The 121,896-nt window shown below is 47.3% G+C and overlaps 1 protein-coding gene across 1 annotated transcript; it reads right to left on the reverse strand.

The window, feature by feature from the left end:
- Nucleotides 1-48,722: 48,722 nt before the first annotated feature.
- On the reverse strand, nt 48,723-116,847 carry LOC146813291 (uncharacterized). Its single transcript, XM_085620111.1, has 5 exons — nt 116,040-116,847; nt 72,325-72,417; nt 69,891-70,063; nt 63,215-63,318; nt 48,723-52,167 (listed from the first exon to the last, which is right to left on the reverse strand). Exons 1-5 carry the CDS (start codon nt 116,779-116,781, stop codon nt 52,056-52,058), a joined length of 1,224 nt encoding a protein of 407 aa, XP_085476237.1. The 5' UTR covers nt 116,782-116,847; the 3' UTR covers nt 48,723-52,055.
- Between the last annotated feature and the right edge of the window lie 5,049 nt (nt 116,848-121,896).

Here is a 121,896-nt window from a genome sequence, read left to right on the forward strand (position 1 = left end):
CTTTTCCACTAAACGCAACATATTTCCACTACAAAGAACTCCACTCACCACTCTTTTACTCGCTGCCACACAATACCACATAATAACACTCCACAAAATACATTTCATACCAGAACACATTCTTACAATCAATATACTTTTATTCGGTGCCACACATTTTCATACCACACAATTCAAATCAACACAATTACATTCTACACTGCATACATTCCACAATACATACTTTAACTTCACAACCCAATTATCCACTAAACACAACATAATTCCACTACATATAACTCCAGTCACCACTTTTTCACTCACTGCCATACATTTCCATGCCACACAATTCAACTCCACACAATTCCATTCAACACCACATACATTAAACAACACATACTTTCAATGTACAACACATATTCACACTAAACACCACATAAAACCACTACATACATACAAACCACACCACGTAATTCCAAATCGTAGTACAAAATTCAACAGCATACCACATAATTGCACACCACTACATAACAATACATAACACACAATACCACTACACATAACATTCATAGCACACAAACCCATTCCACTACACTAAATACCACATAATTGCTAGTCACAGCATTCCACTACATATTATACCACATAATTCAACTACACATAACTTTACAAAATTAAACTCTAATAGTACCACATGTATACACTCCATATAAATATAATATATACCACTTAACATGCCACATAAACACACACACATTCACACTACACATAATTACACTACGCATTTGACATAAATACACTCCATACCATAACACATAATTACACTCAATACACTTCCACTCGATGCCACACATTTTTACAACACACACTTCAACACAACACAGGTCCATTCTACACCACAAACATTCCACAACACATACTTTCACTTCACAACACACTTTTCCACTAAACCCAACATATTTTCACTACACACAACTCCACTCACCACTCTTTCACTCGCTGCTACACAATACCACATAATAACACTCCCCTAATACACTCCATACTATAACACATAATTACACTCAATATACTTTTATTCGGTGCCACACATTTTCACACCACACACACACTATCATCCTCTTATTTCACTATCTCCTACTTACACAACCACAGCCTCTTTCTACTTCTATAATATTCTCTCCCTATCTATCTCTTTCACACACAATATTTATGTTAATATTACTTGCTGTAAAATTCCTTCACCACTTCATACACAACCTACCTATGCCTCTTGGTGTTACTTTCTATCGATTTTGTACACTTCTCATCCCATCTATTCACCACGCCACGTATTAACAATACACAAATACAATGCACTACACAACACACAATTCCAAAACTAACAATTTAAATTCAAACAATATAATTCCTCTAGAAACAACATATTTCCACTCCACTACAAACAACTCAACATAAATAATAAAAAACATTTACAACACCACAAACTCAAACTTTCACAAATGCGAGACCGATTGCATTGCAAATGCTTGTTGTTATATATTTGATTCCCCCTGTGCTGCCCCACCACTTGGTTTTGGTAGAAGTCGCCACTGTTTGCCAGTAATCTTGAAGATTCTGGGTGTGAGAGACAAAAAGGTAATCCACAGAAAACATTGATACTTTAGAAACCCGAGAAAGGATCGAGTTCTGATGCTATTTGTAATCAAACTGCTGGAAAGAATTGGGTTATTGGTTGAGGGGAGTGCACCCCTTCTCAAGCAGCAACTACAATACTTGTTAGGGTGAAGTCACAAGTAAATCCCAAATTAACCTGTGCTCAACCCTCTGGTAGCTTTGCACAGAACAGTCCGGTTTGACTTTTAAGGCAATGTGTAAATCATTTGTGCAACAGTTCAACCAGAAATAAAGTGAAAACACTAAATAAAATGGATCCCACACCAAAAAATTGTGTACTTTTTAATAAATTTAACAAGACCCAGAGGATGAAAATCAAAGAGGCAGAACCAGAGATAAGCAATGTTAAATATTTCAGTGTAAATAGCGCCAAAAAGCACAAAGTGACAACTGTGGTTTTCTGGTCAGACTGGGACAAAGTAACTCATTCAGGCTGACTGTGATAGAGCTGCAGGAACACAAGTAGACCCACTGAACAAAGCACCTTAAGTCCTGGTAAGTGGAGTGTTGTGGGGTTCACGTCGAAGATGCGTCACACAGCCAAAGTGATGCATCGGTTCTGAGGTGCGGCAAGGTTGTAGCGAGAGTACCTGCGTTGTTGAGGATCCTGTCGATGAGAACTTGTGATGCATTGTCCAGCGTTGAGGATGCATTGCGCAGTCAGGGCGATGTGTTGGATCCGATGAGCTGCGAGGCTGTGATGCAGAGTCTGTCATCGCCCTTGGGAGGCTGCCGTCAATGAGGGATGCGAGGGCCTACACAGTGGCGGTTCCAATTAGGCTGTGGACTGTGAAGGCAATGCAGCTCTTTGCGATGGGTAGATCCACACAGTAGCGGCGATGCATTGGTTCTCATTAGGGTTACGCCACACAGTGGAGGAGATGTGTCAGTTCTGCTGCATCCACAGAGGCAGGCAGAGCACCTTAGTTCCACTTCCAAGGGTACAGGACTAGGGTAGTACCCCTTGACAGGGTAGACTCACAGATGGCAGAGTCTAGGTGCTGGGTTCACTGTTATTGGAGCATTCTGTCTGTTAGGCTCAAGTCAGGAGGCCAGCCAACTAGCCCTTGGAGTGACTCTGGTGCCCTGGGTTCTTCAGATGTAGATCCAGGCCTTCTCACCCAGGCAGGAGGGCAGCAGACAGCAGGTTAGCATAGCAGGGAAGCAGTACTTCAGAGCGCAGTCCAACAGTGTGGCAGTCTTTTCAGCAGCACAGCAGTCCTTCTTCCTGGCAGAGTCTCCACAATTCCAGAAGTCAATCAATCAATCAATCAGGGTTGGTAAAGCACAACTACTCACCCGTGAGGGTCTCAAGGAGCTAGAGAGGTGGCTCCGTTGAGTGCTAGAGTCACCTGAAAAGCCAGGTTTTGTGGTCATTCCTGAACTGGGGCAATGTGGGAGATTGCCGGAGGTGGAGGGGGGAGGGGGGTCCAGGCTGAAGTCTACTGACGAGTTGGTATCTGAAGTCTGATATTTATACCTAGTTCTGCCTTTGGAGTGGGGGAAGCTTCTAGAGGCTTTACCTTGAAGTCCACAGGTGCACTGCCTTCCTTGCCCTGGTTCCAGACTAACTACAATGGGTGTGCAGCCCTTTATGTGGAGGCAGGACACAGTTTATTCAAGTGTGTATAGAGCTGTGCCCAGTTCCTCCCTCCTAACTCTCCCATCCTGCCAGTCGTGGCCCATCCAGGAATGTCTAAGCTCTTTATTTTGTGTGGCTGTCTAGGAGTGATACACAAAGCCAAACTATCAACTACACCCAGTCATGGGACCAAGAGACAGGCTGCAGGCACCAAATTACTAAGGCAAGAAAATGTAAACTTTCTAAAAGTGGCATTTTCAAAATTGTAATTTAAAATCCCACTTTGCCATAAAAGAGGATTTTTCATTATAATTCTAAAGACACCAAACATTAATGGTTTACCTGTTCCCATTTTGCAGTTATAGCTTATCAAATGTAATTAGGTAACTCCAGTATTATCCTATGGAAGAGGTAGGCCTTTCAGTAATGAAAAACGAATTTAAGAGTTGTTCACTGAAAGAACATGTAAAACTGGAAGGTGCAGGCCATCCTTTAAAATACATTGTACCCCGCTCTGTGGGCTGTCCAGGGCCTACCCTAGGGGTGAGTTATGTGTATTAGAAATGAAGGTTTGGACCTGGCAATAGATTTATTTTGCCATGTTGAAATGGCAGTTTACAACTACACACATAGGCACCAATGGCAGGCCTGGGACATGTTTGAAAGGGCTACTTATGTGAGTGGCACAATCAGTGCTGCAGGCTCACTAGTGGCATTTAGTTTACAGGCCCTGGGCACAGTTAGTACCATTTAATAGGGAATTATAAGCAAATTAAATATGCCCTTTGGTCTTCAACCACCGTTGCCGTGTTTTAAGGGGTGAGCACATACACCTTAGCATTGGTAGCGGTGGTAAAGTGCACAAAGTCCTACGGCCAGCAAACACAAGATCGGCAAAAACAGTGGGATTTAAAGCATTTTGGGGGAAGACCACCCTAAATTTGACAGGTCTACCAACTACCAATAAAAGATAGACCAAGACAGAATATCAGCGTATATTGAAACATATTTGAAAGGTTACAGAAATAAAAACTACACAAACAGAACACATATTGAACTTTGAACAACTGAATGAGTGATTGGATGTATTATCAGAAAAGGTAAGCATGAACTGGGAAACGAAAGTCTGGAGTGCAAATGGGAAGAAATGGGGAATTACTTAATGTGAAAATATATAAAGTTTGTAGGGACCCCAGAAGGACCTGAAGGCTTCTCAGAAGAACTGGCCTTGATAAAATTGATAGCAGAATTAAAAAAGGGAAAAATACAATTATTAAGAATTACCCGAGCCCATAGAATACCATATGTGATGCCCAAGGTGGCCCTCACAGATTAAATTCTGAGCTAAAATGGGAATCACAACCAGAGATGTGTTTCCAGACTATTAATTCATACTGCTAAGAGACTCGGAGAAATTAGACCCTATCCATTGAGATTAAAGAAAATGTTTAATCCCATCATCAATTTGAAGATTTGGTGACAAGGGAAAATCAATGCTTTTTTAGGAACCTGATGAAGTCCACCATATTCTGTCCAAAAATGAAAGGGAAAATGAATGAATGAGAAAATGAAGACGTGGGATTACTGGTTTGTCAGAATAGATTTGAGCAAGTGCTTTTTGGCATTCCCATCAAGAAGGGGGTGGTTCATTTGTATAAACCCTATCATATTATCAGCACCAGATAGTACTGGTTGTATACATGGGGGTGGCTGAAGATAGAAGGGAAGGTGATGTGGGGGTTAAAAGTAGAAGTGGGTCGTGGGGGGATAGGATGATCATCAAATGTTTTGAAAAACACACCGGATACTTGCAGAACAGATGGGTATGCAAGTTATTCTATGTATTTCACGACTGCAGCAATTATCGTTATCAACTCTGAGTAATATATGTATTATTATATGGAAGGTAAATGGCCTCAATAGCGCTCACAAATGACGAAGTTTATGAATTACACAACTATAATGCTGATATTATCTGCTGCTAAGAAACCCACGTGGGTTATGAAAATTGTTTTTGGTTAAAGGAACTTGAGAATTTGTTGCCTTTTCTAGCCAGGTCATTATCACTCAGGTCGTGCCATTTAAATACCTCCTACTAAAGGTAAAGTTATACAAGATACAATTGACAGATTATTGATGACCAGTAGATATGATTCTTTTAGCAAAACAACAATAATCTGTATATTATATGGCGCTAACCATGATGGTCCAACAATACATGAGACCCTCACTCTTTAATTGCATAATGACTCCTAAAACAGATGCTACTAATTCTCAATCACTACATTAGAAGCATAAAGTATGTAAGGCTATTAATTGCCTTTTGGAAATCTATGATTTTGTGGACACTTGGAAGGCCTGTAATGCAAACATTCTGTGTTTCACTTTTTATTCACAGCCACATAAACAATATTCTTGCATTGATCTGTTCTCAGCACCCTTTGACATGATTCCCTGTACAACAACAGAAATATTCTCAAAAACAATCTCTAATTATAATTCTTTATGCATTACAATCCAGTGTAAGCCCAAGAAAGATCCACATAAATTACAAGGGCCTCATTTACAAGAAAGTGCCACAGCATGGCACCGCAAGCCCTTTGGCTGCTCCACGCTGCAGCACTTTCAAAGCACAGGGATGCATCATATCTACAAGGATATGATGGATCCCTTTGTTCTCCCCTGCGCTGGTGCACCATTTGCTTCCATGCGCTGACGCTGGCACCCTTGCACCATGGTGCAAAGATGCCTGCGTCATGTGGATGATTGTTTGTGTGCAGGAAGATGTCCCTTCCTGCACATAAACAATCTGAAATGGTGTTTTTCAACTTCTGTGAGCTGCATTACCACACATAAAACTTGCAGTTCCTTTTACTATGTGTGCTGCATGCAGTACGCATAGAAAGAGAAAAATAACGAGGAGAAATCAATACCTTTCTCCGTGTTGCGGCTCTTTACGTCTCCTCTGGGGAGGCATAGCATTCAGACACATTGCAAGGTTTACGATTTCTCGTAAATCTGGAAATCTGTCTGGTTCCATGGGTGTTGCATGGAAACACCCCCAGCAACACCCATGGATCACCCCTTTCACGCAAAGTGATGCGTGTAAAGGGGCCATATTTACAAGGACAATGTAAATATGGGGCATCAAAATGCACCGCCGGTGCATCACAAAACGTGACGCACCGGCTATGCAAGGGGCCTGTAAATAAGCCCCTAAATCTTTAGTAGAGGGCTACATAAAGATCCAGAAGATAATAGGTGCATGCAGTATCAGATTACGGAATTATCAAAATCAGTGAGGGCACTGCCGCCGCGAACATAATTTGGGATTCATTAAATGCATATGTACAAGGGGCTATTCTATGGTTCTAACGTGCACTGCATTTAATAAAACAAAAGCATGTAGCTGCTCTCGGAGAGGAACGTATTTACTTTACATTTTGACTTATCTACTAATCACTAAGGATCAATTATCTTGAGTCATGTGACAGAAAGTAGCAACACAATATATAAGACAAAAAATATGAAAATAGGGAGTCTGTTGGATGCATACGTCCATACAAATTAGACTTGATACTTTCACAATTGAGTGTATTTCAAAATGAAGTTAGATTTTGTCGCTTCCTCTAAAATTCTATTATAACAAGAACGTTTTGAAATGGCCTTTTCTCAGTGTAACTGTGAATCCTAGACCCAGGACCACAACTTCAAAAACAATTTTCTAAATTACGTGTTTGGGTGCTTTTGTTGCAGAAAATTCAGCGGTATAAAACACATATTTTACAGGCAGCCATGAAATAGGAAAATATTTCAAGGTTCCCTGTGTTATCATAATCAAAGCCCATGAACCGCTCTGCAGAGTTTTACCATTGTGATGGCTGGTAGTATTATGTTCAGCCATGTTTTCTAAACTATGAAGCAACAATTCAACACTATGCTGCTGTTGAGCCAAGAATGTCCCCTGTGTGGTGAACTGATATTTACCCCTGTCCAGCAGCTTCTGAAATTCTGACTTCTTTTTGGCCCTGGCATCATGTTAATGTGGCAAGTGTAGACTTGCCTTGGCTTGTCTCTAGTAATCACATGAGAAAAAAGTTCCTGTGGAGAAATAAAAAACTCAAACTAAAACTGGTTTAATGTAAATTGAAAACTGTCTAAGATGGGTTTTCTCTTGAGGACAAAAGCCCTAACCCACTGACCAGGTGGCATGCAACATTATAGGGCTCCTCCTTATGCCTGAAGACGTAGGCTACAAGCCCACCAACACAGGGGTGCTCCTGGGATGGTATGTGAGAGGTCGCTATGGAAGGAGGCTCATGTGGGGGTAGTATATATGTTAAGTAAGGTCCTGAATAATGTCTAATAAATGGGTAGAGAAAGAGGTAGATAGTGCTGATAAAAATACCTCATAAATAGACTGATACACTTTATTATTTTCCTCTAAATGCTATATTAAACAAGCATTTGCAATGCAATAGGTCTCGCATTTATAAGAGTTTGAGCTATTGGCATTGTAAAATTACAATGCCTTTTATTTATGTTTTGGTTTTAAAACAAATAAAAGGCATTGTCATTTACAATGTCAGTAGCATAAACTCGCATAAAAGCAGTGTGTGGAGTGCAGCAGTGTGCCGCGCGCAGCAGTGTGCCGCGTGCAGCAGTGTGAGGCGTGCAGCAGTGTGCGGCATGCAGCAGTGTGTGGCGTGCAGCAGTGTGCGGCGTGCAGCAGTGTGAGGCATGCAGCACTGTGGCGTGCAGCGGCGTGCAGCAGTGTGCGGAGTGCAGCAGTGTGCTGCGTGCAGCAGTGTCGCGCAGCATGCAGCAGTGAGTAATGCAGCAGTGTGCAGCAGTGTGTGGCATGCAGCAGTGTGCCGGTTGCATCAGTGTGTGCCGTGCAGCAGTGTGTGGCGTGCAGCAATGTTTCGTGTAGCAATGTGTGGCATGCAGCAGTGTGTGGCGTGCAGCAGTGTGCGGTGTGCAGCAGTGTGCGGCGTGCAGCAGTGTGCGGCGAGCAGCAGTGTGTGGCATGCAGCAGTGTGTGGCAGTGTGTGGCGTGCAGCAGTGTGAGGTGTGCAGCAGTGTGTGGCGTGCAGCGGCATGCAGCAGTGTGTGGCGTGCAGCAGTGTGAGGCGTGCAGCAGTGTGAGGCGTGCAGCAGTGTGAGGCGTGCAGCAGTGTGAGGCGTGCAGCAGTGTGTGGCATGCAGCAGTGTGAGGCATGCAGCAGAGACACGTGGAGGGTGAGGACAGACACGTGGAGGGTGGGGAGAGACACGTGGAGGGTGAGGAGAGACACGTGTAGGGTGAGGAGAGACACGTGTGGAGGATGAGGAGAGACACGTGTGGAGGGTGAGGAGAGACACATGTGGAGCGTGAGGAGGAGACACCTGTGGAGGGTGAGGAGGAGACACATGTGGAGGGTGAGGAGGAGACACATGTGGAGGGTGAGGAGGAGACACGTGTGGAGGGTGAGGCGGAGGGTGAGGAGACACGTGTGGAGGGTGAGGAGAGACACATGTGAAGGGAGAGGAGAGACACGTGTGGAGGGTGAGGAGAGACATGGAGGGTGAGGAGAGACACCTGTGGAGGGTGAGGAGAGACACGTGTGGAGGGTGAAGAGAGACATGTGTGGAGGGTGAGGAGAGACGCTTGTGGAGGGTGAGGAGATACACGTGGAGGGTGAGGAGAGACACGTGGAGGGTGAGGAGAGACATGGAGGGTGAGGAGAGACATGGAGGGTGAGGAGAGACACGTGGAGTGTGAGGAGAGACACGTGGAGGGTGAGGAGAGACGTGAAGGGTGAGGAGAGACGTGGAGGGTGAGGAGAGACCCGGAGGGTGAGGAGAGACACGTGTGGAGGGTGAGGTGGAGGGTGAGGAGAGAGATGTGTGGAGGGTGAGGAGAGACGTGTGGAGGGTGAGGAGAGACGTGTGGAGGGTGAGGAGAGACGTGTGGAGGGTGAGGAGAGACGTGTGGAGGGTGAGGAGAGACATGTGGAGGGTGAGCAGAGACACATGTGGAGGGTGAGCAGAGTCACATGTGGAGGGTGAGCAGAGACACGTGTGGAGGGTGAGGAGAGACACGTGTGGAGGGTGAGGAGAGACACGTGTGGAGGGTGAGGAGAGACACGTGTGGAGGGTGAGGAGAGACACGTGGAGGTTGAGGAGAGACACGTGTGGAGGGTGAGGAGAGACACGTGGAGGGTGAGGAGAGACATGGAGGGTGAGGAGAGGCACGTGGAGGGTGAGGAGGGTGAGGTGGAAGGTGAGGAGAGACACGTGGAGGGTGAGGTGGAGGGTGAGGAGAAACAGAGTTGTAGGGTGAGGAGAGACGGAGGTGGAGGGTGAGGAGAGACGGAGGTGGAGGGTGAGGAGAGACCGAGGTGGAGGGTGAGGAGAGCTGGAGGTGGAGGGTGAGGAGAGACCGAGGTGGAGGGTGAGGAGAGACCAAGGTGGAGAGTGAGGAGAGACCGAGGTGGAGGGTGAGGAGAGACCGAGGTGGAGGGTAAGGAAAGACCGAGGTGGAGGGTAAGGAGAGACCAAGGTGGAGGGTAAGGAGAGACCGAGTTGGAAGGGAATCAGAAGTGGAGGAGAGAGAGAGGTGGAGGGTGAGGAGAGACAGTGGTGGAGTGGGGGGAAGGGGAGGATATCACTTTTACTTCCTCTCCTAGTGTAAGGTAACGCCCCCACCCCACAGGCCCTGCCAGGGCCGAGAGCAGATCACTGTTCACATCAGCCGTCACCCGAGACCGCTCCGTACTTGTTGGTAAATAGAGGTTCACTATCTGTTGATAATGGGATTCACTTGGGGGGCTGACTTACCTCCTCCACCCCCAGGACCAACACAGAGAAGGCATCAGAGACCTGGTGCTGCCTATGCTGCAGTACTGCGAGAGAGAGGGATGGGGGGCGGGCAGAGGAAGAGGAGTGGGGTTAGAGAAGGGACAGGTGGGGAGAGAAAGAGGAGAGAAGGGACAGAGAGCAAAAAAAGAATTAGAGAGAGTAAAGAGGAGAGTTGGGGAAAATTAAAATATTACGAGAGAACATGTAGCAAAGAGGTGGAGAGAGAAGATGGGAGAGAGTAAGGACGCAGCCAATAGATAGGGCAGAGACAAAAAGAATCGAAACAATACAAAAGTATTTTCCAAACTCGTAAAAAACCACGGGCCAAACAAGTGATCTGCAATGAAGCATCCGAATCCAGTATATCATGACGTTAACCATGCAATAAAAAATAAATTAAAAAAAAAAAACACCCAAAAACACGTATACACCATGTTGACCCTTTTCCATGCAACGTATTCTAAAACGCCATTCTCATTCATACATTCACAGCAAACCTGTTCACAAGAGTGACAGAAAATGTGGTATTAGTGTTACATTTTTGTTTACATCCATACCCGCTCACTTATGCAATTAAAGGATTCATGACCACACGGTTAAACAAAACGTACTGATTGGCCTTGCCGTGAAGGAGAAACACGTGTTGACACACACTCCCGATCTGTGAAACGTTCACCCCACTTTCTCGAAATTGAAACCAGTGCATGTGTCCGACGAACTTCCTGCCGCTTATCTGAATGCACCAGGGGCAGAAGATAGTCCCCATCTTGCAACAACACAATTAAAGGGAGGCATGTCTGTCTCTCCCCACCGCCACATGTCTCTGAGTCTTACTGTCTTATGCGAGATCTCCCTCTAGGAGACAGCTGACACCGACTCTTCCCCTAAGACAGTACGGGAGATGCGTGTGTGTGCATAGTGTGTGTGTCTATATGTATATATCTGTGTGTGTATGCATGTGTGTCTGTTTGTATGTGTATATGTTTGTGTATGCATGTGTGTGTTGGTGTGCAAGTATAGGTGTGTCATTGTGTTCATTTGTCTTCATGGATGTGTACACATATGTTTGTGTGTATACCTATGTCTGTGTATGCATGTATATGTGTTTGAATATGTTGGTGTGCGTGCTTGTTTATATGTGTATGTGGGGTTGGTGTGTTGGTGTGCATGTATATGCATATGTTTATGCATGTCTGTGTGTGTTTGTATATGTTCATGTGTGTGTGTAAATGCATGTGTGGGTTTGTATGTGTGCATAGTTGTGTATGCATGTGATCAGAGGGAAGAGTGCACTTGAGGGCAAAGAGGAAAACATACAGGGAAGAGTATGTGGGGGCAGAGAGAAAAATACAGAGGGAAAAGCACGTGAGGGCAGAGAGAAAAATACAGAGGGAAGAGTCCCTGTGAGGGAGGAGAGAAAAATAGAGAGGGAAGAGCTCATGTGAGAGCAAAGCGAAAAATACAGAGGGTAGGGCGCATGTTAGACCGGAGATAAAAACATAGAGGGAAGAGAGCATGTGAGAGCAGAGAGAAAAATATAGAGAGAAGAACACATGCGAGGGCAGAGAAAAAAATACAGAGCGAAGAGCACATGTGAGAGCATAGAGAAAAAATGCAGAGGGAAGAGTACATGTGAGGGAAGAGAGACAAATACAGAGGGAATAGCATGTGTGAGGAAAGAGAGAAAAATAGAGAGGGAAAAGCACATGTGAAGGCAGAGTGAAAATACAGTTGGAATAGCACATGTGAGACCAGAGAGAAAAACATAGAGGGAAGAGCATATGTGAGGTCTAGACGCCTTACACAATTGGCGCCCTGAGCAGCATTTCCTTTTCATGCCCTGGCACAATCAATCTTACATTCTATGTCACGTCACTCAGGAGTACAACCTCGAATGCTAAACACTGACCAATGAAATTACGTGGCGAAACACCAGCCTATTCAGTGTCATGGACCCCAGGGCAAGTAAGTAAATGACCCCCCAACCTCCTCAATATGCTACAGTTATATTAAATACACAAATTATCAGCGTTCGTGGGCCCTGGTGCCACTGCACCTGCTGCACCAATTGAAGAAACGCCCCTGGGCAAAGGTACACAAACAAGGAATCAATGACTGCCGACCTACCGGAACCACTGCAAAATGATAAAATAAAAATACTTTCCACAGAACATTTACGATGGAATGCATAGAAGCGCTGCCATTATAGCATTATTAATAGAAGATCGTTGCTACACGTTTGTTTTTGAAGTGTCGAATTCTAACCTGGAGAGTGAGGATGGTATATTTTAGGAGGGCTGAAGAGGCGCATGGCGTGGGATCGCGCTAGCATGCATCACAGCTCACAAACCTCGGGCACATTAGGGGCAGCGGAATGTACAACATACAGAAAGTATGTGCAACACCACGTCGTTACAAAATTGCAGAACCCTCATGCTTTGGTTTAAACATGGCCACAATGTTATCAACTACTGCAGAAGAAAAGATGGCCGAATGGGAAACGTGTGGAAGGAGAGGAGTTTTCTTGTTTGAGAACAAGGCTGTAAGATTACGACGACATTTAAAAGTCAATTGCTTCACTTAAGGCGAGAGTTTATTATTAAAGTAAATTAAAGGGAGTGGACAAAAATAACCGGTTCCTAGTCGGGAAAGATGGGTCTAATGAAGCAAAGGTGACCCAAACAAGATGGACTTACAAAGGGATTTAAGGACAGTGAAAAGGAATCGAGCAGAGCATCAAAGGGCTGGGTGAGAAGGGAGGGGGGAATGCAAGGGTCAAAGCGGCGAAAGTGAAAGTAATCGAGCAGAGCATCAAAGGGCTGGGTGAGAAGGGAGGGGGGAATGCAAGGGTCAAAGCGGCGAAAGTGAAAGTAATCGAGCAGAGCATCAAAGGGCTGGGTGAGAAGGGAGGGGGGAATGCAAGGAGCAGCTGTGCACGCCATCGTGCACTCAAGCCCTAGGCCAGCAAAACCATGTGGGTAGCACTTTTGAAAGCCCACTTACAAAATGTCTCAAAGAGACAGCTTTCGCTGTCTCAGCGAGACCTAAAAAACTGTGGGATAGTTCACTCTGTGAGGTCAACATGTTTCAGCGCTCATTTGCCTTTCAGGAGGTGCAAGTGGACATTCTTCAGGATCTATGTAACAGATTGAACTCTGTTCTAATGTGAACCATGTTGACAAGAAATAAATTAAGAGATACTTGCCAACTTTGATCACTCGCTGATGCTCATGTCATCCTGGCCTCCACTTGATTTGTGTGAAAAGGTTGTAGAACTGACAAGTTATGTTGCAAATGCTGAAAAATTATAATTATGCAGTAAACGGTGCAGTCGCACAATCACAAATCCACTGGCCCCAACATTCTCCATTGGTTTTTCAAAAATATATTCAGGAAAGGTTAACAAAACAAATATTCTTATTCCAAGTAGTGTCCATTGCGCACCTCACATTGTAGAAAATGGCTTTTTTAAGCCAACTCCGGCAAAACAAATGTGTAATATAATAAATACATCTAGGTAGCATGTGTAATGTGGTCCTGTATTGACATCCTTGGTTTTTGTTGACATTTACATAAGACATCCAACAGACCCTAAATTCACTTACAAAAATGGTAAAGAAGGATATAAAAATATCTAGTGAGGGTATCACTCAGGAAAAACACAAGGTTTATTCAAATTGTCCTCACCCACTAGTAGTGGTATGCTTCATCATAGGGATTGCTAACAACATCCCTGCGCAGACAAACACCAGGGATGGACAAGGGGATAGGGAAGACACTACATACACATATGTTAAGGGATGTTTTGTGCAGAACTACAACAAAACTGTGATTAAAACTAGCTCCAGAGAGTCCTCAAGTGCCTTTACTCATGGACCTCCTGGCTAGGATTAAAAGATTAAGGATGGTGATGAAAATGGGGGACTATTACCCCTTCATCCCTCTTATCTGCAGATTGTCAATATGTTCTGGCTGCCTTAAATCACCGAAATGGGTAAATCAGCCTTTCTCAGGACCGCAGACCACAATGACAGAATCACCCTACCTGGAACTTCCGGTCAGGGAGATCTAGGAAGGTGTAATCTGACTATATGGTTGCCACCACTTTATTTCCTGGTGTTTTGCTGGTTTATGACTTAGTTGGACTGGGATCCTGGTATTCAGGGCCCCAGTCTATCTGCTTTCTCTGTAAAATGATTTGCATGTACATTAGGTACATATCTAATTGGATTCTGGAGTGCCTTATAAGCCCCTAGTATATGGTATACTATGTACCTAGGGCATAGGTACCTCAGAGGCCTACCAGGGGCTGAAGCATGTGTTATGCCACCCCTGGGAAGCACTCCAAAATGGCACCACAGGTCTGCTACTGCAGCCTGGGTAAGATTGTGCTTGCACCCCTTACAGTGGTATAGGCTACCTATATCCACATATATATACAGACACATATAAACCTATAAGTCACTCCTATGGCAGGCCTTGACAATCCTGAAGGCAGAGTGCTTGGTTTTGTGTGAGAGGGTGCCCAAGCATGAGCTGAGCCCCTCTGCAGCTTTCGGAAATCCTTCCTTATGGCTGTTCTGTGATACAGCCATACCAAATAATCTTAGGTGCATTACAACCTCGCGGTAAATGGTAACTTTGGAATGGCTGCATCAAAACATGTCGTGTTTCGTGTCAAACGCTTTGGAATACTACCCCCCCTCCCCCCACAAGTTCTGGTGGCGGGGGTAGCATTCCACCCTTCTAGAGGGAGACACATGTTCACACTGGTCAAACCCGGTAGGACTTTCCTGAGCCCTGGCATCACAAAATGGATGCCTCTGCCACAGACACAGGTCTGGCATCCTGCTACTGATCGAAACTCCGGCAGGGGAGGCCTGGACAATAGGTTTCCTGTCGAAGGGAGGTGTAACCCAGATGTGTATTGGGGCTGGGCGGGAGCACTCTCCGGTGCTTTGAAGTCCTGCACTGAGGGCACACTTAGTGTCTGTCACACAGAGATAGGTACCACTAACCTTCTAAACCGGATACAGTGGGAACGATGGTGATGCCAAGTAACCCCTTCCCTTAGATGGCAATACCCATGAGTAACATGTGATACTGCAAAGATAAGGCCACCCCCGGGGAAAGGGAAAAAAGGGGACAAAAGAAACAATAACACTGCAGCTGCTGGCAAAATTATGGGATGTCGTCAGATGCTGTGGACCTCGCTTTCCTGCACTCCACCCCATCCGCCCTGTAAGGGAAACACACAACACACATAACATTGCTCTCCCACAAACATAGCACCCACAGAAACCCCTTATGTGTAGGGTACTTACTTAACACACAACAGCACTTCTCCTATGTTAGAACAGGCACATAAGAGATGAATAAAGAAAAAGTCTTGAACGAATATACAGTCCACCAGAACTAGAGGTACTTATCTGACAGCCGATAATTCTCTAGTGTTGAGAGTCCCTCGATCCACCTGGTTGCTCTGTTTCTCCTGGTAGTCTTCAAGATAGAGCGTTCCAGGCGCTCCCCCAATTGTTTATGCTTACCAATGCATATTGGGTAGATTATTAATGAGCAAGTGAGGTAGCGCTGCCTCGCGCTTACTTTCTCATATTCCGAGGGAACGTTCAGGCGAACCAAGAGGCCGGCGCTTCCACGTTCACCAGAGCGGAAAGCCGATATGCAAATACATGAAAACAAAGGCGCTTCCTCCGCGCTTCAAGTTAGATCGGCTTGCAGTACAAATGCGGCTTCAATGCCGCGGCGCCAACAAATGATGGCAGTGTCTCCCGAATCGAGCGTAAGGAATGCTACTTGGTCCTGGCGCCTCTCTTGAAGCTCCCGGGTCGTGCACATAGGCACGCGCTGAGCCCGGAAGGGAGCCGGCTGGGAAGGCTGGAAATGCTTACGAGGCGGGAGGCATATGAGACACCAAAACAGACCAGCGGTGATCCTTGAACCCCGCACGGGGAGGGCAGGAGGGCAGCCATCCAAAGGTCGACGCTGCAGGAAATCCTGGACACAATTGGCTGTTCACGTCGTCAGGTAATCACGTCCTCTCGGTCTGCGAGAAGCCGTAAGTGACAAGCCCCGAGCATAGCAAGGGTGGGGCTTAAGTACTCCAGTCATGTGCTCGGTGCTGCTCTCCCTAGGGATTGTGGGAGAGGTAGTTCCCTGTGTATCACTTATACGGGGTTGTGTGTTCCTAGTCTGCGTGCCTGCCTACGCCTAGCCATGACAGTGTCCCTGTGCATAGCCCAGTTCAAACCGGTTGCAGGGGCTACCTGCCCCTGCTCTGGCGCAAAACTGGACAAAGGAAATGGGTGGCACCCCTCTTTCCAACCCACCCATAGATGGGGCCTTAGAGTTAGTCCATCCCCTAAACTTAGTATAATTATAGGAATCCAGTCCCTAGGATTTTAGATTACCCTGGACAAAACTCTGCAACATATATCCTGGACATTCGACTTTCGATCACGACTAGAAGACGGAAGAAATCTCCCTTAGGGTCAAGGAGTGACTCCCCTGCTTGGCAGGCGCCAAAGAAGCAACTGACCTGTCTGCATTTCTGAAGCTCCCGCCGGACGCCGAAGTCTTTGTATCACCAGAGGTGGATTTCCAGACTTCCCCGAGGCTACCCTGAGTCCATAGCAAAGCTGAGGCCCGTGGCTATCGTGGGTGATGAGGAACCATGACCCCTGGACCCCGGGATCTTTTGCAGCAACAGCATCTTCCTGGGCTTTCTCGAAGTTGTGCTTTGGGCTCTGAGTAGCCCCACCCTTGAGCACCTTCTGCACTGAAGATTGCTGGCCTCCACTCCACAAGTGACCCGTGGGCCAGTTTCAAGTGCGACCGCTTGAGGCTCCTTCGTGATCAATAGCCCATTGGCTAGCAGGTCCCCATGAAGGCCACTCCTTTTCTACTTGGGCTTTTCTGGTTGCTCCAGACGTGCCCTGACTTACCCTTGCTGGGTGAGTCGCTCAGACCTTGCTGATCTGCACCGCAGTCCTTTCTCTGAATTCCAGTGACTTGCCGTTGCCAAGGCTTGCTGGGTCCATTCTGGTCGCCGACACCCCAGCACTCGACAGACTTCATGGCACAGCTCGAATCCGGCTCGTTGACTTCATTGAGGCCTCCAGGACCTCATGGCTGAGGAGTCAAGACACCCATCAACTCACCTGAAGCACCCGACATCTGTGGGCATTGGTCCATCCTGCCCTCTGTAAATGGCAAGTGACCCAGACTCTGTCCCCTCTGCTTTCAGGTTCCTTCCATCCTAGATCCAGGTTTGGATCTCTTCGGACACTTCTCCTCTTCACGGCAGCAGCAGTTCTTTGCAGGCTTCCATTGCAATCGACGACACGACCCGACACCAAAAGACACCTATGCACCCGGCATCCCTGGGTGAGGTAACTCGAGTACTCCGGTGCTCCCATGGGTGCTAGCCCTAGGACTTCTTAAGTCCAAAAGGGTTTGGTCCTGACTTGATTCTAAGTGTCCCTAATCTTTAAAATTCCAACCGCTGACATTGCCCATAGAAGCTAACGGGAACCCGTGGTTGTGTTTACACACTGCATACAGTCCCTGTGGGTCCCCTGTGTCACTACCTTGGGTGGTTCCTTGGGGTCCCAGCGATTCTACAGGCTCTAGGCCTTGTGCCTACTCCAGTTGTGGTTCTTATACCACTTTTTTGGTATGTGGTTTGGTACGCCCCAGGACCCAAACGTGTATTTGTGCTATTACTGATAATTGCTAACTTGTAAACAAAGTACTTCGAACTCCAGTCTCATGAAGGGTTGTGTTTTATCTTAAATACATATATTTTGAATATATACCTGGTGTGGTTGTCCTTTCATTTGGTCATTCAAGAGATTATAGACTGGTAAAACAAGCTGCTTTACATTCCTTCAAGACTTAGCCTGAAGCCTGCTCTCCATAGCTACCACTAGGATAGCTTTCAATTAAGCTTGTCTTTAACCAATTCACCATTATGGGTTGTTTGGACTGGTGCAAGGTGCCCGCTAGAACTAGTGGACAGCATATATCAGGCCACCTTCTCACTGGAGAGATAATCAATTCTGGGTTTTATTACTTACTATACTTGTGTGCGATTGGGACCTTGTAGTCACACGGTCCTCAAGGCTATGACGCTGCCCATATGTGCTGCTCGTCTGACCAGTTTTAACTTTGGCCTGTGCATTGAAATGTAAAAATTCAGATGTTTTCCACATTTTCATGACAACTGGTTCTCTTCACAGTCTTCTGTGCAGATAAACTGGGTATAATAGAATTTATACATTCATGGTATCCCAACAATGATTTTAATAATAGCAATTTATTTTCGCTTTCATGTGCCAGCCATTTGAAAGCAGATTGCCAGAAGTCTTCTATATTATTGTTACACCGCTGTGTTAAACAGTGTGAATGAAACCTTTACAATATGAACAACCTTTTCTTGGCAAAATGGGGAAAAAAGAACAGCACGAAAGGAAATGTAATTGAGGTAGAGCTAAACTAAACTAATTCTTTTTTTAAGTTTTAAAGAAAATTTTATTGAGATTTGAATATAACAGAATTGTAATAAAACATCATGGCTAAATTCAATTACAAAGAAAATTGTCCTATGAGAAGGAAGGGAAGGAAGAGGTAAGGGAAGGGAACAAAAAGGGAAAAAAGAGACTGTCAAATATTAGAGCAAAGTAGAAATGTAAAAAGCATAAATATTATTACTGTATAACACGCATGTATAAGAAGTATAAAAGTACAATTGAGTATAAAGAGACTTCTCTAGTCACAACATATGAAATATTCAAGAATACAAACATTTTATACGTATAGACGCTTAAAAACAACAATAATATGCTTAAGGAGGATTGGGAACTTCCTCTGTACGAGGATTGTGTAATGGCAGAGAACGTGCAGCTTCATTTAAAAAGTTTGTAATTGGTATCCATAATACGTCGCGTTTAATAGCAAGGGTAATGGGATATACATAGGCCCTGTCTAATCTATGGTGGTAACAAACCCCATACCACCAAGCCTGAAAAGAAATATTTGAGGCATCCTTCCACGACTTAGTGATTTGTTGAAACGCCACAGCTATGAGCAAGTCAATAATAGGAGTGTCTGTAGTGGAGAAAGACCCTATGTCGGAAAGACTACCCAAGAAAATATGTGAGAGAGTAAAGGGGAAATATGTTGAAAAGATTTTATTGATCTGCCGCCACACGTCATTCCAGAATTTGTAAGTCACTGGGCATGTAAATAACATATGTTTAAGATCTGCTAGTGGGGCCGAACACGTCCAACAGGTAGAAGGCACAGAAGGGTCAATCGCGCTCAATTTAGCAGGAGTGATTAAAAGCCTATTATAGATGAAAAATAACGTCTGGGTTGTATTAGCTGCTCGAGACGACTTCCTTATTTTGATCCAGATTTTCTGCCATATGGTAGGAGAGAAGGAATCCTCTAAGTCTGTCTCCCAATCCGATTCTACTTTGGATTTGCCCTGAGTAGCAGGAGTTTCTCTCAATTTTCTATAAATTTGGGAAGCAGAAGAAGAGGCAAGTAAACAAGGGAGAGGAAGAGGAGAAGGGCTAGTGTAAGTGGTAGATGAGGAAAGGGAATCATAGCTACTCTGTGCAGCCAAACATATGAGATTATATTTCGGTTCAAAGGAGACCGGTAAAGAAAAACGAGATTGGAGAGTATTAAAAGAAACACACGTACCTTCATGAAACAATTGATGAGTCCAATTAAGACCAAGATCTCTCCAATCTTTCCAAAAGAGCGTCCTATTTTTTAATTTAATAAGAGGATTGTACCATAGGGGGGAATGCAAGAAACGTGAGCGATCATCAGAACCATCCACAAAAAGAGGGGAAAACGCTTTCCTAGAATTTTTAAGAATGGGAAGGGAAAAGCTCTTAGGAATGTGGGACAAAGATATAAATTCTTCAAAGGTGAAAGGGTGAAAGAAAGAGGACTCAATATCTACCCACAAAGGTTGAGAAAGGGAATCAGAATTATGATCAGATAAAAGAGGAACAGAGTGTTGGAGAAAAAATGAGGCATGATACGTCGCGAAATCTGGAAAATTAACTCCACCTAACTGCTTAGGGCATTTGAGTCTGGCAAAAGACATCCTAGGTTTCTTATGATGCCATAGGAACTTGGATAAGATGGAATAAATATTTTTATAGAAAGATTTAGGTATATTGATTGGAATAAACTAAACTAATTCTTCATAGGTACAGTTTGGGCAATGCAAAAGTACTCCAAAGAGGCCACACTCCATCTTTGCCCCACAAGAGCCAGTAAGGGCTTTGCGTACAGTCCAGCTCACGGTCATGGGATCAGTTCTCTCAATGAGCTGCCTGTTGCCAAAAGGAGAGGCCGAATGTGGGCTGGAGAGGAATATCTATATTTGCTGAAAGATTTACTTCAAGAGTAGATCCTGTGGATGTTTTAGTTTTCTTTAGTGGGTCGTGGTGTCGGGGGGGGGGGGACAGAAGACCAGAAAAAATGAGATAAGTGGTGGTTGGGCTCATGTGCATAGAACCATACAGTAGCTTTTAACCAGATTAGCCTATGAGCTTGGGATGGTGGTCTTCCAGCCTATGTGTGAAGCTTGGGGATCATGGGGTTGGCGGAGCAGATCACGTACCCATAAAAACAGTGAAAAGATAGGGTACCATAGAAAGCTGAGCAGAATAGTGAGGGACCGAAGTAGAGGTAGTAGAGTGTGAGAAGTCAGCATGCTGCTAGTTTCAGGAAGGTGAGATAGTGACAGAACTTCAGGTAATGCTTAAAGGACTTCATCTATTTGGACCTTCATGCTCTGCTAAAAAGAGAGAATTAGTCACTGGATTGATGTTGGAGGAACCAAAGAAGCCATTTCAGTGACTTGATGACTCCAACTTTAACAGCCAGTAAGTTATTTTTATTTTTCATGATGCCAATGTTTCTGTCTATGAAGAAGCAATGCTTGGGCAAGGGGTTGCACATCATTTAGATATCAGACACTGTTCCTCTTTGGCCTTCCTAGCTAGAGGACTGTGAGTTACTATATTATATATCAAATTAATATGATGTTAGTCCCTGCTGTACCACACTCTTGACATGTCCCTAGAGGAGTATCTGTAAGTGTGGGGGGTGTCAGGAGAGGCAGGCTTTTGAAAGGCCAAGGGTTAACTCTAAATGTGAAAGGGGAATTGCAGACCACAACCTTCCAATTACATCCACAGAGGAACAAGGATTTTTTTTTTTCATGTTTTTCAGGGTAGTGGTGGCATTGATGTTCGCGACAGACCCATTCCTACAGAATATTTACACTTTCATGCCTGTAACACCATGACATTCATAAGGTCTCTGAGAGGGTTTGCAGAGGGTTTTTGGTGGCCACTCTGGTGAGTCCGAAAGTAGGCTGCAGACGTTTGACAGCGGGGTATGATGGGGCCTAAAGGAAAAGGTGTTGATCTAAAGGGCCTAGTTGAGGGTATCTGAGGACCTGCAAGAGTGTGTGAGGGCATGTTAAGATCACTCAGTCTTTTCAGTGAGCAGGTCTTGGTGCCTGACAGACAGATGAGGGCCTCACAGTGACATGATTGTCAGGAGTTATCTGAAAATAGCTGAGGACCTTTTGAAGAGCTCAGTATCACTCTGATGGCAAATTGAAGTATTAAATGATCAGGTAGCAGTGCCTTGAGGGATGTCATGAGCTGACCCACTCTGGCAAACGGTCGGGTTTGAAGGTAAACCCGTGCAAGCCCACGCTGTGGCCCTTGCGAGCCTGCGGGCGATGCCCCAGTCAACACTCACATGAATGGAGATACCATAGTCTACGGGTTCATTCAGGTATTTGGAGGTGATGGTCGCACACAATGAACAAAGATGGATGGCCATCAACCTGAGAAGGTTACTGACAGGCGCTGTAACGTTGTGGACTATTGGTTGTGGCTACCACTGCCGGTGGCCAGTAGGTTTGGATCAGGCCAGTGCCTTGAGACCCTCACGGGTGAGTAGTGTGCTTTATAATCCCCTGATTGATTGATTGATTGATTGATCATTGATGGAATATCGGAAAATCCAATAACATTGGGACAGAATATCGTGTCAAAATCATCAATGACCAAAATTTGAGAAAGTAAGTGCAAATACATAAGTATAGATTTACTTTTCTTAACTTCACATCTACGTACCATGAAAATATATATATATTATATATCGTCAAGGTGCATATGAGGAGTTATATATAGAAAAACGTTGCTTACCTATCGAAAATTACCATCACAAAATGTTTTACCTATCGAAAATTACCATCACAAAATGTTTTCCCCTAAATTCTTGACACAATATTTTGTCCACACAATATTTTTTTCCCCTATATTTTGTCTGCACACTGGCACGTAAGATGCTGATCCTGCATTGTTTATACCTGTCCTGTGCTCCATGTTCCCCATGCGTGAGATACTGAAACGATTCAGATCACTCATGGTACGGTAGTATGGGGGAGAAAGCGCAGCAGGGTCAGTATGGACACATAGCATTGCACACATGAACTTGGCGGGCTCAGGGGGGCAGTTTGTGGCGGTGTGGTACGGGTTAGGGAATAGCATAGACCGAAAACTACTGGCGGGGGCCCCATAATGGAGACACTCGTGGAGCGCCTTTATTCAAGGATTCAAACTGCACAAGATGGTCCACGCATAGTTAAGTTCACCCAGAAAGCGTAGCAAATGTTCTTAACCGGGGGGGCCAAGGAACTCCTCTAAGCCCACATTGTACCCTCGCCTAGGACATGTACCCTCGCCTAGGACATTCTAGTGTTTTTTGCGTGTAGAACACAACATGCGTATAACGCGGTGGAAGACGGGGGAGTGCAAGACGGGGAGGACATCTATGAGAGTGACTCTCTCATCGCTCTCCAACAAGGCTTGACCAGTTTGACCCAGGGCAGGGACAGTACTTGCTCTACTACGCGCTGTGCCATGCTAGCCTAAAAGTGTGGGGAACGATACCCAGCACACCACGAGTGTCCCAGATACTTGCGCTGCTGCTGCAAATTGGCGATGGTAGGGAAGTAATTACACAGATGTATGCAGCATTGAGGGCAGCTATTCGGAAACCTCCTCTTAAGTCACGCACAAAGTGGGGGCAGACAGTGCGCAGGAGGTTACGGACAGACAATGGAATGGAACCTTGGCGTTTATACAGACCATTAGAGGTAATGCCAGATTTAGACCACTAGGGCCCATTTCACAAAGGTCCTCCATACTCGTGGTGGAGGCCCTGCAGTCGTGGCAGAGGCCCAGCAGCCATGGCAGAGGCCCCGATGTCGTAGCAGAGACCCCGCAGCTGTGGCAGAGGCCCTGCAGCGTGGCAGAGGCCCCGCAGTCGTACCAGGGGCCCCACAGCTGTGGCAGAGGCCCCGCAGTCGTGGCACAGACCCCACAGCTGTGGCTGATGCCCCGCTGCGTGGCAGAGGCCCGGCAGTCGTAGCAGAGACCCCGCAGGCGTGGCAGTGGCCCCGCAGCACGGCAGAGGTCCCGCAGAACCCCAAATGCAGTTTCTTATTGCGGAGGTCCTACAACGAGTGCGGGCCACCTGCTACGACTGCGTGGCCTCCTCCATGAGTGCGGAGGCCCTTTATGAATTGGGCCCATACAATTTAACTTTATTCACAGGACATGCGTCACACCGGGGATGATGCACAAAATGGACCCCGCCAGGTCCCAGGAATGCCCCAAGTGTTGTCAGATGGAGCCCACGTATTTTCATTAAACATGGGACTGCCCTGAGGCCCACTTGAACTGGATGTGAATAGCCAACTTTAATGTTCAATATGGAGCTGCATGACAGTGCACAGATTTTCTTAGTGGGATTGGGAGCTAGTACTGAAAAAACACCATCAAATTTGCAAATCCCTCCTGATGAGCGCCCATCCTGAATGAGACATGCCTCACCTCAGAGCTGCATTCACCGCGTGACGCGATGCGGTCACTTGTGATCCACACGCATTGGACACACCCGAGCGGGCATCGTACCTCCCCACACCTGGGAAGGTGAGAGCTTTTAGGTGAGTGATGTGCAAGGGGCAGATGGGACATTATTCTGCAGGCGCTGTTTGGTGTCTCACACTACACACGCCGTGTTAAAATGTGGACTTCAGTTGCTGGCCTCTCCCTTTTATATTGAAATAGGGCATCTGTAGACAGTATGGCCCCAGTCCGGGAGGGACACATGCCTGCAGGCTGTCCAGCTGCTCTGCTCGGAGAGGAGCCTCTACAGGTCTCTATGTGTCTGTGGGAGAGCTGTGCATTAGACGCCACAGGAGGAGGACATGCTGTGGAAATGGTGCACGTCATCGATTAATAAATGACATCGCTTCCATGCGCATGGGCGAGATGTGGGTGGGACACGCACTGTCTCCTCTTGTATTCTCGGTTATAAAGTGAAAAGGTATCTTCGGATGTGTCATCTGTATCATGTGATGTGTTGTTTGTTTAGAGTCAATTAAAAATGCTTAAGTAGAGAGGCGTGTTATGGTGGAAAGCTGTGCAAGGCTGCTCGATCTGGGTTGGACCCTTTCAGTTGGAGGCAGCCAATGTCCATGGAGTTACCCTGAGTTCAGGATTGTGGCATCAAGCCTGCACTTGAGAAGTGGAAAAGAACTGGAGCTTTGATTGGTGTTGGTTAAGTAACGAAAGTGTTCCAGGAATCATTTCTGGACCATGTTGTTGCTTGTGCATAGAGTGGAGGAGATCTCCATTGTCAATGTGGACTCCACAAATCCAGCATTGGATCATAAAATAGGCATTAAATCAAGCCGAAGCCAAAGTCTAGCATTGCAGAAAAGTGCAAGTAAAGTGCAGTTTTAAGTGTCTTAGGGCCTCATGTAGGTAGCGAAATACCGGTCGGTAACGGCCGATTTTTGGTAAATATGCCGTTACCGACCGGTATTCAGACAAGTGAGATGTAGGAGTCCAAAAACCACTTTTCGGTAAATATGAGGCGGTAAATACCGATTCATAGTTACCGAATACATAATTAACGAATCGGTAAACATGAAGTGGTAAATATGAAGTGGTAAAAATTAAAATGACATGTAGGAGCACTCGGTAAATAAGAAATCCAGGAAAATCGGTAAATAAGAGTCGGTAATTAACACGGATTGAAAGCAGGTGGTAACCAACAACAGTGCAGCTCAGCAATCCCAAAATGCAACAGCGTGGACAGCCTGGCAGCTATGCACGTCATTGCAATGCGCCTACGTCTACAGGCAGCAGGACTGAGGGTTTGGCGACGGAAGGAACGCATCCACAGACAGCGCATCACACTATTCCAGCTGACTGATGCAGAGATACATGAGAAGTACAGGCTACACCCCCAAACCATCATGGCCTCAATCAGGGACCCGCACCCACTCCTGGACCAGCCAATAAGAAGTGCGCACGCCATACCCCCACATGTGCAGGTGCTCTGCAGCCTACATCTGTTGGCATCCGGCATTTCACAGGTGGTGACAGCTGCGGTGGGTGGTGTATCCCAGAGTTGCCTGTCCCGTTCCTTCAGGAATTTATTCCCCCATTACATTGGCTGCATTGATGGGACACACATCCCACTCTGTCCACCAGCTGACACAGAGCACATCTACAGGATCAGGAAGTCCACCCACTCCATCAATGTGCATACCGAATGGAATGATATTGTGAAAGGTCCCGTGGGTGGCAGAACCAAAAGGTGCGCGTATGCTATTTACAATGAGGTCTGCAAGTTGTCGCACAGTGAGGCGGCTTCCAGACTGAGAGCTATTGACCAAGCGAACATGGAGAAGGCCTAAGCCGTTATAGATATTAGCACTAGCACTCTCACTCCTAGGATTCATGCATGAGACAATAGGCACATGCAAGTACACGGCGCATGCAATGTACAAGCCCCGATTTTGGCGTGCGTCCTACGAGGTATCCCAGTGCCTGTGATTACACCTTCTTTCACTGTGCTTACAAACGGTATTCATTTCAATATGATTAATGATGTTTGCTGCGGGATGTGAGTGGTAATCCCGTACATAACTGTCTCGCATGAAGTTGTCTGCTGCAATACTGTTCTTATTCCACCCCCGCATGGGCGGCGGGATGTTTCCATCTGGCCTTCGATTCCAACCTTGAAAGCAGAGTCCAACTAGTTGAGCAGAATAGAGCGCCATTGTCCCACAAACAGGTGCCTTTGACTTCCCTCGTGAATTATTTGTCCTTCACGTTGCTACTACGCGCACTGAGGAACAGGCGCTTCTGAATACTGACCTCCCCCTGCATTTCGGCTCTTTGATCCAAAGTATTATCAATGCCTCGTCCACGACCGGCCTGGCTCAATTTTTTTGAACATGTGGGGCTCGGGTCTCGTGACCTCTTTCCACACTATTTTTTGTGTAATTCCGGCATTGATCATTCACTGTTCCCGAGCATCTTTGGAGGTGTTCCGCTGCTTCTGGCGCTGGTGGAAGGTGTGCTGCTTTTACTTTTCATACTACGGAATGGCTGCTCCTTCTGTGCCACACGAGCGCCTGTCCCGTCTGCATCTTCTTCGTGATAGGATGCTTGACTGCTATGGTACTTTGCCATTGGCGACTTTGAGCCTGGCTTATGGATTATCCTTCAGGTATTCCTACTTCACCTGCGTACAACCTGTATTGCACTGCCTGGATTGTCCCTTTGAATGGCCTCTGGATTTGTGCTTGACCACCATGGTGTCTCCGGTGCCGGATTTCGATCGACTGATGCGGCCCTTAGTGTCTCACGAGTTGTCCTGTTCTGGTGTCCGGATCATGGAGTGTGGAGCGGCGCATGGTATCCTGGGTAATTGGGACATCTCAGCGGCAGCCTACGACTTCTTGTCCATGAGCTATTTGGAGGAACATTCCGGGTGCCCTCTGATTGTGCTAGAGGCTCCGTTGGTTGGAGAACACGTATGTTCCTTTTCGTTACTCAATTGGATGGCTGAGACTTTTAGTGGCCCGGAAAACGATTGCTTGTTGGAAGCCGTGGCCACATATGCTGCCTATACATTCATGGATTAACTGGATAGTCGTCCATTGCGCCTGTGCTACTGGACAGCACCCTGGCGCAACATTCATTTCTTTTATTTCTCGTTGATCTCTTCCTGATGGTCTGCTTGAGTTTTTTACTATATTTGCATTGTGTTTTTAACAATTGTATGCTGCAATTAATTGGACTGTAGGACTTTGGCGCTGCATTGGTTACGCCCTGTCCTGCTCTGACGCAACTGTACTCTGCGTTCTCTCTTTTCTTGCCTATTACATATTGCTTCGCTCAAGGGGGCGTGTAGTGAGTTCTCCCTGAATACGAACATGCATTGTTCAGTTGGCATGACCACGTTGAATGTTATGTAGCCATATTTGTGTCTTTGCACACAACACTGCGTTTACATGTTCCTTCTTGAATAAACTGCTGACTCGAAACTTCCTTCAGACGAGTGCATTCTGTTGTTCCCATCCCAAGCTCTGCGCAGCGACCTTGGTCTGTACATGATGTGACACACAGTCTGGAATTTTACACAATGCATGTTTTCCACTCTAGGTTGTTCGACCCACGATTTAGCCATGGCACACGCGCAGCTGCACATACCTGAAAGTTGGTGCTTTTAATATTGCAGACATCATGTTTGTTGTTCAGACCGAAGACGAGCCTTCCTGCGAGGAGACTCCTGATGCTCCTGTGATGTGATTTCACTAGGCTGATCTTTGAGGTATGGGGTCCCCTATTCAAGCCTGAGAGACCTTCTGTGATGACATGATTGTGATATTGGCTACTTAGTTGAGGGAAGGTGGTAGTATCCTCGGTATTTTCCGAATCGCTAAATACCACCTCGGTATTTACCGATTCGGTGGATACCACCTCGGTATTTACCGATTCGGTGGATACCACCTCGGTATTTACCGATTCGGTGAATTCCGATTCGTATTTACCGACTGTTACCGAATCGGTAACTGTTACCGAATTTTTACCTACATATAACTTACCGATTCTAATTTACCGATTCGGTACGGCTCGGTATTTAAGAACCGGTAAAATTTATTTACCTACATGAGGCCCTTAGTCACATAAGAAAACTCATTGGGAAGCAGATGGCGTTGGTCAATGGGCAGACCATCAGACTGACACCATCATGATTTTTTTCTGCTAAAAGCACATTTCAGAAAAGAGCAGATATTAATGCAATTAGAAAGGGAATCCAGCTGTTGTAAGTACACAAGGGCTGGTCCGGAGGATCTGATTCACCTTCATATAATCGGGATTAAAAACATTTTTGTAAAATCAATAAAAAATGTACAGAAGAAATTGAAATGTAAAAGGCTTTGCAGGGAAGATTCTTCAAATGGACATAACATGTCTTTTGTGTGATCAAATTGAGCATGAGGGAAGTAAAGATTCCACCTCATACATCCTACCCTGAACCTTGTGAGCAAACACCTATCCTGTGTGTTATCAATCCACCCAAGGTGAGGCTCCAGGGATGGGGAAAGGTGGACCCCCCCATAGTCTCTAACAGACCGGTCGTTAAATTTGAGATTTTCCCTCAATGTTCTTGACCTGGCTGTAAATGCACATATATTGGTCTTCTGTATGGTGGAGTTGGTAAAAAGAGTCGGCCTACCCAACTTAGTTAAATCGGGTTGGATATAATCAAACCAGGAGATTTTTGAGTCTCTCACACACAAGGCAATCGTTAATAATTTCTCTATTAAACGAGGCATGGGGATGTCCCAGATGACGCACTGAAGCAGCAGCTTCACAGCATCCCATGCTCCTGCTGTACCATGAAGGTGGAGCACGCAGGTGCGACTCCCAAGGGTCTCCTGAGCGCCCTGTTTAGTTCCACCTGGAGGGGACTGGTGTTCACTTAGCCCCAGATTCCTGCACCATAGGTAAGAATCGGGAGGCATTCCCTCTTACAAACTTCATTTAAAGGGGCTACAGGTTTCTTACCAATACTTTTAGCCAGATTGAAGATGCAGCCCATTGAACTAACACGTTTCGGCCTGCACGTTCCCCAGTTAGACCTGACTATCCACAAATACGAGAACTCAGTGATCTGTGTGAAAGGTTGATTATTGATATTAAAGCCCCACATCCTACTGTTTCTGGGATTATATACCATGATAAAAGTCTTTGCTGGATTGGTAACCAGACCCAATATCGCCATGAAAGGTAAAAAATGTTAAGGCAGTTAGGAGTTTTGCTTATTAAAACCGCATCATCTGCGTATAATAAAACTGGGACCCTTTTCCTACCAATTAAGGGGGCATTGAAGACTACACCAGAGAGGGCAGCACCTTGGCCCCTATACAGAAGGAACAGTATAGGGGCCAAGACGCAGCCCTGTCTCACCCCTCGTCCTACCTTAAAGCGGTCTGTCCACTCACCCAGTGGTCCAAACCTCACTCATGCAGACAGATCAAAATGGAGCGCTCTCAAGAACTGCACCAATTCTGCCCCCACCACCAGCTTTAGTAGGGCCCCCCATAATTTCGACCTGACAAGACTGTTGAAGGCACAGGAGTGATCCATGAAGGCCAGGCAGACCGAGCCCTGTCTAGCAGTGGTACATTTACTAACCAATAGATGGAAATGTAGGCATTGCTGGATCGTGCCAAGCCCCTCCTGGAACCCATACTGCCCCTCCCACAGCGTGTCAGTCGCCCTCAGCCAGGTAAGGGTGCGTTCCAAGTGGAAAGTAAAGTCTTTAACTTTTTGTGGGTTCAATTATAGAAAAGGAACCTAACCCCAAAAAGCAGAGAAATGCTGCACCTAACTGTCACAAGCATTTTGGTGGTCACCGAGAAAGCAAGGGCTACTGGTTCACACCCCGGGTGTGTGTGGGGGGGGATTTTACTACTATGCCAAGTCCATGCTTCCCACGCTTGACCCTCAAGGTAGGAGGGGTGAGCAGTGAAAGTGTGAGGGTAGAGGCTCAGAACCGAAATGTAAACTAACAGACTCAGGAAGTGCTGTCTATCCCAACCATGTTCTTTGTGCAAAAGGAACAACTTTTTCACTCCCCAAAATGTATTACTATACAAATCAAATGTTCATCAGCCACACAGATGCTACAGAAATATTCAGGTGCAACCCACTGCAGTATGCTAGAGGGTCATATACTGGTTCTGGGACCCTTAGGCCAGATTTGTAATGTCTGACTAGACAGTTTCTTCAGAGTGATTCTGTGTCACTAGGTTAGATAACCTATTGGACTTTTAGCAAAGGGAGACACAGTCAATTGTTCAGTTCATAAGTGTGAACCCAAGTATTTGCGAATCATGCAGTGCTCGTTAAAGTGCTCCACAGAGTGTTTTCTATACCTTTTAAGATTTCTTTTAGTGTAAGAACTTGGATGAAAAAGACCCGTCGGACCGTACAAATGCAGAGGTAACCACAAGAGGGGGCTAGAGAACCAAGAAAAGTTAGGAGCGTTTGTGGTTGAGATGGATGAGAAAAGGCAAGTCTGGCAGAGAGAGCAGAAGCAATGGGCATCCTTACAATTAATACCTGCTGCATGACGATTGAAGATGGAAAAGACAGCGGGGGATATTCACAAGGAAGTGGCGGAGAGAGGCGTTATCATGTTGATCCATAATGGCTGCCTTTGAAGCTCTTCGAGGGTTGAACGCTTACAATCTGCCCCACAGATATTTGTTGATATGACTCATTACTGCATATAATCCAGCCAGCTTAGGGCCGAGTGCCTATAGGTCAAAAGTGCCAACCTCCTCATATTCAGTGATCCGGATAAAACTAGAAGGTTCTCCTGATGTGTGGGCAACTCTATGGCAGGATTACATTGCAATCTACACTTCTTTTATTCTATTGAGATGCTTTGGGGAGAGTACACTTAGACATCTTCTAGTAGGTCTCAGCTTTCCTAGCAGTAGATGTTCACTCAGAATTTCACAGATTATGGTTCAGCATGCGTTCCAAGGGTCTGGAAGGACAGATGACTACCTATCGCCACACCGTGCGCCCCACAGCCACACTCAAGGAGGTCGGAGATTATTGACTTGTTGGTTTCAACTATAACAATTGGCAATTCTCTGGAACAGTGGGATATACTGCTTTGAGGAAATGAGCTTCTTCTTGACCACAGTCACATGGATACCATCAGCTGCAGCCTTCTGGGCATGCCTTGCTTTACTGACAGGCACCATTTCCAGAGTGCCCAAGTCTACTCCCAACCTTTCCATTGATTACACAGATTACACTAGCTATCTCCTGATGGACACTTCCAGTGGATTCTTAAGTTAAGAGATACGTCTCCATTACTCTCTACTAATCACTATCTACTACTCTCTACTAATCACTATCTACTAATCACTATCTACTACTACTAATCACTATCTACTACTCACTATCTACTACTCACTATCTACTACTCACTATCTACTACTCACTATCTACTACTCTCTACTAATCAATATCTACTACTCTCTACTAATCAATATCTACTACTCTCTACTAATCACTATCTACTAATCACTATCTACTACTCTCTACAAATCACTATCTACTACTCACTATCTACTACTCACTATCTACTACTCACTATCTACTACTCACTATCTACTACTCACTATCTACTAATCACTATCTACTAATCACTATCTACTAATCACTATCTACTACTCTCTACTAATCAATATCTACTACTCTCTACTAATCACTATCTACTAATCACTATCTACTACTCTACTAATCACTATCTACTAATCACTATCTACTACTCTCTACTAATCACTATCTACTAATCACTATCTACTAATCACTATCTACTAATCACTATCTACTACTCTCTACTAATCACTATCTACTAATCACTATCTACTACTCTACTAATCACTATCTACTACTCTCTACTAATCACTATCTACTACTCTCTACTAATCACTATATACCACCCACTCTCAACTCTCTACTACTCAAGCTCTACTATTCATCCTCAACTCTCTACCTCTACACCTACACCTCTCACACTACCCCTCTCCTCCTCGCTACACGCACACATATGCACATATATATATGCATTTATATATATATGCATGTGTATATATACACAAACATATATTATCTGCATATCTATATAAATATAAATGCATGCATACATATATGCATGCATATGCATGTTATGTACATGAAAGTTTGAAAAACACTAATAAAAGCAAAGCTAAAAAGCCACCTGATTACAAACAGAATTGCTTTAACTTAAACGAGGGCGAGACCTATTGCATTTTCAATGCTGGTTTACTTTGGTTCCATCAAGAAGGCATTCAGATGTGACACATTTGCCATAAATTCTGAATGTTAGCACTCTAGTTGCTCATTAGATCACTGTAGTAAAGCTACTGCTCACAAGGGAAGCCTGCTGCTGGTATTGAAAGTGCATGTTTCAGTCTGCATGTCAGGATTTTTTAATGAAATAGAAGAGGATTTGAGAAGTCAAAATGTGCCCTAATTTTTCTTTCTGCAGCACTAACCATAATTTCTATGGCAACATGAACCCCCTCATTTTGTTCCTTTGCAAATTAAATGTTTTAAGTGTTACCACTTTATTCCAATCAAGATGGCTTCAGGTGTGCCATACTTTTGTCATAAGTAAGACTGTTAGCGCTCTAGTTGTTCTTTAGAACACTCTGGGACATTCTGTCATTGGGCTATACTTGGGCTACATCTGGGTGATATTTGTGCTACATTTGGGCTCTTGTCTCTGGTGGCCATCTTGGGAGACTTATTTGTTACGAAGTTTCCTAATTTCCTCATTTACTACAGTCTGCTCAGTAGGAATACTTTCAGTTTTTTACTTTGATTCCATCAAGAAGGCATTCAGATGTGTCACACATTTGCCATAAATTCAGAATGTTAGCATTCTAGTTGCTCATTAGATCACTGTAGTAAAGCTACTGCTCACCAGGGAAGTCTGCTGCTGGTATTGAAAGTGCATGTTTCAGTCTGCATGTCAGAATTTTTTAATGAAATAGAAGAGGATTTGAGAAGTCACTCAAAATGTGCCCTAATTTTTCTATCTGCAGCACTAATCATACTTTCTATGGCAAAATGAACCCCCTCATTTTGTTCCTTTTTAAATTAAATGTTTTAAGAGTTACCACTTTATTCCAATCAAGATGGCTTCAGGTGTGCCATACGTTTGTCAAAAGTAGGACTGTTAGCGCAGTAGAACACAAAGGAATCAACTGACAGTCTCTGCCCTTGTTGGATGTACATGTTTTACTGAGAATGTCAGACTTCATTCTCACATGACTGAGAAAGATAATGTGAATTTACAGAAAATATGCTCTCAGTTTAGCTTATAGATCACCTTCCAAACCTCTGTGGGAAAAGCATGAGAAAATAGTTCTCTCAAACATGATTCATGATATCCCAGCAGAAGGCTTTTTCACATGGTAAAATCACCTTAGAACATACCACAATTCCATAAAAGGAGTATGGCACCATCAACAAATTATTTATAATGTAACTAAAGTCTTATAAACTTCTATTAACTGCAATGCTTTTTAATGAGGTGCTATCATGTATATTGGTCCCAAGATGGCTGCCAACACTTCTTGGATGAAGTGCTGACAGCCAATCAGATCTCACGATGAGATGTGTGGTTAGGCTCCGCCCAGATATGTGATTTTACTTTTGATTTTCTCAGTAACTACTGAACGGATTTACATCTTTTAAGCAAAAGGCACGACTCTGAACCAAGGTCTACCTTTCTGCCAAATTTGGTGTAATTCCGTTCAGCAGTTCGGGTTGTAGCTGCGACTAAAGGTCGCTTTGGACAATTGCATCGGGAAAACATGTTTTGGGAGCCCCCCTTTTTTTTCTGCCCCCGCTTGACGAATCACCCCGAGACATCAGGATAGGAGCGGACTGGAGCGGGCCACAAGTTTTGAATATTTCGCCAAGATTCGTCAACCGGCGCCAAAGTTATTCTAAATAGAATGTTGCAAATTTCCTATGGATAATAGGTCCTAACTATACCTACTGGTAACCGCCAGTAGGTAAAATATATTGTTAGACGGACCGGGAGGGTCGGCCGAGGACAAGGGGAGAGGTCTCCGGGGAGAGCCGTCTCCAGCGATCGTACAGACAAATAACTTCCCCCCCACAGACAGATACCACACAAGGAGATGAGTTAGCGTTCTTTATAAGCACTTCTTAAGGTACGATGAAAAGGTACAAGGAGGTCTGGACTCAGGGGTCCCCTCGATTCAAGTCTCTCAAGATGGGAAAAGGGGGTAGCGGGATAGTCTGGTTACCAGTCTGGTAGTTGAGGTGGTATGGTGGGTAGCTCACAATCCTCGAGCTTGGTGGTCTAGCTGGTACGGGCCGCGGCAGCGCCAGCAGGTCCCAGTGAAGATGGTCGATACACGGTCCGCGGCAGCGCCAGCAGGTCCCAGTGGAGATGGTCGATGTACGGTCCGCGGCAGCGCCAGCAGGTCCCGGTGAAGATGGTCATTACAACGGGCCGCGGCAGCGCCAGCAGGTCCCGACGAGGATGGATGTTGCAGAAGGCCGCGGCAGCGCCAGCAGGCAGGTCGATAGTTCACAAGCTAGGGCTACGGCAGCGCCAGTAGTCCGTCAAGGCTGAGTTCTCTCGGTGTCTCTCGACTCCAGGATACAACTGCCTTCCTGCTCCGGAGCTGCTCCAGTTATAGGGCAGGTGCCCTTTGATGTCCGGACCCTCGCACTTGGAGGTCGGAGGGTCCGGGATGAAGGTGTCCAGACACCCAGCGGGGGGTGGAGCCGGTGCCTGGGGGAGCTGGAGGCGATCGTCACCTGGCGGGGGAGAGTCCTTGGCGCTTCGTTCTCCCATTGACCTGCCAAGTGGTCCGCTCACCTCCTGGGTGGATGGTGGTGCCGGGATGTCGGGACCGGCCAGGCCCAGGGTTAGGGTCGGGGGGAGGCGACGCGGCCTCATGGCGCAGGGCCCAAGATGGCGGCTTGACCCGGCCGAGGGAGCCGGTGGTGGCTTGGGCCCGTGATACATGGAGGTCCGAGGGCAGGAGTTCCGTCGGGAGACGGGGTGCGGGTGATTCTCGTGGGTCGCGCCTGGGGGGCCGGGGCTTGGGCCCTGTCATGCGGGGAGGGAGCAAGCCCTTCGTGTGGCCTGTCCAACATGCGTCCCCCCCAGCTGAAGGCGGGGAGAGTCACCCATCTCCTTGGGGACTCTCCTCGTCGAGGCGGAAGAAGCGGGACAGGCCATCTGCGTTGGCGTGGTCTTGGCCCGGTCGGTGCTCCACGGTGAAGTCCATTCCCTGCAGGGAGATGGACCAGCGCAATAGTTTTGGGTTTTCCCCCCGCATCTGCATCAGCCACTGCAGGGGTCTATGGTCGGTTTGTACCCGGAAGTGGGTGCCGAAGAGATAGGGCCGGAGCTTTTTGAGGGCCCACACCACTGCGAAGGCCTCCCTCTCGATGGTGCTCCAGCGCTGTTCTCGGGCCAGGAGGCGTCGGCTGATGAAGGCCACCGGCTGGTCATGACCCTCGGGGTTCACTTGGGAAAGAACCGCTCCGATGCCGTGGTCGGAGGCGTCTGTCTGTACTACGAATTCCCGACTGTAATCGGGGGCCTGGAGCACAGGGGCGGTGCACAGGGCGGCCTTCAGCTTTTCGAAGGCCGCTTGACAATCGGGGGTCCAGTTAATCCGCTTCGGTTGGTTCTTGGACGTGAGACCCGTGAGGGGCCCCACAATGCTGCCGTAGTCCCTCACGAACCGCCGGTAGTAGCCGGTGAGCCCCAAGAAGGCTCGGACTTCGGTCTGGGTGACGGGGGGCTGCCAGGACTGGATGGCAGCAATCTTAAGTTGCAGCGGGGCCACCAGCCCGCTCCCCACCTGGTGCCCCAGGTAGGTCACGGACCCTTGACCAATTTGGCATTTGCCGGCCTTAATCGTGAGGCCGGCCCGCTGGAGGGCCTGTAGGACCTCCTGGAGGTGGAGGAGGTGGTCGGACCAGTGGCGGCTGTATACAGCGATATCGTCCAGGTAGGCAGCGCTGAACTCTTCGAGCCCCGCCAAGACCTGGTTCACAAGACGTTGAAATGTAGCGGGGGCGTTCTTCATGCCAAAGGGCATGACCTTGAAGTGGTAGTGGCCATCGGGGGTAGAGAAGGCGGATCGTTCTTGAGCCCGGGGTGTGAGACCGATCTGCCAGTAGCCCGCTGTTAGGTCGAAGATACTGAGGTAGCGGGCGGCCCCCAGCCGGTCGATCAATTCATCTGCTCTGGGGATAGGATGAGCGTCGGTTCGGGTGACAGCGTTCAAGCCCCGGTAGTCGACGCAGAATCTCAGTTCAGGTGTGGTGCCGGGGGCAGCGGCTTTGGGGACCAATACAACCGGGCTGGCCCAGGGACTGTCCGAGGGCTCGATGACCCCGATCGTGAGCATTTTCGCCACTTCCTCTTGTATGCAGGCCCGTACCCGATCTGGTACGCGGTAGGCCCGGTGTCGGATAGGGGGACTGTCCCCGGTGTCCACGTCGTGCAAGCACCAAGGGGTGACCCCGGGAGTGAGGGAGAACAGTGAAGCGAACCGCAGCAGGAGGTCCCGGCAGCCCTGGCGTTGCTCTGGGGTGAGGGCATCGGAGAGCCGGACCCCGTCCACGGAGCCATCGTTCTCCTGAGTCTTCAGGAGATCCGGGAGGGGTTCGGAGTCCTCCTCTGCTCCACTGTCTGTAGCCATCAGGAGGCTGAGTTCTGAGCGCACAAAGTGTGGTTTGAGTCTGTTGGTGTGGAGGACCCGAAGGGGGTTCCCCATGTCGATGAGGTAAGTGACGGGGCTTTTGCGCTCGACCACCTTGAAGGGCCCCGTCCACTTATCTTGCAAGGCACATGGTTCGGTGGGGGACATCACCCACACTTGTTGTCCAGGTTCGAACTCGACGGAGGAGGCATTGTGATCATACCATCTCTTCATGTCTTCCTGGCTGGCCTCGAGGTTCGCCTTGGCCATCTCCCTGAAGCGCCGGGTCTGATTACGTAGGGCCAGGAGGTACTTCAAGACGTCTGGAGGGGTCTTTAGGGGGGCCATCTCCCAACCTTCTTTGACTAGGCTGAGGGGCCCTCGCACAGGGTGCCCGTACAGGAGTTCGAAAGGGCTAAAACCGAGGGACTTCTGGGGAACTTCTCGGTAGGCGAAGAGGAGGCACGGGAGTAGTACATCCCACTGGCGACGGAGGGGCTCTTCCAATCCCCCAATCATCCCCTTGAGAGTGCGATTGAATCGCTCCACTAGTCCGTTCCCTTGGGGGTGATAGGGGGTCGTGAATCGGTAGGTGACCCCGCACTGTTGCCAGAGGGACTTCATGTATTTGGAGATGAAGTTCGTGCCTCGGTCGCTGACGACTTCTCGGGGGAAGCCCACCCGGGAGAAGATCCCCATTAGGGCCCGGCCAACCACCGGAGCTGTTACAGATCGTAGAGGCACCGCCTCGGGGTAGCGGGTGGCGTGATCCACCAGTACCAGGATGAACCTATGTCCTTGTGCCGTGCGGGGGTCCAGGGGCACCACAATGTCTATTCCTACCCTCTCGAACGGGGTGGTGACCACCGGGAAGGGTTGTAGAGGGGCCTTCAGCTTACGGCCACTCTTCCCGCTGGCCTGGCACGTGGGGCAGGACCGGCAGTGGTTCAGGACGTCGTTCCGCATCTTCGGCCAGAAAAAGTGGGTCACTAGGCGACTGTAAGTTTTGTCTTGGCCCAGGTGTCCAGCCAGGGGGACATCGTGGGCCAGGTTGAGCAGGAAGTCTCTGAAGCGGAGAGGTACCACCAGTACTCGACCGGCCCCTAGCTCTGCGATTCTCTGTTCGCTGTATAGCAGGTCATTCTCCCAGTAGACCCAGTGAGTTCCGGTGGAGTCCCCTGCGCTCTGGGCGCTGGCTTGTTGGCGGAGTCCCTCGAGGGAGGGGCAGGTCTTTTGCTCCTGGCGGAACTGTTCTTGGGTGGGCCCCCCTTCTTGACGCCACTGAGCCAGGCCGGGGACGTCCTGGGGTTGCGCGTCCCCTTCGGTCGTTGGCTCCGGGGGGTTGGCCTCGTCGTTGTCTTCTACTGGGGCGACCGGGGGCGGAGGTGCTGGCCATTCCGGTTCTTCTGGTCGGGGAACGGCACGGGCGGCCATGGACCGGGTGGTTACGCAGGCCCAGTCCGGGAGGCCCAGCATCCCCAGGTGCTCTCTTCTCTCGACGGTGGCCCACGGGGAACTCTCCAGGTCATTCCCCAGGAGGCAGTCCACGGGGGCATCATCCCGGACCGTCACTTTCAACAGGCCGGAGACCCCTCCCCATTCGAAGGGGACGCAGGCCATTTGACACAGACTTTCGGAATTGTCGGCTGAGCGGACGGGGCAGAGAATGTTCGGCAGGATCTGCTCGGGTTTCACCAGGTGACAGCGGACGGCCGTCACACTGGCGCCTGTGTCACGTAAGGCCTCGGCCCGATGCCCATTAATGGTCACCCACTGACCGTATTTCCTGGTGTTGGCGGGTAGGGGGGCCCGCGGGACTATGTCTTTTCCCCCTAGGCACGCTAGAACCATGGCGGCCGGTTCCCACTCTTGCTGGGCCGGCTCATACTCTTCCTGTTCCTCTGATAGTCGTTCTTCCCCCAGGGCGGCGGCAGCTACCTGGCGGGGCTTGGGTGTTTGGTTCTGCGGGCAGCTCGGGTCATTGGCGTAATGGCCGACTCGCTGGCATCGGTGGCACGTGACATTGGCTCGGAACCCTGGACGCATCGGGGGGTTTCCCCGGCTGGCCGGGGGCGGGGTGCTGGCCACGGGTGTTGCCGGGAGGGTGTCTCTCCCTCGCCCCTGGCCTCCTCCTCCTCCCCGAGGACGGTGCTGGCCTTGGTTGCTTCGGTTCTGCTCGTGCGGTCCTCTCCGGCCCACTCGGGTGCTCTCCCATCGGTCAGCTTCAGCGGCGAGCTGCCGGGGGTCGGTCAATTTACTGTCGAGGAGGTGCTGCCTGAGCTCGACGAAGCAGTTGTTCGACAGGTGTTCCCATACCATAAGGTTAAAGAGTTGTTCGTAGGTCGTTACATGGCTCCCCTTGATCCAACCCTCGAAGGCTCGGCTGAAATAGTTTACGTACTCCACCCAAGTTGTACCCGGGATCCGGGTGCAATCTCTGAACCTCTGGCGGTACATCTCGGGTGTGAGGCCGTAGCGCAGAGCTTTCCAAACTGTGTGTCGCGACACAGTACTGTGTCGCCTCCCATGTGTGGGTGTGTCGCAGGACCATGACGTCTGCAGGCAGATTAGGGCGAATGCTCTCTTGGACGTTTGCATTCAGTGACGCAGTACGCCGAGGAAGAAGAAGCGTTAGACGAGCGTGAGCTGAGCACGAGGCCCTGTTTACTTTGCGACGCAGTGACCACCTCTGCTCCCCATCCCAGGCGCTCAGTAAGTTTTTCGGCCTGTTACTTCGTTTTCTGTTGTGCGTTCATAACAGTTTGTTGTTTTCTGCCCTCGGGTTTGAGGAACAAAGCTCTTTTGTTTGCGTTGTGAGAGACGGAGCATTTGTCAGCATCCTGTTCAGTGCGGGATGGTTTACATGCCGGCTGCAGAGTCACAGATTTGAATTCTGCAAAGACAGACTCAGTTTTGATACATTAGGAGCCGTGGAGGTGGTTATTACATCTGTAAGAGTAAATTCATTCTTTCTGTTTAAATGCTTGCAATTCTCGATAGCACCGCGGTGTTTATTTTCTTGCACTCCTTATTTCCTTCAAACTTCCAGTCCCTTTCTATCGCTTGCCCTTTTCTCTCCTTTGCGCCCCCTATTTTATCTGGCCCCCTTGTAGATTATATACAGATCTCGCCAACAGGAACGGTAACCACTTAAGCAAAGAAGCAGTGACAGGTCAAGTGCACACGCGATTTACAGTGCTTCTAACTGAAGCACTGTGAGGAAAAAAAAAGACTTACCAACATCAAATAGAAGGGAAGTACAGAGCCACAACTGGAATCTTAGGGAGCAGGTCACTCCGTTATCTTCCTGTTCTGTGCATCGTTCAGTCAAGCACCTCACAGCATACGCCATTTCACAGACTATAAAAATCATCTATAAAAACCCTGTAAAAATTACATACAAACTTGAACCTATAATTTCCCTTTTCTAACTTTGTTGGTTCCGTTGCACAGGCGGTGTTCATGCTTTATGTACCTGCACCTCTGCAAATTACAATGTTGATATTGGAGAGCGGTTTTGAATTAGCACGTGTTTCTTTTAACCACTGGATGAATTACCTTGGTAAATAGACCCTGCGAGTTGCATTGGTCCTTGTGAATAGTTGCAGAAAAGATTAATGAGTCGTCTGTTGAGCAAACTTATGCTCGCTCATACAAGGACTGCCAGAAGCTTCCTTCTTTGCTGTACTGAAGGAAACCTGGGGGTGCAGAAATCAATTATAGAATACTGGAAACATTTTGATGTTCAATTTTGAACTCAGTTTAGCTGGGAGGTATAGAAGAAAACAAACACTGAGAAAGGTATTTAGTCTGTGTTGCGTTTGCTGTAATAATTGACGTCCGGCCAGCCTTCTTTTTATTTCACAGCACTGGGCTGTGCCTACAGCCACACAAGTCCTTGTAAAGGAAATGGGTAGTAAGTGAGAACCAGCTAAGCTTTACCCGATCTTAGGTTCAAAAGAAAGAGGCACGAATGAAGGTCGCCATGCGTTTAAGGCCACTCTTTGGATCAACTTGTACCTGACTTTGAGATCTCAATCAACCTGTCAGCTAAACAGAAAGAAATTGAAAACACAACTCAAAGAAATCTGTTTCTGCTTGCATGAAAAAACCAACACCACCACCTTTCCTGTTAAAAGAACCGGGACCTTTCTAGAAAGCTAACAAACCCCTCAGAATATATGCCACGCTTTATAAACCACCCATAAAAATAATTGTGAAGACAGTGTAAGTGCAGCGCTGTGGTGAAAGTACAGCAATGCCTGGTAGTGGTATGTGATGCTAATGAAGCATAGTAGGGTGCATGTTATGCTATCTAGAGAGGTAGAGTGGCACCGAAGGTGGTAGTGTAGCAATGTGGGGAGATAGGAATTGATGTTAGTGCGCTGAGGAAAGCGGACCCACCTGAGTTCAATGGCAGAGACCGGCTGATAAGTTGCATGATTGTTTTACCACTCACAATTCCCCCTTCCTGAACGGATTTTTGTATAACTCTTATTCAGCAAGGCAGCAGGCGGACTTTGTGCATGGTTGAAAGGGTTGGCAGTGCGTGCACCCGCCCTTTTTGTGCTGTAAATCACTGGGGCATGTGTCAATGTGTGCGTGATTATATTCTTGTTTGCAGGCAGAAACCTAACCTTGCTTACACCCAGTATTGCCAGTCACTGTCTTTGTTAGAACAGATTCACAATTTCTTTATCAACCTTCCTGCTTTCTCACATTTCCTTGAAAATGCACCATTTGCCCACTATTTTTTCAAAATTTTCTCGGGGGGGGGGGAGGAGGTGGTTTGGGCTCGCACGTTACGCTCACTCGCATTACCGTGTCGCAAAATGAAGATTGTCTAAAAGGTGTGTCACCAACATGAAAAGTTTGGAAAGCAGTGCCGTAGCGGGTGAGGAGGGCAGCCTTCATGTGGTCGTAGGACGACATTTGGTGATCTGGGAGCTGCAACAGGGCATCGCGACCTTAGTTGACGAACCTCCCCCATAGTCCAGCTCCCCAATCACTCCGGTCGATCCGGTGGGAGGTCATGGCGATCTCGTAGGCTTTGAACCACTGCTGTATGTCGTCTTCTCGGACATACTCTCGGACAACGACCTTGGGGATGTGGACTTTTTTCTCGGTTGCCCCTGGGGTGTGCGGTCGCTCAGGCACCCCCGGTTCTTTATTCTGTTTCCGAAGTTCTATTTCCGCCAGTTTGCGCTCATGTTCGAGTGTTATTCTTTTTTTCTCAAGCTCTCTCTGTCTCTGTTTTTCTTCTCGCTCCTCTCGGAGCCGCAGATGCTCTAGATTTAGTTTCTGCTCGGCTAACTTTAGTTCACCGTTCATCTTGAGTCGTGCCATTTCCAACTCGTGTAATCTGGTCCTTTCTCTTTCCTGGATCTCCTCCTGCGAGAGGCCCGTTCCCCGCTCCTCGGGAGCCGTGGCGTTCCCCTCTGGTGCGACACTGTTTTGGTCGGAGGATCCGGTGATCCCAGTTTCTGCCCACGACTCAAGGGCGCGCTTCAAATCATCTTTGGTACTCAGGCCGGTGGTAGCAATGCCTAGTTCCATGCAGAATTGTTTAAGTTCGCGGTGGCTATATTCTTCCAACTTATCCATTTGGAACTTTTCATTGGAACCGCTATCTTTGGCTGACATCGTGGTTTTGTCGTGGGGTGAGCTACTCTCTGTACGATTACGCGTTGATTCGGATCGCGCCGCTGGCCACCAATGTTAGACGGACCGGGAGGGTCGGCCGAGGACAAGGGGAGAGGTCTCCGGGGAGAGCCGTCTCCAGCGATCGTACAGACAAATAACTTCCCCCCCACAGACAGATACCACACAAGGAGATGAGTTAGCGTTCTTTATAAGCACTTCTTAAGGTACGATGAAAAGGTACAAGGAGGTCTGGACTCAGGGGTCCCCTCGATTCAAGTCTCTCAAGATGGGAAAAGGGGGTAGCGGGATAGTCTGGTTACCAGTCTGGTAGTTGAGGTGGTATGGTGGGTAGCTCACAATCCTCGAGCTTGGTGGTCTAGCTGGTACGGGCCGCGGCAGCGCCAGCAGGTCCCAGTGAAGATGGTCGATACACGGTCCGCGGCAGCGCCAGCAGGTCCCAGTGGAGATGGTCGATGTACGGTCCGCGGCAGCGCCAGCAGGTCCCGGTGAAGATGGTCGTTACAACGGGCCGCGGCAGCGCCAGCAGGTCCCGACGAGGATGGATGTTGCAGAAGGCCGCGGCAGCGCCAGCAGGCAGGTCGATAGTTCACAAGCTAGGGCTACGGCAGCGCCAGTAATCCGTCAAGGCTGAGTTCTCTCGGTGTCTCTCGACTCCAGGATACAACTGCCTTCCTGCTCCGGAGCTGCTCCAGTTATAGGGCAGGTGCCCTTTGATGTCCGGACCCTCGCACTTGGAGGTCGGAGGGTCCGGGATGAAGGTGTCCAGACACCCAGCGGGGGGTGGAGCCGGTGCCTGGGGGAGCTGGAGGCGATCGTCACCTGGCGGGGGAGAGTCCTTGGCGCTTCGTTCTCCCATTGACCTGCCAAGTGGTCCGCTCACCTCCTGGGTGGATGGTGGTGCCGGGATGTCGGGGCCGGCCAGGCCCAGGGTTAGGGTCGGGGGGAGGCCACGCGGCCTCGTGGCGCAGGGCCCAAGATGGCGGCTTGACCCGGCCGAGGGAGCCGGTGGTGGCTTGGGCCCGTGATACATGGAGGTCCGAGGGCAGGAGTTCCGTCGGGAGACGGGGTGCGGGTGATTCTCGTGGGTCGCGCCTGGGGGGCCGGGGCTTGGGCCCTGTCATGCGGGGAGGGAGCAAGCCCTTCGTGTGGCCTGTCCAACATATATATATATATCTATCTCTCAAGGCTCCAAGTCCACCCTAAACTGCCAAACTCAGGACAGGTGCTCTTCCTGTAGACGTGAAGGGTGAGTCACATTTAAATATAGTAGCTCCAAAAAGCAGGCACGGCAGTCGCGGGACTTTGGTTGGTTTTATTTCAAGCATATGCATTTCGGCAATGTGCCTTCCTCAGTGCTCCTGTACAAAAAGCCTGACTCCAAAACACACGTGAAATGCATGCCTCTTAATTGTAGATCAGCAATGAAACATGCCACGGACATTGCTGACTTCATCCTAGCTCAGTAACTTGACCTCCTAATCCTTACGGGAACTTGGCTAAATGATTCCTCGGGCCTGTCCTTGACATCATAGTCCTTCCTAGCCATAACATTATCAAACTAGATAGAATTAAGATAACTGGTGGAGGCATCACTTGTATATATCATATTATGCTTACAGCATAACAGTCTCCCTCCGCAATTCGCTCCTCTTGTGAATATCTGTGCATAGACATAATCAGCTAACACAGACCTTAATACAAGCTGCACAAATTTTACCATCCACCAGGAGATAACCGCTCACTTGTTGAACAAAATATGGATGCCATCTCATCCAACTTGGTCACCATTGTACCCAGATCTTCCATGGAGACTTCACTCTACATTGGAATTACCTAAATGATCAGGCTGTGAATAGTCTTAAAAACTTCATAACTGACCTCAACCTGATTGAAATTTGTGACAGCCCCACGCGCACCTTGGACTCGACCCTGGATCTAATCAGCTCTAATCCCAACTCCATTCATCTGGAATCGATTGTCCCTTGTGATTGGTCAGATCACCACTTTATCACCTCCCACATCTTAGAACAGTGGACCACAAAAAGATCCCAACCTAAGAAACAGGGACACTAGAAAAGATTGGTGCAAAATGCAATATGTCCTTCCCTCCTCCTATTTTCATGTATGACGTCCATGACCTCACTGGGCACTACAACAATTCCATGTAGAATGCTCTTGATGCAATTGCACCCTTACAACTAAAAAGAAAGTCCAACAAAGACTCCAAACCATGGATCAATGGTAGCTTAAACTCAGACAGACACACCCTGAGACTAACGTAATGATCACGGAGAACCTCCCCAATCACTGAACACCTTATGCTTTTGAGACGGAGTCCGTTCAATAAACACATCAGAAATACCATAGCGACCTTCTTCAGAAGCCAATTGGACAAAGCCAGAAATCGCCCAAAAAACACAGTTTGAATTAATTAAACTTCAATTCAATAACCTTCCCATTCTATCTCCAATGGTCACCATTCCACAACCAAACTGTGAGGCCTCCTTCTTCCTTAAAAAGGCATACAAGATCGAATCTGATCAAAGGTCTGCCTTGAGCGAACTATCCTTTCTCCCCTCCTGCCCCCCCCTTCCCCCTCATCCCCATCTTGCAATATGTCACTCACCCAAGAACTGTGCATATTGGAGTCAATTTACAACCTTCAACGATACCTCCATATTCAATATTCTTTCAACGCTAAAACCCTAAAATCACTTTAACGATCCCCTTTCCTCTAATTTCTTTAACAAGCTGAAAAGGTCCTTAGTCCCACTTTGGACCAAGATTGTAAATGCCTCCCTACTTCAGGGTGAGATCCCAGACTGCTTAAAGTCCGGGCAGGTTATGCCCATTCTTAAAAAAAACAACTGCAGATCCAGAGAATCGTAATAACTTTCGGCCAATCACAAACATCCCAACTCTGGCAAAGCTCCTTGAGAAATGTGTACATGTCCAACTGTGTAACCACATTGATGAATACCAGCTTCTTGATCAATTTTAATCTGGTTTCCGAAAGGGTCACAGCAACGAAACAGCCCTCACTCACATAGTTGATGATGTTTTTACAATGCATGATCTGAATGAACCCTGCCTTCAAATCCTCCTCGACCTCGTCAGCTTTTGATACTGTCAAAGATGACAATCTCCTGGACCTACTGGAATGCAGGATGTGGTTTTTTGGCTCACTGTTAAAATGTTTTGCCTCATTTCTCCATAACAGAACACAGAGATTTAAAGTCAATCAAAACAGTCCTTTCACTCTTGGGGTACCCCAGGGGTCCTCTCTCTCACCCACACTCTTCAAGTTATTCATGAAGACTCTTACTGAAATCCTCAAAGTATCCAACATCCATTATCCCATGTATGCGGATGACACCCAATTGTACAGGAACATTTCTTCTCCTGACTATATCAAGGCACTCAACGTAACTGCAGAAAACCCAAAATTGGCTGACCTCCAACCATCTCAAACTTAACACCCTCAAAACTGAATTCCTCATAATCTTCCCTCACAAGCAAGCCCCCTTTATGGAAAACTATTTAAAAAATCTAACTGCTCTCAACTGCACACCACACATCATAGACGTTACGAGATCTATGTGAATAGTACTGGATAAGAACTTGCACATGCACAGGGATTCTGCTCATGCACAGAACTATGCTCAGGAAACCAGGACCTCGGTGTATTGTGGTGTACCAAAAACCCACCTCAGTGCCCAGAACCCCTATCCGACTAGCATCAGTGTCTCATTCGTTCTCCGTGCTACAGCAAAGCTACCAATGATTAGACAACCCAGAACAAGCGACTTGGTGAACTCTCAGGAATAGTGGGAATCAAGACCACTCTTTCGTTTTTATTCTCATACAAGTCCACAACGTAAGTAATTAGAGACACGGTATAGTTTAAAATGTTTATTTTAACTACGTGCTCTAAGATGCAGTATTTTCACCAACATTCGCAAACGCATAAAAATAAAACACTCAGCATTGTTACAGTTCCATAAAATACAAACAGAGAAATCATATTATAATGATAGTGGAACCAGATCTATAGCGCCTTGTGTACCACCCTCCCCTAGCTTGGAGCTAGCTTTTATAATAATAGAAGATCTTTAGGTTAAAACGGGGAACCTCATACCTCCAAGATCAGATGAAGTAAATCACATCGCAGGATCAGCACAGCTCTCTGTAGATGGAAAGGTTCTCTCCAAGTGCCTCCTTCATACTTGCAATGCAATATTAAAGGCACTCGAGTTTCAGTTATTTGCAGCTGTGTGCATGTTCTGTCTGGAGCGTGGGCCTGATCAACCTGAATCAACAGCATACATTGTTATTTGACCTTGAACACTCTGTACAGACTGAGGTCGCGGTGTAAGTCTAGAGATGCAAACAACAGACCGTTCTCATGTGAAGAAAAGCAAGCAGTTTTATTTACAAGAACAGTGTTGTGTGCAAATGCGGCAAAGCGGCAAAATGGCGATTAAGCATCTAATTCACTTATGCCAACATAGCAATGTGTGCAAGCAGAATCGTGTCTTCACTACAGGATCACACCAGAGCAACTACCAAAGAAGTAAAAGCTTTACTGATGAATACTTTTCTGAATTAGACTTTAGCAATGGCCTACTATCTTGTCATCCGGGCTCTGTCAGGACCTCCTAGCCTAATTTTATTTATTTTTTATTCGTACTTATAAAGCGCCTGGTTACACTCAGCCAGTGTGTCCCCGCGCTACGGTGAGAGCCGCTAAGGTAGGCTACCGAAACCTTATCCTGAAGGGAACAAATGAGTCTTCAGATTTTTCCTGAAAGCACCCTCTGAGGGCTCTAAGCGAAGACTCAGTGGAAGTTTATTCCAAAGTTGAGCCGCCAAAAGGCGTAAGGAGCGGCCACCCATCCTGGCTCTCTTTATAGCCGGAACACATACCGGCCCTCTTCCCTCAGACAACGAGTTGGGACATAAGGGGTGAGGAGGTCCAGTAAATAGACTGGCGTAGTCCCATGAATAATGCGGTGGCAGACACACAGCGCCTTAAACCAAACTCGTTCCCGAATCGGTAACCAATGGAGGGAGGCAAGAGCCGGCTTGGAAGGGGCTCTCCCCGGACGCATCAGAACCAGGCGAGCTGCTGCGTTCTGCACACATTGGAGTCTCCACATGCATCTCCCTGTTACACCCAGATACAAGATGTTACCATAGTCGAGTGGAGAAGTGTGGCTCAATGATTAGAGCGGCAGACCCTGATGCAGAGATCTAGCCCGGGACCAGGGTTCAATTCCCTGCCTCGGCGGGTCTTGGGCTCAAAAATTCCACAGACCTGATAATTCTCGCCTCGGTGCCATTCCAATCATGGAGTCCCACTCTGCAACTCTGGGCAATAGCTTGCTTAATCTCCACAACGGCCCCCACAACGCTAAAGATGCCTGGCCTCCACCTTGGGGGTGCCCAGGAGTGGACGCCTCACAGGGAAAGCCAGGATGGGTTCCACAGCGGTATTAGTACAAGCGCCTTGAGACCCTTGCGGGTGAGTAGTGTGCTATACAAGTATCAATTTACAGACCCAATTCTTTCCAGATAGTACTCTGCCTTTGTTTTCCTAATGAGCCCATGGTAGCCCTTCAGCATCGCTTTATACTCACTCCTCCCTAGAGTGGAAAAGTCCTTCCTCCAGTGCCTTTCTGCTCGTTTGCAATCTGCCTTAGCCTTCCTCAACACAGTATTGAACCACGGGGCAGACTTTTTTGCTCTACCTAGTATTTTCCGTGACCAAGGGGCCGTACTATCAAGTATTTCCCCTGTCCTCCTTTCCAAATCTAAACAAGGGCTGTCAGCATCCTCGCCCCCCGGTGGACCCCCCTGCAAGAGATAACTATTGAACTTGGCCGGGGAAAAACCTGCCCATTTCCGACAGGTTATTCCCTCCTTCAAGTTTTCCTGCACCTTCGGCCTTGGCAGGCGCATAACGAAAGGGACCAAATGATGATCCGTCCAGATCAAGGGCTGTGGCAGACCAACCACTACCTCCTCCCAATTAGTAAAAATGGGATCAAGCAGATGGCCCTGCTGGTGAGTAGGAGAAACAGCTGTAAGTCTTAGTTGTAATGCCGCCAGATCCTGACGCAGCTCTTCAGCCGCCATACACCTTGTAGGTTGAGGTCGCCTAGCACAAGGAGTTTATTGTAGCGCAAGGCTGGTTGAGTAAGATATTCAAGTCAAGTCAAGTCAAAGTATGCTTTATTCGAATATTGTTCATAAAAGCATTTTACAACAACAATTTCATACATGGTTAAAAAGGAATTAAATTAAGATCGATACATACAAAGCATACACATATCTTATACATGACCATATAACATGTATTTCTTAGGCGGTAAAGAGTTAAAAAGTAGTTTTAAAAAACATAAAACATAAGAGAGAATAATCAAAGGACTAGCAGTCTCTCCTAGATCATGAGAGTAGTCAAATGACTAGCAATCTCTGTCTGATTGTCCACGCCCAGCCTAGATATTTTGCAGTGGCTACGTAAGATATTCAACCAAGCTCGATGAAAAGCGGGAGGGATAACCAGGAGGACGATAGATCAGGAGACCTTTCACAATACAGTTACTTGCCACTGTGATGGTAAAAAGGCCGGCCTCACTGTCAGCAATGATAATAGGTTCGAGTTGGCATTGGATGCTATGTTTAAAAATGATAGCCACGCCCCCTCCTCTACCAGAGTCCCTGTCAATTCGCCTAAACGTTCAACCACTCGGCAGTGCCTCGTCCAGCCAGGTCTCAGTGAGAAACATAACATCCACCTGACTGTCAGTAAGTAGGTCATAAATCTCTAATCTGTGTTTCCTAAGAGAACGGCAGTTCAGCAGACACCAGCTCAGAACGGGCGATAACTCCTTTCCCTCTTTCCCCAGATTGAACTTGAAAGGGCAATGCCTACAAGTTCTAGCCGAACTTCCACCTTGCATGCTGTGTAAGCAAGTCTCAGCTGTTTGGGGACGGAGGGCCAGCAATTCCTGGTTGCTATAACGTGATTTAATACTAAAAAAGCCAGGGGGGGTGGCCCCAGGCCCCGATCGGCCGCGGACGGGCGCAGACAGGCTTGCCTTAGGCGCGCCCGCTGCGCGGCCGCCGGAGCATGCGATTTTATATCTTCCTGCTTTCAACCCCTAGACTGCTGACTGCCCCCGGCTTCTTAACATCCTTTATTGTTCCTGATCATTTTGCTGTATTCTACACCCATGTTCTAATGCTTACTTATTCATGTTCTTTTGTTTACATATGATATCTTGTATTTTCGTTACACTCATCCCCTCCATTAGTGCGGAGGTGCTTACCCGTATATGTTGGGTTTACTTTGCTGTTTTACCACACTTGTCTCCGCTCACGTGCTTCGCGATTCTCTGTAAAGCGCTCCGATACCCTCTCGGGTCATGTTCGCGCTATATAAAACTGTTTTAATAAAACAGATAAATATGTAATGGATATTTGTAAATATAGGTAAATGTGTGCATGGCATTTTATGTAGGTTTTGGAGTCATTAGTTACTTTGCAGTATCTGAGGGGGATCCCGTCCCTTACCATTGAGCTCCCATGCCACATCTACTGCTGTACTCCAACTGGACCCGCAAGGACTCCTCCAGTACATATGAGCCTCTGAGGGAAGCAGAGTTGAGCAGTCCATGTTTACACCAGTTGTTGACTATTAGGTTTGAAACTAACGCACAGCATTAGTAAGAAAATACAACTAAGTCAATGCCCACTAAGAGCCAAGAAAAGGTCTTTATTTACAAATAGGCACAGTAAAGCAGTTCCAATGACATAGTCACTTACCCAGAGGATCGCTTTCGAAATATTTTCGAAAGGTTTGCACCCATTAGTGGCGTGCTACAGTTATTCTGACCGAATTGCAGCTAATTTGCCGCAGTACCCAAAAACCCACCACCCAAAGTGACTGGGATCCCACCCACAAAAAAGGCGATGTCGAAGCGAAAAATGGCAACTTGATGCAAGTCAAATCTGTAACTACAGTCAGTGCCGTCACCGGTGATCCAGTGACGGAGAGGGGGGAGGGGGTCAGGAATGTTTCCAAATAGGAGTTGTCATTGCTTGGACTGTAATAAGGACAGTTTCTTTTACCCTCAAACCTCCTAATGTAGCTGACTGAGTGCTGCAAAAGGTCTCAATCCGAAATCAGGAAATGTAGTATAAATCCCTGCTGTAATAAGAACGCCAGCTTCCATTTGGCTGTTTTCAAAAGTTGTTACTCAAGGGGAACCAATTCAAAGCTAAAACTGCTCCTTCACCCCCTTCCACTCAGCAATTGTTTCTATATGTATCTGTGATGCTCTCTCAGTCTGCATCTCCCTCTCTCTGCATCTGCATTGCTCCCACTCCCCATCTCCCACCCAGTGCGACTCACACCCTCTTGCCTCTCCCTGGCTACCCCACTCTGTGTGGCCCTCTCACCCCCACTCTGTCTCTTTTCAGGCTCCCACTCTCAGTGCGTCTCTCATTATCCACTCTCAGTGCGTCTCCCGCTACACACACACAGTGCATCTCTCGCTGCACACACTCAGTGCATCTCTCGCTGCACACACTCAGTGCATCTCTCGCTGCACACACTCAGTGCATCTCTCGCTGCACACACTCAGTGCATCTCTCGCTGCACACACTCAGTGCATCTCTCGCTGCACACACTCAGTGCATCTCTCGCTGCACACACTCAGTGCATCTCTCGCTGCACACACTCAGTGCATCTCTCGCTGCACACACTCAGTGCATCTCTCTCTACCCACTCTCAGTGCATCTCTCACAGCACACACTCAGTGCATCTCTCTCTACCCACTCTCAGTGCATCTCTCTCTACCCACTCTCAGTGCATCTCTCTCTACCCACTCTCAGTGCATCTCTCTCTCTACCCACTCTCAGTGCATCTCTCTCTCTACCCACACTCAGTGCATCTTTCGTTTCCCATTCTGTCTCTCTCACACCACTGTTTGGCTCTTGCTACCCATTCTCTGCAGCTCTCACTACCCACCCTCTGTCTCTCTCAGCCTGTGTGGCCTTCTCTGTGTCTCACAAAGCCAAGCTGATGGCCGCTCTACACCCAGCATTACATTTCTGCAGATGGACCACTGTCCTCAAATCAAGTCATGGATATTTGAGTTGGATTGCTTAAACTCTGTATGTGTCCAAAGGAAACGTCACTGTGTGAGTCTCTAGTCATGCGGTCCTCTCACCCACTACCCACCCTCTGCGGCATTTTTTTTTTTTTGCAGAGTTTTATATAGCGTCAACTTGACCAGAATCCAATCGGGTATCAGAACGCTTTACATAGCACCAGTTACGTTACATGAGTACACACATTCATTTTTTTTTGTTAGGCACGGGGAAATTAAGTGATTTGCCCAGAATCACAGGATGTTCAGCGTCAGTTCCCCAGGTCCGAGGTCGAGCGCCCTAGCCGTTAGGCCAACTCCTCTCCCTTCTCACAACTGATTTGTGTTGATTAAAGTCTGTATGTGTTCCAGAAAAACGTCATTGTGGGGGTCTTTAGCCATATGGTTCTCTCCTACAAAGGGAACTCCTCCTCATACTGCATTCGTTCAAGAATATACCCTCCTTCCTCAGATAGGCGCACTCCCCGAAGCCGCGCACAGGCGTCCTGTAAGGAGAAGAGCAGAACCATCAAGGAACATTAATGCATGTAGAGTTGCACAGCAGAAAGGATCATGTCTGTAGTTTTATCATGTAAGGTCCTTAGCTGTCTTCATTGCAGCAGATTACAAGTCCTTCAAAAGCTTTTCAATGATTCCAACTGCTTGCCTCCAGACATACTCTTGTCAGCTCTATGGAATAGCCCCCTACAACCATGGGCCATAACCGTCAAGAGGTTTTCTGGAGCGTTCACCTGGACCACATTCCTAAAGATGCTGCCTCTAGAGGCACAGCAGTGAGAACATCATCCTCATCGCAAATACGCAGTCCGAGCACATAAAATGATGAAACAAGACAAAATGTCTACAGAACATACTTCATTGACTTATTAAATTTGCAATTTCTAAAACAAATGTTATAAATAATGAGAACAAACAGGATTTCACCCAGCCAGTGTGGTTTCCAATTAAACAATAGTATTGAACAGGACTTACTGCACTGTTGTAAAACCGAAGACATATGTTATGGAGTAGGGTAGGGAAGCGGACAGTGGCTACCAAAATGTACTTTAAAATTTCTCTTAGAGAGATGGGTTTCGAAACATTTCATCACCGCGTCCTCAACTACTAGACTCTTCTGCAGGGAATGTCAGACGGTACCATGCATAATTTTACCACATGGTACTTTACAATGTGGTTTTTACCATACAAGCCTTTAACATGCGTACTTACATATCTATGCAACTTACACCTACTACAATGTATGATTTTACAATGTATGTTTCGTCACGCTCGTTATAAATAAACTTTACTTTTCAATAAAAAACTTCCAACCTCAAATTTTATCGCGTAACCTAATCCTCTACAACTGCCCAAATACCGCGCTTGAACCCGGTAAAATCTGTTTTTACCCCCAACTCAATACACCACAACAGCCCACACATCCAAACAGCCTTCTTAACTCTTACCATAAAATTCCTTACCTAAACTTGTGTGGTAACGACTTGCATTACAACGTGCTATGAGATATAATGACAATGAGGTAAGTGTACCACGCTGTGTTAAAGCTTGCACAGCTCTGCAGGGTGTCAAGGACGTTATGGCCAATGTTGCCAAATGCTAAAAGGACAGATGTAGGTTATTACCATGGAAGAAACTTTAACACAAGTCACTACCACCAATCCATTAAAGTTACTACTGCTCAAGAACCAAAACAACACTACTACGTAGTTAGTGGTTTAAATGTATCTCTGTAACCCCCTTAACTCTCAAATGACTACCTACACCTGATCACTAAAAAAGGAGGAATGACCCTCTTGAGACCCTCCATTAAAGCTTTATTGACCGGTATCCTGAAGAGACAGAGGCGTTGCCTATTCTGAAGGTAGGCAGCCACGGTAGGCAGGTGTAGTCGTATGGAGGAAAAGGCTAAACTACCAGCCTGAAAATTGATTAAGTAGCAGACACTGCCTGCACTGTGGCTTAAAAGGATTGATATTTTGTGAATGCCAGTAGTACACAAATGTTTTCCACTTGCCGCAAAGCAGGCCCAGTTTGTGGGTCAGCGCGCTTCCTTGAGAATGTGCATGGTTTCAGGTGGAAGATTTAGGTACCCAAAAACTCCAATACCCTAAAAATAATTTTCAACCCCCAATATATAGTATTAATCTTAAACAGTACACACTCACGGACCCTAAAAACCCCTCACTAGCACTAAACCATACATTCCCTGAAACCTAAAACCTCCTTACCACCAGAAAAAACCATCCCTGATCCTTACATACAATTTACTACCTCTAAAAATAACCCACCCCAGAACTTTAAAAACACCACCCCAGAATGCTACTCAACCCTGAAGAGTGACAACTAACAAACCATAAAAAAAACAGCAACGCCTAATCAAATACTGCACAATAAAGTGTGTGTGTGTGTGTGTGTAAACACATAACTACATGCATATTTATATAAATAAAGATACACAACATATACTTACCACTGTGGAAATTTCCCTAAGTGTTGTAAATGTATTAAAAACATATCTGCATGGTAAGGCCATGCGTTGAAGTACATGCCATAGGTCATAATGGCATGCATAGGAGTGAATGCATTCTAAAGGATCTATACCATAAGTTCAAAGAGAAAGGATTCGCTATAGTTAGAGATGTGGAGGGGTTGTTATCCACCTCCCAGAGAGTAGCTGTTTACATACTGCGACCCAGCCATGTACCAGATTGGACGTCGCCTATTAGCTTACCGCCTGTCGGGCATTTGTCAGTCGATTAGTCCCACAGTGCGAGGGTTTGGACTAGGTATTGAACACTGATGATGGGTATTTGGCTACCTGTATTTGCAGATCATTGTTTGCATTTTTTAAGCAGGGGCTTAGCACGTCCACTGATCAATGAGCTGGGTGCAATACCCTGCGTAGGGATTTATAATAATTAACCAGGAAGAAAGGAGGCTATTTCAAAAAAAATTGCCAAAGAGACAGACATTGTGTCATCCATGTTCAATAAAGGTTTGGTGTATACTACCACCTTGGAGAGTAGGATATTGTGAAAGGTTTCAAATTCACTGATTAGATAGGTAAAAGGTCAGAGGTTATCTTGAGGCCAGACTCTGTCCTTAAGTATATGCTGTACTAAAATGCATTTGACAGATTTCCTTTCTACAGCTTAGGATGTTATTCTTACTGAAGGACCCTACTCTACTACTAACTTCTTTGTAACCTCTTACAATTGTGGGGCCATATTTGACCAGGCCAGGGGTTTTCCTGCACTGAGACCTGGGTTTTGTTGCAGATGACCTCTCCTAGTACAGGATTGTGTGGCCTTTGGGAGATTTGTGATGAAGATCCTTCTCTCCTTCTCTCATTTCTATATGTTAATCAGTAGCAGCATGTATCCCTTGTGTTTGCTATCTTTGTTTCTAGAGCTTTCTCATGTGGTCTATCTAGGACTTATGTTTTACTTTGCAGTTAAAACTGTTTGTTCATCACATAGCAAGTACCTGTGGAAGATCATCCTTTACTTCTCCATTTAGGATCATATCCCTTTGAGACGGGGCGCGAGCATGGTCACTAGTTGCTGGTGTACCTTCGAGTTCACTCAAAGTACTTGCTAAGAAGAGTATAATCGATTTCAGACTCTAAAGAACAATCAACTGTTGCGTCCCAGGAATTAATCCTGAAATTAAAAGTTATTTGGATTACATGCCTGAGATCAGGAGCGAAAAAAAGGAACATGTTACTTACCCTGTAAGCATCTCTTTGAGCTCTACATTCGCCTGCCATCTAGTGTTGGGCCCCAATGTGGGCAAGTTATTTTTCTTCGAAGAAGTCTTGAGTCAAGAGGTACTGTGACTCCTCCTCTTGGTGTCAATGGGCATGGCCATCAACTCCATTGTTAGATTTTATTTCGGAGGGTAAAGATGGAATGTGAAGGGATATATAGCGAGATGAAAAAGATATAGTGAGAGACATTGCAACGGCGACAGGCATCCAGGGAGGAGGGTGGACAAGTGAATCTACAGCACTTCATGCCACAAACAGATGCTTCAATCATAACACTTTCCATTTGAGTAACATTTTCCATTCGAGGCATGTGTGGCTGTAGATACACATGCTATGCATAGACTGAAAATCAGTCCTCACAAAAAGCAGTGGGTAGCCTGTAGGTTTGCAGCAGATTGTACAGAGAACTGCCTGACCAACATATGTCTTGTGAAAGTTTATGGTGTTGACAAAGTAGCTGCTTTACATATATAACTTATGGGGAAGTGGAGCCAGAAGTGAGGGCGCCTGCGTGGGGCTCCCGTGAGGAGAGGGAGAGCCCCGTGCCTTCGCAGAAGTTCCCCGGGTTCCTGAGAAGGCCAAGAAGAGCAGCTGGCCCTGACACGGTGTCAGTGCCTGGGACCAGCTGCGAGCGAAGTAGAAAGGAGAGCCCTGCAGATGCCCATAAGTGGCACCAGGAGAGAGGCGAGCCTCCCCAGAGCCCAGTGAGTGGGGATTCATGTGGCACAGTGTAAAGTGCCTATTTCCTGAGCGGACCCACAGGAGAGTGGGTCACTCCAATGATTGGGGCAATTTGTTTTTCAGAGCCCCAGAGTGGGGTCCCAGCTTGCCAGGGCCTCTTTGTTTATTCCCAGCAGTGCTGCACCTGCGGGGGCAGCTGCCACATGGCCATATTTGTTTGGAGGGCCCCAGTGGAGGCCCGAGGGTGCCAGGGCTGATTGATTGGACACAGCTGCACCACGCCAGCGTGGGCAGCTGCTACAATTGGCACTATTGTTTTACAGTCCCAGTGTGGACTTCTGAGGGCACCGAAGCGCCAGTGCCTGATTCTTTATTCCCTCAGTTGCACCGCCGTAGTGGGCGACTGCAACGTGGGGCACATTTGCTTACAGAGTCCCAGTGGGGACCCACCCAGAGGGCACAGTAAGTGCCAGTGCCCACATTTCTGCTTCACAGCTGCACAGCAATTTGTGTCAGCTACAACGTTTAGGCCAGCGCAATTGCGCCCTTCTGGATTCTGCTGCAGTTGCAGCACACCCTGACCTTGGGGGCGTAGGGAATTTTGAGCCCTCTGAGAAGGCCAGTTGGCCAGGGGGACAGTGTTAGATTGATAGGGCGCCAAGCCCTAATGTGATTTATGTGGTGCCCAGGAAATGTGATTTATGCACCATAATATATGCCTCTGTGTTTATGTTTAGGAGGTTATTCCCTAATCTGAGGTTAAGGCGTATGAGGTTATTGCCTACAGTGATTTCTGCTAATGAAGTTATTGCATACCGTGTTTATGCTTGCGAGGTTATTGCATAATGTGTTTATGTTGGTGAGGATATTATTACCTACTGTCTTTAGGCTTATGAGGTTGGCGCATAATGTATTTTATGCCAGATGTGATGCTGATTGCAGAATATGGATTTATGTTGCAGCATATAATGCAGAGTACAGTGTTTTGCCAGTCATTACTGGTTGTGTTCTAAATTTACTATTTGTGCTTTGTGATGGTTCTGACAGTGGCCCAATTGGCCCTGTTAGGTGTATATAATCCCCTGTAAATATTGCCTAGTGCCAGTTGGCACAGTGTATATTGTGGGATTACTATTCTAATGCGTTTATGACAATACAAAGGCTATTTTGGTACATAACCTTGTGTGGAGTTTCTTTTGTGGTGTGCCTAGTGTGTTGCTGCTGTGTGTGTGTTGCGCAAACAATTTACACATTGCCTCTGGGATAAGCCTGACTGCTTGTGCCAAGCTACCAAGGGGGTGAGCAGGGGTTATCTTCAGCGTGTTAACTCCCTTGCCCTAACTAGAGTGGTGGCTTCTGCCTGGCTTAAGTTCAAGCCCTAGCGAAACAGAAATCCAATTTCTAACACTATGTAGTTGGAAAAAATGTTCTTTCAGGGTTAATGCCTGAAGCTCACTGACACGCCTAAGTGAGGTGACAGCAAGAAGAAATGCCATCTTTCAAGAGAAAAACTGATGGGGCTAGGAGTAGAGGGGCACAAATGGAGGGCCCATGAGATGTGTGAGAACAATGTTGAGATTACATTAGGATGTCAGTGGGACCCGCGGAGGAAGGACCCTCTTGAGACCCTCCATTAAAGCTTTAATGACCGGTATCCTAGAGACAGAGGCGTTGCCTATTCTGAAGGTAAGCAGCCACGGTAGCCAGGTGTAGTCGTATGGAGGAAAAGGCTAAACTACCACCCTGAAAATGGAGTAAGTAGCAGACAATGGCCTGCACTGTGGCTTTAAAAGGATTGATATTTTGTGAATGCCAGTAGTACACAAATGTTTTCCACTTGCCGCAAAGCAGACCCAGTTTGTGGGTCAGCGCGCTTCCTTGAGAATGCGCATGGTTTCAGGTGAAAGATTTAGGCACCCAAATTCTATGACCTCAGGAGCCAAATTGGAAGGTTGAAGTATCTGGGTGCCTGATTTCTCCATGTTTCTGCGTGAGACGGGGCGGCTTGTTAGGGAGCCTCTTGGGCGGCACCAGAGAGAGTTGTGAACCAGGGCTGACCGGCCATGTGGCTGCTACCAGGATGAGAGTGAGGGATGTCTTCTGAAGCCTCCAAATTACAAATGGAAGGAGAGGGAGAGGCAGAAAAAAGTGTAGGCAAATATTCCTGAGCAGTTTATCCATAGTGCATTGCCAGTGGACTAAGGGTATGGGAACCAGGAGGCGAAGTTTGGAGATTTTATATTTTCAGCTATTGTAAACAGGTCCATCTCTGGGAAACTCCATCTGTGAAAGCAGTGGGACAGGATTTGTGGTTGGAGTTCCTACTTGTTGCCACATCCTGCTGAGAAGTTAGGCAGATCTTTGTCCATCCCCGGAATGTATTCTGCTAGCAAATGAAGTTTGTGGCAGAGAGCCCACCGCCAAATGCTCTGGGATACCAGCAAGAGTTGTGCACAGTATGCCCCTCTGTTTCTGAAAGAAATACATACTGTCATGCTGTCCGTCCCGACAAGAACAACCTTGCCAGTCAGGTGAGGTAGGAAAGCCTTCAGCACTAGGTGAACAGCTAGGAATTCCAGGTAGCGCATGTGGAGGCCCTGTTGTTTGGATTCCCACTGTCCCTGGATGGTCAGATCTTGCACGTGTGCACACCAACCCATACGGGCGGGAGACATGTTTTGTAATAATCCTCTGTGGAACTAAGTCGAGGAACGGCTGCCTCTGCAACAAGTTGTTGGTGTTCCACCACTGCAGAGAGCGACAAACATGGCGGGCGATCAAATCTAGACCGTCTAAATGACTCTCCACCTGAGACCACTGTTGCGCTAAGCATTCCTGCAACGGACGCATGTGTAGCTTGTCAAGGGGTACTATAGCAATGCAGGGACAATGATGCCTACAAGGTTCAGACCGTGGCTGCTGATGTGGTTGGAAAAGAGGGAGCAGTGCCTGAAAGGACTGGGTTGTGAAAGGGTTTGGACAGGCTATGCCCACCTCCGAGAGGAGAATAGCCGTAGGTAGGGTTGGATGTGGAGGGGTTGGAGGTGGGATTTCAGAACAGTAGTCTACCTTGACCAATACAAAAACGGTGGAAAGGGTAATTACAAATAACCTTGTCCAAAAACGTGAAGGATAGAAACTTGAAGTCAGGGCAGAGGGTCTCCTGTAGGTGGCAATAAAGGTATGAGCAGTGCTGTTCTGCTGTCGACAACTGGCTTTGCCTGCCGGTAAACTGGTGATTTTTTTTTTTTTAGCAACAATTCTTTATCAAGAATTTTCAGTTTTTCAAAACATAAACAGATAATACAGTCAGTAAAGTGTATTTATACCAACCAAAAAAGGTCAGCCAACTAAAGGGAGGGGAGGTGCTGGGAACAGGCAAAGCCCGGAAACGATGAGTACAGCCCACACAGGACATCCAAGAGGGGAAAAAGAATGGGCTGACGCCCAGCACCAGGCTCGAGGAACCCACCCTCCCCTGGAAGCAGTGGCCAGGAGTGCATAGCAGCCAGCACCAGGAGGATAGCGGGAAGGTGGTGGCGGGTCACAGAATTGGGGAGAGCGGGACAGGTATATGGGTCCGGAAAGGCAGAAGAAACTGGAGAGAAAACCATGTATGCACCAGGGAGGGGCACTCAGGGAGGGGGTTGGGGCATTTGTCAATGGAGGACAGGTTAAGAAACAAAGGAAAGTGGCAGCAGCACACAAGTGCTGGAGGTATTGGGTAGGCGTGGTGCGAAGGGCTGAAATATGGCTTTGGAGTCTGTTAATTTCTGAATCTCGACTATTTATTGACCAAGAACACACAAAAGGAATAAACCAAGCAGGATCTAATGTACGTGTCTTTGAAGGTCCATGGGTAGAACGTCAGAGTCCTTTTCACGCTTGACCAGCGTAGTGGTGACTTTTTGTTCTTCCTTTACAGAGTCCAGAGATGGCTGTCGCCACCAGCACCCTCAAACAAAGGAGTATGAAGAGAAAGGTGAGTAGCTTGTCTTTGGGGCCTACGTTTATCTTCGCCAAGTCACCTGTGTCTCTACCTGCGTGTGTTTCACACCCTTTTCTCTCCAGGGCGGAAAATTCTAATTGATGTGATCCTTAAGCTCCAAGTGTAAAAAAAAAGTAGTCTTACTTACAGAAGTACGTGATAGTAGGCAATAGGGTTAAGGAGTTGCAAAAAGTAAAACCAGAACATATCCTGGCTCTGCATGTTAACTGATTTCCTCCCACTTTCCCCCTCTTAGGCCAGTTGTTTCAGTCCCCACACACTCACTGTGCTAGCCGCACATCTCCTGAGTGTGGCAGGATGCTGGGTCTCATCTGGGCAATACCAAAGGGATGATGGACGGAGTGTTGAACATTGCAAGCACTCACCCCCAGTCAACTGATCTGGGTTTAATCGATCATCATTCTTTATCTCACTCCACCACCCTAGTTCAGACCTGGCCATATGCAAATCAGTCTGACCCTGTGCCTCATGGAACAGTCCAGCCTGAACTGCCAAGCCACGTCTTCCCTGGACCGGAAACAAGCATCCTGGGACCGGTTTTGGGTTGATAACCCTCATCAACCTGCCTAGCTTGAATCCAGTGGCAAAGTGAGCAAGGGAGCCATGTCTGGGCATACCCTGCCAACTTACGGCAAACAAAGCAATACCAAAGGGATTATGGACGGAGTGTTGAACATTGCAAGCACTCGCCCCCAGTCAACTGATCTGGGTTGAGTCCAACCTCCAAGTCTCATCTGGGGGCATCCACCACTCTTCGGGTCAGCTTTCCGGGGATTCTTCCATTTCCTCCTCAGAGCCGGATCTGTCCTCCTCAACGCCACACCTCTGCTCCTCCTTGTCCCCGCAGAGTGCCTGACTTCTCCTCCATCTCCACCTCATACCACTGCCATCTCCGCGACTCCTTCACCGTCCATCTGCAACATTTCCAAAGTCTCTCCCGAGGTTCCTCTCTAACCCGCCAGCCAATCCACCTCCTTTTCTACTTGCGTGGCCCTGCCACCCTCCTTCTGAAAGGAGAAGTCCATTTTCAGTGTTTTGGAACTGACCTCTGCCTTCATTAATTTTTTCAAATAATTTTTCCTTTTTCTCTTTAAGGTACCTTTGCTTGGGCTACGTGGAGGATGTTGGATAGGAACTGCGTTCACGTTTATCAGGTAAGGTGGGGGTGTGGGAGGGGGTCTCTTCACAGTAAGATACTAGAAGCATCAGAAGTGCTTGGGGTGCCAGCTCCCTCAGGGCAGATCCAGACCAACAGCAGCAAGATAAGTACCCCGGACTGCCTCAAAGGCGTCCAGGTTGTCATTGAGAGTGTGTCTCCCGCTAATGAGAAGCACTCCAGTGAAGTTCTACGTGCCATTCCCCGACCATGGGGACCACAGGCTGCCGCCAGTGTTGAAAGATGCATAACTTCACCATAGCGAGTGCGGCAGCGACCCACCTATGTTTATGAGAGGTGAGGCCTGGGAGGTCCAAGATATCATGAAAGAGCAAGGTGGTGTGGGGAGGAAGAGGAAAGGGACAGCAACAGCAGAATTGGGACAATATATCCTCACCTAAACAGCTGCAAGTGATGGACACGTCCAGAGGGTAGGAAACAAATCACATTGATTGGTGTCACATCTCCAGAAGCGATCATAAGAGCATCTTGGCCCATTTGAGTTTCCAGGAGAACCGATAAGTGCAGGAATTTAAGCTGCGATTCTCAGAGGAACCGGTCATGCCCCACCCGAAGAGAAGTCCACACCAACATGGAATAGGCCTTGCCGAGCACTATCTGCCACGACAGACACATCGCAGCGCTCGAGGGACCAGAGTGCAGGGGTTTGAGGAGTACCTCAGAGACCAGAGACCAGAAATTGGTAGCAGTCCATGGCGCGAAAGTATTGGAAAACAGGCGAAGTAGGGTGCGCCGGTAGCACCGGTCTAAGGGCCACCACCAGACAATGCATCAGCAGGCAGAACCGCCAGTGGTTTACAGGCTGAAGCCTGAATTTCACGCAAAAAACAGGCAAGGTCTTGGGTGCAGCACCATCATCATACAGCTGATCTACGGAGGGTGGTTTCTGCGTACACTAGGACTCCCAATAGAACAAACAAGTGATGCTCCAGCTGCATTCACACATGAGTATCCCAAGGCGGACCCAAATGCACCGCAAACAGGGAAAGCTGGAAAAATACTTAATACAATTTCATAGAGCCAATCGGATGCCACCCGTCACCCATAGGTGTGTTTCCCGGAGCATAGGCTTACGGCCACTCCAGATGCAAGTGTGGATGCCCATTTCTATGAAGGGAAGTAGTGTCCGTTGGATACGTAGGGGCAACATCCCAAACAAATAATTAAAGAAGGGATGACAGTCATCTTAACAGTCTGCACCCTAACCGAGAAGGAGGGATGCGAGACTGACCACTTCTTGAAGTCCCACTTTGCGTGGTCTAGCAGTGGGAGCAAATTATCCTCCACCGTACTTAGACCAGTTTATTTTGTACCCCAACAGTTAGGAGAAATTATCAATTAGTGACATTGCAGTAGCTCTTGTTGTCTGGGGACTGGACAGAAGCAACAAAATTTCACCGTCATACAGAAGTGCCTTGACATCGCCCACAGCAGTGGGGAAACCGGTCAATGCCGGCAAGAACCATATTGCAGCTGCCAGGAGCTCCAGGGCACGAGCAAGCAAAAGAGGGAAAGAGATCAGAACTGGAGGGACACATGTGCCACCAAGAAGCCCCCTGCGTGCTCACCTCCTGAGCTTGCAGGAAAGCCCTTGTGAGGTGGGGTCTAAATGCTCCTTCCCCGCCTTGTAAAACTTGGTTACCTGGGGAATTCGGACTTGGAAAGGGGAAATTTGAAGCTGGGATGTGCACTCTAAGGACAAGAAAAGAATTGGATTGCTGCAGATCATACCTGCTTTGAGGAAATTTCTTATCGCTGCATTCTGATAAAAAATGTAATATTTTCACTTTGCTAGAGATGCTCCTACAAAAGGCCTTGGCACATTTCACATGATCTGTGTATTCCGCATTCTTTACCAGAGGTTTATCATAGTGAAACCATGAAATGGGAACTTACATATTTGCATTAAAAGGGAAGCCATCAATCCACTGAAATTCTTCCTCTGATTTGCTTAGACCAATCCAAGGATAGCGTCTGCCATATTCTTTAAATATCTCATCCTGCAAAACAAAGATATTTTTAATGATCCTTTACATGTTATTCACCAGGAAATTGCCATTTCAACGGATACATTTACAGGATGGGACAATGCGACATTCACACTGTGATGTGCAGTTGCCATGGACTTCACAAAAGCCACAGAAAGCAAAATGGGGAAAGATGCCCTTAAACATTTGGGTAAATTCACAGCACAAGACACCTGGGTGGATGGCAGAAGACTGCCATTGGGATCAGAATCCGTGTTGGTTTCTCTTTCTCTTTCTATTTGTCAACCAAGGTTGTGGTGCTGGTTTCATGTGGTATCATAAGCTTGTGGAATAACTAAGAGGACACAAGAGGAGATGCAGAAAAGACAGGTTGTACAGAGACATGGCACAAAACTGACTCTGCAAATTTGTGCATGCCTTTGCTTGCATATGTCAGAGTGCTTCATTCGTGAAACTCTTATTTTATTCACAGATACTCTTACAGGAACAGTTATTAGTGGCTTAAGTGTAGAACTGTAGGAAAGTGCCCATTTTGATGTGGTCACTCCCACCTTTTGCATGGTAACGGATGTGATTTTGACTGAAAATGCACTGGGTCCCGGCTAACCTCTTCCCCAGTGCCAGAGTTCTTTCCACAATTGCTTCTCCCAATTGGCAAAACCTTTAGCACCCTCCGTAAGTCTCTAGTAAATGGTGCCCCTGGTACCTAAGGTCTGGGGTACTAAAATGGTTCCCTAAAGGCTGCAGCATGAATCGTGCCACCCTAAGGGACTCCTCACCAAACACCTGCAGCGCTGCCATCGCAGGTTGCGTGTCTTGGTGCAGACAAAAGTGAAAACACAACATGTTACACATCCCAGTGTGCCATGTCCCCTACCACTTCATGTAGTATTTGTAAGTCACCCCTGCACCAGACCGGACAATACGGAGGCAGGATGCTTAATATGACATGTGGGAAGGCATACCTGCATGAGCAGATATACCCCTGTACTGGTCAATCCTATTACTGCCTGTGCAAGTGACCAGGGAAGTCATTTTAAACAATGTACTGGACACTGGTGAAAACAAGTTCCTCAGCTACAAGAGGGCTTCACTGAAGATAGGGATGTTTAGGGATTTATCAAAACATGCACCCAGTGGGCACCTTAGAGGCACCCCTCTGAAAACCTACCAGCCTCTGCTGTGCTTGCTGACTGGTCTCTACCACACGAGACCCTGTTCTGACCTCCTAGGGTGAGAGTCTTTTCTCTCAGGAGGCCCAGAACAGAAGCCTGTCCGTGCAGAGAGTGTCGCACTACCTCTCACAGGATGACCGCTTGATTAGCCGCCCTAAGGAAGCAAGCCTCAAAGGGCTACCACCTTTGAAATGCGAATCTGGCTCCCCATGACAGGAGAGAAAGCCGACCGCTTTGTCCAGAGCCCTCTTTGGCACACGGACAGGGGGGGAAATTTGCTAGTCAGGTAGGAGTGCCACCCTCAGGCTAGTACCACCCCTAAGTTGGGCTGCTACGAGGTGGACAGGATTGTTTAGAGGTAGCCATCTTTGTGATGGCATACATAGGAATTCGGGAACAGTGTTATGCCCACTTCCAACAGGAAGTGTTCATATAGGGGGCATACTGACCCCAACGGTCAGTGGCCCATTTTATATAACCCTATACTACCCCAATGTCCCTAATTTCAGTAGTTGGGGACCCCTGAAACCAGAGAAGTAGATCCTGATGACCCAAGAAGAGAGAGGACACCGAAGAGCTGCAAAAGCAGAGCGGAAAGAAGAAGCAGCTGACTTGGTACCAGCCCCACCGGTCTGTCTGTATCCCTCATCTAAAACTGCACCACAGTCGACTCGTCCTGCCGCTGTGACTCCAGAAACTTGGGAAGACTGCCTGCCTTTGAAAAAGACTCAAGACATCCTGTGAACAAAATACCTGATCAGCCAAAGCTCCAAAAAGAAGAATCTGAGGCCTCCAGAACCCAACACATGAATCCACCACTGCACCAGTCACCTATTGCCCGAGCAGAAGTGGGCCACCAGTGTCCGCAAGGACCTGCAGCACTCCATAGCGCGAGTCGATTGTGATTTCACATCTCCTGGACTCCCGTCGATGCCTCCAGCCTCTACACGCAGGCCCCCTCTACCACGAGAGCTCCTGTAAGGAGAAACCCAACACCTAAGGACATCTCCGCACCTGTCGCCCCGGGGCCTTGGAGAAGAGGACTAATGCTGTCCCCCCATACCCAAGAATCGTGAGGCCTTAGGTCCCCTGTTGGTTCAGCCCGACTGGCCTCCTGGCCAGAGCGTGCAGCCTCGTTCCACAGTGACCGATCTCCATGGAAACGTATTGGGCTCCCAACACTGTTTTGCACCCTGCACCCAGCTGCCCTTGTGCCACTGGTGGTGTATTGTCTTGTAAGTCACTATTCTTCCTTCCATAGGATAACATTACAGAACTCAGAAATTGCAATGTGTCGACTGTTTAAAATGAAAAGAATTCCTACTTATAAAAATGTACTCACCTGAACGATTTTTCTCTGATGCGTGAACATATATAAAGATACTTGCTATTTTTATAAATTGGTGTAGGTCTCCTTCTTCAATCTGTGAGTCACTTATCAATCATTGGGTGTATTTGTAAATGTATTGCACCTCTGTGTTCAGCCCAAGTCTGCTCGACCACACTAACCCCTAAGAGATCACTTTGGGATTGCATAGCCAGCCCCTGTCCACTCATAAGGGAACTCCTGGACTCGGTAGGTCATATTTTTGAGATCTCATATGAAGAGCCAGCTTCCTACATGAAGGCGGTTTGTTAGCAGCACGTGTGCAGAAAATGAAATACAAAGAGCACGATGTACAAAACACTTAAGCAGCCGTGCATCCGAAAATTTGCAAAATGAAAGATTTTGTATTGTTCCAAACTCCTTTTGTGAGTTTCAAAGTCTCTGACTCAAAAAGGGACACTTCGACTAATTACACATCGCAATTAGGAGGGGAGGCTTGGAAGTGGCGTTCCTTCTTAACTGCAAGTCGTAATGACATTTATCAAAGGGTTGAGGCAGCAAACACTGTCGCAAACTGTTGCCGAAACATCGTCACTGGAGTCGGGGTGGCATCCGATTCACAAAGGGGAAGCTGTTGTGGTGATTTCCGGTTTCCGAATCATGCCAGGTGTTCTCAGGGCGAGCTAAGAGTCGCCCTGGGTACCATGTACTCTCCTGCGCTCTATTGCCAAACATCAACTTTATTTTTTAAAGCAAAACCTGCCCCTTCAAGGGACACAAACTGAATTAAAAAAAAAAAGTTGATTACAAGTCAACTTGAAATTCTCCTCTGCTCCAGACATTCCACACCTCAGACACGGCCTCCATCTGATCCAGACCTGGACGACCTGCTCTTAGCCATGAACAGCAGGAGAGACATAGTAGAAACCTAGCTCCCGGACATGAATCTTGAAGGCTTCGAAGCCGACCTTTCACCAAATGCCAAGTCACTTGGATATGCTTAGAACATCAATCTTGCCTTCATATGAACACATTGTAAAATGCCTGGTACCGGCTCTATTTAAAAGAGACAAACCATTTCTTCCAGGGACCTCAAGTGTCTCCCCCGGCAGGTTTACACCATTTTCAAAGTCAGCTTCATGATTTATAAAGCCATCATGACCCGCACCCCCCGTTTCTTGCAGACAAGCTCAGAATCCCTGGGGCGTCTCGGCAAATCCACATGCAGACCACGATCTGACTAGACACGAAGAAGAAAGAGGAAAACAAGACAGCGGGCCTTTTCCATCTATGTACCCAAGATCTGGAGAAACATCTCTGTACTCATAAGGACAGCCCCAACTACCCCAGTTTGTTAAACAGTTGAAGACACACCTCTTTAAAGAACAATATTTTGCAATGCATTGACAGTCTACTAACCAGCCACCTCCCTATTCCTCTTGGACTGTAAGTTTGCCCTTGGCTTTGTACACCACTGCACTGACTAGATGGCTTGGTCACCCTACACATATGCAGCATACGTTTGTGAATACAGACAACGGTACAGTCATCTGCTGTCCTCTGCATGTCACCATCTCTGCATTTACAGCCATCCAAATGGAGTAGCAAATAGCTACCCCTTCATCAAAATTAATTAGGCAGGTTGTTTTGCGACAATCTGTGAATGGGCAATCTGAGATGTGACCTCTGTAGAGAGTTCACATCGAACACTGCATACCTGCGCATAATGGTTTGCAATCAGATATCCATACATTGTGCCAAATGTTCCCTGGGCCAATTTTATCAACAGCATAAGGTGGTCCTTTTTAATGCACCAATGTATTACATGTAATGAAATCTAGACGTTGCTCTTGCCAGCTTGCCCAAAAGACCGGCATCCAGGGGTGTGAAGAAGACCTTGAGAAGTGCTTGGTCAGGGTGGCCTTGTGCATAGATCTAGGACTTACATTTTCTAATCAGTGTCTATAGGTTTGAACATTCTTAGAGTCTGGATACAGCGTATTGGGCGTACCTGAACAAATATTGCAACTCTGTAACAATACTGTTCTTCACAGAAGCACATGTAGCCTCTCTTTGAATCAGACCATCAGCGGCCGCAGAAGACCAAACCAATAATACACCGAGGCACAGATTTACAAGGAGTTCACCCAATACAAAGCAGCAAGTAAAGTTTCGGCGCTGCATTGCATGACCTGAAGAGAGTAGAACTGCACCATATCTACAAAGAGCTGGTGCAGATCTGGTCTCTCCATGCAGTGGCGTACTTGTGCAACCATGCACCAACGCGAGCACCCTAGTGCCATAGTGAAGGATATCTGTGTTGTGGTCCCTTCCTGCACAAAAACTATGCTTCAAGGCTATTTCTTCCGTGTGTGTGTCGCAGAATGTGCCAGGTCTGCGTTAAAAAAAGTAATGCAGCAACGTTGTCCATCTGGGCCAGTGTTTAACTGATACCTGCAGTACAGGTGGGTGCAAATCATCCCATCTCTCAAGCACTCTCTGACATCCACAAATTCAACCCACATGTTTGAAAAACTCCAGTGGCGCCCATGTCTGGTTCGGCCACTCACAGGACTGTTCACCCTAAAGAATGTCATCATCGTCATCATCAGAAAAACTTTATTTCGGCCAAAGATGGCCGTTAAAGCACAGATGAAGAGTACATTGCATTTAGTTAAAAACAGAACTAAAAGAAACAACATTGTCCTAACCATTGCACTGGGAGAGACACCAACTAGCACGATCGAGATAGGATTTACAATCATAATCCATGGTCATCTCAATTATCCTTTAACTCACCCCACAGCCCCAAGTTGTTTAAGTGAAACAATCATAAAGTGCTTGTACATCATACAGGCTGTCTAGGAATTCATAAAGTGCTTGTGAATCATACAGGCAATCTTAGGGATGTTTACATTATCTGGGGAACTGGTTCCATTGGAAAGCCTGTGTGTAAGCAGGGGTTAGCCACGGCCTTAGTCTAACAACAGTAGACAACCAAACAAAGGCGAATAACCAATAACTTATTTAAGCATTATGGTTAACAAAAGTTTTTCTTAAAACGGCTCTAAGGTGACTACAACTGTATTACAAACAATTTAAAGGCTGGGCCCATAGTAGAAAATATAATACAACGGGTGGTCCCGAGCTGGGGAGTCATCTTTAACTCCTTCAGTGCCCATGACGAGATGGTCTCGTCATGGAGCGCGCCCGCTAATGAAAGGCCCGGCACAGGGCGGGGAAAGGGCGTGGCACTGAAGGGGTTAAGATGGCACTACAAAAGCTGGGTGTGTGTCATATTTCACTAGCCTGTATGCCTCTCTGCAATGTCTAAACACCAGATTTCTGCATATCTGGCGGAGCCAGCGGGTCCATGCCTTTTTATATCCTTGGCAATGAAAATGACATGAATATCGGTCTCTTCTATGTTACTGCAAGCTGGGCGACCCCGATCAGATGAGTCCGCCCAATTACTGGTAAATGCACGCAATGGAAGCACCCCATGTCTGAACTGAGGATATAGTTTCTTGGCCAAGAGTGACTGAATGTCATCCAGAGCCGATTCTAGTCTGTATTGGTCACCAGGTTAGAGACAGTTCTGAATGTCAGGTTTGGAGAACAGACATGAATACACCAAGGTATGAAGACCTACAGTTACAGGTAAGTAACATGTTTATTCACCTAACCTTTAGGAGAGATTAGGTGACTTCTCTTACAAAACACTCAAAGGTGTGAGGTGCCTGGGGTAAAGTGCATTAAAGTAAAAGAACATTAGTGAGTTTGCAGGATGACGTGCGAGGGACCCTTCCTGGCTGATTCGACCCAGAGTCACAGGAATGCATCAAGAGAGATAACTGGCAAAATGTACTTATGGCCGATTATTCCCTCCCAGAGGATCCAAAATCTACTTGATCATTGAATTTTATGATCTGCTGGATCGCGGACGATAAGAGAAAAGGAACCCAACGAAGTAATGGGACTTATAGCACCACACTCAATGCAGAGACCAGCCGCACTTCAAAGGAAGCGCGACATCCACATTAAATGAACGCACACAGTGTGACTGCACGGTTCCAGCTCACCATTTTCAACTCATCGTGGAGCACTGCAAGGCGACCGCCATTCTCCAAACACAACCGTGAAGATATGTCCCAAGACGTTTCCACCTGGTTCCAAAAGTATTTGTTCATAGAAGGCATCCAATCATCGCGGCATTTTGGGTTTGGGATCAGACTTGAAGGTGGAGTGTGGCAGCCTACAAATACAGAGATAGTTGTAATATTTGTTAATAGTAAAATGACATTGAAGTACAAAAAATTCATTATCAGAAAGTGGCCGTAAAACCTATCTGGGATTGATAAAACATTAGGTTATGAAAACAATTCAACAACCCGAGATGGTTTTCCATATAAGTTGAAAGACCTTCTATGTTAAAGCAGATGATGATTTCAATAGAGGCTGCAAATGGCGGTTCTAATTGGGCCAGAAGGTTCGTGTAGTCTTCAATCATCAATCTGAATTTGAGGGACTGTGCAGAAGAGCTTCCGTCTTAGGGACACCCTCATCCCCTCCCCGACTGAGATAAGTGAGATAATCCTTATATTATGCAATTGCATCAGCACAAGTGTGAGGCGCTTCATGTGACCAGATGTTTAAATCTCCAGGAAGAATAAGCTCTTTGAGGGTGCTGGGTGAGACTCCAGACATCCTCTGGCAAAGTGTGGACACACTGTTTGGGAAGAAAGTCAACAGCATCAGATCTGAAACCTAGGCACAGCTACAACTGCTGTCCGGGCTCATATCTGCACATATATCACCCACATGCAAGTTAAAGACAGGCACGGAAGTGGAATACTGGGTGGGGCCAGTACCCAAACCATCAGCAGTTGACCGATCGTGGCACGATGAAATGAAACTTGTCAGACACCCAGGTGGCAACTTGATGACAATTCGGACAAGGAAAGGGAAACCTTTTTGCAGTAACTGCATGTTCTCTTCTTATTCTTCTGACTGTAGGGGTCTTCCTCCGTGGGTGCCTTAGCTTCTCATGCTCAGACTACCACTCCCTTCTCCACCACTAAATGCAGGAAGGACAGCTTTCACCAAGGAACCCACTCAAGACAAGCAGCGCCTGGCTTTCTCTTTCTTCCATCCTTTATGGACCTAACCCATAAGTGAGCATCAGTGGAAGAGTGCCCAAGAGGATTCCTAATGATTCTTACTAGGCAAGAGGGTAGTATGAGGCTTACTGACCACCTGTGGAACATCCCCAGTGATGTATAACACGGACACCATTTGGGCCATTTCACTGTCCGCCCTTGTATATGACATGCAAGCTCCAGTATCTTTGAGCACAAGAGACAAGACCCTTTTCATAAGTCCCTGTAATGTGGGTGTTGGAACCACCTCCAACGGCTGGTCGCTGTCTGCGAACGGGAACAAGTCTAACCTCTGGGGAACTGGGGAAGAAAATACGTTTCTATAACCTCACCTGAGAACACCTCCTCATGTGAAGTTATTGATGCATTCAACAAGAAAGAGAACCACACACTGACCGGAGGTCAAAGCTGGTACTAAAAGAAATTTGAAATGAATCTTGATGGAGAGCTATCAGCCAAGGAATGCTAGGAAGAGTCATTCTCAGCAATACGAATGCAGGTTGGGTACAAAACATTCGATAATCCGACATTTCATCCAGCCAGTGACTAGCGCAATGAAATCCAGGAAACTACAGAAGGTAGCTGGCAGACAAGACTTGCCAGGCTATCGAAATAAGCACCAAATTGTCTGAAAAATCTACAGGAATCCACATTGCAGTGAAGGACGCAAGGTGTAGAAGCAGCCTTGTAAAGTAAGAAATAGGTGCATGAAGATACAAGTAGATAAAAAGTAAAGTCATAGGTTACAAAACACAAACCACTAACACTCTGCTCTCCATCACATTATTTGTTGATACATTAATTAGGGTGGCACAGATCAAAGGGGGGGTAAATACTAATGACCATACAATTTGACTTTATTGACCTACTTGGAGTCTGGATTATGGTTAAAGTGCAAACACTCCCCCAGAAAAGTAAATTTTTCCTACAAATTGTGAATGGTAAACAAGGCATTAGATAATTATTCCAAACTATTCAAATTGAAAAATAATTTTGTGAGCACCAAAGAAATACACAATAATCAATGAGCAAATTCTTCATCTTCAGATCACCTACACCCAATAATGGAGTTAGTACGAAGGTGAAAGTATAAAAGTTATAACACAAGAGATGAAGAAAAATAGAATAGTGTTTACAACACGAGAGAGTCATTCCTCCCATCACCATAGTAGAATGTAGAAGTTTAAACTACAGTGATACATAAAGAATATGAAAGTGTTCAAAGTTTATATTTTATTTTCTTCTGATACACTTTTGAGGTTTTGAGGAAAATGCCCACATATGGACAACTTAAGATCCCTACATGACAAATATATGAACCTGCCTAAGCAGGTAGAGGATCTTCTCTGACACTTACAAAGACAAACGAACAGGAGAGTAAATCCGGTGACAGAAAGTCCAAAGAAAAGAAATGTTGTCATTCTCCAGGAGAAGGCTGTGTTCCAGAAACCTGAAAAAAGGAGAAGAGACAGACGGTCAGGCACATCTGGTCGGCAACCGGTAGCAAGAAAGGTCTCCAGAGACTTGTCAAGGCAGCTATTTGTAGTTTTTCATGTGGTTACAATCTCAAAAAGAAACACTGTAGATAATTTACTCATACACTTCCGTTTACTAATCCAGTAGCCTACCTGACTTATTTTATTCAATGTATCAAATTTAAAAAGATGAAAGGCTGAGCCACCCACATTGGGGTTCAACTCTGTAGCCACCAGGTTAGAGACAGTTCTCAGCATTAATACCACAAGGTTGAGGCATATAGGTAGAACCCAGAGCAGACCCAAGCATGCACTGTAACTTGATTAGACACCTTTGACATTATTATTTTTTTACTTTGTCAAGAAATCAAAAATATCTTGCAGATCATATGGTCTTTTGTTATTTAGTTTAGATCATGGGTACCCACAAACATTTTCCCAGGGGCCAAAAAGTATGGTTCTGTGGTGTGATTGAGGGCAGAACTGATGCCAGAAGAGTAGGGGCCAGGGGGTAGAAGGCGGGTATAGAGGAAGCGGATCATATACCTGTTGCACACAGATTTGTGGAGTTATTTTGAGGGTTTCATTCCATACTGCCCTCTAATTTAAGTCCCTACTGTCTACAAATGTGACAATACTCTGTTATTCTGTATGAGCCGCTATCCCTTTACTGCACCTTGCGGTAAGCCTTCTTTGCTTCCTATCACTGCATTTAGCGAATCAAGAGTGCAAAAATCTTAAATGGATTATTAAAATGGAATGAGATTTTAAGTTCCTCACAATCTCCTTATGCCTTTAGCCTCTTATGTGTAAATATTAGGTGTGCTAAGAAACAGGCAATGTTATGGTACTGTGTGCTATAAAGAAAAATGACAAAGACCTCCCAACAAGGTGTACAAGTTACTGAGTTGGATAGACAGAGACACCCAACCTCCACAACTAGACATGAGACAGTGTGAGAGGTTTAGCCATGTTACTATGAGATGATATGTAATCCTGGTTTTACCACTTTACTGAAATATTGTGGCTGTGAAATCTGTATTTACTTTTCTGTCATACCAAGCTGAAGGCAAGCAAAAGGCATGGAAACTTGATGCCCACTTAGGCCTCACGGACTCTGTTAGGCCCATAATCATGCCTTTCAGTGTCTTGTTGAATGTTTCGACTAGCCCATTTTGGGGGGGGGTAGTCAGATGTGGAGAACTTAGAGGTAACCCTATACTCAACCCACATGGCCTTCAAGAAGGCAGACATGATGTTGGTGCACCTGCCAGACACTACCTCTTTGGGAAACCCCACTCAGGGAAAGATTCCCATCAGTGCCCTGGCCACAATGAGTGCAGTCACTATTTTCAGGGGTATGCCTTTATGGTACCAGTTGGTATGGTCCACCAAAACCAAAATTAACCTTCTCAATCCGGTCCCCTCTCAAAGAGTGTTTCAAGCACGTGGACAGACTGGAGAGGGGGCCGTACACTTCACTCCTGACTCGTCACCGACTTCACAAGTCACACAGGACCTAAAGAATGCATCTGACTTCGTCCTCATCTGGGGCCAATAGAAGACAAGGGCTAGACAGTCAAAGGTTTTGGCCTGAACCATGTGTCCTGCCAAGGGTATGTAAGGAGACAACTCCAGTTGGAGTACCCTATTGCACTGGGGCATCGCCAACACTTAGCTTGACACAGGATCAGGGACCTTAGGCTCACTATATAGGGAACCATTTTCCCAATAGATGTGGTAATCTCCAAAACTAACATCGTTTACCTGGGCCTCGGCCTGCCACCATTGGCCCACAAAAGTTGGGCACTCACTCTGCACCTTGCAGAATTATGCTTGAGATGGTCCTCCTGTAGTTTGCCATCCAAATAGCTTAGGCTAGTATTCCAGGGTGAAAACATCTTCCCTCATAGGTCCTGTTGCCTCCTTCTCAGGGTCAGCCTCCTCCCTGGGTGTGGAAACGTACTGATTTTGCATGCACCTTTCCCTCCGCTGCGTGACAGGCACCAAGGCCACTGTTTCAGGCTCCAGGCCCTTCTGACGACTCTGTTGGGCTGCCATGGACCATGAAGTCATATGCACCCCCTCAGGAAATCCTAACAGATGAGATGTGAGCTCCACCCCTTTCAAGATGGTAGGCTCCAGGTCATTCCACAGCAGGTAATTTGCAGTCTTAGCTAGGCTTAAAGCTCGTCTCAGGAATGCTTAAAAGAATCTCAGCACTAGCAATCACTCTGGACCACATTGCCTACACTGGCACTAGGCTGCTAAATTTAGCACCAGAGCAGGGAGAAACACAGGGCTGCGCCGTATTCTTGTAAATACGGTGCAGCCCTGTGTTTCAGAAGTGGCGGAGCGAGCGTTAAGCCAATAAGGTAACGCCCCGCTCCGTCACTTCTTTTGTGAATATGTCCCTTAGTTTGTTATTGGGACAGTGTGGGGGTAGCAACATACAATGTCAGTATGGGAAGGCAAGAAGGTGATGAAGGATAGTGGCATCATGTCAGTATTTTTTAAGTGCATGAGGGGAGGGGTGAGTACCACCAAGCATGGTGGGAGATGGTGTCAAGATGCCAGGTGTTGTTTTTTTTTTTAAATTTGGACAGGGTGTTGGACAATGGCCAAGGGGTAGTGAGAGGCGCAAGATACATATTTTTAAAGTAGAGCAAGAGGTAGTGGGGCTGAAGAAGGTGAGCCAGTGTTCTATCCGGCTAACCCAAGTCTTTGCACATGCATAGCCGCTCTGTGGCATCAAGTGGGCTGAGGGCAATAACTTTGGGGACAAGACATATCCAACAGAAGACTGAAGATGGGTAGCTGTAGATACTATGCAGATATCCAACGCGGTGTTCCAAGAAAAATCATGGCAAACTCATGCTTTGCCCTCTATTTGATTCCACAATGAACCAGTCACAGAAAACCCCTTTATTAACAGCTAGCCATCTAGTCTCAAAATCTGCTACTGTTTATTACCCTTTGCACTTTCTCCCTCCAGCGCAGGACACAGAAAATCATTAACTGGGCAAACTATCTATCTCAAGTTCAATACACCCCCAAAGGACTTCTACGAAAACATGATTTGCAAGTGGTGCTGTACACAGGATGTTGAACTGTGTTCACAGTGATGGTTTGTAAATGTTTTTTCATCTGTTCCAACAGGAACTCTTCAGGGGCCCAGGACACACCGGCTGCCAGGAAAGCACCTGACAGACATCCAAGAACCTGGGGCTTTAATTGTGCTCAAGCTCCAATTTCTGGAGCAACAGATCCTGCCACTTAAGGGTGCATATATGTAAGAAATCTGCCCTTTCTGCACGGTCGTCCAGGATTTTTCACCTTTTGCTGGGCCCTATATGGTTTCTAATTGTGGAACTCTGTGCATTACCCCTGCTGCCAGTGATAAAGTGCCTGGGCTGCCCTTTTTCTCGCGGTGGAATGGGCACACCCTTAATTGCCGTATTTAACTTACCTAGAAGTAGGGCTCGCAGTTTTATGGTATTTCATTTTTTTACATTTCCGACTGTAGTTATCCAGTTCTCTGTCCGATAATTTCATATGTATTTATCCATATTTATTTCGGGTAAAAATGAAGCTGAAACTAGTACAATCATACAGATAAAAGGACAGGCCCTGGCTAGAAACTTCCTCACGAACAACCGTAAGTGCAGTTCTTCCCTTCACCCGTACATCCACAAATGGCAGTATGCAGGACAATCTAATGAGCAGTCCCTTTTTAACAAAGTCTTAAGGGAAGTTTTAATGGCAAGTCAGTCTCCATTCTCCTCACTTACGAATCTGGGTCTCTACCCTACAAATACAGTAAAGCAGGAACTACACATCCACTGTCCGGGGAGGCGATCCGTACCCTTAGTCTTCTGCAATGTTAGAACCAGGGGCATGCATCCCTCCGTCCTCAATACTCAAACACTAATGCATACAGAGTACTACTGCTATACATGTTTCATGCACCTAATGTGTATGCACTGGACAGGCACATGGGGTGTCCGTATTAGTGCCCGAGTTTCACATCCCAGTGGAACCTAGAGAAGAATGCCAGGGCTGCGTAGTCTTGATTCCAGCTCATGCCTCTTCAATCTGCCGCTAGACACTCCGTGCACCTCTATCTCACCCTTGCGGGTCTTTTTCATCCCTGCTTCTTCCCTTTGACAGTTTTACCTGTCTTTAGCTTCCTCCCTCTTTCCCCTTGTACCTTTTTTTCTCTCTAATTCTGGATCAAAGTTGGAGGTTGAAAAATATGCGCCAGTCTCCAAAAATGCTTGCAGGTGGGCCCCACCTGCAACCACTGGCTTAAATTAAGCACTGAGTACCCCATGCTCTTGCAGACACCGAAATAAAGAGTGTTGTCACAATACAAATTCTCCCAAACCACAACCAAGCAACAGTGCCCTAATGAAACTTCGAAACCTGAGAGTGTCCCACTGGAAAGTACGTGGACGGGGCCAGACACATTCAAGAGCTCTCAGTTGTCCATGCACAGTAGTGGAGGGGGCCCCCTGGAGCTCGGAGCTCCCCTCCCCATTGTGGGGGCTGTGAGGGCTATTTTTACACCACTGCCCAGCAACAGCCATAACTACATTTTGATACAGCACATAAACCTCCCTTAGGCTGTGCCTTTGTGTTATGTTGAAAAGAATGAATGGTAGGAAATTCCACAGGTAGCCTTGAGGTATATTTTAAGTAGAGGTTTATTAGTCGGTCACCAGATGGTACAAGGTAGTTCAATAGATGACAAGATTAGTCTAGATGATGGCCCCACCAGGAGCAGCATGGTTGCTGCTCAGCCCACTCTCTCCAACTGTCACTCTCTCCAGGCCAGCAGGCACACAAACATTCCACTCTCTCTCTCATCAGGCATTCCAACATTCCACGCATCCACCACATTCATTCTGGCTGAGCAGCTAAGAGGGGAATGCACTTAAGGGAATTAAGGTACAACATATCCCCTTCCCTTGGCAACAATAAACAACAATAATTGCGACATTGCGGCAAAAATAAGAATAAGCATGCACGTAACATTGCACACAATAAATATGAATAGTAAATATGAAAATGCAGTGAGATAGAAGTAAGGGATGAGTAAATAGCAAAAAGCAACAAGAATGGACGAAGAGTGGTAATTAGCAAGGATTCAAGTTCAAAAGGTACAAATAGCACTTCCCCTTCCCTTGGGAAAAACAATAGAAAAGGTTGGAACCTTGCATGTAAAACATTCAAGTGTGATTAAAGTAAAGAGAAGAAAAACAGAATATAAGGAGATAATAACAGAGATTAGAGAAGGCAGAACAAAGAAAGTAGGTAAAAAGGTGCAAAGCGGTAGCGTAACTGACAGCCGGGGAAAAAGAAACCAAAAGGTCTGACCCCCAACTACATTTCTACACACAGCACAATGGAGGAAATAGTGCAGGACTGGAAGAATGAAGAACCTCGGGAGATGTTTTGCACGCCTCATATACTAATATATTAAATAAGAACCCCGGGAGACGTAAATACCTATGCACTCATCCTCTTTTGCACGCCTCATGTACTAATATACTAAAGCACCACTGAGTATCATGAACTAATGAGTGGGTACATGCCCATTGCGCATTACAAATAAAGATGGGTACTCCGCCCATTGCGCATTTTAAATAAAGATGGGTACACTGCCCATTGCGTGTTTTAACTAAACTAAATATGAGTACACTGCCAGTTACGTATTACTAAATAAAATGTTGGTACACTGCCCATTGCGCATTTTAACTAAAGATGGGTACACAGCCCACTGCGCAAGTAACCACTGAAAGATAACAATCTAAAGAGTAATGCAAGCGTAACACTGCTGCTAGGCACCAAAGACTGTGTAGGGTGTGCGCACTACCCCCACTGAAGAATAAAAACTAGTGTAAGAAGATCAGCTCCTAAACAACAAATACCCTACAAAAAAAAATTCCAGATACCCTGAAAGTATCTAAGTCAGAAGTATCTAAGTCAGGAAAACAAATAAGGCGAAGCGTAACTCTCTAAGAAGTGTCAACGGCAATCTCACTACAGTGAAATATCACTAACATTGTAATATAACTAATAAAGCATGCATTAGATACAACGAAAGCATGAACACATAGAAAGTAACCACAGTGCAAAACACATGTCACGAAACACTGTCCATTGAAACATAATAAACTAAAACAAATAAAGTTGTCACCGTAGTTCCACTTTTAAGGGTACTTCTCTGCAATTGTACCAAATCATCCAGACTGGAAACATTCGGCGTTTGTATTACTTTGTGTGCGCTTCAATGGTTGACTCTCTGCTTTCTTATTGAAAAATGATTAGTTCAGTTCAGTTCAAAAGGTTTTTTCACCAGTGCGACTGTTCATTAAGCCGCGCTACTCGATTTCCACAGAGCATCTGAGCAGGCAGGAATTTGAAGAATTAGCAGGATACAATGTCCTGGTGTATTTCGGAAAAACTTTATTGTCCTCCAAAAGGAAGAAAAACGTGGTTGGCAGGAGCAGCACCGCTGAATGAACACCGGAAGACAGCGTGGCTTAGGTGCATGGCTCTGGTGGAAACGCAATATGGCGGCTCGCTTCATGACGCCGTGCCGGTTGGCTCACAGTACGCCAGTGCACACAGGCGTCAAGGAGCAGCTCTGACAGGCATGGAAGCAGAGACACCTCACGAGGGAATGCAGGTGAGCTTGAGCGCGCTGAGGAAGTCACACGCAACATTTTCAAGCAGCAACACGCATTGCTAACGGCTCACACCCTCAACAAGGCTCAAAGTTTAAAAACCAACACGGACAAAAACTCACCCAAGACATAGGTAAAGCGCCATACTTGCCCATGACTCAAGACACGCAACACTTGTCCAGTAGCTGCCAATCTGGTGGAAAGCAAATGCTGTCATGTCAGTTGAAATACACAAGCAGCCATAGTAGACGAGGCCCATCGTGTCAGTCAGGGAGCGCGCGTCTCCAAACACCGTAGACAAATTATCCAATGCCACACCAATGTCCCCGCAGTTCCGCTAGAACAAAGATGAACGGTGTCTTCCGACATCAAGTGAATGACAACAAGTTTCCGAGTGGATGGTGCTCTCTACACACCAATAGATAATACAGTTTGCCGTAACCGTTTCAAAAGATTGCAGATGAGGGCAACTCCAAATGTTTGAACACACTGCTAGACTCTGCTGAAGACAGTAGTTTAAAGATCGTGAAACTTTTTCTCTTTTTTAGTTCACGTTTCAGTAGGCAGGATTTTGAAAGTAAGCCAGTCTTAAACATATATTGATTAACGCTGTATCTATTTTCCTTTGAAGTATAAATCCATAAGTATAAGGAATGTGAAGCGCCCTGGGTAGGCTGTCCAGATGGTGAAGAACACTGCTGGGACCTGTGGGGGCGTTCTTTTCCTTGCTTATTAAAGTTGCTTTGCTTTGAGTAGTATCTTGTACAAATAAAGTTCTGCATAAATGTAAGTATCTTCACCTTCAGTAGTCTTGTCACGCAGGGTTTCTTCCAGATCGTCACCAATGTTGAAAGGATGAATAGTAGGAAATTCCACAGGTAGCCTTGAGGTATATTTTAAGTAGAGGTTTATTAGTCGGTTACCAGATGGTACAAGGTAGTTCAATAGATGACCAGATTAGTCTAGATGATGGCCCCACCAGGAGCAGCATGGTTGCTGCTCAGCCCACTCTCTCCAACTGTCACTCTCTCCACCAAGCAGGCACAGAAACATTCCACTCTCTCTCTCATCAGGCATTCCAACATTCCACGCAGTCATCACATTCCTTCTGGCTGAGCAGCTAAGAGGGGAATGCACTTAAGGGAATTAAGGTACAACATATTACATAAAGCGGTTTAGTGATTATGGAAGGAAGGAAGCCTCATATGACAGTGTGCAGGTTCGAACGCCTGAATTGGAGACCACAGAGATAGCAGAGGAGAACATTAACCTCCTGAGCTATCCCCTTGGCAGCAAAAAGGCCTTTAATTTACTTACCCGATGCTATAAAGTGCAAAGATAGTACTTGTTGGAATGAACTACACTAGATTGTGAGAGAACTATGACAACCGCACCCCCCTTGTAGGGACATGCCTACAACAGTGAACATTGACATCAGCACTGTGAAATGGGGTTTATGAAGGTTTTGGGAAATGCACGATTCAAACACTTTGGGGCAGATTTACAAGCCCCTTGCGCCTGATTGCATCGCCAGTTCGTCACTCTTTTTGACGCAATGGTGGCGCAATCAATGCAGCCAATTTACAACATGACGCATCTAGGGAGATGCGTCACGTTGTAAAGCCCTGCGTCACATTACACCTGCGCCAGGTAGAATGTATGCAGGGTGGGCGTTCCCACGCAAAAAAAACATGTAGAACCGACGCCTGCATCAAAATCCCTACGCCTCCTCAGACCAGGCGTAAGGAATGACGCAGGGCTTTTCATATGGGACTCACCTATCTGTTGTGGCGCTTTGCTGGAGTTGCGTCACTTTCATTAACAACTCCAGCAATGCGTCACTTTTGTGCCAGCAGATGCGTCAGTATTTATGACGCACCTGTTAATCCTTGTGCCATGGCGCACCGTATTGTAAATACAGTGCATCCATGGTGGCGGAAGGACATTTGGCGCTGGTGCAAGGAAACTGACGCATCTATGCAGATGCGTCAGTTCCTTGTAAATCTGCCCCTCAGTTGCCCTGACTAAGCGGCTAAACCTGCAACGCAACCTGTGAGGCAGGCCAGTCCTGTTGCTCTCACGCTCCATCACCTATGAGTATGGGAAAGGCCGCCTAATCTCAACCATATAGGAGCCAGTGGCCCACCCTCCCCCCCCCCAATTACTCTTAGTGCATTGACAGGAGGAAAGTTCTGCTTCGCGTTGGTGCTGCCATGCGCTGGGCAGAGTGGAAACAGGGAAACAACGTACTCCAGGCGGCTGCCCAGGTGAGTTACAAGACTTGGTGCACAAAACACTTAATTACGGACAATCTCGACTCCCTGACCCTCTGTGACCAGGGCTCAAGGCTGGTAAACAGTAAGGGTGGACGGAATTTACGCGAAGATGCAGAGATTGCTTTTCCCGCCCGTTCGCAATGTGTTTTTGCGTGCTAGCAGGGAAATATATCTCCAACTTGCCCATGCGGTCGCTAATGGGTGCGGCCATCTTGCTCGCAATGCTTATTTCCTGTTCTGGGTCGAATGACGTATTCGCGATCGCAATGACGTGTTCGCGATCGCACACTCTTGCGGGATAGCGCGACCGGCTACCAACAATCCAACATCTCGTGGCGAACGGATTGGAAAACTCATCGGCGAACGCAGGGACCCGGTAAGTCGCGCGCGTGAGAACGCATTTTTTAAGCGCAAACAAGAAAAATACTTCCGTTTCGCAGCAGATTGCAAAAGTTTTGACATTTTCGCGCTCTACGCGGAACGCAAAAATGTCAAAATATCGCAAAATTCCGCGAGCGGAACGAAATTTACCGCCAAGGCCTAGTAAACAGAAGGAAAACGGCCCTCGTCAACCACTGAAAAGGCTAAACATGCAACACAAACTAAAAGGCACTTAGATCACCTTGTGAAGCCCCCCCTTTTAAAGGTGTTACAAAAGTGCAGCGCTAAATAAAATTCAAACTACATTAATGAAATCTTTAACAATGATATCATGGCAGAAACTGCTTTGCCCCGCATCAAAGAAAAGCATATTCTATAACCAACATGAACGACCACGTGCCACACATGGGAAATACACCCGCTGTGACATATTTAAAGGAATGAAAAGACACGGCGAGCGCAATGAATTTGCCTGAAATGTCCGGTTGCCTGCACGCCCCGGTGGCAACGCCTGCACTCTGTAAAACATCAGCTGTGACACTGACAAAACGAACGACACCGGGAGCTTCATTGGCCCCGAAACCCAAGATGGTCCATGACGGGAATCGAGCCTGGTGCCCAACTGCGGGGGCCTCAGTACGTCTAACACGTTACACAGCTGTAGAGTCCTTTGCCGTGCTCGAAGCCAAGGCTGGGGTTACATGGCGTTAACTACATGTATGTCCGGTATGCATCTAAATGATGAACACGTTGCTCTGCTCACGACGTGGGCAACTCCCGATGCTGGTGTCACCATGCGTCAGTAACACTTTTTGTATCACCCCTGAAGGATGAAAGCATGAAAGACGCAAACCCACTCAATTACTTGCAGGCCACTCGTTTGCTGGGAGCCATGTTACTGGCCCAAGAACCCCTGACCCAGAGAGGGGGCATTAGCAGCGCAGCAGACGGACATCAACCCACTGAGATAGCGAGGGCCGTCGCTGAATGTGTGTGTGTGAGAGATAAGGCACATACAGAAGCTCAAAACGAAGGGGGTGGCAGGGTGCTGCCACCTGCGAGAACGAGCCGCACCGCTTCTGCTCCTCGCCTGGAAGCCTGCCCGATGCGAAACTAAAAAACATGCCAATGCGATCTGGTTTCAAGTGACCTTATTGATGTTTGCTCACAGTAGCCTCCTCTCGGTGCAGGCGCCGTGTTTGGTGATAGCGTACATTCTCATTGGAGTTTGCCTCCGCCTCCCAAAAGCTTCACTCTTTCAACACGGAGAGCCTGCAGAAATGCCTGCAGCTAAACCAGAGCATGACACAAATGCATTGTCCCCCAAACCTAACACAAACACAGAAACGTAACAAGCATTGGCATAGCCAATAGGTCTCGCCTTTGGGACCTTATAAGTGTTTAGCCATGCAGCACATTATCCTGGGTGCTGTGCCCCAGGGATTGAAGGACTGTACAATTGCTACACACTGGTCGTGCAGTTCAATTCAGGAATATATCCTGGCCTCAGGAGACATTTATGGGAAGGCCAGGTCTCAGACAGAGGTGGGCGAGAAATGTGGGGCAGTGAGAGGCATTGAGTTTGGGAAGAGTGAAAGGAGGCTGCAGTGGAGTAACAGAGAAGCCTACGACACTTGCACAGGGGAGAGGAGGGTGCACAGCCTTCTGTCACTAAAACAGTTTAGCCTAAGGCCTAAAAAATCTCCAAGATACACGAGTCTTGGGGCACTCAGCACACTCTGCAGGTAGCCCATTATTTTGCATGACACCAATGCAGAGGGGTTGTTGGGAGGAGGGGAGTCAGAAAGCTGGGGGAGGCAAGTGGGAGAATTTTATGACGTAGACAGGCAGGTGGGTGAGCCAGAAGAGAGAGAGTGAGAGAGGACATCACAGTGAAAGATGTGTGGGAGAGCAGAAAAAAAAAGAGACTTAAAAAAGTGTTGCGAGATAAAAGAGAGAGAGGGAAGGGAAGCCACAGGGTATGTGGGAGTGAGAGGGAGGGAGAGAAATGTGAAAGAGGCAGCAGGATAATGAGAGAGAGACAATAACATATACATAACACAACCTTGCAATGTCTATTTTTGTCTCAAGTGCGGTCAGCAAAACGATGACGCTCCATCTCGTATTACGCAAGTTCCGTTTAAAAACATTTCACAGCTCGTTGAGAAGCATTATACTCAAGAGAATTTAAGGATTTCTGGTGAAGTTATTTGAAAATAAAACGAACGAAAATGCATTTCTCTCACCAAGTACACACGCATTTATTTAGTCTTTGCAGGGTAATAAATCTCTCTAATCACAGCATCTCAGGTTCTGCTAGCTTTCATTATATGAACGATTCTATAGCCTGTTATATGACATAAAATTCGCACGTATACTTTCTGCCACTGTTTCTCAAAAATAAGGAGAGCTGGAGGCTTTGAGGCTTGACAGCAAAACACACAATAAACGGTCGTGCATGAGCTACACATGCTCAAACTGGGGCCTAACTTTTATTTAAAACAGTGTTGCAATATAAGAAGAGAGTTCAGAGGGAGCCCATGAATTAAGCTGCCCGTTAATTAACAATAATTACGTTTATATTTTCGTAGGTGAGCGTGTCCACTCATGCACTGGAAAAATATCACTTTGTCGTAGCAAAATTGCAATGACTTGATTCAGCGCGAAGTCAACTATGTCTCGTTTCCGGATGGGAAATTATAATATGTTTGTCCCTAGTAAAGTGCACGGAGTGTGCCAGGGCCTGTAAATCAAATGCTACTAGTGGGCCTGCAGCACTGATTGTGCCACCCACGTGAGTAGCCCTAAAAAGTTAACTCAGACCTGCCATTTTAGAGTCTGCGCGCAGTTTGTAACTGCCTTGTCGAGTGCACCCACTTGCCAGGCCCTAAACCTTACCTTTTCTACATGTCAGTCACCCCTAAGGTAGGCCCAAGGTACCCCCCTGTGGGCAGGGTGCTGTGTATGTGAAAGGTAGGACATGGCCTGGTGTGTGTGGCATGTCTTGATAGTGAATTACAGCCCATTTCGTTTTTCACTATTGCAAGGCTACCTGTTCCCCATAGGACAGAATGGGAAGTTTGTTTATAACATCTTATAAACATAACTGGCCCTGGGAACTAGGTAGGAAGATAAAGTTTAGTATGCCTGAACTCAGAATCTAAAGATGCACCTTTTAGTGAAGGTGATTGTTACATTCCGTGTTTGAAAATATCACTTTTAGAAAGTAGGTATTTTCTTGCTCAGTCATCCTGTGTCTCTCTGCTGGAATGTGGATTGCCTATCTGGGTTTTGGATGACATAAGGCTGGGGAGCAGGAGTGGCTCCAGATAGTCTAGGTAGGGTTGGAAAGGGCTGAATAGACCTGGGCTGCAATCGGGAGGGGATTTCCTTGCACCTCAAAGGGCCTGGTCTGCCTCTGACAATGCCGTCTCCACCTCCTGCCGGGAAATCACACCAGAGAAGGCAGAACTGGTTCTGGTTGGGCACAGACTTCACTCACTCACTTTGGGCCCCACTTAGGTAGAAGTGCATCCCTGTCATCAGGTATATGCCCGCCCTCTATCAAACCTAGTTTTTAGAGGGCGAGGACTGGCCAATGATGAAGCATGACACCAGGTGTTGTGTGAGGCCAGTCTGTAATCTTTTATGAGATGTCCACACTCACATAACACTACTCAGCACTTTTTAGGTCATTCCAATAGGAGCGGCCCCATTTGTGGTTAAAAATTTGTGTTGGAGGCAGGCCGTCTCCTATTTCCCTGGCGAGCCTCTAGTTCCCTTCCCCAGCAAGTCTGGGGCTAGTGTGCATTTATTGTGGTACAGCCAATGGCTGTGGGAACATGATTCAGGGTTTATATAAATAGCCTAATATGGGGTTGCACTAAGCAAATTGAGTTGGCAACCAAGGACTCACTTAAAATAGTTTTCCTTACACATCTGTATTTATTACCTACTGACACCCTATATCCAACATGGAGTCCGAACTAGCATTTGGAGAGGAAAACTATGCTGAGATCTTGAGGACTCCATCTCTCTTGGCAGAAACTGTAGTAACCCAGACATTAAAAAAACCTCAGATGAGTGGGAAGCTCTTACTGATAAAAAGAAACAGCAGGTCAGAACAGCCCTTCACGGGGCTTTTATGACCGAATATCTTAGAAAGAACACTGCCCCTAGAGGACTAGTGGTGAACAACGAACCAAGACTCTTTTTAGACAACAAAGAGTTTCGGATCAACTGGTCCGGAATTGCATGGAAATGCACGAAGGACTGGTTGGTTCTTATAATCAACAATGCTAGACAGCTAGGGGATGCACTACTTATTGAAATACAACAAAGTGAAAGCCGACTGAAAACCCTTGTCCACATTACTGTCTATAAGAAGAAACTGGAAGAGATCAATACTGATCAGTCAGAATACCGAGAATACTTGACCCAATGTAAAATCACTAAGCTGCAAAAGGATGTACAAAAATGTAATCGTGATACAGTATATCCCTATACGACAGATGAATATTATGATCAGCCACAACAACCAAAAACAACGCGTAAACAACTGTCCAGACCGACCCCACAGAATTGGACATTTAGTTCGGGTGAAGAAAGGAGTAGTTCGGAAAGTAGCAGCGATGAAAGTACAGGCAGACAATTTGGGAGAAAATACCAAAATCCACATCACCCAATGTATGTACAACCAATACATCCGTTTGGCTTCTGACAACAACCCTGCTATCCCCAAGGATTTGGATTCCCACCAGGACCCCAGCCTTTTTTATCCAGAGGCCGTGGCAGGGGCAGAGGAAGACAAAAACAAAGAAGAAACACAAGAGTCCAATGGGACGACCAAATACCGAATGTAACGGGAGCAGTGACTCGGAGCAGGGGCAAAGGCAACGGCCCCTCAACGAGCAAGGAGTGAGTAATATTTTTTTTTTGTTGTTGTCCTCATTGCTACCATGGTTTCAATGCCAGACCAGATTAACATACACGCAGCTGTCTCAGTTCATAGAAAAACTGGCAGGGATATAAAAGAGACATAATGGGTACCCAATATCCCTCAGCTATTGCGATCTCAATCTTAGAAGGCAAAGAACCAACCGGTTACCATCTTATAGGCAACCTTGGTATGGGTGGCAGCCAAGTCAACCCGGGCTAGGACCAGGTACCGGCTAATCTCATGGTGCAAAGACAAGGGGGCACCATAGTAGAGTAATCATCGGACCCGGGGAAAAAAAAAAAAACCCCGGATATTTCAGTGTACCCATGATAACAAATACCAGAAAGCCCTTTTGCTCTGATTACCAGACCTAGCAAGGTCCATACGTGATGTGTACAAAACGGAAGCCTGCCATTCACTAAAGTTGGGAGGTGACGAATCCTTCCACTTCCTGCAGATCTCCCTTCTTGCCAACAGCACCGCATAGAACACCAAATTTTTGGCTGCACTTTGAACTCCTTCCAAAATCCCAAAGATTACAAGAGGCAAGTCTATGTTAACCTGGACACCCAGTGATGTGGTTAGAGTATTGCTAATAGCTGCCCAATATGACTCTAGTCTAGGGCAATCAAAGAACATGTGAGTGTCTGATGCTGCCAGAAGGCCACACCTTGAGCATGCCACGGAGTTGCCCTCAGAAAATTTAGATAATCTGAGGGGAGAATAGTATGCCCTATGGAAGGTAAAAAGGTGGTTTCTGCGTAGCCATGAAGGCTTCACTATGCTACACAAGAGGCCGCATGACGCTGACCAGAGTTTTTGTAAGTTTTGACCAGAAATTGAAGGACTCCACAGCAAGTCCGGCAGACTAAAAGCTCCATCCGTTTCCTCAAGTAGGAGTCTATACCACTGTGAAGTCTCCTTTTTACCCAATGGGTTGTTGACCAGATTATTGATAAGTAGGCTATATCCTCCAAGTGGAAACTTATTTCTTTCGAGGGATTGAGTTTTATAGGCCTGAGTCCAACTAGTCATTTGCAAGTATGTGAACCTTGATAGGTTGGGGCCGATCTTAGCCTGAAGCTGTTCCCATGAAAGCAACTCCCCTTCAAAGAAGAGATCTCCCCAAACCTCTAGGCCTGCGTCTCTTATAGGCGCCGCTAAACTGTCTCCAAGCCAGACGGGATTTTCAGGTAGCCCCCATAGCGGTGTTCTATCACAGAAATACCCTTGTTTTATAGATCTTGTGACTTCAGCCCACATTTTTGCCAATCCTTGTAAAACCTTCAGTTTTATTTTTTTAAAGTACTTTGGGTTACCAAATTTAAAAAGAAAGGCCGATTGGCTAACACCTTCCCCTTCTAGCATAGCTGAAAACATCAGGCCCACCCCGTAATCTGAAGGCATTTTTAACAACATACGGGAATGAGACAACTGGAAGGCCCAAGTGTATAATTTCAAATCCGGGGCAGCCAAGCCCCCCTTGTCTCTTCGCCGCCTAAGCTTTTTCCATGATATCCTTGCCTGTTTGTTGTTCCAGATAAAAGTTGTTATGTCTGACTGTAGTTTAACTAAACAAGAATAATCGAAGTGCAAGGGAATGGTACAACACAAAAAAGAAATTTTAGTAAGAATCAACATTTTAATTAGATTGACCCTCCCAATTAAAGAGAGTGGAATATGAGACCATGAATGCAATAACCTACGGCATTCTTTAGCTACTGCTGATAAATTAACTTGAGTCATTTTTTCTATATCCTTCCCAATATGTAGACCCAAATACCTCATCGAGGAACCTGCTTGTAACTCCCTAGCTCGTCCGTCATCATTCCAGACGAGCATCTCAGTTTTTGTATCGTTAATATCATAACTGGATACTTGACCAAAAGAGTGGGCAGTCTTTAAAATTATGGGGATTGCAGTGCCAACATCGGATGTAAGAATAAGTACGTCGTCGGCGTATAGGGCTACTTTCCTTTCCCACCCTTTATAAGAAAAAGGCTTAATAGTGACCTCCTCCCTCAGTTGTTGCGCGAAGGGTTCGATATAAAAATCAAACAATAGGGGGGAAAGTGGGCAGCCCTGCCGTGTCCCCCTAGTCATAGTTACCGGGTAAGATAGCTCTCCATTAACCAAAAGGCGTGCAACTGGGCTATGATATAACAAACCAATTGCTCTACGAAACCCTGCCCCCACGCCAAACTTAGCCAAAGCCCCCGACAGGCATACCCAATTAACCCTGTTGAAAGCCTTGGTCGCATCCAACGTGAGGGCCGCCAAAGGAAGGGTCCGGGCCGATGCTATATCGATAGCACCTATTAAGTCATAGGTTAGCTCAAATAATTGTCGCCCCTTCACAAAGCCCTTCTGGTCAGGGTGGAGGACCGAAGGCGCTATCTCGGCCAACCTTGATGCCAAAATTGTGGTGAAGATCTTATAGTCCACATTGAGGATTGAAATTGGCCTATAGGATCCACAAGCGGTCTTTGGTTTCCCTGGTTTCAAGATAAGGGTGATTGAGGCATTATCCCAGGAGGAAGGCGGGATCTGTCCTTCCACTAAGATTTGATTGAATAGAACAGTAAGAAAGGGGACTAATTCTGTTTCAAGGGCTCTATAGATTTCTGCCGGCAACCCATCGGGTCCGGCCGCCTTCCCCTTCTTACTTCTTTTAATGGCAGATCTTACCTCATCCGTAGTAATGGCATTATCTAAGAATTGAGACTGCTCAGCAGAAAGCAAAGGAAGATTAATGTCCCTCAGCCAACCTTCAATAGAATCTAACGAGATCTCCTTATCCTCCTCGTAAATCACCTGGAAGTAATCTCTGAAGGCACCCCTGATATCCTCATCTGAAGAGAAGGTGTTATTATCAACAGTTATTGCAGCTATGTTATTGCGAACCAGATCTGTTTTGGTCTTCCAGGCCAGTAGTTTCCCCGTGCCCTCGCTGTATTCGAAATTGGCCAACTTACTGGCTTCCCATCTTTGTTGAAGTCGAAGGTTTAATATCGAGCTCAAACTACCCTTCAGAGCCACTAATTGATTACAAAGAGTGGGTAGATCTAATCCGGAAGCCATATAATTGGTGTCTATATCTTGTTGCGTTTGACGTATTTGAGCTTCAATAGAAATGACTTCCTCTCTATGTTTCTTCCTGCGGTATGAAACTTTCCCCATAATAACCCCTCTCAAAAAAGCTTTAAACGAATCCCAAATCATCCTGGTCGTAGCTGAACCCCTGTTGGAATCCAAAAAATTATGGGTTTCAGATTTAAGAAATGTGATATTCTCAAAAGAAGAGAGAAGAGAGCGGTCAAAAGACCATGTGTTGGAAGACCTCTTAATCGGTCTGACAAGTTCCATTACAACAGCCGCGTGGTCTGACAGATGTAATGGGAGGTAGCTAATGGCCTTGACGGAATCTACCAGCCTCAGACTAATTAAGATGAAGTCAATTCTGGACTGGTGATGGTACTTGTAGTTCTGGAAAGAAACCCCTTGTTGTTGCCCCGACCTCTCTCGCCAAATATCAACATATCCATATTGCTTCATTACACTTTGCAGCAAGGCCCTGGTCTTAGAAAAAACTAGGGATCGATTATTGGCCGATTTGTCCAATAAGGGGTCCAGTACGACATTAAAGTCGCCTGCCAGGATAATGGGTTCAGGGAAGGAAAGCAGGTGTGAAAATATAGACTCCAGAATGGAGGGGTCGTCCTGATTCGGACCATAGTATCCCAAGATTGTACTTTGCATACCGGACATAACAACTGACGCAATGGCCCATCTGCCACCTGGGTCGACCACTTGTGATATCAACCTAGCTTTAGCTCCTTTTTTGAATACAACTGAGACCCCTCTTGTGTTAGTTGTTTGGGTAGTTGAAACTGCGAAGTCTATCCACCTATTTTTCTTGATAAGGCCAAGCATTTCAGTATGAGTTAGGTGCGTCTCCTGGAGCACAATGACCTGCGCATCCAAGTCCCGCAAGTATTGCATAATTCTATTAGCTCTAGGCTTGGTGCGGAGGCCATTTACATTCCAGGAGATATATTTTACACTACCCATACTTAAACAAGAAAAGAAAAAATAAGGCTAAGATTACCATTTGTTGCTTTAATTCTTTGCTCAACATCTGCCTGCTTCCATCCTTTTTAACACTTCTTCGATCAATGAGGACCTTTTTATATTTTAGCCAGCTCCCACCCCCCCACCTAACCCCGTGCATCCCCTCAACCCCACCCCCCCCCCTTGGAAAACCCTTGTGTTATCTAACCGGCCCATAGTCCGGTAGACAGCACCCCTTCCACAAGCTCCCGTCAAGAAAAAACCCCACCTACCCCAGAAAAAAAAAAAAATGCAAAACAAAAAGGTATAGGACATAAAAGTGAAACCCCGCTTCATCATGCCCTAAAAAAGAAGTTACCAAAGCTATTTTTAACAATTAGCTAGGAAGTAGAAAGAAGGACATTTTAGTCGAAAATGAATAAATAGATGTGACCTAAGGTAAAGAAGCGTACAGCTTCGTATTAATAGTAGCACATTAACTATTAGGCTTCTCTAAAAAGATTCACCAACGCTATCTCACAATATGCGTAATCTATTTATGCTCATTACCTAACGTCGACAAAAGCTCGTCGGCTGCCTGCACTGAACTAATGTTGTACATCCAGTTATTGTGCATAACTTTGATGGCTGCTGGGAACATGAGCTGAGCTGTTGCTCCTACCTTTCTAAAGGCATCCAAACGCCTCCAAAACTCCCATTGTTTCTCCAATGTGATTCTGGAGAGGTCAGATCTAACTAGGAAAGTAAAACCTTTCCCTGCAAGAGACTTTTGTTTTAATGCCAGGTTAAGAATCTGCTCCTTCAACACATAAGTGTGAAAGTTAACCAATATTTTACGCGGCTTCGATCTTTGGGGATTCCGCCGATAGGGGTCCCTATGGACTCGCTGTATGTCCGTGGCTAACTCCTCAACTGAGTGCTCTAAGCCCATGGACTCCTTTAACAAAACAGTAATGAAATGCTTAATGTCTGAACCCTCAGTTCCTTCCGGAATATGGAGAATCCGTATATTCCCCCGCCTGGCATTATTTTCTAACATCTCCATCCTCTCGCTTAGGACTTGCTCCTCTCTGGTAAGCTTCTTTATATCAACCTTGGCTTGCTCCAAATTAATTGAAAGTGCTGCTGAGGTCTCTTCCAGGACTCCTGTTCTAATGGTCAGACCGTCAATCTTGTTATCCAGCGCTTCACAATAGTTCCTTATCTCCAGCTGATTTGCAGAGGACTCAGTAAACCCTTTCCTTATCTCCATTGTAAGCGCAGAGAACATACCCAGCAAAGAGGCGGCTGAAATAGTGGACTCTCCCTCAAGGTCGGCTATACTGGCTCCAGCAGCGTCACCTTGCTCATGCTGATCTTTAATGTTCTCTTCGTCCCCCCATTTTCCTCCGACTGCACCTTCCATCTCCAGTGTTGCTGCCAAATGATTGCCAGAAGTTGGCCCTTCCGCCGTTGTCAAGCTCAGTGGGGGACTCTGTTCGATGGCGGACAAACCTCCTGTGATTTGCACCCCCGACTCAATTTCTTGAACTGCTCCGGCTCCCTCTAAACCTTTCACATGTGGTGTAACCTGGGGTGTACCCATCCCCCCTGCTGTAACTTCGACCACAACCGGTGTACGGGAGGATAATAATAACGCATTGGCAGACAGAGAAAGGAGGGCGTCCGGGGCAGACGAAACACCTGCCATGTTGTGATCTTCCGCGAGGTTAAGAATCTGAGGAACCACTTTGAAGTAAGGAGTGAGTAATATTGTCAATCTTAGTAACCACATAACCACAAAGGATGAGGAGTCGGTTTTATCAAAGGGTTTGGGGTTTGTACCAACGCCAACTAACGATCCCTTCCGTCTACATACAGAACTTGCACAGTTCTTCAGGAAAATAAAAACTCAGGGAGTTCTTCGGTGACCATCAAGAAGAATACAACTCCGAGAACAACACCGGACTTAGGAAGAAATCTACTTTATCAACCTCCATCACAAGATGTACCATATAACATTCAAGCTTTTGAACAAGCAGTTTTGAATGAGGTGGACAAAATTGATTTCCAGAATATTAAAGGCTTTCAAAATCTGACTAAAGGTGAAAGGAACGCACTTCAATCTTTGAAAAATAACAGAGAGCTGGTAATTAAACCCGCCGACAAGGGTGGCGCTATTGCACTCATGAACTTGAAAATGTATCGCAATGAATGTAAGAGACTGTTGAGTGATACCAACAGCTATGAGATCTATAACAGTGATCCTACCAACCGTCTTAGGAACCGTATTAGAATTATGGTACATGAGGCAGTTACCAACGATTGGATAACGAAACAAGAAGCCAAATTCCTTACCAATGATAATCCTCGGACTCCCAGATTTTACAGACGGGATGAACCACTAGCTATTAAGCATTTTTGAAGGACAATCAAAGGGATATATAAAAAAGCAATGGGTGGAATGTAAGCCCACAGAGTGGATACAGCATGCCTCAAAGAGACAGCATATGCGCTGCCTAGGCTCGACCTAAGAAATGCTAACAGCCCACACTGCCATCCTTCCCCTCTCGAGAACGAGGAGCCATGTGTGTCCCAGGCCCAGGTTACAGAGTTATGGAAGTGTACAAGGACATGCAGAATGAGTACTTGAATATAACTTGTTTTTGAGAGAAGTCTTGTCACCAGAAGCAGATAAGCAACCCTGGCAAAAAATACATTTGTGAATGAAAGGGAAGGCAATGTTCTCTGCTATCACAATTAGAGTAGTAAGTTAGTTAGCTCAAGGTGGATTGCATATGTCACACACAGATCAGTACATCAGCCCTGTGTTGCTCCACGGTACTCCCAAAATAAGGCACAAGCAGACCCAAGAAGCAAAACAGAGGTGAGGTGGGTGGGAGGGTGAAGTAGTATGTGGTAGGATGGCCAGAGCTGCCGACTTTGGAACTGCAAAACTAGGTTTGAGACTCAGCATCAGCTCAACGTCCTGAGATCCTGAATAAATCTCTTAACCTCCCGGTGTCAAAAAAATGTGAACTTGTGAAAGGTAACTGGTGCTTATGTAAAGCACTTCACAGCGCCTTGAGACCCTACCGGGTGAGTAGTGCGCTATACAAATGCAGGGATTGGAATGTTTTAATTGGGTTACATTTGTGCTATGTAAAAATGACCAAAAAAAGAAGACATAGTACCTCTATCACGGTGCGAGCAGCGGATGCACACTAATTAAGCCAAATCAATCTGTAGCTGATCCATGCGCCACAGGAAGTGACGCATTGGACCCCTGCTGAATTAGAGAGCAGCATAGAAGAGTAATAATTCTGCCACCACATGGTAAATAAGAAGAAGACTAAAATCCCCGTTTTAGTGTTTTTTTACTCGAAGCCTACCAGGTAGAACAGCTGTCTGCAGTGCATCTTGGAAGCATTCAGAAATCTTCCCCGGAATGCATTCCACCCATTGCTTACCATTGGCTTTGTGGTTTGCAACTCACATTTGCTTGCGTTCTAGTTGCGGGCTTTATTTGTTTTAGGCTGTTCACCTTGAGTTCATACCTTGCGAAGAGCATTCCTTATTTACTGTATCCTTCCGAATGCTCCCTTTCAGTAAACAGTCCTTAAAATCGTGTTATCTTCTTGCATTAGATGTGCATTTAAAGACAGATGTCAAATGTCAGGCTCTGTCTTCCAAGAGAGCTTGGTATTTGCTTTTCTCTCTCTGGCTTTTAAGTGAGAGAATATATGCATCAATCTTGCATTTTTTCAGCACACAACAAAGCTTAAATATCTGTAACAAACTATGCAAACATTTCAGAATTAGGTAAGCACAAAAAAAGATTTTTTTTTTGTAATACTTTAGTACAGTAGAATCAATACACTACGTGATGAAATTTCTTTTTTGTGTGCTGTATACTTTTAACACTAAAACTGTATATCTTTGCAAATGTAATGGTCATTTCATTTTGAAATGTGTTGTCTGTAATGGCAGTGTGCTACCACACCAAGCATACTCCATTTTACGCTAGTCCACTCTACTCTGCACCTCTGCATCTTAATCTTCACCACTGCTCTCTACACCACTCCACTCTGTGTACTGCATCACATCACTCTACTCTACGCCTCTCTACTTTATGCCATTGCACTCTATGCCACTCTGCACCTCATCACTCTCTCTCACTGCACCTTACACCACTCCAGTCTAGTCCAGGCCACTCCACTCTACTCTACTCTGCACCACGCCACTTCACTACACACCACACTACACTACTCTGCACTCTATGCCCCTGCACTCTAAATCAGTCCACTCTATGCCATTCTAATCTACTCTGCACCACTGCACTCTACACCACTCCACTCTACCCTGCACCACTCCACACCACTTCACTCTACTCTGAAACCATCCACTCTACACCACTGCACTCTATACCACTCTTTTCCACTCTAATCTGCACTACTCTACTCTATGCCACTGCACTCAAAGCAACTCTACTCTGCACCACTTCACTCTATGCCACTATACTCTGCAACAATCTACTCTACGCCACTGAACTTTAAACCACTCTACACTATTGTACTCTAAGTCACTGCACTCTACGCCGCTCTATTCTACTCCGCACCACTCTATTCTGCATCACTGTACACTACGCAACTGCACTGTACGCCAATCTACTCCAACACATCTGCACTCTACCACACTCTACCTTGCAACACTTCACTTTCCGCTACTGAACTCTACACCACTCTACTCTGCACTCTAGTCTGCACCATTCTACACCACTTTACTGCACTCTGCGCCAATGCACTCTATGCCACTACATTCTGTACCAATCTACTCTGCATCACCCTATGACAAAGCACTCTACTCTGCGCCACTCTACTCTACTGCACTCTACTCTACTGCACTGCACTGACACTCTAGCCTAATCTGCACCACTGCACTCTGCACCAATGCATTCTATGCCACTGTCCTTTACGCCATTCTAGTCTGTTCTGTATCACTCTAATATGTCACAGCATTCTACAATGCTGTGACACTCCACAACACTCCACTATACAACACTTTATGCTACTCTACACTACTCCACTCTACTCGCCTGTATCCCACCAACTTTAAGCCATGCTTAACAGCAGCCACGCTGCTGTACAACATGGCTAAAGCACATTGGCAAAGCCAATACTTCTTGTATAGGTAAAACCTATTGGCTTTTCTGATGCTTGTTTTTTTTCCAGGCACTATAGATCGTCGCCTAGCGCCAAGGCATGTGCACTGCCTGCAGGCGAGGCCTAAAAAACCATTCACTGCCTTGCATGAGACAAGCAGGTGTATATTTATGTGACATTTAATACGTTCATATATTGTATGCCTGCATTGACATTCACTTCATAATAAAACAAGCATTTGCAATGCAATAGGTCTCGCATTTACGCAAGTTTAAGCTATTGGCACTGTAAATGAGAATGCCTTTTATGTAGGTTTTAAAAACCAAAATATAAATAAAAGGCATAGTCATTTACAATGCCAATAGCTTAAACTAAGTAAATGCGAGACCTATTGAATTGCAGATGCTTGCTTCGAGTTGGGTGAGCCGCGCGTCTCATTGCGAGCACCTGCCATTATTTAGCATATACATAAAAAAAACAAGGTGGGTGAGACGCGCGGCCGTCCTTATTTAGCATATAAATTTTAAAAAAAAAATAATAATTGGTATAGCCAATAGGTAGGCACCACGGACAACGGGAAGGAGGCGGGAGTAAGGTAGGCATCACAGACGGCAAGGGGGGGGAGAAGAGGGCATGGACAATGGGCGGGAGGGTGGGGGTTAAAGAAGGCATGACAACTGGAGGGAGAGCTGGGGTAAAGCAGGCAGGACAGGCAATGAAACAGATCGTGAAATAAACACTTGAATCACCATAAATGTGCAGGTCACAGTGTGCGTTCCTTTCATAGGTTATACGTTAATAAATGCCAGCACAGAGGGCACAGGAATGTCTGCCAACCTATAACAGTTATTACGGTAATTCACAGTGTAGTTTTCCATTAACCTAGCAGGGTCCTTTTTAGGTCTCGCCTGAGCCAGCGCTTTAGCGCTGCTCTTGCAAGAGCTTTTGTAAAAGGGGGATCTGGAAGTGCAAACAGTGCTTTTCAGGCCTCCAAATACAGTGCATGTGCGCCGGGCGCGCGCACCATTTGACAGCCTGAAAAGCACTGCCCGATCACTTTCGCGGCCGCTTTGATGTCCTCAGTGAGCCGAGCGGCCACTGAGGACATCAAAGCGGCCGCGAAAGTGCACACCATTTGCCACCCCCTTCCTACTTGTTTAAACTGTCACCTTCATGGTCGTTACGCTTTTGTAATTAGGTCGCGATACTACTATACAGGGTATCGCCGCCGAATTCCTCACAGAGGCAGGAAGCAGGCAGTAAAATGTGTTTAGCTCTTTCCTTCGTGACTTCCTCATTGCACGGGGACAGTTTTCCTTGTAGCCACCTTTCTTCATAGTACGCGATATAGTCCAGGAAAAGGTTAGACATGCACGGCGTGGGCACGTGAATGGGATGCCCGGAATAACACACGCAGGCATGTAACTTCCTCTGCCCGGGTCCTTTCCCTTTCTCTTCCTAACTCCGAGAAGCAGCCCCGGTGTTCCATAAATCAGTTAACAGTGCACATGTTGGGGAGGAGCCTAGCGCTTGACCAAGATGGCCGCGTGAGCTTAGAGCTCCCGAGACCCTCGCGCCCTCCGTCGACTATCCTGTCTCTAATCCTGATGGTATGCATGGCACCGTGTTGCTGAGTTGTCAGGGAGGCGATTGATGCTACCCGCGGTCGGATCGCCCATCGGGAACCGGACTTACGACTGGCGGAAGATTGCGGCCTAACTCCCGGGGATGCCAGGGGCTAGAGTTGGCAGGATGCCCGACTCCTAGTTGATCAACAACGGCCTGGTGAGGTGTGAACTGTCGGACGGAGGTCCTCGCTCTTTCACTTTCGATTTCGTTCCCTTTGTCTGCCCGGACACTGTAGAGCTCTGGGTGGCTTTATTACCCCAGGGACGCTCGGCGGGCTACTCTGGCAGCACAAGGCAGACCTGCTCACTCCTTATTCCTCTCTCTGAGAGGGAACAGTCTTCACTGCATTCGACTGCCTGGAGTCCATTATGTCAGGCAAAGCAGAAGGGGATCGGCTGAAGACTAAGTCCACCAGGCGGGGAACGTATTCCCAAGTCAACAGTATGGACCGCTACGCCCTCCTGAAAGCATCGCCGAGTGGATCGAGCCAGGCGCCGGATGCCCAGAAGGAGGACTCGCCTGGGACACCGGAGCTCTCCCTACAGGATGTCATGGGCGCGCTCGACGGGATGCAGACCTCGATGGGGAGACAGTTCGAGGCCCTGGCGCATAAGGTGGATGCCATCCTGGTGGATGTCAATTTGATCCGCTCGGACCTGGGCAAGACGAACGAACGCGTTAAGAACCTGGACCACAAGACCACGGGCCTCACTGATGATGTTGCGGATCTGCAGACCGAGGTTCGGAACCTGAGGGCCGAGAGTGACCTCGCCGCCCGCCGGCTGGAGGACTTCGAGAGCCGGGCCAGGCGCAACAACGTGCGCGTCATCGGGGTCCCGGAGTCCTCGGATGAGGCTTCGGCGGACCTGCTTGTGGAAGATTTGGTCCTCAATCATCTGAAGCCTAAGGGCCTTGGAAAGTTTTTTGCGGTGGAAAGGGCCCATAGGGTGCCGGGCGGGCGGCCCAAGGCGGGTGCCCCGCCACGGCCGATTGTCGCCCGGCTCTTTCATTTTCGAGATCGGGACGCTATCCTGCAAGCTTCGAGGGTGACGGGCCCAGTCCCCTTCCAGAATGCGTCGGTGAATTTTTATCCGGACTTCACCCAGCAGGTGCAGAGACAGAGACAGAGCTTCCTGGGGGTGAAGCGGAGACTTCGGGAACTGGACCTGAAGTATGCCATGCTTTTCCCTGCCAGACTACGGGTGGTGCATGAAGATCGGACATTCTTTTTTGACTCTCCTGTTATGGCCGACGAATGGCTGGACGCTTTGCCCCGGCGACGGACGGGGGACGACACAGCCTAGCATGGAGACAGTGGCCGGGATGGACAGGGCTGATATCTCAGAGCCGGCCTGCCTTGATTTGACCATACTTGAAGATTTGAACAGAATGCAGTAACTGTGGAGGGTCGCGGGAGGACGAGGGGTGCTCTTTTCCTCCCTTAGGGTACTTTTTGTAGATTTTTTGTTTTTGTAGGGCGACAGGCACACTGCAAGTTGGGGGGGCTTTTTAAGCTGCAGCAGGGGTGCAGGGTGGGGGGAGTTTTGGGGATTTTGAGTTTGTTGTTGGGGGGTTTATTTCTGCAAGGCATGATGATTATCCTCAGGGCTGTTCCATGGTGGCTCCTCGGGTGTGGGGTGGGCCTCTTTCCGTTTGAGGATGGGGGGTAGAGGCTTAAGTGTTATAAGCTGGAATGTTAATGGTTTGGGGGATCGCATCAAGAGGGGGATTGTTTTGCAATTTTTGAAACGCTCAATGCCAGACGTTGTCCTGCTGCAGGAGACGCATCTCATAGGTAATACGTGCTATGCCCTGAATAGGAAGGGGTATAAATTCATTGCACACTCGGGATTCTCTTCTGGGTCCAGGGGTGTGGGCATCCTCATTAGAGCATCGTTGCCTTTTGAGGTGGACTCCACCATTGTTGACGATAGGGGGAGGTTTGTGGCGGTGGCGGGGCGGTGGGAAGGAAGGACTTTGGTTTTGGTTTCGGTTTATGTCCCGCCGGCCCTGCAGGCCTCCACATTTGCTGAACTGGGCAGGGCTTTGCTGACTCTCCCGGGGGGAATGCTGGTAGTGGGAGGGGATTTCAACGCTGTGGGCTCCGGACTGTTGGATAGATACCCGCCCAGGGACACAGGGGGGGCTCAGAAATGGCTTCCAGACTTCCTGGATACGTTTGGTCTGATAGACTGCTGGAGGCTCCGGCACCCCACACAGAGTCAATACACGTTTCACTCCGGGGCGCATGGTAGCCTCTCCAGGATTGATTACCTGCTCACTCTGGCCGCACATGCCTCGTTGATATCCGAGGCGAGGCACATGGCACGCGGTATCTCTGATCACTCGCCAGTGTGGATCCGGCTGGATCTAGGTCGGGAGGGAGGAGGGAGGGTGGCCCCAATCAACCCATGGTATTTCCGAGACCCCAAGATGCGCAGCGCCCTGGTAAAGAAGGTAGATAATTACTTTAAGGACAATCTGGGAACCGTGGACTCGGCGGTGTCGCTGTGGGAAGCTTTTAAGACCGTGCTTCGGGGGGAAGCCCTCTCCCTGGTGGTGGCTGCCAAGAATCGGAGGGATGGCGAGGTGCGGCAAGTGGAGGAGGAGATTGCGGCCCTTGAGGGGGCCATGGAGGAGGAGGTTACAGAGTCCTCACTGCATGAGCTTTGCTTGAAGCAGGCGGAGTATAGGGACCTGGTGACGAACGCAGCTAAGACCCTCAGTAGGGAACAACAGGGCCGCCTGTATGACGTTGGTGATAAGGCAGGGAAACTCCTGGCGTGGTTGGACAGGAAAGAACGGGTCAATAGAGTGGTGCCAGAGTTGATTGGAGAATGGGGAGAGGCGATTGTGGAACCTGAGGGGATTGTGAAGTGTTTCGCGGAGTATTTTCATAGGGTTTATTCCTCTGTGTCGGACAGGCCGCCCGAGGACTCGTCTGATCTCCTCCGTGATATCGAGTTGCCCTGCCTCTCTGACATAGATAGGGACGATTTGGATGGTGACATAACTGTTGACGAGGTGGCGGGGGAGATTCGCGCGTTGAACTCGGGTAAGGCCTCTGGACCGAATGGACTGCCGATCGACCTGTACAAACTGTTCCCGGATAGGGTCGCCCCTCACCTGCGCGCCATGTTTTTGGAGGCGCGGGGGGATGGGATTCTTCCGTTGGATCAGCGGCTGGCGTCGATCGTGGTCATACATAAAGAGGGTAAACCCCGAGATAGATGCGCCTCCTATCGGCCCATTTCACTCCTCAACGCTGAGCCGAAAATTCTGGCCAAACTCCTGGCTACCCGTTTGATTAGGGTACTTGGCGATTTGGTCCACCCGGATCAATCTGGCTTCATCCCGCACCGAAACACAGCATTGAACCTTAGGCGTCTTCACGGCGTCATCGCCAGGGCGGGCACGCTGCGTGAACCGGCTATTGTGGCATCTCTTGATGCCACGATGGCCTTTGACACGGTGGAGTGGGCATACTTATGGGCCGTGCTGGCCAAGTTTGGTTTCGGTCGCGGTTTTGTGAGTTGGGTTCGGTTGCTGTACGAGGGGCCACTAGCGAATGTTGTGGTGAATGGTCGGGCATCTACTCCGTTTCAGCTTGGTAGGGGTACTCGGCAGGGTTGCCCCCTGTCGCCTCTGTTGTTCGCCCTCGCCCTTGAACCGTTGGCTGCGTGGATACGTTGGCACCCGGATATACGGGGCCTTCGGTGGTCGCCTGATCATGAGGACAGTATTTCGCTTTATGCCGATGATATTCTGCTGTATCTTGCCTCACCTAAGAAGTCACTTATAGTGGTCTGTGACGTACTCGCATCGTTCGGTAGGAACTCGGGGCTTGTGATTAATTGGGGCAAATCGTACTTGTACGTTCTTAGTGGCGAGGTCCCACCGATCCCTAGAACATGTTCGATACAGGTTGCCCAGCAGGGTTTCGTGTATTTGGGGATTTTTATATCCATGGATCCTGCTGTGCGCTATGAGAGGAATCTGCTCCCCCCCTTGGCACGCTTGAGGCGAGATGTTGAAGGTTGGCGGAGGCTGCCGCTCTCCCTTGTTGGGCGTGCGGCCCTGTTCAAAATGATGTCTCTTCCCCGCTTCCTCTACGCCCTCCAGAACACCTTGGACTGGGTACCGGCCAAATACTTTCGGGAGGTCGAAGGCCGCCAACGGATGTTGCTGTGGGATGGGCGGCCGCGAATAGCTATTTCAAAGTTGACGCTCCCATGGTACGATGGAGGCATTGCGCTCCCAGACATCCGACGTTACTATTGGGCCACGCAGCTGAGCGCGATCAACCATGGGTTTTATGGCCCTGCCCTCAGCCCTGGGTATGCCATGGATAGGTGGCTGCTGCGTGGAGGCAACTACTACAGGGCGTTGTATTCGCGGTCCTTAGACTCGTCCCTCACGGGGCCCACAGGTGTGGCGGTGCGGGTATGGAAGATGGCGACTGACTCGTTGGGCTGGAAGGATAGGCTCACCCTCGCTACCCCATTGTTTGAATCGGAAAGATTGGGAAGACTCTGGCATACGAAGGGCTTTGATAAGTGGGATCTGATAGGTATATCCAAGGTGGGAGATGTGCTGCATAAGGGGAGGGTGAAGTCCTTCGAGGAGTTGCAGACTGAGTTTGAGCTAGGGCCCTCAGAGTATTTCAGGTATATCCAGCTGCGTCACGCCCTCCGATCAGTCCTCGTGGAGGGTGAGAAGGTGCCGGAGTCCTCTCCCCTTGAGGACCGAGTCCTTGATGGTCATATGCCCGAGAGCACGATCTCGCTCATATATAAGAAGTTGATTAACGTCCGGGCAGACTTGCTATTGGGGCTGAGAGAACAGTGGACTAGGGATGGCCTTGAGTTGGATAATGAGGACTGGCAGTCAGCGGTTTCTTCGCCTAAGGAGGTTGCGATCCCGTCGCGTCTGAGGCTGGTGCAGCTTAAAATACTGCACCGGGTGTATGTGACGGGGCCAAGGCTGGTCCACATGGGATTCTCGGAGGACGGCCTGTGCAGAAGGGGATGTGGTATGGTGGGTACTTTCCTGCACATCATTTGGGAATGTGGTATCATTGTGGAGTTCTGGAGGAGAGTCCATGCAGTTATGGGGGAGGTGACGGGCATTGCGGTACAGCCGGAGGCGCGGTGTTGCCTCCTGAACGTCTGGGGGCCCACTGACCTCGATGAGGCGCAGACCCAATGGGTGACTCTGGGTAACATGGTAGCTAAACGGGATATCGCGCGATTGTGGGGCTCCTCGGGACCCCCTACACTGACCGCGTGGAAGGAGAACATGGATTGGAGCATGTTTAGGGAGAAGACGGTCTACTGCTCTAGAGGTCGCCCCCGGAAGTGGCATGCCATCTGGGGGCGGTGGAACCAATACAGGGGGGGAATATGTCTTGCCCCGGATCTGGAACCTCCCGAGGAACAGCTTTCCCCCTGACCTACTCTCCAGCACAATTTGGTTTTAGTAACCGTTTTGGGCCTCTGCTGTCCCCCTTCTTCCTCCGTACACAGTCTTGTAATTAGTAGATGAGTGGGGTCCGGCCTCCCCTGGGGGCCTTCGCCATGGGCTCTCAATGTCCTTGCCTTGCTGGGGTTTGTTGTGAGTTTTTTCTGTGTTTACTTAAAATTGGACCTTTGCATTACTCTTTGAACTGTATTGGGGACACATCACTGTATCTAACTTTCAATGCTGCCGAACCTTCGGGCTGTCGGCTGAATAGCTGTGTCCTGAATTTTGAAATAAAGGTTTTCAAAAAAAAAAAAACAAAAAAAAAAAAAACAGTGCACATGTTAAAATGCCATTATACAATGTAGGGCCTAGCTCCTTGCGGTAGGCAGCACGTTGCGGGTCAGTGTCTCGGTGAGCTATGTCTGTGCATCCGCTGCTTGGACACAGGCGCTCGGCGGCTTCTTCCAGACAGCCGCACCCGGATCTCATGATTTATGGTTATTGCTCCCTGCTTTGGCCGCATGGAACAGACAGGAGCAATCTGCAGGAACTCAGGCTGCACCCCTCCCCCTGCATCGGGGCTCTGCTGCTTTAAGGGGCTGGGCCCCATCATATTTTTGGTTCCTGCAATGACATTAGACCCTGTTTGCTGTAAGTGTTGCAGAGCCCAGGTGCAGCAGCTGCCAGCCTTCCTACCTCGGACCCTACCACACTGCCCGCATTCGGAGTATACTGGCTAGTAAAGACAGATGTATTAACTGCGTGGGGGCAGGGCCGGGCCATGGTGAAGAAGGAAGGAAGCCCCATGGCTCTGCACAGTCATGGGCGCGGAAAGTCCATTTGTCAAGCTGTCCAGCATTGCTAAAAGCTGGTCAGTAGACTTTGATGAGTGAGATGACGTAGGAAAAGTCAGTTTCTAGCTCCACGCTGAGTGCGCGAGTTTGCGGCTGCATGAAATCATGAGGAGAGGTGTAAATGAGCACGGATTGTAAATGCAAACAAGACCCTTACGCCGCCAAAGCATCACTTTTATATTGGGAAACAGTGACGCACCGGCTGCGCAAGGGGATTGTAAATAAGCCCCAAAGTGTTTCTACGCTTCGTCAAGGGAAGAAGGCGCTATTAACACAATGTAAAACTTGAATTACGCAAAACTGTTTTGCTGCCCGGCACAAGCAGCATCGAAATACGGTCTGGAAGCCTCCACCCAGGGTACACCTGGTTAAGTCCGTGGGTTCTACTGCTATATACATTCACATGTTATAGCGCTGTACCACACACGACTTTGCCTCGAACCGGTCCCTACCAAACTAAGGATGTGATGGTAGAGGTGTTAGAGGACTTAGTCATTCCAGTCCCTTTCGATGGCCACGCCCCACGGATACCATTCAAAATACACCCTCACATCAGTGCGAATAATGGTGGTGCAGCGTGGCCTGACAGTCGTGTTCTCAAACCCGGATGAAAGACATGCCACTAAAGTACATCTCTCTGGATTAATTCGGTGGATGTTGTATGTTGAGGCAAAACAAAATTGTGTTTTTCTTTTCTATTTGCCTTTTATAACGCACCATTCAAGTGCACAAACAAGCTGTACCAGAAGGTGTTTTGCAACCGGTATTGTATTTTTTCTTTCTATTTGCAAGCTCTTAGGAGCTGTTGACACTCCGGTGGCACGCGCTGTTTTCCGCACTGTAATAACCCTGCGCTGGCACCTGTCCTTCCGGTGGGTAGTATGAGCGCTGCCGGCCGACGGAAGATGCACCCAATAAGTTTTCCTGATGGTGAGCGTGGTCCCACAAGTCTCAGTGGCTTGTAAAAGCGCATACGACCATACTTAAACACTTCTGGGAGGAAAAATAGATGGATTTCGTTCAACCAAAACATTATTTTAACTCTCTTTGTTAGACACTATGCCTGATGCTTTTCCTGCCACTCCCTCTACTGGTCTGTGTGACTGCTGTCATCCTGTGTGCCTTCCGCTTGTTATCGATCTACCTTTTCCCGTATCTGCCTCTTTATATGACTCTCTAACACTCACTGGCCTAAAACCCTCTCTACGTGCACTCACCCTTGTCCCTGACTGCCGCTTGTCCCTTGTCTTTGGTGGTCTCCGTCGGCTACTCCTTATGCCTCTTACCCTTTTTTGTTCCTATCCCTCTCTTTTGGGTTCTCCTCTTGCCCCACGCCCTGCCTTCCTCTGTGCTTTCTCCCCGTCTGCATTGCATGCCTTTTCGGTATCAGTCATGCTCCACTTCTGCCCTTTCCGTATGTTTTCCTGTCCGTCTTCCGGTCTGTCTTTTCCCTGTCCCTGGTGATCCTTTTCCCTGCCTGTCTTCTTGCCGATATCTTGTCTTTACCTGGCTGTTGACTGTTCCTGCTGTCTGTTGTCTCTTTGTACGGTACACACAGCCTGCTGCTTTACTTGTCCCCCTGTCTCTGCCTGCCACTATCCATCTGTCTCCTTTCCTGTCACTGCCTCCCTCCATGCGCTCTTCTGCTCTTCCTGTCTATTGTCTCCCTTTCACGTCCATTTGTCTCCCACCCTGCTTCTGTCGCTCTCCTATTGTCTCTTTTCATGGTGTTGATTGCTTGGCGTGGATTTCTTCTTAACTCGCTCCATTCACAATGCTTGTATTCCCCCGATCTCATTTTATCTGTTTGACTGCATCTCCCATCTATCTTTCGCTCCTTGTGCTGTCGGCCCCATTCCTCTCTTTCGATCTCTCATTCCATCCCTGTCTTATCGTGTGGCTGTCGGTGATCTGATGCCTGCCTCTCTGCTCCACTGTCTCATCCTATGGTTGCCTACCGTGGATGTCTCTCCTCTTCCGTGCTGCACGCCGCACACTACCGCACGCCACACACTGCTGCATTACACACTGCTGCACGCCTCACACTGCTACACGAAAACACTGCGGCACGCCTCACACTGCGGCACGCCTCACACTGCGGCACGCCACACACTGCGGCACGCCACACACTGCGGCACGCCACACACTGCGGCACGCCACACACTGCGGCACGCCACACACTGCGGCACGCCACACACTGCTGCACTCCACACACTGCTGCACTCCACACACTGCTGCACTCCACACACTGCTGCACTCCACACACTGCTGCACTCCACACACTGCTGCACTCCACACACTGCTTTTATGCGAGTTTATGCTATTGACATTGTAAACGACAATGCCTTTTATTTGTTTTAAAACCAAAACATAAATAAAAGGCATTGTAATTGTACAATGCCAATAGCTCAAACTCTTATAAATGCGAGACCTATTGCATTGCAAATGCTTGTTTGAGGTTCCATCCCGTTAACAAGATGTAGTGCCCCCAGATGTATGCCATTGTGGAGGCACACATACTGCCTAAACCTGCAAATGGCAATCCGGTAAGGCTGGAACCACTCTGGTTTGATTCCTGTCCCTAAGGCATGCAGGAGGGTGAGCCCAGGTGCGGGATGATGCTGGTTGTCACCTAACACGTTGTGTTTCTGGAAATTGTATGCCCGAGCTAGCAGCGCGAGAGAGTGTACGGTCCCCCAGAGCCAAGTGCCTGATCAACACAAGCAGCGATGTTGGGAGGTGATGGTGTGGGGGGGGGGCGGCATTGAGGAGATTAAGTGGTGATAATCGGCCCCCGAAGGAGAGGATGATGGAAGCTCCATGTGCCCGCCCCTATAGTGTAAAGTGGTGCCATGCTGCAACATGAAGCGCGGTGCCCATCTATATAGGTTTCTTGCAGCAAAGCATACAATCCTCAATTTTGTATATAAGCGGCGAAAGAAAGGAAGCTGCGTGCCGGGGCTGACCAAATCCGAGGGCTGATGAGCAGGAAACGGTGCTGGGTAAAGTAAAAACAAACAAGCAGCAAACGGTGGGAGGTGGACATGTGGGGGATGGCACCGGGAAGATTATGGGAACTGCAAGCTGAGACGGGCAACATAAACGAGTTTTAAGCACTTGTGCTAAACACTCGTGCTTGTGCTAGCATACCCCTTGCGAGAGCGAGCAGCGGCGCGCGGACCATCTACGTTTTTCAATTAGTGCGCGTGCCGCTGCTCGCTCCCACAAGGTGGATGCCAGCACAAGCACGAGAGCAGGAAAAAGAGCTGACCAATTTCTAAAGGTCATCTCCTAGAGCAGCACATGCGCGCTGCCTAGGCGAGACCTAAATAGACACCTGTGACAGTAAAATATGGCCATTCCCTCTGAAGTGAGGTATTTGCTAGGGCTGAGACTTCACTGTCTGATGTCAATTTATCTGTCCGCATACACTATTTAGTATGCTACGTAGTCCTTACCAGGCTCCCAACACCCATTGGCTGAGTGGGCTGTCCCCTCCTAACCCCCCCACCCCTTTAAGCCCTCCCCCACTACCCCCTCTTCTCCCCCCCCCCCCCCCCCCCACACTTGACCATCAGCCTTCGTGGACTGGGCCAAGCCTGGAAACCAGGATGCCAAGTCCCATGACGCTGCTCTGACCTGCTCCTTTATAGCACAGCGAGCGGTTGTCGTGTCCCCGTGCCCCCTGCTGCTCCCGGCCTTTCTGCCTAATCGTGAAATCTGCTCAATAAAGTAAGGTGTCACGTGCACGCCTTCCAACAGCCAGAGCTGCTGACTTTGGGTCTGGTACGTCGGCAGGAGATCCTGCGATTCTGAGAAATTCCCGTGTTCTCCCCATGCCGAAAGAAAACGTATGTGTCCTTGTGTAATGTAACTGGCCTTGGGGTCGAGTTCACTCTTTAGAAAACTGCCCAAAAAAAGACCTCTTCACTCTGAAAACCAGCAATACCTCGTCCATTCTAGCCCCTGGTCATCTCTTCATTCACCTGCATGATGCCATGAAGCCCTACGGTCATCGAATTCCTTCTAATGTATCTCAAGGAACAGAAGAAAATGCGTGGAACTACTTCCTTGGAAGCAGAGGCTGACCCTAATGACCATGAATGGCCGCGACTGTAGTCCAGCGCAATTCAGCTAAAGGCCTCATCAGGGGGAGTAAGCGCTATATAAATGCAATTGCAACACCACACATTTGTTACATCAAAAAAGATGTTAATGAAAGCTAGTGTTACAATGACTGCAGGATACAAGTTTGAGACAATAAAGGATAAAAAAAAAGCAATAAAGCACAAACGAAAGTGCTTTTTTATTTTTAAGACAGAGCTATACAAATCATAACTTTTCGTAAATAATGCATGATGTCATGTTGTGAGCATTCAATATAATCCGTGTGTTCAAATGCACCTTAAGTGGTGTCCTTCTGTCTCACCGCACTGCTAGGAAGAACAGTCGAACCGTCCCATATTGAGCAGGAAGCTGCACACGTGCCCCTCTGGAGGAGTCCACAGCCACAAAGCATGTTCGCCCGCGGCTCTGCAAATCCTTGCACCTTGCCGTTCTCCTAATAGGATCTTTGTATTAAGTGAATGACAAAGATGAATGAGTAAAGTTGAGTAAAACATAGTACGCAGATGTTCAGTCTCAAAATGTGTTCTTTGGTTAGAAGAAGTCTACCTTCGTTTGCCCAAGAATAAACGTACATTTGTTTGGACTCCGATCCTATGTGCCCGTTAGTTATCGGAGAGGACTTCCTGCCAGTTTCTTTATGCAACGCCATATTGTGGTCACTGGAAAACTACCATAACTACAGGATTTGCTTCGGTAACGGCTTTGTAGAGCGCTAGGTTATATTGTAGGATTTATTTGCCACTTTTCTACCCCTAATGATGCCTCAGAGCTCTTTTGGGGTGTTCGAGCACGCATCTAGTTAGGGTATGCTGCAAGGCTTGAAGAGTGTGTGTTTTGTGTTCTAGTCCCTGTTGGAAGTCATTTGGAGCCGAGTGTGAGGTTCAGGGGCTCCAATCCTGCAGCAGTCAATGTGTGGCTGAAGAGGAAAGATGCGGGGAACAGAATCACGTTTGCCTACATTTCCACGACAACTCTTATCACCATTATTTGTGATGGTGTCTGAGGGGTGAGCTGCCCCCGCTGTGCTTTTTGAGCAGGTGTAGGCTGGTAGCCTAGGCTAAGAAAGGGCATGACTTAATGCGAATGAACAGGCACCGTCCTTACATGGTGCACTCAAGCAGAGATGCTCTTACATAAGAGGATCCGGCTATCCCATTCATGTATGGGTTTATGGGATCCGCCCAGGGTTGGAAATAATGTGACACAAGAAAATCAGGAGACACATTTATATGGGCACCAGAGGCACACGGCAGAGGGGGGTGCAGCAACCCTAAGAAATCAGAAGATCCTGCCTCAGGACAATCAAGAGACACCACTTTCACCGAGGTACCTGAGGGCCAAATAGAAGTCAGATGTGGCAACCATAGGATCCTGGTGAAGCCGCTTTTACATGAGCCTCTGGGGCCCACTCTGGAACAGAAGACACCTCATCCCAGGCTTTTGGTGAGATTCATATTCATAACTATCCTCGTTTTGTCCCCTGGAGCTTTGATAGCATCCTCAGATCTGTCTCCTGCCTGGAAAAATCTGACTGGTAACTAAGTGAGGCCACGCGGAGTCTGTATCTGCATCGGTTGCATAGTGACACCGATATACTGGTGTCAACTCTCGTGGCTTCAAAGACAGACCTGCAAATGTGGGACCCACACTGATGCACTCACATCTTTTGCTGACGGTGGGGTGCTAAGGACCCCACTTGTCACTTTTGCATCTTATGCTGGTGTGGGGGTGGGCTTTGACAACTTGTCCCAACCATGGCCAAAAGAACCAGCAAAGCAACAAATGAAGATGAAGGACCATGTACCAGAAGGGGGTCACGGTAAGATTTCAAGAACAGATTTTTTAAAGTGTTTTTAGGTCTCGCCTGAGCCAGCGCTTTAGCGCGGCTCTGGCGAGAGTTTTAGTAAGCGGGTTTTGGAAGTGCTAACTAGTGGCTTTTTTCATGGCTCGAGCTTGCGTTCGCGATGTCGTGCACAGCTGGCAGGCTTTCCTCCCCCTCTCTCACCCGCTCCTTCGCATGGCAGGCTTTCCACCCCCTCTCTCACCTGCTCCTCCCCATTACTAGCTAATCAAACCGCAACAGCGAGACATGCCACTGCACAAGCGGGGCGCTTGTCTTGCAGAGTTTTATATAGCGCAAACTTGACTCAAATCTAATCGGGTATCAGAGCGCTTTACATAGCACCAGTTACGTTACATGAGGACACACACAACATATGGTTTCCAAGCCATGTGTTTATTTTACTGCAGGCTTTCCTCCCCCTCTCTCACCCGCTCCTCCCCATTACTAGCTAATCAAACCGCAACAGCGAGACATGCCACTGCGCAAGTGGGGCGCTTCCAAGCCATATGTTTATTTTACTGGTTTCTGTCCCTTTTTGCAGACCCTCTCTCCTTCTACGTGTCAGGTCTCTGTGTCCTTTCAAACAACCCCCATTATCTCTCGGCCCCTCGCTACCACCGATCCCGTCCAAACTGTCGTCTTCTGTTACTAAATGCAACGTTGTCCTCTCCCCTGAGTGCAGGTAAAAACACTTAAAGGGGGAAGGCCGACGCCAGACCTGGTATCAGAAGGCTAGTCACTCCTCCTTTCCCGCATTGCCGAGCTGCTTTCTGCCCTTCAGGGTCCGTGTGTCTCTGCAGGGCCCCGAATTACTGTGACGTTATCTACACTCACTCAATCACTCTCGTGGCACCGCGCTCACTTACTGATAAGATGCCCATGCTACAGCATTTAGAGAAACAGCCTTCTCCAAACAGAGCCTGCAAGTCCCCTTTCTCTCACAGATAATATCGACTGATCTCTTTATTGATTGAATGCTTTCAGAGGTTTTGTTTCCTGAAGGGCTCGATAAAGGGGCAAGAAAGGTGACAAAAGATTGGTACTGGGTCCGGGAGATCTAATGGCCGCCTCATGCATCAGCGCAATCTCAGATGAGGCCGAAATGTTTGGCAAAAACATTAGATTCACCAACGACTTAATTCCTCCCCTATCTCGAATCTGTCTCTAAACTTTCCAGGCAATTTAGTCTTCATGTTACTGATGTTGATCACTCAAATGTGCCCCTATGAGGAACTGCACTCGGAGACATTAATCTGCTTTCGAACATTAAACAGCCTGTTCTCCCCTAAATGCGAAAGCAGCCACACTAGGAACATGCGTACAGCGAGTGACCATTCCACTGATCACTGGATGCTGACGACTTGTCATTTTGAATCGATGCCCTACATTTTTATATCTAGTTCAAACAAAACAAAATCAGTTGTAGACCCGCAGTCTAATCGCACGCAGGTTTTATTTATTTTAAATGTAGACAATTTAAGGTCGAGCTGTGTCCTATTACCCCACGAAGAATACAACAAGCATTGGCATAGCCAATTGGTCTCGCCTTTGGGACTTTATAAGTGTTTAACCATGCAACAGTTAATGTTGTTGCACCAAGGATATTCTGCTGCTGAACTAAAATACTTTTAAGGTCCCAAAAGCGAGACCTATTGGCTATGCCAATGCTTGTTTTGGAATTGCAGTCTGAACATGACGGATTTCAATTAAGTGAACGTCATGCTTGGATGCAAAGCCATGGCGACTACGCTGGAGAACCGAAGGTGAGAATGGAGATGCCCTGGCAGATCCACACACCTGTGGAGAGCAGGGTGCAGGTGAGCTTTCTGAACACTTAAGATGATGAAGACGCCGATTCAGCTGCATTCCTACAACATCGTGAGTGCCGCTGCACTAAATGTACACCTCTGAGAAGGGAACAGTGCCGCTGCACCAAATGTACACCTCTGAGAAGGGAACAGTGCCGCTGCACTAAATGTACACCTCTGAGAAGGGAACAGTGCCGCTGCACTAAATGTACACCTCTGAGAAGGGAACAGTGCTGCTGCACTAAATGTGCACATATGAGATGGAAACAGTGTAGCTGCACTAAATGTACACATCTGAGTAGGGAACACTGCAGCTGCACTAAATGTGCACATGTGAGAAGGGAACAGTGCCGCTTCACTAAATGTAAAGCTCTGAGAAGGGAACAGTGCCGCTTCACTAAATGTAAAGCTCTGAGAAGGGAACAGTGCCGCTTCACTAAATGTAAAGCTCTGAGAAGGGAACAGTGCCGCTGCACTAAATGAAAAGCTCTGAGAAGGGAACGGTGCCGCTGCACTAAATGTAAAGCTCTGAGAAGGGAACAGTGCCGCTGCACTAAATGTAAAGCTCTGAGAAGGGAACAGTGCCGCTGCACTAAATGTAAAGCTCTGAGAAGGGAACAGTGCCGCTGCACTAAATGTAAAGCTCTGAGAAGGGAACGGTGCCGCTGCACTAAATGTAAAGCTCTGAGAAGGGAACAGTGCCGCTGCACTAAATGTAAAGCTCTGAGAAGGGAACAGTGCCGCTGCACTAAATGTAAAGCTCTGAGAAGGGAACAGTGCCGCTGCACTGAATGTAAAGCTCTGAGAAGGGAACAGTGCCGCTGCACTAAATGTAAAGCTCTGAGAAGGGAACAGTGCCGCTGCACTAAATGTAAAGCTCAGAGAAGGGAACAGTGCCGCTGCACTAAATGTAAAGCTCTGAGAAGGGAACAGTGCCGCTGCACTAAATGTACACATCCAAGAAGGGAACAGTGCCGCTTCACTAAATGTGCACATGTGAGAAGGGAACAGTGCTGCTGCACTAAATGTAAAGCTCTGAGAAGGGAACAGTGCCGCTGCACTAAATGTAAAGCTCTGAGAAGGGAACAGTGCCGCTGCACTAAATGTAAAGCTCTGAGAAGGGAACAGTGCCGCTGCACTAAATGTAAAGCTCTGAGAAGGGAACAGTGCCGCTGCACTAAATGTAAAGCTCTGAGAAGGGAACAGTGCCGCTGCACTGAATGTACACATCCAAGAAGGGAACAGTGCCGCTTCACTAAATGTGCACATGTGAGAAGGGAACAGTGCTGCTGCACTAAATGTAAAGCTCTGAGACAGTAACAGTGCAGTGGCACTAAATTTATACCTCTGAGATGGGAACAGTGCCGCTGCACTAAATGTAAAGCTCTGAGAAGGGAACAGTGCCGCTGCACTGAATGTAAAGCTCTGAGACGGGAACAGTGGAGCTGCACTGAACGTACACATCCAAGAAGGGAACAGTGCAGAGGCACTAAATGTACACCTCTGAGAAGGTAACAGTGCCGCTGCAATATTGCTGCTCGTTCCTGAAAAGGAGAAGTAACAAGACAAACAGAATTATACAGGAAACATTCACTAACCTCCCTCGTTAGTCACAGCCAATGTCAAAAAGTCAAAAGTTTTATTGTATAATTTGTTAAAATGATCACAATATCCACATGTATGAATATATATATATAAAATTATAAACTGCCGAAAAACAAATCTCATCATTATCACCAATGTCCCATAAAACTTATTATATACAGTTATAAAAAATTTGCTTCAGGCTCGGGACATTCAATCTCTGTAAAATCTAAATTGTCTATTTATACTGTTTGTTGTGTTTTTTTTTTGTTTTTTTTTCCCCCTCTTAAAAGTTCCGGTATTACAATCTTCCTGCTCTAGTTGCTTCAGGTGAGTCCTTACCGCCCCCAGAAATTTGATTCCCCTGCATGCCAGGATTAAGGAGGATCCTCGCAGCCAACTTGTGACTGCTTGTCTGCAAGTTCGAATTTTTAGGACATTAAAAATTTGCTTTAAATACAGTCTTCTCTGCTCCATTACTGCTGGACAAACTCAAAAAATATGGGCTAGAGATTCAATTTTGTATCCGCATAGACGGCATTTTTCTGATTGGTAACTCTGTCCCCAGGAAGGAAGTAAATCTTTTGACACATGCTGGCCCATCCGATAATCCATGAAGAATTTCTTTAGGAACCCGCTGAAATGAGAGGAAAGGTATGCTTGTGGTTTTAATGTTTTATAGGACGCAATAACTGTCCACCCATGCCGGCGTTTGGCCAATAAATTTTTGTCTTCCACGAGGGATTTCATTTTGGCTGCCTTATTAGTTAATCTACTTAAACCAGCTTTGTCCATCCTAGATTCCCATAATGATTCTAGATCGAGTTCTATCAAGCAAGTTTTCAGATGCCTTCCCCAGGCGCTCAAGGATTTATTGTCCGCCTGATGCATAATTTCTGCCCAGCATAGATGATCCAAGGACTCCTGATTTGCAGAACGAAATTTGTTACAAAGCTTCACGAAGCCGCTCATGCTCCGGAAGTTTTGATTTTGCAGGCCAAATTCTAACCGTATCTGCGACGGGGAAGCAGATTTTGGCAGGTTAAAAACAGCTTTATAAATCTTTGTCTGCATTGCGTTTAGCAGATCTGCCTCCTTGCCGTGCCAAGTAACCAGCCCATAAGACAAAGTGGGCAGGATTTGCGCGGCCATAACCTTCAATAGATGATTGAAATTCGGGCAATCCAATTTGGAGGTCGCTGTCGAGCACTGTTGAGGCGTTCTCAGTTTGGCGGCTTCAGTGGAGACGGAGACGGTGCGGCCAGTGGGAGCAGTCGGGGTAGCGTTCGACCGACTCCCGGGCAGCGCGGACGGTTCGGACAGTGTGGTGGTCAACGGAGCGGCAGCGCAACGACAGAACAGTGGAACATCCGGCACAGCGATTGAACAGCGGCACTGCCGGTATATCGAGATCAGGGGCGGGTCGACAGGTGAGCCGGAGGCTTGAATTCATTTTCGCGCGGCCCCTCTGTAGCTCCCTGTCCCCGGCCGAGCTGTACTGGTTTACCCAGCAGTATTACGCCTCACCCGGCAGTGGTTAGCCGTTGTGGGCTGCGGTTCTGCAGGCCACGCATTCCACATAGTGCGGAGTACACCAAGGGCTTCGAAAAAAGGGAAAGACATGGAGGAGCTCAGGGGCCCTTCCGCTCCGCTCCTGCGGAAAAGGTTCACTCAATCACCCCACCTGCTCGCTGCCAAAAACCTACCTTCCTGCTTGTCTCGCAACATCGGTCCGCTGTCGGCGGCGCTTGGGTGGCACAGGCGGCACTGGCAGGGGCTGGGCGAGGGGGCAGGAGGGAGTGCCAACAAAGAGGGCATTGAGGGTGGCAGAGCCAATGTGGAACTGAAACCCAACTGAGCCCAATACAGGTTCGTTCAGAGAAGCTCCAATGAGCGATGTTTAAAATTAAAACAAAGCACAAGAAAGTCATCTATGTGCAGCTTTACCCACGCGAGGGAGCCCCAACTCTATGACTATCACCACAGCCGCAGCAGCCCCCTCTCACACTTTGAAGGACCAGATGTCCTGGCCTTTAAGCTTTCCGTACTTGCTAACACGAAGTTTGGGTTTAGTTGCGTCCCTTACTATCTTGTTTTTTAGGTCAGGTCTTTTGTCTCTGTTTTTTATTCTGCCCTGCGGAAAGGGGGTGAAGTCATGAGAAGGAAAGTTAGTGAAAGTTTGCTCAATGTTGTGAGACAGTACAACCCTTTTTTTTCTTACTTAATTTGTCACAGACTGCATATTAATAAACTTTATTTTTAAAATGACAAGAGTGGCGCCCCCGCCTTCCCCCTCCCCGTCCTTTAAACCCTGGCTGGGGAGGGACCGGCGTGCCTTAGTCGTGCAAGCAGGGGAGGAAGATTACGCCTCTCAGTGCCTGGGACGGCGGCCAAAGAGGAGGAGCGGGGGCGCTGATCCCCTCTCCACGATCACACCACCCGTCACTGCCCTCCGATTGGAGCGGAGAAGGTGGCCAGATGGGCAAAGCAGGGGGCGGAGATGGGGTCCCATTGAGCAATCTCTTCTGATAGCACAAAAACAAGCATGGCGAGAAAGCGCCAAGTGGTTGGAAAGTAAGTTACACTATTTAAAAATGTTTGTGATGCTAACTTTTATAATTCAACCAAACAGTTTCTGCCCGCAGAGACATTCTGGCCAACTGGTGATAACGTCATTCACATGGATAATAATATCATAAAGCGCTTCTTTGTACGGCTCAGCCGCTTCTATGCGCTCTAAAGAATAAGTGTTACTGTTCCACGAAACAGCGGGTCTCAATTTACCGACCTTGGGAGACAGAAGTGGCCCTCTGCGGTTCCGGCGGCAGATCATCAGCGGCGGGCCGGATCAGCGCGGTGCTCTGTTCTTCCAAGGCAGGCTTCCCGTCGGTTTCCGGGGTCCGCTCGGGGGCTTCAGGGGTTGCACCCCTCTTGTCTCCGGCCCCCCGGGTGCCCATCAGCAGCCCCCCGCTTAGCACCACATTGGTCAGGTTTTCGCAGCGCTGTCTCAGCAGCCCCAGCTCTTTCTCCAGGTCGGGCAGGTCCCCGGGGTCCCCGACCTTCAGCCGCTCGGACACTTTCCTCCTCAAGCCACTTAGCCCCTCGCACAGATGGACGCACTCTCGTAGCTTGGACCCTGCGGGCAGGGGGGGCTCGAGCTCGTGCTGGGGGGGTGACCGAAGGTGGTCACAGTGGTGGAGGTGCGTCAGGGCCGCGGACAGTGCGCGCAGCGCTCCATTCTCTGCCCCCAGCCCCTCCGGTACATCGCTCTCCTGCGGAGATTTTCTGGAGACCACTCGCCTCAGCACCCACAGCAACACCTTCCTCCATAGCGCCTTCCCGCTGCCCCAGAGGGCGTCGTTCACGTCCAGCAGCGCGACCGCCAGCATGGTAATGGAGAGGACCCAGTGCAGCCGCTCCACCTCATCCTTCAGCCTGCAGAAGCGCCCCCAGTCCTCCTCTGCCGCCTCTTTCCCCTGGGGCCCTCGCACCCCCGTCTCCCCACCGGTGGAGTCCGTGAGGTCCCACATAGCGCTCCAGCGGACCACTCTATGTCCACGCGTCCGCCAGCTTCAGTCGCAGCGAGCAACTGCGAGGAGAAAGTAAAAGCTCCCTGGAGGGGGGGGGGGGGGGGGGGGGGGGGGGGGCGGCGCTGCAGGGCTCGGCTGTAAACTATTTAGGAACAGTTTGGCCCTGCGCCGCTCATAGGATCAGAAGGGAATGCAAGAGGCCCCTTTCATTTGCAGGCAACGTGAAATCACAGGAATGCAAGCCAGGGCGAGCCTGCCACCAATTACCCATTGTTTGCGACTTCAAAAGAAACAACTTTCTTGGTGCCATATCAGTACAATAACAAAAACAAACATTAGCACTGATAAAATAAATAAGTACATATATTTTAAATCTTTCAACATATTTTCATTTCCAGACTGCATGAGGTGTTGTGTTGTATTGCAATTGCATTTATAGCGCTTACTACACCTGACAAGATGTCGAAGCTCTTTTTCAGCGACTAGCATGCTACTCCAGAGCCTATAAAGGATTAGTGGTGAATTCATTCATTATAAACTTTATTTCGGCCACTAGGGCCATAAAAGCAACAACATTTTGCATACAGTATTGATAAAGAAAAAGATCACATCGAAGTCAGATCACAAATATAAGACCAGCAAAATCTAATAAAGGATAAAAAACTGGAATTAAACTTAGTCGATTGATTAAAAGTTAGTGCAGAATTTCCTACGTTGCAACCACATAGTATTTAAAAAGCGTGAAACTGCAAAAACAATTGGAGGATGGGTGTCAAATTTCAAAACTCGCAGAGCTTTTTCACACTCTCTGAAGCCAAGGTTTCTGCAAATAGGTATTACCCAGCGTTTTCTTTGCAGAGGGTACGTTGGGCAAAAAAAGAACACATGATTTTCATCCTCTATTTTATAACCACATGCAGGACATGAAATGCTTTTGTTAGAATCCCATCTTGAAGTGAAGGACCTAAGCGGTAGAGTGCCTATTCTCAACTGAAGATACAACTTCCTAGCAACAGGAGGGAAAATCCCGTAATTCGGTTTGATCTGAAGAAACTGGGCAGTCAACCTACCAACATTCGGGTTTGTGTGCAAACGTAATAGATAAAAATATCTAAACTGTTCAGCCAAGTTGGTTTTAGGAACAGCCAGGCATGATCTTTCCGGAGTGCCCCATAGTTCCGGAAAGCCAATCTTAGCACAGGTGTCCCTAACATACATTAACCAAGGGATGTTCTTGTTTTTAATTGTAGGCCAGACCCCCATAAATTCATTTTTGTAGGATTCCAAGTCCGGGTTGGACCAAAGTCTCTTCCAGTAGTAGACAGGCCGCACGGCCACCACCTCTTCCATGGGGAGCAGACCCAAGTCAAACCTAATAGGGACCAACGGGGAACTAGATGGTAAGCTCAACAAGTTCCTTATAAAGGAATTTTCAACCCTTGATAAACTGTCGGTTTTCGAATGGCCCCATAGTTCCGCTCCATAGGTAGAAGCAGCTCTTGCCTGTGATTTAAAAATTTCTATCACTGGTGCAGCTGGTTTAAAAACCGAACCTTTGAACAACCTAGCCATACCACCTGTAGTTTGGGTCAACTTTAGAGTGGAATTGGCAACTTGACCCCCCCATCCCAGATCTTCTTGAAGTGTAATCCCCAAGTATCCAAACGTCTTGGCCCGTTCGAGGGGGATACCATTCAATACTGGGTTGGGGCGAGTGTGTTTGGGAGGATTAAGGATCATGAATTTCGTTTTTGCTAGATTGATCTTAAGACCCCTTTCCCCACAGAAGTCTACAAAACCATCTAGGATACGCTGGATTCCCATGGGGGTGCGTGACAACAACAAGGTATCGTCAGCAGACATTAGAGCTGGTACCTTACCCGTGGCTAATCTAGGGACATCAGTGTCTTTTATGCCTACTAGGTGTTTTATAAGCCCATTAATATATAAACAAAACAGCGTGGGCGCTAGTACACATTCTTGACGGACTCCTCTATTAACAGAGAAGCGTTCAGATAATTCACCATATTTCCCGCATCTGACCCGTGCGAAATTACCTTTGTGGAGGCTCTTCAAAACATCCAAAAGATAGGTAGGAATATTGAGTGTTTGAAGAACTCTCCACAGGTTCTCGCGCGGGACCAGATCGAATGCTGATCTTAGGTCGACAAAAATGAGGTAGAGGCTGCCACCCTCCACACTCACAGTCTTCCAATATATGACCTGGAGATGAAAAATCTGATCAAGGGTTGAAACACCCTTCCTGAAGCCCGCCTGTAAGGTACTTAAAATATTATTTTCTACTTCCCACGCCTGCAATCTATCCAGAATTATGCGCCCGAATAATTTTTGGGTCGTGTCGATTAGACTAATTGGCCGGTAGTTCGAAGGCTGGAGTTGGCAGCCTTTTTTGTGAATTGGCACAATCTCGGCGCCTCGCCATGATTCTGGTGGTTCAGCGCCAAGCAAGATGGAATTGAACAAGACACACAAATACGGTGCCCATACCTTGGGTTCTGACCTGAAAAGGTCTCCTGGAATTTTGTCCAGACCTGGCGCTTTGTTAGGTATGAGCATATGTATAGCGTTTTCAACCTCTTTAATCGTAATTATTGGGATATCCTCGGCTCGACAAACTATGTTGAGAGGGGAGACGGTTAAAGAGGGAATGTTACAGTTCGTATCTGAATATAAGCCCCCAAAGTGTTCTTCCCAGACTGCAGGGGCTATGTTGGAGCAAGTGATAGTATTAGGGTCTTTCTTACCATTGCTAACAATAGCCCAAAAAGTTTTAAAATCTTTGTTCTGCAGAGCTAATCTTAACTCCTCCCACTTGTCATCTTCCCATGACTTCCTTGCCCTTTGGGTCATTAGCTTGTACTGAGCCCTCAGTAGTTTAGTCCTGGTTTTATCCTTATCTTTGATTGCCAGGATCAACTCGCCCTTTAGTTTCCTACACTCAGGAGTATACCACAATTGTTTATTGGCCACATGAGCCCTCGAGGTCTCAACCCGAGAGAAAACATCCAAAAATTGGATTGCTAACAGGCTATGAATTTTAACGGGTCTAGATGTATTCTCAATAGAGGTGCAGTTTGGCACTGCTTCGGCCATGTCATTAAGACAGGGCAGTGCCAATCTATAAATTTCCGCCAGTTTATTCGGGCAGGCGAGGATACTAGGCCACCTAACTCTGCGTCTGTTATTATGCAGGATTAGGGGTTGAGAAGGTATAGGCTCCACAGTGTCATAGCTTGTAAATCCCCAGCTTCCTGATTTTAGTTTCATAGTGAGAGCATTGTGATCACTATCGTCTCGAACTATCACCCTAAAATCAAGAACCTTGTCCCAAGATTTTATTTCAATAAGGATATAATCCAAAATCGACATTTGTCCCGCTCTGTTGAAGGTAGTTTGTCCAGGGCGGTCAGATTTAAATCTCCCATTACAGGCCCTCAAGGATAAAGAAAAAGCAAGAGCGAGGATTTGTAGCACTAGTGGGGTCCAAGCTTTAACCATAGGAATCAAAGGCCCAGGAATGTTCCATTGCGTGTCTTCCGCCGCTAGGTCATCTGTATCCAGCAGGCTTAGCGGCTCGTATTGGCAGGTAAAATCGCCACCCACCATCACAGAATATTCAGAATCCAGAGTCAAAATAAAATCATTCAAATGTAAGATGACCTTGGATTCCCGTCCGCTTGGAGAGGGTCTAGAATAGACATTCAGGAGGGCTAGATGTTTGTTTCCGGGCAGATCTAATACAACACATTGGATATCATCTGAGCCCGTTTGGAGCTGCCTTGCTATAACACCCAGGTGAATTGCAACCCAGGTGCTAAGGCCTCCAGAAGGTCTCACCCTACCACTTGTTAGTGCAAGAATGTCATAAGAAACGAAACCCACCCGTTGGTGATTTTCCAGAGCCCATGTCTCTTGAAATAGACAGATATCAAAGGTGTCTATGAAATTGCCCCACTCTTCGCAAATCAATTTGTTCTTTAAACCCGCTACATTCCAGGAAATAAGATTAATGTCAGACTTAAACTTTCCTTTAATGGACAGGTCGCTAGAGGAAATACTTTCCCCGTCCAAACTTCCCAGATCAAGTTCAAACTCCGGCCCACCCAGCAATATCGATACAGATGGATATTCCAATAATACAGTATGGCATTCTAGAGGTAGAACTTCTTTGGCGTTCGGACTAAGCAGTAAATCTGGTAACACGGGCTGTAAAAGATTATTCCCCCTATCCTTAGGACCAACCTTAATGTTATGTGGCCCTTTCAGGTCTCCGGTCAAGAGGGTGACAGCACTGGAGCCCAACCGTCAATCCACCTGATCCAAAACACTGTATCTATTGCTGTGGTGAAATGTTTCAAGAGTGGGTGGACAAAATTGATTATAAATTTGGGTTCCAGTGAATGGGAGGGGAGGGAGACCAACCTGTGACTTTCCCGAAACGTCAACCCGACCCCCCCCCAGGGAGCTTCACACCCAGGTAAAGAGGGACCCAGATAAAAGTAAGTAAGTGGAAAGGCTTTTATGGTTGGTTCAGAACTACCCAAACTACGTGACTGCATGTTACAGATATATCTAACTGTTCTAGAATCTCTAAAATTAATAACAACGCAGTCACCCTGTATATCCTTGGGTCTAGGTCCTACCCAATCTAACCGTCTTGTAAAAAGTATTTCACTCCTGCACTGGTTGGGAAGGGGTTTATGGCAGTTCAGCCAATGTATACACTTATTTTTAAGTTTACTAAAGTCCTCCCTTGTACCCTGAGTTAGAATGGGAACCCCCGTTAGGACTACCATATATGGAGCTGATTCAGGAGGCAGGTCCAAACAGGGTAACTTGGGTGTAGCTAGAGTTTCTGGGTTTGGACATCTGGAAATATTTGTGGGGGGGTCAGAATTCCTCGGATCAACTGGAAGATTAGCAGTTACATGTTTTTGCTTACTCATGATGTTCGCTAGTGGGGCCCGTAGGGTTGGGCCATGTGGTGCTATTTGGGCAGTAGTTCCAGATCTATCACACTGCATGGTGGATTGGACTGTTAAATCCAGCCGTGTGTTGCCATTTGACCCTACTGGTTCTTCGATGGATAAGACT

Source organism: Triturus cristatus, chromosome 7, assembly GCF_964204655.1.
Source record: "Triturus cristatus chromosome 7, aTriCri1.1, whole genome shotgun sequence".
In the NCBI taxonomy this organism is placed as follows: Eukaryota; Metazoa; Chordata; class Amphibia; order Caudata; family Salamandridae; genus Triturus; species Triturus cristatus.

Excerpts from the sequence above, each read along its gene's own strand:
- LOC146813291 (XM_085620111.1), bottom strand. The coding sequence starts at position 116,781 with ATGTGGGACCTCACGGACTCCACCGGTGGGGAGACGGGGGTGCGAGGG. Across the intron at positions 72,418-116,039 it reads GGCCACTTCTGTCTCCCAAG|GTTTCTGGAACACAGCCTTC; the intron begins GTCGGTAAATTG and ends TCCTTTTTTCAG. Across the intron at positions 63,319-69,890 it reads TCCACGATGAGTTGAAAATG|GATGAGATATTTAAAGAATA; the intron begins GTGAGCTGGAAC and ends TTTGTTTTGCAG.